The sequence below is a fragment of the Mastacembelus armatus genome, chromosome 4, assembly GCF_900324485.2.
Source record: "Mastacembelus armatus chromosome 4, fMasArm1.2, whole genome shotgun sequence".
Classification (NCBI taxonomy): Eukaryota; Metazoa; Chordata; class Actinopteri; order Synbranchiformes; family Mastacembelidae; genus Mastacembelus; species Mastacembelus armatus.
In genome coordinates this window covers 6,110,305-6,226,622 of record NC_046636.1, presented here as the reverse complement: position 1 = coordinate 6,226,622, position 116,318 = coordinate 6,110,305, and the positions used below count along the sequence as shown (strand labels likewise).

Genomic DNA, 116,318 nt, shown 5'->3' with positions numbered 1-116,318 from the left:
GTTAATTGCACAAATTCTTGGTGAATTCACTTTTGATCAAATTAAAAGGAGCTGCTTATTCCTTGTTATGTGGTTATGTTGCTATGCAAGTTTTCCAATCAAGCAATGGTTTTATTTGATCTAAGACACTAAGCGCTTTTTTGATTCACACCAATGACTGCTGCCATTTACATTTTGGTTTGAATTATTGTCATTGTTGTAGGTAGGTAATTTTTAAGATATAACATCAATATTTGGTAGTCATGTACTGTGAACTGTGATGAAATGAATCATATTTTTAGAGCAGTAATTTGAATAATACATGCACTGTCTGAGTCATGTCTGATAAACCACAGGTCACTCTGCACCTGTCCTTAGTATGTTTCCTTCAAAGGGTATGTACTGTACCTACTGTGGAAATCCCCAAAGAGTCATGTTACATATTTTGTTCTTGTCTCACTCTAAACTCACATGTTTTTCTGACCTTATATATGGTATGTAGATACTTTATGGTAAAACTCATTTCTAGACAATGTGAGAAGTCAAATGGGTTTGCACAATTTGAAAGAGCAATTTTTTCAAATGGCAAAAGCCATTCAAACCCATGCAATTTTATGATGGTACTTTTAACACCTGTTTTTTGCAAACAACCACTTGCCACTGAGACCTGTGACCATGAGGAATTTCTGTGACACGTCCTTTAATGTAAAACAATACAGGCCTTTTGGGATGTGGTCTGGGAAGTCCCGCCATTAAAATATACCAGATGTTTTTTTTTTTTTTTGTACCACAAAACTTCACATCCTTGTTCTTTAGTTGCAGGAAGAATGTTGTTTTCTCTCTTAGCTGTGAGGTTCCCTGTCTGTTCCCTGCTCTGATAACTTCTGCAAATCCTTGGGAACTCTTTAAGCCCTCCCTATTTAGCATTTAAAAGCAGCATAGAAAAACTTTAATATTCAGTTTTTAACACACATTAATGCACTTGTAAGCAACTATATATTTAATATTTTGTAATTAATTACGGTAATTACTATAACTCCTGCTGTGGACACATTTTACTGGAGGGTGGGATATGATCAGATAACCAATGATATAGAAATAGTAAGAGCAGTTGTAATAATATAAAACATCTCTTGATGGTGGAAGTCAAAACTGCATGCATACACTTCACATGTCCTTGCTGCTATATACAAATAATTATAGTTAATTATAATCCATTTTTAATGTTTGTATACTATTTGCTAATTTAAAGGACTTTAAAGTGTTTCCCTAAACAAAAATTATAGGACTGTTATACCGGAATGTACCTGATCATTATACAACCATCTGTCAGAAGTGAAGTAACAAAAAAAATATTTTAAGGTTACTAGTACGGCTTGCCCACTGGAAGGCACTCACACCGTTTCCAGTCAACAGTTCACATTCAGCAGGACACATCCAACAGGAATAGTTATGTAAATTTATAAGAGGTGGAGCAAATGTTGCGATAATTATGAACAACAGTTATGTCACCAGGGTTTGTAAATACAATTTAAGACCTGGTGCATCTACCCATGTGCTGTGTCACAACTAGCCTGGAAGTCAATCCTTGTCCAAGTGTGATGAGGACATTTTAAACCCTTGGTGCACATACTGTACACAGGGAACAGACTTTACACAAGAGAGTAAACATTTAATATGAGAATATTTACATTGTTCAGATTCTGGATTTTGCAATAACTGAGAAAGAAAAGTAGATTTAAGAGTTTTTAACAATTTTATTGAAGTTATAAAGCTCATATCAAACACAATATTATTCAAAGCACAGTAGGTCCTATTTTGTTTTGTCTTAAAATGTTACAGTACCACATGCTTTGCACCAACCCAAGACCCTAAATGTAACCATGAAATCCAAATATTAACCTTAATATTTATTGCAATTAAAATGTTATTTTTGACTTGAAAGCAGCAGCTAAAAAAATCTGCCTCAGTACAATTCAGTAGTTGCTCTTAAACTTTTACTTAGAAGATGGTGTTGTTTATTTGTCATGGAAATGTAGATGTTCAAATTTTTGATTTTTGTGTACTTCAAGGACTTAAAAAATATATAAATAAATAGTTGAATAAATATTTTATGTGCTATATATTGATGGCCTTTTGTCCAAAGAAAGGCAAATTTCCAATGTATAAATAGATATCCGTCATCCGATTGTTATTATTTATTTGAATTACACAAGTAAAACACACACAGACATACCAGCACTCACAATATCATTTTCATTATACAACTTAATTTGCAAAGAGGCATATAACAATAACCATAGACAGCATACATATTGAGAAAAAGAATTTAAATTGTTGTCCATCATACAGTACCATTAGAGAAACAAGTAATACACAAAATACTTTAAAAAAGATAAAAGTTATAATAAAATAAAAATAAATGAAATTACATGAAATTACATGAAATAATTGTTAAGGAATAAATATAACCTAGGAAATGTTCATAGTTGCTATGATACCCATATTTTGTGTTACCTGTTTTTGTTTAAAAAGTTTTTAAGTTGCAGTTGCAAGAATTGCAATGCAGGTACTTGTTGCTCCCCTTTTAAATAACAAACATAAATAAGTCCCACACTATCATATAATGGATATGATCTGCAAAGTGTATTAGAACACAGAGACATTAAGCTGGACCAGTGTTTGGGTTTGGGTTATTTCTGGCTTTATTTGATAGTGGTCTTACTTACTATGACAGCAGCTTACTGTCAAGAATTTTTTTCTGAAAAACTTGAGGTTCATATTTTTGCATTTTATGTAAAGCATTAACCTTTCACCCAAAGAGAGCTGGGAGAAGTTCCAGCAGATCCCTGCAACCCTAAATAGGAATAAGATAAGGTAAGGTATATATAATGGATGGATGGATGGATGTGAATTATTATTGAAATAAATGGAAAAAAGAATTGAGATATGAAATCCATTATGATTTGATCAGATAGAACCAGTTCAATGTGGGTTTAATCTATTTTGGACTATTTATTTCCTTATTTGCAACAAATAGGTACAACAGAAATCATAGAACTGAAGGATACACATTGTCTGGAGCCAGACAATGCAGATTTACGAAGAACTTACCAAGAATGATCAGCAATTAGATTACACACGAATTCCCATTTTGCTACTGCTTGATAGTTAAACTGTGAATATCTATACAATAAATAACTAAATACATAAACAGAGTGGCTCCAGCAGATCCCCGTGACCCTGGCTTTCAGGAAAAAAGCGGGTATAGAAGATGGATGGATGGATAAACAGAGTGAAAATACAAAGAAAAACAATTAATTCAAACCTCAACAATACTCTATGTTTAGCTGTTAGCTTACATTTTTGTAACACTTCTATTGTAGGGTAACTTTGATGTAAAACGTTGATGGGTACCTCTTTAGCTTTATTAGTTTGGTAGTAAATGGATACAGCTATTTTTTTTCCTATGGTATTGTAGCTATGTCAGTCAGAACAGACACCAAATTAATGTAACTGAAGTCTAATATTCAAAGAATTTGGGATGTCTGTTACTACACAGCTCTTTCTAAATAAGGATGAATGTAGAGATAACAGTGTTCATTTACATGAGTTTAAAGTTCCTTAAAATGTAATCAATAAAGTATCAGTATATTGTTTTTGTGCGACTAGTCACGCATACCACCTGTGACGTCATCTTGAGTGACGAGTTAAGCAGCCAATCAGCAGTCTTATTCTACTGAAGGCTACTTACGTTATTTTCGGGAAAGGGGCTGGCTTGTCAGGAAGGGTTAGCAAGAACAGAAGAAGACGTCGTGTGCGTTCAAAATCTCAAACATCAAGAAATTCAGTGGATTTAACAGCAGATTTCTTTATTTCTGGACACTGTACATTTTTCTTGGGAGGTTTTACAATCAAACAGTCGAGAAGCGATATATAAAATCCTCGTCGAGAGAAGCTCCAACTTGGTCGAAACGTCTAATGTACTAAACGAAACGGAAGTAACTTGCCAGCTGTCTGGCTAAGCTTGCTAGGTGAGTAAATAACCGTTTATTATTTCAGCGTTGTCGTCGGTAAAAAATGTCCTTTTCCTGGTCCACTGAGCCCACCCACATGTTTGACATCTTCCTCTGTTGGTGCCAAGTGTGGAAATGGCCCTGCTGCTGTTGACTTTGACCGAAATTAACTAAATGGCTAAAAGCTAGCTAATATCAGCCAAAGCCGGCCAGCCGTCTTGGCGTGATAGCTTTGGGACTCATACATGTTCAGTACAGGCAGATAGATGCTGGGCTGATGCTTAGCGCGTTTAAAATAAAATAAATAAAACTGCGTTGAGAGCTATTAAAATCTACAGTGAACAGAGCAGGGACACATTATTAGTAATGTCTTTCAATATGATGTAGCTACGTCAACACAATAACGCCTTCACAAGCTAGGACCTAAAAACACAAATATTGGATTATTAAATTCATAAAATATTTCAAAGCTGTTTTGTTGTATTGCATGATGTTGTAATTTCCCTCATCACAGGCTGGTCTGTCTCTACTGTCCGGGAAGTCAGTTCACTTGTTTTGCTGTACCTAAAGTGAAAGTGTTGAAAGCTAAAGCTCTTTATAAAATGTAGAAAGCAATTTACAGTCTTCCACTGTGTTCTTTAGGTGTGAAAGAAAACTGAAATGTGTTTTTAGTTTTGGCTTTCTGGGAAATGCTGAGATGGATTTAATTGCAATGGTTTGGATTTAGGGATTTTACTAGCAATTCTTTTTATGCAGAGGCTTTCTTAAAAAAAGCTAAAAACTATTGATCCATTATTAAAATAGAACAGAAAAATAAAACAAAAATATAAATAAATAAACTAAATTGTTAGTTTTGCCTCTGCTGGACCAGGATGATTACAGGGGCCACATGGTCCCTGCTCCAATACATTAAGTCTGGATTTAAGTGAAATGATTAGATATATTCTTGTTGTTTTGGAACAGATCATGCAGTGAATGGCTCTGCAGTCAATTAATCAGTGACTGAAAGTTGGTTGGCAATAATCAGTTGATACACTGTTTTTTGTCATTTATGGTAATTAAAATATGCTACTACTTGTGTTTTTGATTATCTGACTAAAAAAGACATTTAAGGATGGGACCTTGGATTTTGATATTTCCCACAATTTGGTGACATGTTATAGCTTATTGGTGAGATAATACTGATTGGATAATTTTAGATTAATCAACACTGAAAATAGCCATCTGCTTCAGCCCTACTTGTAATGCAAATATTGTGGTAAATCTTGAAAACCCTACCACAGCAAATAATAAGGGACTTCACACATTTGAGACTGAGAAAAGGAGGTGCTTCCTCCTGGGCCCAGCACACTCAGAAATGAACACAGACACACATGCTTATACACACACATATATATACACACACACACACACACACACACACACACACACACACACAGTACCAAGTTTCTGGCTTCACCACGATTTACTAAGATATAGTTCAGACAAAAGAAAATGGTTTCGAGGATCTCTCCTTGATAGAAACTTGAACTGTCACACTTTGAACTTTTACATTTTACAGTTAGATTAAATCTGTGTTTTGTTGATATCACCATTAATAAGTAACAAATAGTGGTAAGTTTACAAAGCCCTACTTGTTTGTACATTAACTGAAGGAGGGTCATTTTTCACAGAAACAGGCTGTGGCACATGTAAAAATGGTCAAAGGAATTGACATTTAAAATACTATAAGAATATAAGAAAAAGTAAACATGGCTCACAAAATAGCAGAAAACTGCAAGATCAAACAGAAATTTGAAGCCTGAAGATACTGAATATCAAATGAAACTCAGATGAGTTTGACTGAATCAGATGGAGGCCATCATTTTTGTGTCCTGTCCAGGACTACCACATTGTGCCAACTATGAAAAATGGAGGACATGGGGGCATGACATTTATTGGCTAGTTGTAACTATGATTGCAAATTCATATATTCAAATCTTAAATGAAAAGATGACCCACAGTCTCCAATAGTTTGGCAGCGAAGGGTTTTTCCAACATGACACTGATCCTAAACATGCTTAAAAAAATCACACATGAACTTTTAATGGAGAACAAAAACATGAGCTGAACGTCCTTGAGTCCACTTTGAAGTATTTTAAAGGTAGAGCATCCAGCAAGGAGCAGCTGAAAATAATCATCAGAGGTTTGGCAGAACAATTCTCCATAGATTTCAATTAAATTTGAATAATCTAAAATTAAATCTAAAAATCAAAATAAAAAATGCAGTGACACTAGTATTTGTAGTAGGGCTGGGCGATATGGCCTAAAAAAAAAAAAAAATCTGATTTCCGATTTAAATCGATTTTTTCTTTTTTTTTTTTTTTTTTTTTTTTTTTTTTTGGGTGTACTTGTGCTACCACGGTTTTATTAATTTCATAGGGTGCAACATCTCACCCACACGGCAGCATGGCTCTGTTTGAGATGCTGCAGTAAATTGGTCATACTGTTAACTTTGCTAGCAGCAGAACACACTTTGCAGCAGGGTCTTGTTTGTTCTGTGTCTGACACTGCAAAATTTCAAATTACGGATGACACTAGGCCTTTCTTGGGAACGAGTTCGGATGTTAAAGAGAAAACCAGTTTTCCTGCAAACAAGTCGATGTAAACTACACATTCGAGTTAATCGATAAAATCAGTGTATTTAATTTTTGCTTATAAATGGAATCCTGACCATTAAAGAACGTATTCATCCAAGTTTTATTTTTTGCAGGAAATGGTACAAAATAGCTCATTTAATAAACATTCTATAAAAACAGTTTGAGAAGGCAGGTACTCATGAACTGTTACTGGCTTGCTGGTGACCTCCCTATTGAAATGAGTATTTGTTATGGTCAGACTAAACATTCAATTGAAAAATTATTGTTGCTTTTTGATGTCATTGATTTTGGTTAATTGTGGTTGTTGCTCTGGTATTCCACTGTTTGCTATCTAAGCACCTTTGTGATGGCCTAGACCCATCCTCCTCCTCTGATCCTGATTTTCTGTTAGGGAGTTTTTATGCATAACCAAATAGCAGCTACCTTTAGCCTCTCATCTGTTAAGTTATGATAAAATCAACTGAACAGGAACATTTTATATATATATATATATATATATATATATATATATGTTTATCTTTATAAGGGCACTAACATCAGATTATGCATTTAATAGTGGTCCAGTCCACCTAAGCTAATAACAGTTAGTTTAGATTTTACTTTAGTTTTAAGGATGTGACAACATACATGTTATGAAAGATGAAAAGATTAGATGAATAATCAGTCTGTTAACTGGTATAACGTTACCAGCAATTCTCAAAGTTGCTTAATCACCAACTAGAAAAATATCAATAATTTCTGGGTTGAGTCTTATGATCTCGATACATACTAAACTAGTAGCTGATTAATCAATTCAATTTTGTACACTATTTTTGTGGAAAGCACAAGGTAGGACAGTATTTGTTATATCTTCTCGGAAAAAGCTAGCTTCTCGGATTTAATTTAACCCTCATCTGAATTACCCAAACAACTGTTGGCTTCATATCACTAGTCATGTTTTAAGCTGCTCCAGGGTTTATTTTCTTTGGCATTTAAAAAAAAAAAGAGTTTTTTCAGAAGTGTCATTTTACCTTCTTTAAAACAAAAGCATGCAGCAGAGAACTTATTTAGTTGAATAAGCCTTGTGCAAAACATGGTCTAATGATTGTAAAATTGCAGTAGAAATGTCAGATCAGTGCTGCCAGTCTTGATAGCTAGCTCTAAAAATAGCTTTAATAATTTAGAAAAGATATTTTGTAGTTTTAAATGCAGTAGAAATTACTATATAATACCCAGACGACACTTTCAGATGTGTTCATTAGAAATTAGTTAGAACAGGAACAGTGATTCACCTGCTCGCTAAAAGGCAGACAGGATGACTCACTGAAAATCTCTTCTTAAGAAATTCAGCTGTGATAAATGAAGATGATCAGAAAGGGTGACTGTTGGAAGATAACACACACAAGTTGACTGCTTTGCTTACCCATGGTCAAATCTAAGAATTGGCATGTACCAGATCATATCAGAAAAATAAAATAAAAAATCAGTTGATTTAAATAAAATTGTTTTTCTCATGGTTCAGTGATCAATGGAATATGTCAGCTTAATTGGAAGTTAACAGGAGTTGCGACAAGCAAGAAAGGGCAGTGGTTTAGCAAATGTACTCACTGTACTGTCATTATTCAAGTCACAGGATGGCCCTCTGTCATTGTATCTTTTTTTTCTTTTTACTATTTTTCTCCAGTTTTTTATTTGTATATATGTACTTAATGTGAAGGAAGACACCAGTGCAATGGTTATCAGTATTTGTGTGCTATCTTTGCTAAAATATGCTGGCAGTGAAGTTATCAAGACATTGCTTTGTAAAAAGAGTAATGCAATGTAATGATTTTTCTCAGTAAGTTAGTGGTGTGCATTAAACGCTTCTTACTATACAGAGGTAACCTGATTAATGACTGCATGTGGCTGTCTGTATTCTTGCACTGTTTAACCCTAAATCTTGAATCTTGAATACTATGGTGATTTGTTGAAGCATTTAGTCTCTAATGGAAGGTATTCACATTGTGTCTCAGCTAGCTTTTGAATATTGTGGCAAAGGAGCTTAGCAAAATCAGCTGAATAACAAGTAACAGATATGACTGTAATTCACAGCTGCAAAGCTGACTTGTTATTAGGGGCAGCATTTGCAATGTCCTCACACCTTGTTTTTACTTCTCACACACTGTATTAGAAATCTAGTGTTTACTAAATAGTGGAGGAGTAGTAGTTTGTAGTTGTCCACTGAGCAGAACATTAATTCAATATTTTATATAATATTTTGCCAAATATCTTCTTGGTTAATCATTTGTATGTGTAATGTTTGTTATAAGGCAGTGAAAATGTAATTGTGAATTTCCAAAGTCCAGGATTTTCAATTAAATTTTTAAGGAGCCAATAAATGTTGTTGCTTGAAAAAAGACTGAAACAATAGTAAGTTATTAAATAGTTAATAGGTTTAATCTGACAATCAACTAATTGATTAATCCACTTATGCTATTTCAAGCTAATGCAGCTGTCTACACTATTAGCATAGTGGTTTTGCAGTGACTAAACACAGTAACAAAACAAAAGCTGAACACCAATGTATATGGTTATTTAGTAGGTTAGATGATTGAGTCAGGTCCAAAACTTGACATTTCAGTGAAAGTATTTTAATTCCATATATTATGTATATAGCAACTGCCCTGTACTGGTTTAAAGCTGGCTACTGCAATTGAATTTTACTATGGCTGAGCTGGTGGCAGGTGATATGTGAGGTTGAGGGTTTCATCATGAAACGCTGAGATAAAGCAGTTTGTTTGTTAGTATAAATTATTTTAGTGCAAGTTTATTTTGTCCAGCTTCATTAGTTGTAGGTTTAGCTCTAGCTGTTAGTTCAACTTTGTATGTGTTTGATATTAGCTTAGCTTTAGTGAGTGTGGCCTCAGCTTTGAGAGCTGGGGATGGAGCCAGAAGCTTGACACAGCTGGAGACTGTCATCCTCCACTACAGTCTGCTCCCAAGGATTCTGAAGCAGAAAAGTATTCCACCTCCAAAGATCTCTCTGTAACATATGTGCTCCTGTGACTCAATATAACTGTCCAGTTTGCTCTGAACAGGAGCTGTTACGCTGTCAAATTCCTTCAAACATCCACAATCTGGCCCCCACTGAACCTCTCCCTTTCCCCCTTCTCAACCCCATGCCCACTTTGTTGGCATTTTTCAAAATGATGTAGTGGGTGGAGTGACGCTCAGATAGGTGTTTAGTTGTTCTTTAAGTCCGGTCAGTGCACCATTGAGTGTAAAGCTGGACTTTGGGTGATCATATCTTGTGTAGTCATTGAAAGACTTATGGCTGTTGCTGTTCACATGCTGCTTTTGCTGTGCAGCCTAAGTGAACTGGGTATTGGACTCATCCAGCAGTGTAGCTCAAACTCTGTGCAGTGAAAGTCTGTCTTCTGTGTGCTTGTTATCAGGTCACTTGAGTGGTTCTGTGGGCATACGTGTGTTAAGGCTCTGCACAGTATCAGTGACTCATCAGATTAGTGAACATTCACTGTCAGTGTTGCTGTTCACCACACAGTTAGTACTACTTACTGAAATGTACACATACACACCACACTTGACTATCTATGTTAGCTTGATGGGGGTCAGAAAGTGTCATGTATAACCCAACTATAGGATAGGCTAACATGTATATGTCATTCTGGTAAACTTGGTAGCGACACCTCTTGTGATTTTTAAAAAATGGTCTTACCTTTATGGGAAATGTAAGCCAAATAATTCATTTACATTCTTCATGCTATTTTAATAAGTACTTGGCAAGTACTTTAAACCACATTTAACTTCATTTTAATGACCATCAAATGCAGTACGTTCTGGGCAAGATAAGTCAATTTTATGTTCTGATTTAAAACTTCTGTTTTTTATATATGTATTTGCTTATATCTTAGATGGTTACTGACATAAACTACAATTTAAAAAGGATAAATTATTTCATAATGCAGTTAGGTACTGTAGTATGCAAAGTTGGTTCTCCAGTGGGTATTTATGCAGCACAGATTCAAAATAAAGACTGTAGCCATGTTCTTCATTATCAACGAAAATGTCTAGTGCAATGGTGTTGCTCAATGATATGTTTTCAGCAGTTTTTGAACAGCTCTAAGGAGGAATATCAGACTTTGTTTACACAGACATTGCTTGTTGGGTTAATTGTTGTATTTGGTCTTTGGTGTGTTGTGGCAAAAACCCTGAGGTAAGCAATAAAGAGAATGACACACCAAGTTGTCTTTTGAGATGTATTTTCTTGCAAGAAAAAGAGCAGTACAAAGTATACAGGCACTTTGTTGTATCCCCAGCTACTCAGCTTCTACTGGACTGAGACTTTTTTTTTACACATGCAAATAATCTTCCCTTACCTCCTTATTCTAATGCAAAGATTATTCCCTAATATGGTTATATTTATATTATATATATATATATTATATTATATTATAAAAATCTACAATCTTATTTGATAGTTCTTAGTCACATAATGGAGAGTCATTTCTCATAAATACTCCTTCACACATTGGTATCTAGTCACAGCAATGCAACCTTGAGAACACAATGCCCCCCCCCCCCCCGAGTACACAGTGTTCTGTCATGTAGGCACTTTGTAACACAGAAACATGAAAAACATACAACATAGAACTGCACCTGCAGTGTCTTCATGAAATCAGTCAAACCCTTTGAAGAAAGAACTGTAGTAAAAATAATTTTTCCAATACATGTGTTGCTCAATGAGGTGTTTTCAGTAGTTTTTGAATAAGACCTCTAAAGAGGAATATCAGACTTTGTTTACACACACTTATTGGGTCAGTTTACTGTTGTATTTGGTCGTTTAATAAAAGCTGATTGACAGACAACTATGTTAAGGGCCATATCCTTTAAATGAGTGTATAGGATATGAAAGGTGGTTGCATAAAGAAACCATGACCTTTTTAAAAATAAAAAAAAAAGTTCAGCATAACATTCCTGATTCAGCGTTTTTTTTGCTTTTCCTTCATTTCCCATATCCAGCGTCTGAATGTCATCTCTGTGGGTGATGGAGCTGAGCAGGCTACTCTGTGGGAAGATGAGGAGGTCCAGCAAGAGAGCCCAACTGTCCTCCTCTCCTACTTCGAACTGGGGCCTGGAGATCCACTTTTACATACCAGGTGTACACCAGCTAGAATACTTCAAAGGATGCTACACTGCAGAGGAGCTCTGTGTGGATGCTGCCAAGAAATGCTGTAAGTGACTGATGTGTTGGTATACTGCAAAACTGATGTCCAGTTTGTTTGACTAGTGTGAGTGGTTCACCATGGACGGTGTCTGCAGGGACCTGTTTTAGTTAAGTTGTGATGGTTACAGGAATATTTTGCAGCATTAATAAATTAAAAAGCAAATGAGCAAAAAAAAAAGAAAAACAGCAGGCCCACAGAGAGAGGGATGAGCACAAGGAGAAAGGTGGCTAGGAACGGAGACAGTAAAAGGCAGGTACTACGGCTGGGTGATATGGCCTTAAAAAAATCCCAGATTTTTTTCGCAAAAAATCCGATTCATGATTTAAATCATTTTTATTTCCCCCCCCCCGGCAGGCGTGCTTGTGCTGCCACGGTCTTATTCATTTTGTAGCGTCCAACATCTCTCCCACTTGGGGTGGGGGTTTGAGGTGCTGCAGTAAATTGGTCGTACTGCTACCTTTGCTAGTAACAGACTTCAAACACACTTTGCAGAGGGTTGTTGTTTGTTCTGCGTCTGATGCCACATAACCAAACCATTTCCAAATTACGGATGACACTGCCTTTCTTGGAAACGAGTTCTTCCCTGCTCGCTGCCATGTGGTTTGTGTATCGCTAATATGGCAAACGCATGGGGGGAGTGGCTGAGCCCAGTGGGGTGAATGTTAAAGATGTTAAAGAGAAAACCGATCTTCATTCAGACAAGTCGATGTAAACTACACATTCAAGTTAATCGATAAAATTGGTTTATCGCCCAGCCCTAGCAGGAACTAATGGTAAAATACAACTTAAACTATAGCACAACACCTGCAACACTGGTGATAAGGTATACATTACAGTAAAGATTTTATCAATGTCTACATTTAAAAACATTGTTTTCTTACTATATCTAGTTGAGTTGTTTAGATTAGATGACACTTTATGGATCTCCTGGCAGGGGAATTCAGGTGTCACAGCAGGAATCAAAAAAATTACAATAAATATATGAAAAAAGAGCTTGGAACGCTAAAAGGAGCATGGAAAAATACTCCTAATAATAGCAATAATAATAATATTAACATTATATATATATTTATATATGTGTGTGTGTGTGTTAGAGAGAGATGTGTTTCTTTTTAGTTTTGTTTCCCTTTTGTCTCCTCTACCACCCACTCTGAGAGGTGATAATCTTTAAAGAGTCCTACTTGCAGCCCTTGTGACCATAAAGTTAATTGGCTGTGCTCTTACTTTTTTCTCTCTATACTTTTTATCCAGAATAAGATGGAAATCATATTTGAAAGCGTGTTTGTCATATAATCAATGACTCACCTTAATAATATCATCATAGTACATGCTACTACTGTAAATCAATTGTGCCATAAATCAAAAGCTATGCACTTACTGTAAAACTAGACTAAGTGCCACTCCAGGGGCTGTTACAAGAACTGTCTGCCTACCAGGCATTAGTAATTTTAAGTGATTGGTTAGCTCTTTTGCTGGGCTAAGACAGAAATTGTTTCACTTCCTTTCTTGTTTTAGGCATTTGAAGCCTTATATTAAAGCCTACAAGCTTTCTTTAAAAACCAAATGTTGTACTAAACTTAATTTGTGTTTTTTAAGGTAAAAACAGAGTAAACAAGTGACCGATATGGTGAAGTATTTACAGGAGCTCCGAGTGTGTATGTTGTTTTATTAGCAGATTGCTGTTGCTTTTAAATCTTCTCTTTTGGATGGGGGTTGCAAATCAGCCTCTATTCTAATCTAATGATTGGTCTGAATATTGATCCCCCCCTTTCTTTTTCCTTTCTTTTCTCAGCAATCTCTCCCTTGTGCCATAATCTGTTCGCCCTGTACAATGAGACAAGTGAAACATGGTACCCCCCCAACTATGAGTTCAAGATCACAGATGAAACCAGTATGAAGTTGCACTATCGGATGAGGTAAGAATGACAGCAGGCCCTAACAATATTGAATTTGAATGTTACAAATAAACAAACACAAATTTATATCTATCTTATTTCTATCTGTTTTTATCCTGACTGAATCACTTTAAATCTGAGGTGTAAATGTAAGAGTAATTTTAAAATCCCTATTGAATATGAACTTCAGAAAAGAGCAACCTTGTCTGGTGGAATGATAGTAGGACCCCTCTCAGAGCCATGCTCTCCTAGTCTTGCAACATAGACCAGCATGCCTCATCTTTGCTGGGTTTGTCCTTTACTCAGATGGCCCCTAGAAGTCCTTACACCCAACCTAAAAGACTGTGTGTTGAAATGTATGATTTTAGAGGGCACTGGACTTTTGATTTACCAGCTGGTCTTTTCACATCTTTGGTTCATTAGCTCTGGGAAGTGACCAGGTAATGAGATCTGGGAGCTCAAATGGTTGAAAGGTGCTGAAATGCTGTTCCTTGTAAAGAATGATGAAAGGATTTACATCTGAGACCTTCCTTTAGGCCTCACTATGGTTATTTTAAGGGATGTGTCCAAATTGCAGATGCTAACTTTAATATATTGAACATCTTCAGCTTTGTGCAGCTGATAACTTTGTCAGTATATTTAATCCACGTATACATACACAGTTTTCTAGCCAACAATAAACCAATGAAATGCAAGATAATATAGATTATTTATAAAAGTTGTAAGATTTCAGTTATGAACTGTGCTCCCAGGGTCAGTGAGTTCCTTTCTTTTGGAGTTCAAACATCACTACGTCCATCATCCATCCACAAGCCCTTTGTGTTATTGTTTTTTTCACATAGAGCAAAACACACTGAAGTGGTGGCAGGCATCAAAAATAAAACTGGTCAACAAGGACCAGGATGCTCAGAGATATGAAATGAGGCATAGATTTTACTACACCTTATATACTTGTTAGGAAAGATACTATATATTTAATTATTATTATTATTGTGACTGTCAGTTCTAAAGGTTGTAAATATTACATAAGAGTGAGACAGATGCAGTACGCTTGTCAGGCTCAGGTATATAAAATCCTGCTGGCAGAGGAAGCCTAAGGGCATATCACTTAATTGGATACAATTTCATGACACCCTTAGCTGAAAACTAACATGCTCAATATTATTAATCTGTATTGTGGATCAGCAGTATCTCTGGTTGTGTAGTAGAAGTTTATAAGAGCAATTTGCAATGGGTACCTTGGCAGGCTGAGACACAATCACAAGTTCCTACATGCTTCTAGATCTTGTTTCTCATGTTATCTTAGTGAGACAAAGGAAAGGAAAAACAGTCAAAGATATTTTAAACCTTTAGACATAAATTATCAGTTAAAATATGAGTTTTGAAAAGGCAGATAAGTAATGGCATATTTTGTACCTGACTGGATTTTAGGGGGGTTCAACCCTCCTGAATCCATTTTACAAGTGAAGTAGCATTTCAAACAACGAGGAAAAAACATTACTGTGGTGTCAATTGCACTTCCTCTTTCTCCGTGCCCTGCTTTGACAATAGCTAGTAGCGATTAAAGTGAGTGTTCATAGAGCCTAAATGTGGCATATGTGCTTGTGTATGTTTTTCTTTCTTTTTTTTCTTTTTTGCTGCAGCCTGCTTGGCGTATTGTAGTGCAGACTTACAAACAAGCAGGGTGTTGTGGTCAGGTCTCGATATACCCACAGTCTGCAGCATCCACAGATTTAACACAAAGACACAAACACACAGGAATTAAAGTGCTACCATGATGGATTTTCTTCAGATTAAGAAAAAACATATTTGACTAAAAGTTTGCATTCATGTTAATGGCTCTGTGAGGCTGTGCATTAGACAGGTAGGACTTGGGCGTGCTTACATACTTACAGAGACAGTGCAATGTGCTGATGTTTATCTGGCCTTGTTTACCATGTTTTATATCTTAATTTAATAGCTAACCTTTGCTAATTTGTATTAAAAACTAAACAGCTTGTTAAGAATGTCATTAACAAAATAATACATCATCTGGAAGCCATGAATGCCTTGTGGGTGGACTGACTGAGTCATATTACTATCCCACTGTGCTACTGTGGCTTAAAATAAGAAGAAATCAAGGTTACATTGCTGCTCCAAAAAGCTTCTGGCTGGCTGGTTACTTCTAGTGTAGCATGAGCAGTTTTTTTTTCTGCAAATGCTGAAGACAAGACGTAATCTTTATGACAGGCTCCCCATTTAAAGATGAGTCTGACTGAAGACATATTTCTGATGTACATCACCTTCAAATTTGAAAATTGAAAATTGCCTATCATTTTATTTTTGATGTTTTTCCTCTATTTGCAAGTTGTTTTTTTTTTTTGCATGTTTTTCAATTGAACTTGTAATCTGTTGGTCTGAAATGGGTATAGACAAATGTCTGTGGTGCCATACAGACAGACAAAGATCACGTTTCCTCTGTAAGGCGCAGGCTAGCTGAAAAATTGCTTCATTTCATAGAAAACAGGAAAAAGGTCAAAACCTAAAAGACCAAAAGCCTTGATGTTGCCCAGCACTGACATTCTAACTAGTTGGGCTGACATTGTATTCACAGTCACAATGGAGATGACCAATTGAGGATTAATAAGAGTAACCTTACTTCATCTTTAATCACTACATACAATACAGAAAGAAACAGAGCAACCAAAGGCTGAAAGTGTATCAATGCAGACCTGAGGTTTACCTTGTTTCTCACAGAACTGACATCCTCCTTCCTTTCAGGCAGTAATTGCAAAACTTAGTAGTGAGTTCTTGGACATGTCAGATTTAAATCAGTGAAATTAAGACTAAAACAATTCCTGGAATTTATTTGTCATAAAGGCTGTTTATGTTAACTTTTAATGCCCTATACATTTTGAGTGCTGTTTGAAAGCCTTGCATACACAGCCCATATTAATTAATTTTATGTGTCTCTCCTGCCAGGTTTTATTTCAAAAATTGGCATGGCACCACTGAAGGAGAGTCTCCAGTTTGGAGACACTGTATCAGTAAACTCAAAGGAGGACTTAGCCCACAGAAAACCCCAGAGGGAACACCCCTGCTAGATGCTGCCTCTCTCGACTATCTGTTTGCCCAGGTATGTGCTTGCAACAGATTTGAATTATTTACTGAAAGTCCTCAATTTTATGCAGTTACTAATAATTGTCTCTATAATGTCATGAAAGTTGATTATATGTTCCTTTTGAAGTACCTGTTTAAAATGCATTTTGTTTGAAAGCTAAAACATTAACTCAGTTTACAGTTGAGTTTCCAGAGCAAATGTAACTATATAAGGAAGTGTAACTTCAAGGTCAGCGATAGACAAGACATCCTTTCTGTGTACTTTTGAGCCACTGTCAGTGAAATTCTTTGTCTTCTTTTTTATAGACTGAAAGAATTGTTACATGTCCAGGGTTGCACCATTTGTAGTTAACAAAAACAGCGAGACCACCTCCTCTTTTCTTGCTGCTCTGTTTCCCTCTGTCCACTAGGCACTAGTGAGAACCCGGGCAGTTCAAGTGAGCTGTCCGGTATGTTTTCATTCAGCCAGGTCTCGGTGAAGAAAAGCAAGCTACACTCTCTGTACTCTCACTGGCTGCTAGCTAAAGCAGAAAGTTCATCCACTTTGTTGCAGAGTGACCTCACATTCCCCATAATAATTGTTGGGAGAAATGGTTTAAATCTCCTACGTTTTTCTCGATGCTTCACTCCTACTCTGTAGCCCCTTCTACGCCTCCTCAGGTCTTGGGAGATTTCAGGTTTTATATCAAGAAGCAGACTAGTTCCCTTGAGAGCTAACAGTTCCCTGGTATAGATGCCGTTGCCACAGAAATGTATATTTTCTGATGCAGTTTCCATAATCTCCATATGTCTCTCCACAGGAATTAGAAGATCAGAGCGAAAAGCATTGATTTTGACTTGACATTCAGTAAAAAATCATCAAAACTTGCAAAAACAAACAGAGGAGCTGCTGTAACTGGCTGCCACTTAACAGGCGCCATTCTAGAACATAGAAAAAAAAGTGTTTAGGTGTTTATGCTAATAAGAATTGGTTGTCTCTCTGTTTGCTTTTCTTCTGAATAAATAAATAAATATATGTTTGTGTTTTCTGCACAGGGCCAGCATGACTTTCAGACAGGCATGGTTCCACTGAGGATGTGCCAGTCAGAGGCAGAGCAACACGAGATAGAAAACGAGTGTCTGGGGATGGCTGTGCTTGCGATCACTCATTATGACTTGAACAAGGATAAACCCCTGCCCACTACTTCCCACGAAAACAGGTGACACATACATACATGCACAATATGATGTGCTTGCTCTTGATTCTCTGAAGGTGTGGCGTTTTAAAGCACTGATGCAGAACCAGATTTAGTAACTTGCTTAAAACCTGAAGCCAGTAAAACACTTCACTGGCTTCATTCCTCTCTTTATAACCACAGCACTATGATGTGTATGAGCTCTCCATTTCCTAATAAAATCTGAATGTTCCAGCTTAAACAACTAAATTAATATCTTAACAGTACACTGACATTCAAAATCTACTAGGGATGGGCGATAAACCAATTTTATTGGTTAACTCGAATGTATAGTTTACATCGACTTGTTTGAATGAAAATCGGTTTTCTCTTTAACATCCGCCAACGTTCCCCTTTGGGCTCAGCCCCTCCCTCCGCACGTTTGCCATATTACAGATACACAAACAACATGGCAGCGAGCAGGGAAGAACTCATTTCCAAGAAAGGCACAGTGTCATCCATAATTTGGAATTGGTTTGGTGTGTGTTTTAAGTCTGTGGCTAGCAAAGGTAGCAGTACCACCAATTTACTGCAGCACCTCCAACACAGGCATGCTGCTGAGTGGGAGAGATGCTGCACACTATGAAATGAATAAGAGAGCTGCAGCACAAGCATGCCTGCTGGAGGAAAAAAATGTATTTAAATCGTAAATCGGATTTTTTTTAGGGCATATCGCCCAGATCTAGAATCTACTGTATTTTTGATACCCCTGTGCCCCTGTGGCCATGCACTTGAGAGTTATCTGGAAGACAACATTGCATTCAGAAGTTTTTGGGAAGTACAGTGTATTGTACTTGGAAGGATTCATTATTGTACATTGTGGAAGACTTTTCAAACTGTTTAAACTTCAAACTGTATTTCCACATAACATTTTTCATGAAATAATAATGAAAGTATCAATGTATATATGGCTCTGAATGTGGGCAGTTTTGTTTTGGATCACTTTATGGGGAACTTTCTACATGTAAGACATCAATACTACGCATCTGTATGGTCCACCATACATTTTCTTCCCATTTTCCAGGTACAGCTACCACCCTCTTGGTCATGTTCTTTATTTCATGATCCTCCCCATGTTCAAGGTTTAAAGGGCCTGCAGAAGAAAATGTACTTACAGCAAGAAATAACAAAAGAATGATTACTGCTAATTGATAACTCCTCGTTAATCCTGGTTTCTGCTAAATCATTGGACGCATTATTTTTCTTTAGTTGCAAAACAGATGCACAAACCATACAAGGTAAGCCCTGAACAAAATCAGTCATAAATTTCTTTTTCTTTTAATCCCTTCAGCTACAAACGTTTCATCCCAGAGTCACTGAACCGCAACATTAAGCAGCGCAACATTCTGACACGTACCCGCATCAACAACGTCTTCAAGAAATTCCTTAGTGAATTCAACCGTCGCACAGTCAGGGACAGCAACATCACGCCATATGACTTGAAGATCAAGTATCTGGCCACACTGGAGGGCCTGACCAGTGGCCTTGGCAGTGAGCTGATTGAGCCAATCTCGCTCAGTGTATTGCAGGAAGGAGACCTTTGCAATGGAGGTTTCCATGGTAAGATTTCATGAAGATGATGAAACAAATGCCAATCATTTAAAAGTTCTCTGCAACCATGCCATATTTGTGGCATACATCATCTTACTGTGAGCTTTTGTTTAAGATGCCATTTTATTACAATTACAGGAGATTATAGATGACTACAAGAGAGAGCTATTTGTTGACCAACATAATCCCTGTGTATGTACATTGATATAGAAAATAAATACTATTATATTAATACTATTAAAATTATTAGGAGTGATGAGACAAAAGGTAGTTAATACTGTACCACCAAACTGAGATAATCATCTTTTTTTTTTTTTTTTTTTATAGCCCTACTGCAATATATTTTATTCAGCCTTATTGGATTATAGTGGTTATGTGGCAGTGGTTAGTTTGGTATGTTTATATACAGAGTATATGTGGTATCCTGCTCAGGGCTCTAAAAAAAAAAAAGTTTGAACTTTGTAGATGCACTAAATATACCTAAAACATTGTGTACGTTTGTGCAGATGGTGAAAACCAAAAGTGAAAGAAACAAATTGTTTACATGTCACATTAACCCACTTATTACAGGCTAAACCAAACCTGAATGATTCTAACCAGAGTGTGAGGATTTAATGCACTGATGCAGAACCAGGTTATTTAAATAAATTGCTTAAGATCTAAATTTTATTTTACTGTAATTATACAGTAGCCAGTATTGAGTAAGATACTTCCCTTGCTTCAAGTCTCCACGTTTTAATTACTGCAAAAATTTTCTTGAGAGCCAAACAATTGTATAATTATTTTTCCAATGACTTGGCTGTTCTGTAATTATAGCATTAAACTATTTTGGCTTCGTGAGTAACGGTTACGATATAATCTTGCTGCTTCCAGGTTACTTCAACCAGAGCCAGGAGCAGAGCCAGAGCATGGAGACAAGCCATGGCATGCAGGTTCTGGTTACTGGTATCAATGGTATTTCCTGGAGAAACAAGCCTACTTCTGTAAGTAAAACTGTGTGTTATTACTACCTGTAGTAATAAAGGCCTAAGAGGCTCTGGTTTCATGATGGTAAACAAACAGTGACGCACAACTAACAGACAAATTTGTTTTAAGGGTTATCTGGTGAATTATCTTTGTTATTTATAATATAATAGTAAATTGGATATCATTGACTTTTTACAGAAAAAAATCTCACTTTTAGGGCTAGGTTTAGGGTTAGGTTTTTAGGCATAATCAATTTATCAAAGAAACAGTCAACAGATTAAACAATAATGAAAAAATCCCTAGTTATATCCTAATTGGCACATGAGGTGACTAATCTAAAAGTGGTAGCGCAGCAGCTGATTTTGGGCAAAGCTTGAAAAGGTCATCGCAGTGTTTTCTGATGACAAAAGTTGACAGACAGTGGATGTACTTATGGTTTTTTCATACAGTGTGCGTGTGTGTGCTTTGTTTATCTTCAAAACAGACATTTCTGAACTCCAAAGAAAAGAGCAAGTTAAAGAAAAAAAAGAACGATGGGAAACAGAAAAATGACCGAAAGAAGGAGGTGGACGATGGTTGGATGGTGTTCTGTGACTTCCATGAAATCACACACACTGTCGTCAAAGAGGCAACAGTCACCATCTATAAACAGGATAATAAGAGGATGGTGAGACAAACACACAAACAAATGAGAGTGCAGTTTTTCATGTACAATCAATATATTTAAATATCAATCAGACTGTTGAGTATAATGATTTTATAATACCTGATCCCCTCTTTCCTCTTATGTTTATTTCTGTTTTCAGGAGTTGCAAATGACTTCTCGGGCTGAGGCTCTTTCCTTTGCAGCCCTTGTGGATGGATATTTCAGGCTGACAGTGGATGCCCACCACTACCTGTGCAAGGAGGTGGCCCCTGCTTCTGTGGTGCATAATATCAACAATGGTTGCCATGGACCCATTTGGTTTGTATTGACACTTGTATTCACATGTTCATCATTAACTATTGAAGCTTATATTTAAGTCTCTCTTACAACCTTTAATCTATCATTGACCCCCACTAATGCTCACATGTGTTATGTTTTTCCTTTTCTAGTACGGAGTATGCCACCCACAAGCTGCGCCAGGAGGGCAACGAGGAGGGCACCTATATCTTGCGGTGGAGCTGCACTGACTACCAGTACATTATCATCACTGTGGTCTGCACTGAGGTAGTGAAAAACCTATTCATTAGGTATTAGGAAGCTGTATTTCATGTGTCCCTGACATATATCTACTATGAATTGTTGAACTAAGTGTTGATAAGTGTTTTCATGGTAAGAGCAAATGGAAATATTTCCAATGGTTACTGGCCAGAAGCAAAAGTGTAAATAAAACCTTCATTTGAAGAATCTGAAAAACAATATTGGGGAGAGATCCTGCCTCAAGTGGAGGAGTTTAAGTATCTCGGGGTCTTGTTCACGAGTGAGGGAAGGACGGAACGTGAGATTGACAGACGGATCGGGGCATCGGCAGCAGTAATGCGGTCGGTGTACCGGTCTGTTGTGGTGAAGAAGGAGCTGAGCCAGAAGGCGAAGCTCTCGATTTACCGGTCAATCTACGTCCCCACTCTCACCTATGGTCATGAGCTTTGGGTCATGACCGAAAGAACGAGATCGCGGATACAAGCGGCTGAAATGAGCTTCCTCCGCAGGGTGGCCGGGCGCTCCCTTAGAGATAGGGTGAGGAGCTCGGTCACCCGGGAGGAGCTCGGAGTAGAGCCGCTGCTCCTCCACATCGAGAGGAGTCAGTTGAGGTGGCTCGGGCATCTGTTTCGGATGCCTCCTGGGCGCCTTCCTGGGGAGGTGTTCCGGGCATGTCCCACCGGGAGGAGGCCCCGGGGAAGACCCAGGACACGCTGGAGGGACTATGTCTCCCGGCTGGCCTGGGAACGCCTCGGTGTCCCCCCGGAAGAGCTGGAGGAAGTGTCCAGGGAGAAGGAAGTCTGGGTATCCCTGATTCGGCTACTGCCCCCGCGACCCGGCCCCGGATAAGCGGTAGAAAATGGATGGATGGATGGATGGATGAAAAACAATATAATTATGCAGCCATACCCAAAATTTAAATGGCAATGTGGCTGTTGACAGACTACAAGAAAAACAAATTGAGAAAAGACTTCGTGAAGCTGGTTTACACTTACACAAGATAAGATTAAGACACTAAGTCACTAAAGTCTACTGGAGCTTTAGGACTTAACATGAGAGCTGATACTTACAAAGCTGACCCACTGAATCTTAAATAGCCACATTTTTTGAAGTAAATATTTAGTCACAAATGAAGCAGACATGTTTCACTATTATAACTCATTAACATTTATTCAAATTCTGTATAAACAGCTAAAGAGTGACTGTTTAGTGTCTCTGGTGCTTTAGAAGAAGAAACACAAACATTTGCTCTTTCCTGTCATGTTCCCACTCCCTATTTTTGCCAAGTTTCTCATGTCATGTAATTCTTGTGATTTTTCTTCGTTTGCTAAAAACACTTTAGCAATTTATTTAAAACTTTAGAGTTTTATCTTTAATTCCCCCTTCTGAATATCAGTTTTTAATCTTTAATCATTTTAAACTCTACTCTTAGCCTCTCTCCCACTTTTTCTTTTTTTCAGAACGACCTGAGAGAGTCTCGCCCTGTACGTCAGTATAAGAACTTCCAGATTGAGGTGGCCAGTGATGGATACCGCCTCTATGGCACAGAGACATTGCGACCCTCCCTCAGAGAGCTGCTGGAGCACCTGGAGGGTCAGAGTCTTCGCACCGACAACCTCCAGTTCCAGCTACGCCGCTGTTGCCCCCCACAGCCTAGAGGTAACACTAATGCAGCCACTGATGTAGAAAAGCAATCAAAAGGCAAAAGGACTGACTAACAGCACAACTGTTTTGTGTCCATAACTGTTGTTTTTATTCATCTGTAGAACTTACATTAAACACTACACTAACCACATAAAAATAACATTTAAGAAAACTCAGCTGCTCACATGAATATTCATTATTGCATGAATAACAGGATATTGTAGAGCACAGTCAATAATGCAGCTTTTTGAAGATAAGATTAATAGAAGTCAGTGTCCAGGGCTCAGATGGAAAGTGAAAGTCTATTTTGAATCCTGGGGTAAAAGCAGATCATATGACTCCATTTTATCAGTGTTCATCCATGTTGAAATAACATTTAATGTGGGTAGATAATAGTGTGGTAGATGTGATTAAACATGGGTTTCTGAGGAGCATTGTAAGATGTGTACACATGTGGAAAATAGAAAGCAAACCAAAATAATTTCAAAAAACAGGAATTTTACAGTTACTTGAGTAAAGGGAGTTTTTGTGCTGTGTCATGTTTGCTTGCCAGAGGTGATAGATGGCATCAAAGCCAGGTATGTAGTGGAGGAGGAAGTCATTATACCTTTGTACGATGAGGTGCTTCAATATAAAAAAGCCCATGTAAAAGCTACCATGACGGTGTTAAATGTTACAGCAGGCTGAAAATTTTGCCTGCTCTAGGATCCAGCCGACTGTATCCTCTGCAGTAAAACGCTTTACTATGTACTCTTTTATGTACCCTTGGGTCTGGTAACAAGTACTGCACACCTGACTGATACTGGCTGGAGTTAAGAAAATGAAGCAAATCAATCTATAGAGGTCAACACAGAAAAGCTTCCTCTATGCAAGGTTTCATGTAGAGTTGTATGTGTGTGTGTCACTAGCTCATGGTAAGTGAAATTTACTGCTGGCAGGAACAACGCTTGTGTCAGGGAGGAAGAGAGTTGTAAATGTGGGTTTCCGGTGCACCAATGTGTTTACTTCACTCAGGTAAAGGTGGAGCCATGTGTGGATGTGTACATGGATATGTTGAGCTGTTTATGTTTGTTTGGGGTTAGGTGATGTTAATTTATTGTCACTATGCGAGCCTATTTTAGATTAGGTTTGGGTCATATCTGCTTTAGGAAGATAAATGAGTGGAGGTCTGTGTTGTCTATAAATTATTAATGATACTATACAACATCCTTATGACAACAGTGCCACACTAGTATTCCTGCAGCTCAAGAATATGACAGAAACCGTTAACTTTGTGTTGTTTTGTGCCTGTACTGGCAGATGTATGAAAGAAGGACTCTGTGGTTTTAGAGTAAGCAGGTCTGTGTCTCTAGAATTTATGTGGATGCATGCTGGATGGCATGTCATGAGTGCTCTCAGCACTGTCTGACAGTGGATGCAGGGTGAAGCTGACTTAGTGCAGATATTTTTTTTCTCCTCTTAAACCACAGGGTGTGCTGGTTTTGTCACTACATTAGACACCCACAGAAACACACACAGACCCACATACACACATAGTATGGTAACAGACACAACAACACTCATTTGCACTTTATCCTCCCACACTTTGCTCTGTATATACAAAAAATAAACAAATTCAGTATGGTAACCTGACCTGAATAGCTGTTCACATCATTGCCACATTGACGTAATTGAGTGCTGTACCACATGTAAACAGACTGTTGCTTTCATTCTGAGTACCTGTACATATACAGTGGGTACGGAAAGTATTCAGACCCCTTTAAATTTTTCACTCTTTGTGTCATTGCAGCCATTTACCAAAATCAAAAAAGTTCATTTTATTTCTCATTAATGTACACTCAGCACCCCATCTTGACAGAAAAAAAAAGAAATGTAGAAATTTTTGCAAATTTATTAAAAAAGAAAAACTGAAATATCACATGGTCAAAAGTATTCAGACCCTTTGCAGTGACACTCATATTTAACTCACATGCTGTCCATTTCTTCTGATCCTCCTTGAGATGGTTCTGCTCCTTCATTGGAGTCCAGCTGTGTTTAATTAAACTGATTGGACTTGATTAGGAAAGGCACACACCTGTCTATATAAGACCCACACCTGTCTATATAAGACCTTACAGCTCACAGTGCATGTCAGAGCAAATGAGAATCATGAGGTCGAAGGAACTGCCCAAGGAGCTCAGAGACAGAATTGTGGCAAGGCACAGATCTGGCCAAGGTTACAAAAGAATTTCTGCAGCACTCAAGGTTCCTAAGAGCACAGTGGCCTCCATAATCCTCAAATGGAAAAAGTTTGGGACGACCAGAACTCTTCCTAGACCTGGCCGTCCAGCCAAACTGAGCAATCATGGGAGAAGAGCCTTGGTGAGAGAGGTAAAGAAGAACCCAAAGATCACTGTGGCTGAGCTCCAGAGATGCTGTAGGGAGATGGGAGAAAGTTCCACAAAGTCAACTATCACTGCAGCTCTCCACCTGTCGGGGCTTTATGGCAGAGTGGCCCGACGGAAGCCTCTCCTCAGTGCAAGACACATGAAAGCCCGCATAGAGTTTGCCAAAAAACACATGAAGGACTCCCAGACTATGAGAAATAAGATTCTCTGGTCTGATGAGACCAAGATTGAACTTTTTGGCGTTAATTCTAAGCGGTATGTGTGGAGAAAACCAGGCACTGCTCATCACCTGCCCAATACAATCCCTACAGTGAAACATGGTGGTGGGAGCATCATGTTGTCGGGGTGTTTTTCAGCTGCAGTGACAGGACGACTGGTTGCAATTGAAGGAAAGATGAATCCGGCCAAGTACAGAGATATCCTGGAAGAAAACCTCTTCCAGAGTGCTCAGGACCTCAGACTGGGCCGAAGGTTCACCTTTCAACAGGACAATGACCCTAAGCACACAGCTAAAATAACAAAGGAGTGGCTTCGGAACAACTCTGTGACCGTTCTTGACTGGCCCCGCCAGAGCCCTGACCTAAACCCAATTGAGCATCTCTGGAGAGACCTGAAAATGACTGTCCACCAACGTTCACCATCCAACCTGACAGAACTGGAGAGGATCTGCAAGGAAGAATGGCAGAGGATCCCCAAATCCTGGTGTGAAAAATTGTTGCATCATTCCCAAGAAGACTCATGGCTGTACTAGCTCAAAAGGGTGCTTCTACTCAATACTGAGCACAGGGTCTGAATATTTATGACCATGTGATATTTCAGTTTTTCTTTTTTAATAAATTAGCAAAAATTTCTACATTTCTGTTTTTTTCTGTCAAGATGGGGTGCTGAGTGTACATTAATGAGAAATAAAATGAACTTTTTTGATTTTGGCAAATGGCTGCAATGACACAAAGAGTGAAAAATTTAAAGGGGTCTGAATACTTTCCGTACCCACTGTAATGAGCGCCTATAAATTTGTAGTATATTATATAATGCTGACACATCACCTAAAGTTTACATCACTGTGAACATTATTTTATTTGCCTGCTTTTAGTGTTGCCAGAGTTCTTTGTTGTTTCAGTGCAGTTCAGACTAGTCTGAAGAGTGTCTCAACACATGCATGACTGCATATAAAAGGCCTGGTTTGGCTCTTTTTGAAAGTGTCTGTATTTTTTCTTGCAGAGATCTCTAACCTGCTGGTTGTCACTAAAGATAGAGCACCAGCCCCTCAGACACCCATGCAGGAGAGTCAGCTTAGTTTCCACCGCATTCTCAAAGAAGAGATTGAACAGGTATACTCTCTTATCTTCATGTATTTCTGTGGTGTCACAGCAGTAATGTAGTTCTTCTTACATTGCTGCAGATGTAAAGGTTTAAGATGTAAAACTGTTTTTTGTGATCCCTGCTGTGTTAATCAGGAGGAGCACCTTGGCCTGGGCACAAGAACCAACATCTACTCGGGCACACTGAGGGTGAAGAGTGAGGAGGACGAGGATGTAGGTTATTCATCCTTCCAGGAAGTCAAAGTGGTCTTGAAGGTGCTGGGTTCTGGACATAGGGATATTTCCTTGGTGAGACACAGTAACACTGTTCTTATGAGCACTTTGTCTACATCAGTTCTATAACATTTAACTATGCTGAAACCTGATACTCATTGGCAGTAAACTGTTTCAAAATCAGAGCTTAAGGGTTTCAGTAATGTGCTATGGAGTCATCTTTGTCTTTCTGTTGATAGGCATTCTTCGAAACAGCCAGCATGATGCGACAAGTGTCCCATAAACACATTGTACTGCTGTATGGAGTGTGTGTCCGCCATTTGGAGAGTAAGTGCATATGAAGTGTGTGGGCACAGGAGTGTATGAGGATGTGGTGCTCAACATTTTTACATTTTTATTTCATTTTTCAATTTGTGTCACAAGATATCATGGTGGAGGAGTTTGTCCAACTTGGACCACTGGACCTGTTTATGAGGAGACAGCAGAGTCCACTTAGTACACCATGGAAGTTCCAGGTGGCCAAGCAGCTGGCCTCAGCACTTAGCTACTTGGTAAAACAGGAAGAAACACACACATATAAACAAATTATAGGACTGGTGTTACATTGGATGATTATAGACTAATACATTTTCTTTATTGTTTGTGTGTGTGTGTGTGTGTGTGTGTGTGTGTGTAGGAGGACAAAAAGCTGGTCCATGGCTTTGTGTGTGCTAAGAACATCCTGCTGGCCAGAGATGGACTGGGCACTGATGAAGGAGGACCCTTCATCAAGCTCAGTGACCCAGGAATACCAATCACAGTACTCACCAGAGAGGGTGAGCACACAGAACATAGTCACATACTCCTGTTTACTAAAAGTGAAACACAAACGGTTACAAAATAGCTACCATGGAAAATTTCTCAATAGCTTCTGCTTTCTTTCCCACTCAGCTTGCAGCTAACTGAAAGTAAAACCAAAATGACACATACAATATACTGAATTTATTCAAAACTAATGGAAAACACACTGGTTGTAATTTCTTTTGTGTGCTAGACCCTCTAGACCCTATCTGCTTTATGTGAAATGCAAAAGAAAAAAAGAAAAACCCAATTTAAAAAAAACAAAAGATTTCCAATCAAATAGATTGGCAGTAATAGGAGATTGGCAGTAATAGGAGTAATATTTGTCACATAATACACATTGCACTAGGCACATTTCCCTTTCAGACAGTAATTTGGTTTATAAACGCTGGATCTGAGTTCAGGGAAGACATCTCTGCAAGGACATTTCTCAGATTGCCCAGTTCCCCTCAGATGACTGCCTCATGTTTCTGTAGGTCTATTAGAGATAGAAGTTGGGAGATGTAAGAGAGTGTGGCTGTGCAGATGGATTGCCAACGCACCAGACAGACTGGAAATGTTTCTGTGGAAATGTCCATTGCTCTGCACCCTTAGGAGTACTCCTCCCTCACTATTTGTTCCCAGAACTCTTAACATTTCTTCTTCTGTCTCCATCAGTTTGCTGATCAGTCAGTCTTCCAGTTACACATCAATGTCCTCCTATATAGATTTGTTTGAACACATAGTGGATAAAGTGCTTTGAAACCCAGTGGGAGTGCTTTTCCTTACTTCCCAGCAATCTCTGATCATTGCTCTCAAACCCTCAAATCCATCCTGTGCTTCCTCTCTTTCGTTTTGCTGTTTTTATTTTTCCCCGTTACACTCCTCCTCCTTTTTCCCCGAGCATCACTCATGTTCTGACACACACCCTTTATCTGATATTAAAGAATATGTTGTTGAGTAAGCTCATGCCAAGATTTTTTTAGATGCATTATGTCAACATTTTAAGCCAACTACTTGTCTAGTCATTCTGCCAGACCTGCTCTGCATTTTACTGAGATAAATGTGGTCACACCTGAATTGTGACTTACAAATAGTATTTTAACACATGGGACATCTATGTGGACAAAGTGATCATGCTGACCATCTGTTGACCAGTAACAGATTTTATTTGGACACAGTGGAAAAAACATGATGTGCAAATAATACATGACCTTTTAAGTTGGCATGGTGAACTTGGCAAACAATAACTTCAGCAGCTACTGAGCAACATTTCATAACAGTTTCCAATATTCCCGTATTCACTCTTGTGTTGGCTTGTCTCTACCAACTCAAATTTCTGCTACTTTAGCTACTAAATGCTTTTTTATATTCACCAGCTTCTTGCCTGCTGTTTGGTGCTGAACAGGTTGTGTTTTTTTTTTTGGCATTTAAGAGCATTTTTCCACTGTTTGAGTGAAACCCGCACTATAGGAGTGGTGATAGTGAATCAGAACAGTGGATGCGTGGGTAAGACAGCTAAACACTGAGCTGAAACTGATTATAAAACTATGTGACAAGTTGATTCTCTGAAGGTTCACCATTAAGAGCTATCCCTTTCACTTTTTTCCATGTTGTCATTTGATATGTTATCATATTGTTAGTTATAGCCTCTTTGAAGAGCACAACTTTTGTAACAATGTACCTTGTTGCATGTTGAATGTGTGTGTTTATTGTTCTACAATATCTTAAGTGAACTAACTACAAGTTCTGCTGTTTTGCGATCTCTGCAAAACAGCAGGGATCTGTCTTCCAGGACAGAAGGAAATGCAATAGATATGGCATATGGAGAGAAGTAAAAAGTGTAGGAACATTGCAGTATGATGAAACAGAATGACATCGTTGGGTAAATAAATGTAGGTGTAGAATATGTAAATGTGGAATATGATTCAGATGAGATGAGTCACTTCCAAAGTGTTGGCAAGCACTGTTAGGATCAGTAGGACAATGTAATATAGATGGTTTTATATATGGTTCCTTACTTATTATGGTGTTTTGTGTAAGACAGTAAATGAAGGGATGTTTTCTTTACGTGTCATAGGTAATATTCCTTAAAAGTCAATTTGCCTTTGAGAGTATACTTTCTCAAGGCATAGAAAATTAGCTCAAGCGTATCTATGTTCTACAGTTCACGCATTAATCATGTTATTTTTATTTACACACCATGTGACTGTAGCAATGCTTAATACATTTACTGTTGCTAAAAACAACATTTGCCTCTGCAGAGTGTGTGCATCGTATCCCATGGATTGCTCCAGAGTGTGTGAAGAACTTGTCTGCCCTAAGTGTCGCAGCTGACAAGTGGGGTTTTGGTACCACTCTGTGGGAGATCTGCTATGATGGAGAAGTCCCACTCAAAGAGAAGAAACTCACAGAGGTATGGGGCCCACACAAGCACTTCCCATGAATCTGTGTAATTATCTATACATCAAAACTAAACCTGTCTGTGGTTTCTCACTTTCTTTCTCTCCATTCCCTTTTCTTTCTTTTTTTTTTTTTTTTTAACATCTGTCCACTACCACACATCAAAAATCACATGAATGCTGTTTGCATGCACCTCCTCATTCATGTGTATGTCACTGTGCTGAGCAGAAGGAGAGGTTTTATGAAACAGAGTGTCAACTGGCCACCCCAGACTGCAGAGAACTGGCTGAACTGATGACCCACTGCATGAACTACGACCCCAAGAAGAGACTTTTCTTCAGGGCTATCGTCAGAGACATAGACATGCTTGAAGAAAAAAGTATGTGTGAGGGGAATGTGTGTATTTACATAAAATACACACATTGGCAGTGGGTACAAATATGAAGTAAAACCTAAGGCAACATCTTGTTTTTGTAGTTTCAGCTACACTGTTGTCATTTTGTGAAGCTCTTCTGCAACAAAAATATACAAAAATTTAAACCACAATCATACAGTTGAACAACATTGAAAACTGTCTGTGTGCACACTACAGTAGAGGTTTAAGCCAGTTACAGGTTAAAAAATGTAAGGCAGTTGTCAGTTACAGAATGAGCTGAATGTTTTGCATGTTTGATGTCTCACCTAGTAGCAGCCTGCTAAGCAGTGCGAAGAGAGTTGTTTACTCAAGTCCAATGCTTATGAGGAAGTTCACTGAGTGCATCATGGCTGATCTGCCCCCAAGCCGGGCCCCATGGCAGCATACACTGTTCTTCCACCTGCTGGCCAGAATGGCATACTGCAGTTAGCCCTACTAAAGCTGAAGTTTTATACCACACACACCACAATGTTAAAGTCCAATATAGCAAAATAACAAAATCTACTGAAATAAAATATCAACTGTGACTTGGGCTAAAAAATATGGATTAAAATTTTTAATCCATAATGATACAGAATATATTTAGCATTAAAAAAAATGGCCAACTTCAAGTAGCCCTTTGTGTGGAAACTATAGCAAGAGAACAGTTACATAACCACAGAAAATTCTGGTGAAAACTTTGACACTGTCAACCACAGTAGACTTCCTATGATGCAAGCGTGCTTATGTTGAAGAAAAGACTTAATGTATTTTTTTATTTTTCCATTTGTCAGACCCGTCTATCAAGCCCCAGCCTACTCCAGAGGTGGACCCAACTGTGTTTGAAAAGAGATTCCTGAAGAAGATCAGAGACCTGGGAGAGGTAAACTGTCCCTGCTGTTTTTTTCTGTTTCTGTGTAGCAGGTCTTACTATTTCTAAGATAGTTTTAAATGCACAAAACAACTTGTCCACTTGTTCTGCATGCTCCACATTAAATCTGAGCTTTAATGCATTTAGTACCGAATGTACTGTGTGCGCTTTGGTAATTATGTGTACTTACTCTGTCAGGTTACTAGTATTAAAATGAGTGTAGTGAGATTTAACTACTACAGTAGTTAAAGAAACTACAGTAGACAGTATTAAGCAAAAGCAGATGCAGAACTGACTCTGGAATTCAGGTGGTGGATAAGAAACAACTTATGCCACATAGGAGGGTTACAAGGAGACTAGAACTGTGAAGGTAAAATTCTGCTCATCACACAGGGCCACTTTGGTAAGGTGGAGCTGTGTCGCTATGATCCTCGAGGAGATAAAACAGGCGAGATGGTGGCAGTGAAGTCACTGAAGCCTGAGAACAGAGAGGAGCAGAGCAACAACCTGTCGAGTGAGATTAACATCTTGAAGGCACTCTACCATGAAAACATTGTCAAGTATAAGGGCATTTGCCAGGAGGAAGGTAAGACGGAGAACGTGTATACACAGAATTTCACACAAACACTAATCAGTGGAATCAGATGAAGACACAAAGTCTGAAATGTATTGTTGGAGCACTGCAGTCACTTAGAGGCACAAGCTGGGGCCAGCATGTATATTTAGCCCCACACGCAATTGTTCTCTACAGCACATTATTAGCATCAATATCTGACTGTATTTGTGTATGAATCTGTTTGTAGGTGGTCAGGCCATTAAGCTGATCATGGAGTATCTTCCACTGGGCAGTTTGAAGGAATACCTGCCCAGAAACAAAAGCAAGACCAACCTCAGCACCCTGCTGAGCTACTCTATGCAGATATGCCAGGTAACACAGTTTTAGACATTCAGACCTATTTCTTCAGAACTTAATACTTCATTTAATGATGAACAGTAAAACACCAGCCACCAGTACTTAGCCTTTAACCCCTGACCACTTTGTGTACTTTGTGTTTTGAAATGTCTTAACACTTCCCCTGCAAACACTGGTGGATTCCAAAACATTAGTCAAGTGTTTGTCACATTATTTGATAATGATATGAATAAACACTGTTTATTCATTTATTGTGTTGTTGTTAGCTGTCAAAGGCATAATTCTTATAGGCCAAAAAGATCCCAGAAAAATACCCAAGTACTGTTCTGGTAAACTTAAAACTTAAAATAAAACTTAATGAGGAGGTACCATTGACAGTTAAATAGTGGAAGATTGATGCAACATAGCTGACAGAGATATCAGCAAAATTGTGACAAACAACAAGCCAACATGACTGGCAGTGCTTCAGGTTTTTCACTTATTATACGATGCATCAGGTATTCTAAACTATAGTCTGCTCTTCTCCTGTCAGATATAGCTTTGTTTCCAGCCACTGAGTCAGAATCACATCAAGGGTGCATTCCAGTCACCCTGAACTAGTTACAGTTATCCTAATTTTTTTTTTTCTTTCTTTTTCAGGGAATGGACTATTTGGGATCCCGAAATTACATCCACCGGGACCTGGCTGCCCGAAATGTGCTGGTGGAGAATGAGAGGACGGTGAAGATCGGAGACTTTGGTCTCACCAAGAGCATCAAGGACAACGAGGGATATTACACCGTCAAGGATGACCATGACAGCCCTGTTTTCTGGTGAGTCAGGAGGAAGGAAAGGAGATAGTCAGAACACTGTCTGTTTTTACTCTCTGACTCAACTGTGATAGCTGAAATGTCATTGCTAAGAAACTTGGCAATAGGAAGGAGATAATAAGGAGGTTAGAGGAGACTTGATGAAACAGGAAAGATACAGAAAGAACTGATTTCAGACAAACAGTATATGACTGAGGAGAGAAATACTATGTAGAAATAGTACAAATAGTGAGCCATTCAAGCAAATGGTGAAGGGATTTCATTTACAAATCCTTTTCATCCATCAAGTATTGAATTAAAATTCATTGTTCATTGAATTAAATTGAATCTGCTGTCACCTGACATTTAACAGTGAGGTGTAGTATTTTTTCAAGCAGGCTGGATTTATGTAAGTTATTTCAGAAAGTTGTCAGCCCTGTTTTTAAATGCTTTGGGTAGCAGATTTTATTGATAATGGTTAAGTAAAAATCCAAGACTAAAATAACAAAGTATTCAGACTTTTTAATTCAGGACTTTGTAAAAGCCCATTCATAGGTTGTTGTGATATTATAGTTGAAAACTGAGGAAAAGGTTACATTAACACAGAAAGTGGACGTGAATTCATGCTCTCACCTTTCTTGTATTTCAGGTATGCTCCAGAGTGTCTGACGCTCTGTAAGTTTTACCTCGCTTCAGATGTTTGGTCCTTTGGGGTGACGATGTACGAGCTCATCACCTACTGTGACTCCACCAAGAGCCCAATGACGGTCAGTATGCAGTACTTTCCTTAATTTCTTCACTACTTCTAATCCGTGTTGTATATTTTTAAAAGGCTGGCTGATAACACAGTAAATACACTTAGTACATACTGTACTAGTCTCACAGAAGTAAATGTAATACTTAGACACATACAGTCATTTGTATGTGGCAGATGGTGTTGGTCTTTGGCCAGACGGGCAGATGACAGCAGGAGCTGTGTCCAGTCTGTGCCAAGGCTGACAGTTTATCAAGAAGCTCTTTCATTTACATGAGGCTTTAACTGCCACTGTTATTCTGATTGACCTGTAACTTTTATTGGAAGGCAATTAGCAAAGATTTGCACAGGTCAGGCTAAAAAGGGGAAAAAAATGCTTTAGTAATGTATATTTTTATATATCCCATCTAAATCAAAATGGAGCCACTGTTAAATGAATAGTGTTGCATGTTTTTGTAACCCGTTCCTGTCTGCTCCCACACAGCTCTTCCTTGGTATGATTGGTAAAACACAGGGCCAGATGACTATCATCCGACTGGTGAAGGTGTTGCAAGATGGGAAGAGGCTGCCACGTCCTGAGAACTGTCCTGAGCCCGTAAGTGTCATTTTCATAACCAACATTAAAAACAGGACAAGACATTAATGACAGGGACACAGTTTAGATGTGGTTTGAAGAATTAGCTTTATTCCCAAAAGGAAAGCAAACAAAATGACTTTCAAAGCAGCAGATTGTACAAAGAGTAGTAGATTTCAGTGGAGTGGCTATAGCTCAGGTAGTAGAGCAGGTTGTCCACTAACCAGAGAGTCAGGGGTTTGATCCCCAGCTTCTCTAATCCACCTGCTGAATTGCCCTTGGATGTTGCACTGAACCCTCAGCTCCTAGTGGCTGTCTCGTCAGTGATATTGGTGTGACTGTGGCTAGATGGGAAATAGTCTGAACCTCATCCTCATTTGGATTTTCTTGCTGCGTTTGTGTGAAAACCCAGCAAGTGTTAAACTCAACATCCTGTCAGGAAGGAAACAGAGCAGGTTCCACCCTAATTCTGGCTCCATGCAGGGCATTTGACAGAAGGCTGGAACATGAATAAGAAGTCACCATCTTAAACAGTAGCAGCAGCAGCTCATATTCAGTGGCAGGAGAGGTTAACAAGGTGGAAACAGAATTCTTACAGGCCATGTTGGGTTAGTTTCAGTTTCACTTCACTTTGTTCAGTTATTCATGTGTTCTGATGATTTGTTTTTTGTTAACTTTACATTTGATAACTATGGTGAGTGATCAATGGGTCTATGAAGTGAAATCAATGACAGTAACATTGAAACATTGAAGCTGAAAAGTTGGAAATATGAGTGTGTAAAATATGGTTTTAAAACTCAGACATTCAAATATTTGTTTGAACCCTACTAACACTTACTTCAGTCTTTTCAGTGTTACAAATTATCTTTTAACTTTGCTTCTCAGACACCAGGGTGTTAAATCCCTGCTTTTAGAGATGTACTTTTTAAAATCAGTTTCAATTCTGCTTATTCTAGCTGTTTTAGCAGGGGAAAATGACACCGACACTGGCAGTACTGAAAATATGATTTTAAAACTTAAATATGACTCAAACATTTGAAAGTTTAAATGTCTGGAAAAAATAGCACCATTTCTAATCTTACAACTTGGTGTCTTTAGTGTTCATACTTGGATTGCAGACATTCAGCACCTGACGCTTCTCAGTTTAAGTTCGTCTCTGAAGCTGCACTGACAGACCATGGGGTAGCTCGCAGATACTCAGCCAATCATCTGGCTTCTACAGAAATGTCTAAAGCCAATGAGCTAAGAGGGATCCATCTAAACACTGAATAAAGTGTGCCCGTTGACTCAGCTGGAAATGAGGGGCCTGTAGTATAATTTGTAGTTTTGTACATTTCAGCTATAGCACAAAGTAACTGAGGAGATGTCTTTGTTTTTTCATTTAACCAACAGTTGTTAGTCGACTAAGAATAATGCTAACAGCTAGCTAGCACTTGCTAGCAATAACTCTAGGTTCTCATAACACTCAGATGCCTGCTGTTAAACAGCTCAAGTGTTTAAATCAACAAATTGGAATACATGTGCCTAAGTTTCCAGCTACAACAGGAACGCCTTCCATGCATTGTGTTTACGGTATCCAACTGTATTTATTCAAGTCCATTGTGACCAATGAAAATAGATGTATCCTGTTAGCTGATTGGCTTAAGAGTTTTTTTTTTTTTTAGGAGCCACATAACTGGCTGAGGATCTGTGAGTTCCTGCCCACATCTTTAAGGGCAGCTCTCTTTCCCACATCTTTCCTGGTTTAAAACACAAAGAGCTGGCAAATCTGAGCTGAATCTCTTAAAGCAGGGAGCTGAATGTCTGCAAAGCAAGTTTCAAAACTTTGAACATACACATTTTCATTTTATTTTAGTACTATTTTTCAGTTCAAGAAACATTTTCAGAGCTTCATTTTTTCTTGAAACGGATTGTGCTGTTAAAACTAAGTCAGCAATAACAGATTTAAAAAAATCTTTAAAATGAAATAATTTAAGCATTTTTTCAGACATTTAAATATGAACTTACTCACCCTATTCACCACCTGTCTGTCCTCTGCAGCTCAGGGGAGCACCTTCAAATCTCTGGCCCTCTGCAGCCCTGCTACCAAACAACTAATAGATGTGGGATTCAAAACAGTTTTACTTAGAGATGCAGCCAATCAGAATCAGTCTATGTAACTACAAAGTTTACTAATGCAAACGCATCTTTAACAGCAGAAGAAAGGTTGTCTATGTGCTCCAGAATCAAACTGTGTAACCTCTTTTACCCATCACTCAGTTGTTACTGTCGGTCTGAGCACTAATGTGGAAAGAGAAGTCCCTGCAGCCGCAGTTTGAATGTTACTGATGAACTACTCACGTCTCTCACTCTAGGCAGCCTGTGTTAACAGCTGTAATCTGATCTATTTGTGTTTGGCAGGTGTACGACCTGATGCGTAGCTGCTGGGAGCAATCACCCGACAGGAGAATCACCTTTAAGCGACTGATCGAAAAGTTGACCACAATGCAGCAGCTCCAGCCACAAAACGAATTCTAACCCTCCAACAGTTCAAGGCTCTGAGAGCGAAGTGGATTTGCAGGGGAACTGATGCAAACTGCTGGACTGACTCCAGAGCAGCATCCAGTTTACTCAGACACAGTTGGGACTTCTACATCCATGACTGTTAGTTAAAAGGACTATCATTTACTGTTTTTATTTGATGCTCTTCTTTGTTATGTCGCCGATAATTACTCTTTTCAATTACTGTGGATGAAACAAGCCAAATCTCGTAGCCCTAGCCGATGCTAAACATGACTTACAGCTTCCAAATGACTTCAGTGTATCTAAGCCATTTATCTGCCTGCATTGTGAGTTAAACTCAATTTAAACTCATGGACTCACCGCTCATATATAACATGCTCCAAAGGCCTTATAATTTTGGGTGGACCTGAGGCTGATATCGCCGTCATGGATGAAAGCTGGAAAAATGGAAACTAAGCAGTGAAAGAAGCTGTTAAATGCTCACTTTCACACATTTAAACTGTTTGTATAACAGTTTTCTCATGTTAAATCCTGGAGAAGTGCATGGATGGATGGAAGAAAGGGATGCAAATTAAGATAGTGAAGAAGTGGCTTTGAACTTTACAGAGGTGTAGTGATCTTTGACAAATGTTTCGATTTTCTGTTCATGATGTGCAAATGCAGTCAGTGAGATCTGGCATTAATCTCAAACCAGTAATTAGTCAGCAGTACCTTTTCCACTGTATTGTTTTAAAGTCAAAACTTTTAGTTATTCAACTAAAAAATAATTTATTGGAAACTGTTTTGTAGCTGTCAAACATTCATTGGCTCTAGTTTGTTTCTTTATAACAGGAGCATCATTTTGTTTGGTTTGACCATATTTGCAGATTACTGACTTTTAGGAGACATTTTAAAGATGACAAACTAATCCACAGATGATTCTTCATGCATCCTAAATTGGTTACGTGTGTAATAATAATGGCTGCCTAACATGACCACAAAAAGGATTTTTTTTTTTTTTTTGGAGAAGCAGTCTGAGCTGCATTTGCACAGGAACAGAAAAGCTGCCATATATATTTTGTTCATGTACATGTTATGACTGTCTAATGATGTTTTAAATGGTTTCTTCCTCTTGCAGATTCCATTTTGAAGAAAGATTGAAAAATTTTGCACTGTTAATTCCACCCACCTCAGATTTACAAGGTCTAGTATTCGAGGCAGTTCAGTTCATATTGTAATTCTAAAATAAAGGGCCGCCATGCATGTGGTTAATTATGCCTAAGTCCCTAAATATACTGTAGCACTTGTGTTAAACATGTTAGGTGAGGAGTGAGTTTAGTACCTGTGAGAGACACTTGAGGGCAGCATCACGTCACGTTCCCTCTACTGTTTTGTAGCGTTACACTCCTCAAATCTGTAAGAGCCACAAATATCCAATGAAATGGGTGTATACGCTAAACAATACACAGTAATGCAAGAAAGAGCCAGTTGACAGTGGTGCAGGACTGAATGTGGAAGATGATGGTGCAAGGTTTGAAGAGAGTTTAATTAGTGATTTCACTGATTATTCAATGCTGTTCGGTATTTCCAGTTAAGATCTCAAAAATAAGTTATTTCTTTCAGTGATGTTTGTGCATTTTATTTGTAAGATTTTCTTTTCAATTTATGAAAACATTTTTAGCCAAAAGCCTACTCATATGAATTTGAGTGTATTTTACAGTGTCTGTGTATATGTAAGGTTTATTGTTTAAGTGGAGTTTTTTTTTCTTTTTGTGTAGCTGTAAAATCTGTGACCTACATCACAACTTGAAAAATGGTCAGTCCAGCGTATTAGTAACTGGCTGTTGCTATAAATGTCAACAGGAAGTAATTAGGGAAAAAAAAAAAAGTAGCTGTAAGGACAAAGTTGCGCTTCAGTCCACATTTTATTTAGGAATGTAAAAGACAATTCCTTCTGCTCAAAATAAGAGAAAAGAAATATATATATATATATTTTTCAAAATATAAGACAAAAGTATGATTATGGAAGGTAAAAGTATCCATAAGTACACAATGAAAAAATAAATAAAATCACTGTTTATCAGGTTGTGTCTGTGTCAGCCCAAATGCAGTATTATTAACTACTGAAAACACTTTGTTCTATATATTACAATTGTAAGTAGGCATGCTAAAATTGCTCTAGAAATACCGTATTCACAGTAAAACAATATCAATGTCAGTGTGATATAAAATTTTGCAAAATCTACAGTATATTTCAGGTCAAAAAAATCCACATAATATTTCTATTCTTCAAAAGCATAAACTGTTTACAAAAATCAAGAAGCACAGCAAAACCTAGATTTATCTACAGCCATTAAAATGTATTGCAAAGCTTTGTGATCAACACACACACACGCACACACATTCACTACTGCAAATCCAGCCTCACCACTGACCTTGTATAATAATTATACATCCTGGTACAATGGCAACACACTGAAGCTTAGATGAGTCTGTTTATACAAGAACAGAGAAATCCATGTTTGCACCTCAAACAATTCGTCTGTATTCATCCTACAAACAACGAAACTCTAAAAATAAAACCATATTAACAGCTGAAGACCAAAAAAAAAAAATCTGCTGCATTTACACAGCAACAGAATTTATCCTGAAATCTCCGAGGTGCAAGCTGCGGCTGGTTCACTGACGGGAAGATCACCAGCGATATACGAGATTCGAGAACATCTTTCAGCTTGTGTTCATGTGTAGGCTTCGTTTGTGCTATGTTATGTTCAGGGAACCAGGCCCCTGTTTGAGTACAATCATCAGGGGCACATCACGTTTAATTGGTGGCACAGAGAGGCACAGAAAAGAAGACACAGCCCATTTTCCATCAGTCTGACCGATCAACAAGCATTCCCAAACAAAATAAAAGGGCCTGACATTCTACATTAAATAATCACAAAAATATTTTCACCTTCCTCTTATGCAGAACTATTTCTATTTTATACTATTTGTACTATGCAGGAGGATAATATTGCAAACTCAAAAATGATGAAAAAAGTGAACTTATGGCTTTCAAAATGAGTATGAATAATTCTTTCACGATCCATGTCTTAGGATTTTAGGATGCTGTGGAATTCTAGCAGTCCATAATTGAAAAACAATGGAGTGGAACCAGACAGAAATATGCATTAAGAAAATGCAGAGGTGCACTAAGAAAAACTGATCACATGCACTTACACAGGTTCAACACAGAACAACCTGAAAAACCAAGTTGGCCAAGAGGAAAGGAAAGAACTGCCAGTGTCACATATGAAGCTGTGTCCAAACTCTGGCTGCCTCCCTTAAATGGTGCAGACCAGGTATTTCAGCCTTCATAAGGTATTTTCTTGTGAACACCACAGTCCAACTTCACTTTGAGGCAACAATCATGAAAAACATCTCTAGGTTAAGCGCTTAGATTTCTAAAGCACTGGGTGAAAGTTTAAGGGACTTCAGATGATCATGTTTTTAACAGTAACACAATATGGCTCAGATGAGCCCAAACATACAGCCATGGTCACAAACAGGCATCTGCAGAGACGAGGAGAACAGAGAGTCCAGAGAGTAGATAGAACTGCCCCCACAGAGCCCAGGTCAACGAGTCAGTCTGGGATTATATGAAAAGACAGAGACAATCTAAATCCACAAAGCTATGGCAACTTCTTTGGAGCAACCTATGGAAAACCTGCACCGGTGTACCCAGGAGAACTGCATCACACCAAATACAGCACTGTATGAAATTAACTCTCATGACATTATTCTTGAAGCACACACACACACACACACACACACACACACACACACACACACACACACACACACACACACACACACAAAATGGCACTTGAACATCTCTGCTGGTTCACTATGAAAACAAAAATATGTGAGGCCACATACAACAGCCATCAGCCAAAATCCAGCAAACAAGCAACAAAGGGTGAAAGGGCAGTGGGGCAGGAGTGAGTGGGCGTCCACCGAAAGATTAAATAGAGAAATTCAAAACAGACAACAGACCATCATTAAACAGACACAGGGGGTTACAACCTCATCGCAGGATGAGGCCACCTATCAAGATCAGTATTTCTACCTCGTTACCATCTCGCCATGACACCAGGCAAACATCATCCACTGAGGAAGACAACGAAATGTAGCTGACTCCTTTAGAAAAACCAAGAGTTCTTTCTTATTACCAAGGTCAAAAATGACTATTCAAGTTCAACTATATCCATTAGTGCTCGTATAAAGAACACAGCCAGGCTGCTGACCAGGACAAACAGAGGAGTTGAGTTCTGATTTTATTATTTATGTCAGTGGATTTTACACTGCTTTACGTCAGCTCCACTACACTGCAGAGGGAAATGTACTTTGTTAATCCACATTTATTTCACAGCTATAATTACCAATTACTTTTCTGATTCAATTTTTACATATAAAATATAAAGATTTGCTTATAAAATATAATTCTTTGTTATAAACCAAAGCGTAAACAGTCTACCTAAAGTCTGTTAGTGCATCACTAATTATATTTCCATAATATATGAAGGGCAAATACAGCATAAGACTGAAAAGGGCCATTTTTCATGACAACATGTATATTTGATGCTTTAAGTACATGTGTACCGTAAAACTGAAATACAGAAACTTTACTTATAATGAAGCATTTTTATACTGTGGTATTATTACTGTTACCGTCTGAATGCTCCACTAACAACCCTGCTCAGTGGTTTCTGGCCCACTGAAGACACACATGTTAGTTCTTCCAAATTTAAATAAAAGGAGATTAGATTTTTCTGAGCCCTTAGGGGTAAGAGATCATTCCTCATGTCAGTACAGACTTCATAAGAACAAGGGCACATTTAATGGTCACTCACAGAAGCTAAAGGATAGAGTTAATAACGATACACTACATTTCTAGTGCTTTTCCTTGTAACCGAAGGACACTTAACTTTTATAGGTAATAAGCAAAACACTTATGAAAAACTGGCGATGCTCTATATTTTTCTGGGGGTCAACAAAAATGCTGTAAAAGATCAAAACCAACAACAAATTGATTCCACTAACAAGACTCATCTGTGCACTGGCTGACCTCCATGAATGCAGACAGTCATTTATTTAGGGACAAGCCCACATACACTATTCTGATACAGGAAATATTAACTACATGTGGATTAATCCACAGCTGGAAATAGTCCAATAAATACTTCATTTACTCCTGTTTGATTGAAGTAAGAAAACTACAGTTCCCAGCTGTTTTAGTAAATTATGAAGCACACACGCGTTTCATAATTTCCTGTGGTAAAAATACAAACTGACTGACGTCTCTGTTGAGGCTGTGGGATTAATTCTACAGGAGAGAGACAATGGAAAGAACAAAAACATGGCCTTAATAATGTATTCGTGGATTTGGATCACACCAGAAGAGCCGACAGAGTGGAAGGCAGAAATGGACTATGAGAGTCGGTCTAAAACAAATTCCAGAGCAGACATTTTCCAGTGTGTGCGCATGTGTGTGTGTGTTTGTGTGTGTGTGTGTGTGTGTGTGACACAGCTCTACAGGTATGTGCAACACGCAGGAGTCTGGCAGACACAGCTAACACTCCTCACTGCATGAGCAGGCAGATGAGGAGAAATCCTTGCAAGCTGAGTGGCTGAAGGCAGCTGGAGTTGTTTTTCCACTCCTCTCTTTTTCTTTCAGTCTGTCTCCCGTACCCCTGGCAGAAGCACATTTTTAGAGTGCTATGCCCACAGAAAGAAACACACACACACACAGCTACAGTCAGCAGTGACAGCTCTCTCTCTCACTCACACACACACACACACACACACACACACACACACACACACACACACACACACACACACACACACACACACACACACACACACACACACACACACACACACACACACACACACACACACACACGAAACAACAAAACTGGAGGGACAACAGAAGATCTAATCAATCTGCAAGTCAAGACATAAGAGCAAACGGGGACAAGGACAAATCATGTTTGTTAGTTTTAGGCTGGACACTTACAGCACAAATGTTAAAATGTGCTCACCAAAGATTTGTGGCTTCAACAGGAAATTCTTTTCAATTTTCTCAAAGTATAAGGGTACAGTACAGGAAACTGGGATTTAGAAATACAAATCTACAAATCTATAGGTAAATATAAGGCAATAAATCAAACAAACATTAAATAACAGTTAAAAAAAAAAAAACAAACCCATATTCACTTTTCTCAGGAAAGTGGTTCTAAACATGTAAACAACTTCCAGGCCCTGGACAAGAGAAACCTGTGGCTGTCCCTGCTATGGCAATACACAAACATCACTTACACTAGAGTGTAAAGGTAATCCCCTGGCTATAAAGTGTTAGAGTGGTATGAGCTGTTAATAACCTGAACCATAAACACAACAGAGAAAAATCATCCTGGTCCAACCAGACACAAAACCAGGGCTGCAACTACTATAATGATTATTTTCCTGATCGATTAGTCTGATCATCATTTCCCCGATTGACTGATTATTTGTTTGGCTGATAAAACGTCAGTAAACGGTGGAAAATGTCCTTTATGAAACATTTGCCTGGGTGTAGTATATTACAGCTACCCATCATAAATATACAGACAATTCTCACAAGACACTTTTTGTTGTTTTAGCTCAGTTTAAATGACTTAAATGATGAATCAACTATCAAAGCTGCTGATGAATTTGCTGTCAGTCTGTTTTCATCTCAGAAAGCACTTCAGGCTTCAATACACTAAATCAATTCAACAAGTCTGGTGTCCACATCAGGCTTTTCTTCTTCCTTTGGAATGACGGCTTTAAGACAGGGAAGATCCAGGCAAATGTTAAAGCTGATGTCAGTCATATATCAGTGTTACACACAGGCAGAGCAGCGTTCCTACTGGGACATTCTTCTATTTATTTTAAAAATATCTGTGGGAGTAATTTACAGCTAATTAGTGCTGCTGCCACGGCCACAATTATTAACTATAGTACAGATCAACACCTTCTTCCAAAAGAACAAGAATAAGCCTGATCTCATTCACCTTTACTGAATGAGCCAAATGAGAAACCTGATGAAGCACAATGAAAAATAAATGTACCACTTAGAAAACAGGCTCTGGCAAACTGGACACGTCACTTCTTGGTCAAATCCAAGTTGGTTCTGCTCATTTTTTCACATGAACTGCCAAAATTGAGCATGAAACAAACTATGAGCAAAGAAAGCCCAGCTGCTCCGTCACGACTAGAGAAACAATTCGATCTGAGGTTTGAAAATACAGACATTGATCGTTCGGTCCTCACTCGCACTCAAAACATGTTCAGTGTTAAGGAATCTGTCCCGTTGTGCTCTTGAATCTAGACTTCCATGATTACATTAAATGTTTTTTACCCTCACCAGTTTTGACATTCACACACAGCTCTGCAATAAACACAGTAACACAGGAGAGAAAATGCTGACAAGTGATGGAATACCTCTAAAATAATTCAGGCTTGACTGACTTTAGTACCTGAATCCATAGCGGCAGAGAGTCAGACAGGAGAACAGACAGGCACGACTGTGCTTTCTAAACTCTGCTGCCTCAGCTCTTCACATCCATAAACACTGAGCTCCTATCTCTGGCCTGAACACACACATGCACAGTCATTTCTAGCTGGCTTTTTAGAAACGTGGAGGTGAAAGCAATCACCTGACAGAAAGCGAACTGGATCCCAGGTGGCTACTTTTCATCCACTCTCACCAGGAAGCAAATCAACCTGTGGCTCCGAGTCCGGACAGAGAGCCAAGTAGACCAGAGGCGCATGTCGCCATAAAATGTGTCTAAGTGGTTACAGTTGATTTAGTGGCTATCAGACAGATGGAAGCACAGTAAGGGAAAAAGCAATCCATAAATAAGAACCACTTCAAAAGGGGAAAATGGAAAAAAAAAAGGCGCTGACAAACAGCCATAGATGGATAGACAGATGTCTTGGCTAAACTGATTTGACTACATACACTGACTTCATGGGGCAAACGGAGCTTTTTCTCCTCAGTTCTTAACAAAAGAGCTGCCTAACTAAGAAGCAGGTAGATTTACTGGATCCCCAAAATGAGTTTGAGATGCATTTTTTGGAGAAACCAGCAAATGACTAAGGAAACAGCGCAGGTACTACACTAGCACTGTAGAAAGGGTATGCATTTACTTACATACCTACTGTGCAACTTTGTATTGATGTGCAATATGCAATACCATAAATAAGGCTAAGTTACTTAAAAACTGAAGATAAATTCCCTTAAGTGAAAAACAATGACAGGTCCCAGACTAACTGAAGATTATAGAGTTTTTGTTCCGTGCTGTATTTTCATTAATGTGATGGCAGCTTGTTATTTCATCTGATATGCTGAGCTTACAATTGAGTCTGACAGGGTCAGCATTTTGAATCCATTAATAAGGGAAATCAGCTGCATCAGAGGCAGATTTACAACTAATTTAGCAGATAAAACGTGGAAGGTGTTGGAAACTGGAATCAAGTGAAAGTCAAAGTGACTTTGTGGCCAAGTGTGGTGACCCATACTCGGAATTTGTGCTCTGCATTTAACCCAGCACACACAGCAGTGATCACACACACCGTGAACACACACTCGGAGCAGTGGGCAGCCATTGCTGCGGCACAACGATTGGGGGTTTGGTGCCTTGCTCAAGGGTCTCACCTCAGTCGTGCATTAGGCCACGACTGCCCATCAGAGAGATGCCATGAAACAAATCACTAAAATTATGCCTGCACACCAGCACTGACCCACAATTCTCCTACGGTCTGTTCGCATCGAGCAGTTAGCCCAAGGATGCGACACACACAATATACCTGGACAGAACTCATGTAAACGCTTTATCTGATCTCACCCGCTATTGGTTTTCACAGTGTCCGAGCATGGTTGCCATGGTGATACAAGTAATATTATGATAATATATAATCAAATACTTATGAGTAGATCACAAAGACACATACAAAAAAAAAAAAAAAAGCTTTTACCAAACATGTCTAAACCATTACTGTTGCGTAGGAGTAAATACAGCAATGCTGTGAATGGCAAAACAGTTTACATTTCACTTTCTACAGCATAGCAAGAGCCATAGTTATTGCCGATTTGTTAGATAAGACGCAGGTGAAGATTACAGCCTTGTGTAATGTCCAACTGTAACGTTAAAATGCAGAGCCCTCTCAATAGTACTGAACATGCAACCAGCTCTCTAGACACGAAGAATAATTTCACAGCCTGTGCACTACTACTGATAATGTCTACTAAAATAGTTCTGAAAAATAAACAAAGCATACAGTGGCTTTTCACGTTCAACAGCCTCTGTTCTCAATAAGAGCCAAAGAAAATAACTTGGCAAAAACTCAACATTATGATTCTGCCAGTGCACAAGAAACACATGATGAGCCAAAAAAAAAACAAAACAAAACAAAAAAAAAAATGCTGAAAGTTCTGATTCTAAAAACCATATAGTCCCTCCAATGACAAAACCCTTTCCCTCTCATACTATGTATATTTATTCATTATATATGACCCTAGTTGTAACACAGTTTTTAACTGTTTGTAGACAAGAAATTACCGTAGCATCCTTTATTATTTGATCCTAACTAGAACTGATGCAATAAATGCATCATCCTCCATCTTTGCTGTCCAGGAGAACAGCAAACACACTACATCCTCACCACCTGCTTAAAACTAGGATTGAATATGGACCTGGGACAGACTTACGGTCAGACACGCTTACATTCTAATGACAGCTGGAAATGGATGCAAAGCTCCTGTTACAGTCCACACAGCCAATCCTGAAAACCAGCCTCACTACTGGGAGAGAAGATTAGATTGTTCCCTAGCATTTGGCTTGAACATCAAAAATCTAATCACTTAGCCACCTTTAAATCAACACAATTTGATTCAATCTCAAAAACATAACTTCAAGAGCCTTTGAATACTACTATATTATATTACAAATATATAACAGGATAGACTGAAAAAAATCACATACATAGTAAATGTTTTCCTTTCATGTAGTACAATACGCTCAGAAAAGAGCTGACAGAAGTCCTTTATATATGATATTGTCTTGTTACGCATGGCTTTATATATTCTGTTTTACACATCGTATATACACAAGCCTTTTTTTTTTTTTCCTGTTCAGTGTTTACAAGAAAGGTCCATTCACTGACAGAAGCTATTTTAAGTCACCACAATCACTTTAATTCATTCAGGCCCTTTTTTTTCCTGATGTGTTCCCAACATTGGGATTGAAATGGCTGACACTTCCTACAGATACAGCATGTCAACATACGCACGCACGCAAGCGCGCACACACACACACACACACACACACACACACACACACACACACACACACACACACTATCATTCTTCACTGGGATATATAAAAGAAGAACCTGGGCAATACAAGGAAAAGAGAAAAGACACTGATGCAGGAACAAACAGATGTCACCTCCACTGACAAATCGATGCGGGAGTGTGCGACACTATTTTACCTTTTGAAAAACAAAACACAGGCAGACACCTGACACTAAGACCAGTCCTAAGACAGTTTCAGCAGGTAGACAGCTTACCTGGCTGGAAATACAAAAGCAGCTTATACGTAGAGATGCAATATAGTTTACATTACATTAGAAAAATGTACAAGATAATATTAGTTAAATATAGTTGACACACTGACTGAGAAACAACTGTGTAAGGTAAAGAGTTAAGGCTTGAACAGGACGAAAACAACACTGTGTGTGTGTGTGTGTGTGTGTGTGTGTGCGTGTGTGTGTGTGTCTTTTTATGCTGTGTGGACAAATTTTGGTTTTAAACTATTACTGTGAGGACATTTCTACGTTGTGTAGACAGTCGGGGCTGTTAAAAGCTGAGGGGTAAGACTGGGGGTTTGAGGGTGGGGTAGGGTAGGGTAAGGGGCTAGGGAATGCATTATATAATAAGTGTCCTCACAACTATAAAAAGACAAATGTGTGTGCGTGTGTGTGTGTGTACATAAGTGCCAGGATCAAAACGCACTATGGCTTTGCTTTTACTTGAGCCATTTGCAGCCCTAATTCTATTACTCTAAAATTAGTACCTACAGTAGGGATGCAAAATGGCAGCCGCAGAAAGGCCACTAGAGGGAGCTGTGACATCCAGCAGATGCTGCATGTGTCTCCCTCTATAAGCTTTAGGCTTTAAGGTGGTTTGGTTAATACTAGAGCCTCTTCCTCTTAAAGTAATCAGCATACTGCCCCCCCAGACCCTGGGAGTGCTGCCCAATGTAGGCACCATCTGATGACGTCACTTCCTGCACCGCCAACTGAGGATACTCCCTCTTATGGCCCCTTGTCTGGTTCTGCAGACACAAAAATGAGAAGAAAGAGAAGAGCTAGAGGTACAGAAAGAGAAGGCCTTAGCATTTAAAGGAAAAGTTCAACATTTGGGAAATACAGTACATCCTTACTTTCACTTTCTTGCAGAGAGTTGGGGATGAAGATCTGGCTGCAGGCTCCAGCTGTGTATTTACTTTACGAAAAGGTGAATACATGTACCTCCCAAAATGTCAAACTCTTCCTTTAAATGTTAAATGTCTTGCATATCAAAGGCACAACAGCTCTGCTGCTTGCTGGAAGTTAGAAAGGCACTTGTCAGGATGTTGCCGAAAACAGGCCTTTTCATTTTGCAACAATTAGGGCTAACATTTGGACCATTTATTCTGCCCAGTTACAGATATACATCTCTACTTATTCTCCATTGTTTTCTCTACATTAAAGAATATAATTTAAGAAATAATTTTAATACCAGGAACGTTTTAGGATATGAGTCCATGCATTCTAGGACACTTCCACATTCGAGAAAAATTAGCTCTAAACCCACGGGTCGGCTGACGTTCTTGGAACAGCATCCAAAACATCCATAATTATGGACAATTATTTTTGATCACTTTTTTGTTCTGTTAATGTTGTGATTTTTGTTCAATAAAGAGAATAAAAAAAGATGCTTCAATTTATTCCAGAAGAAATTTTTTATTTTTTTTTTTTACTGTAACTGGGATTTTTGATGGATTTTTTAAGATATTCTCTCATTATTAATTCTCTTTCATGGGAATTATATTTGGGCCTATACTTCATTACTTTTGCTCACTGGGTTTTCTTTTGCTTCAAGTCAGGTTACTTTACCCTAAAGTCAACAGCATCACCACTTATGTTGGGATTAATTTAACACAGTTTTTTTTTTTTTTGTCTTGCACTTAATGTGCAATAGATGCCGGCTGAACTGTCTGTATTAGATAATGTACAAGAGAGAAGTGAGAAACTGAAAAAGAAAACCCATAAAATAAAAAAGTGACTGGAAAAAGAAAGGAAAAACTGAATAGTTGTGGAATTTGTCACCAGTACCAACATCTTGTGTTTGTGTGTTTAGGCTAAAAGTCTAAAGGTCTTAACTCCAATTGGACAGGGGCACACAGACTGACTGTACAAACAAACGTAAATCTTTCTAGAGACGAGGCTTAGCTCAGACGTCTGCTCATGTCATCATTCCTGTCTCTGTATCTCATCCACTTCTCTTTCTCTTTATAGTTTTTACAGCCTTGAACAGCAAGGACGAACTTGAAAGCTGTGCTCTAGCTGTTAAGGCAAACAATTAGAATTTCTGAAATAAATGATAGTGTTTTTAATGGGAAACCTCTGTGCAGGGAATATTGAGTCTTGATGATTTCTGTTAAAACATTAGGCTGAATTTATCACTAAGTGAATTACAAACAGCAACAACAAATGAAACCTACAATAACCTCTCAGCAGTTGAGGCTAATAACCCTCACCACTCTACTTATACCACTTCCCAGTGGTTTGTTTGCTTTAAAAAATGAGTTACTGAAACTCGATCAGGGTATTTTATTTTGCTGTAAGTGTTTTAGAAAAAGATGCAAACAACTGCCTTACAACTCCTGATTCTCTCTGCAGAACAACGGCTTGTAGCGGTATTTATTATCTTCTGTTAATAAAATGTTCCTTTGTGTAACGATTACTATGATATACATGCAGTAAATTCATCCAGTTTTCATTTTCATTAAAACACTGCTTTATATTCAGTGAGCCCTTACCCCTGCTGTCAAACAGTACTGCCGGGGGGAATGCCGAAGTACTTAAGTGCAACATGAAATGTTTGGGTTTAACACTCACTCTAGACTGTCATTCCGAATAAGGGAAACACAAAGGATCAGCCACAAAGGACATTCTCTCAGCTGAACTGAAAGTATCACATCCTGAATAAGAGTGTGAATTTTCTTTACTCACATAGTAATAGGTGTTCCAGTCAGTGGTGGCAGTGTGTGTGTGTGTAACAGGGCTTGGTGTGGCTGCTGCTGGATGTGGTGCCCCAAGGAAGCCAGGCATTAATGGTAGGGTGCTGTAGGCTGGGAGCACGGCAGCGGCTGGGAGGACAGCCGGTGGAGGGGCTGCACCATTACTGACTGTGTGCAGAGAGACTCCTAGAGGCTTACACACATCTACCTCCTGTAAGAAACAGAAGCACACTGTAAAACTTTACATTCTCTTCCTAGAGACTTACCCTGACCTTAACCATAACTACTTCTTGCCTAACTATACCTTAAGAGTTGTACTTATATATTTGCGAGGACAGTTATTGATAATTCCCTAGCACCTTTAACCATCACATCTAAATGCATGACCCTACATGTTACCATAACCTAAACCTAATTCTAATCTTATCCCTTAATCAGGAGTCTGGCAAACTGAAGACTGACCAAAATGTCCTCACGCCCACAGTATTATGCTCAACCTTGTCCTCACAAAGAGAGAAATACAAGTACACACACATACATACACCTAAATCTGGCCAGTTGCTGTGTGTATAGATGTCTGACATCAGCTGCTGGGTGCAGAGTGATGTGCTCCCTATGACGGGGTATAAGTGTCTGAGAGAGAAGTCACCTTCTCCAAATAAACATGTAGATACCAGCACACTTCTCAGAGGGCAGCAGCTAACTTTACTGCAAAATAAGTTTTAAAATCCACTGGAGAAAACATTTCCTTCTTGCTTAACTCACTACCTCTCTCCCTTTCAAATATCATGTGAGCTCCAGCTCTTTCTATAAATGTCCTGTCATAACAAAAGTAACATGGAACACTGACATAAAATTCACCACAGTCTGAATGGCAAAAAGGCATCATTTTAACAGACAGATGAAGCCATGTTGCATACTCCATGTCTGAAAAGAGTCGTAATGTTCTTTGGTGCATGGTGTCAGGTTGTGTCCCATTTGTTGCGTATAGGATGATGTATTGGATGCTCTCAGTTTTGGGTGTTAAACACAGCGTTATCTTTTACCTTATCAATTTGAACTTTGTACCCTCAGATTAATCATTTGGATTCACTATTTAAAAAACAACAACAAAAACAAAAAAAAAAAACATTTGTATCAGCCTTGTACAAGCTGGGCTCCATAGTTTTACTGCTACATGCTGACAATTATTTAAAAAAAAAAAAAAAGAAAAGACAAGTACAGGTCTTTAAAAGGCTATTTGAGTGCGAGTGTGTTTGTGTGTGTGAGTGTTTACACACCTTGCTGCTGCCATAGGCCTGGTTAGCTGTTGCAGGTTGGGAGTAATACTGAGTGACTGCCTGCATGTAGGAACTGTAATCCCCATATGAAGACACTGGTGGAGCCTGGAACACAAGAATATCCGTTTGTACACTCTGTACTTGAACTTTAAAGTTGTATGAAAAACTTTGTCCAAATTTTGTTGACAGTTGAAGTTGAAGTGAAGCAAATGGACATGAAAGAGGCAGTGTTTCCTATCCCACACAATGCCTTGTTCTTTTCTCTCCATTTTTGTTTTTTGATTTTCTAATAGCATTTTCTGAGCTAAATATTTATTTAAATCATTCGGAACTTTTAAACAGGTTAATGAAGCAAAACTAAACGAGCTAAACTAAAAACTGGCAACGATTTAAATACACAATTGCATAGACAAAACCCACACTGTTACAAATGAGTATACATGTTACCTGTGTGTGTGCCTTGCTGTAGTCGGTGGCTGTGTTTTCCTGTGGAGCAGCAGTGCTGTAGCTGTGAGCTTGTGCTGCTTGGTAGTGCTGGTACCACTGCTGCATGGCTTCCTACAGGGCACACACACACACAAGCACATGCACCAGCAAACATCAGATGATGAGCAACTGAAGCAGGCTAATGAAAGTTTGCTCAGTGATTTTCTTGTCTTTGCTGATATGTTGCCTCCTTCACTTCTGTCTCTGTCATTCCTTAACTGTTGTACCTGCTGATGGCTCTTCTCTGTTCTTCTTCTTTGTCTTGTCTTTCCTTTTCAGGCAAATTAAGCCAACTATTTTATTGGTTATCTAATCATGACTCATTTGTTTGGATGAGAAGATTGTAATTAACATTTAAAATTGGGTGGCATCACGCTGCAAATATCAGATCAGATGTTCAGATGTCACTTGCTGCTGAAGGAGGCATAACAACAACTAGAGCAGAGAAAGAAAGACAGAAAAGAAGAATGACAGCCATCCAGCCGGTAGGGAGGCTGTATGACTTTTTCTGAGTGGAGTGTTAGAGAGAGAAAGGGAGCAGGGACAGATGGAGACACACAACACTCTCTGCCAAATCCCCTCTCATTCTGTCTGCCCAAATATCCATACCCATTCTCATCACTTCCACCTCCCTGCCTCCCCCAGTTACAGCTCACTGTCAATGCTGTACTCATCCATCTACTCATTATGCATCTATCCATCACTTTTATTCAATCCCCATCCCTCATTCTCACATTTTTGGCCATTAACACAATTGGGAACAGGCAGACCCACATCCATCTATCTATCATCATATTTCTGAACTTGTATCTCTACATAGTTTGTCTGTGTTGTGTTTCAGTACCTGTGTGTAGGCCTGGTTATATTGGGTATAGTCAGTGGAGGTGTCGGTGCTATATGGAGCAGTTGTTGTAGCTGCAGCACTGTGGGAGAAGGAGCTGGAGCCCTGGGAGACGACTGGAGCTACTGAGCCTCCATACACTCCGGAGGCAGGCTGCCCTCCCTGAGCTTTACTTCCCATGGAACCTGAAGAACCGTGAAGGGGACACCGTGAGTTAGATAACGTTGCGGATAATCAGACGAATACAGGAAGTAAAACTGCATAATATCACAAAAGAACATTCCAACATAAACCTCTCTTTTGAATATCACATACACAAAACTTGTACCATGTTCATTTGGCTCTGAAGTTTCTAGCTCGCTCTTTCATGAAGGAAAGCAGCTGTACTCATCTTTAATTAACAACAGTTAACCACGCCTGCAGTATAATCCCCTTCTCAGAGGTTTATCTCTGTGTACAGCATGTACCAAACAATCCTTGCACAGCCAAGCTCTGGAGTTGTGGTGTTAAACACACTAAAACAAAAAACACTCTTATTTGCTTTTGATTGATACTGCTCTAGTGTATCCAGTGCCAATTATAAAGCTACATCGGTTGGTTAGCTTAATTTGGCACAAGGACATGAAATGGCAGTTGGGGGGAGTGGGGGGACAGCTAGCCTGACTTTATTCAAATTAAAAAAAAAAAAAAAAAAAGATTGAACAGCTCCTCTAAAGCTCACTAACTGACATGTCAACTCCTGTGTGTGATCCATTCAAAATAAAAATGGTTCCATGGGGGTTTTGAGCAGGGTAAGCACAGTAACTTCAAGGAGTCTGGTTGTTAGCATAAGGCTGAATTTGAGTATTATTCAAAATGTCAGAGGTTCCTGCAGATATTTGATGCAATGCAAATAATGTGATCTCTTTGTCTACATGTCTTAACATACTACACTATGGAAATTATATAGCATTATTCTGCTAATTGGACAAAAGTGCTAGAAGAGCAATCTTCACATAGCTGATTTACAGAAAGTGAATCTCTACTGTTACACTGTGTGAGTGTGTATGTTTACCTTGCAGGACCACCCCTGGCATTACACTGGCCAGATTTAAATAAGGATTAGAGGGGAGTCTGACTTCTTTAGGAGGATCACCCAACAGTGAACTCTGACCACTGCTAACCTGAAGACAGAGAGGATTAAAATGTATTATTCACAGAAACACTAAGAAATCGGCCAAAGAAAACTAACATTTGGTAAATTGTGAGGGTTTTTAACTGATGACTTTATCACAACTCTAATCACTGGTCTGATGGTCCTACAACCTCAGATCCACCTTCTTAGCTTTGATTTGGATTGTACCTGTCAGCTGCACTGCTGCGAAAGCAAATTTCACTTCAGCGTACCAACTTCAGCATAAGGTTTCAAAGTTGTAAAGATTTTGATGTACTGCTGAAAAGCTGACAAGGCTGTGGAAACCTGGGAGAATTGTTCTCTCTGTTAATTACACTTTCCGCTCCATTAGAGAAACTTTGGAGAACACAGCACTGGGACTGGAATCAGTTCCCTGAAGAACTTTAGCGCTGTGATTATCTCAGTACACTGACTTTTTATGGATGATGATGTTAGCTTTAGTGCTTTATTTAAACCAGGCCTAGTCAAGGAGATGTAGGCAGGCACAAATGCAGTCAGGTATTCAAACTAAGCAGAACGACACAGGTAAACAGACAGGGGCTGAAAGAGGTAGTTGGGCAGGCAGGTAGGCAGACAGTAGGTCTCACTCTGTATCTGTAAATAGAGAGGCAGAAGTGCCTTATGGAAATGTCCTAAAGGAAAATGTCCTGAGGGACTAAGACTTTTAATTCATACACACATTCAATGTGTTTCTTTGTGTGTTTTGAAAGAGTAAGGAAAGTAGATAGTGTAGGACTACAACTCACAATTACATATATAAATGACTCCATTAATGAATTGATGGTGTTGACAGTTTAAATAACATTTACATAACAAAAAGCACCTCAGCTAATGTATAATGTAGGAATCAAACAATGTCTTTATCTGCTCCCATTCAAACTGTAATTCAGCTCAAGCTAACTAGCTTGCTACACTATAGACATTAGCAACCAAGTGTTGGTTTCAACAGGAAGAAACATTAAGTACACTTGTTTGTGCAGTACAGATGAAATACAAATAATAAACATTCATGAGTAGTACATCTACTGGGTAGAATTTCCACACTGCATAGAAGCCTTTCAGTAAACAAACACATCATTAGCTGGTGAAGTCTAACTTTTGACATGGCACATGTGGCCCTGGTCTTTTAGTGAAATAACCAGGGGCATATTTAATGATAATTCATAATAATGAAGAGATTGTCAAAGTAATTGTCAATTAATTTTTGCCAAACAGAGAAATCCAGAGAGAGATAAAGGCACATAGAAAGATCCAGAGGTGACAAAGAAAAATGCAGCTGTGGAAGTGAGGTGAGATTGGGGTTAAATTGCCCGGTGTTGGGATGTATGGGATGTAATGCTGTGCTCACCATGCTGGTCAGTGGGCAGCCATCTGAGCTGTTGTGCTGGCCTGCTGTATAAACTCCTCCAGGAGGTTTAGGGGGAGGTGGGCCAAGGCCTGAGTTACTTATACCCAAGGAATAGCTCTGTCCATGCAGTTGGGAGCTCACCATCGTCCCTGGAGGAGCAGGCTGCCTGTCGCAGGAGGTGGAGGAAGATGTAGTCAAGGAAGAAGAGGAAGAAGCAGAAGGGGTTGTGGAGATAGAGTGGGTGCTGTTTTGTTCTCCTGCTCCAGCTCGACCCTGGAGGTACGGCATCACACCTGCTGCTGACACCACTACTGTGGCATTGTGTGTCGATGCGGGCACCGACTCCTGGCCCAACTCTGCAAAAGAAAAGAGGGTGAGAGGGACCAGTGAAGAGAGGAGAGGACAAGAAAGTAGGAAAAGAAAATGACTGAGGAGAGCAAAGAAAAAAGAAAAACTAAGAAAAGGAAATTAAAGAATATGGAAGGAATTACAAAAATGGATGGAGAGGCAAGGTGAAAGTAAAGAAAAGATAGAAGTAAGCAAAGATAAGGAAAGGATGTAGAGGAAAAAGAAAGCAAAGGAAAAAAGAATGAAAACATAGGAAAGACAAAATGCAGCAAAGGAAAACAACATAAAGGAAATGAAATGTAAGGAAATGAAAGTAAGGTGAGGAGCGATGCCAGATAAACACATGAAATGGCTTTTACAGATGACCATCAGTGTGTCTGTCTCCTCTGGACAGAGACAAATCACTCAGACGGCTGGAAACTAAGAGCCCGGCCAACCGCCTCTGTAGAGCCAGTTGTACTATTTGAGAATGGGTTTCCTGCCCATACATCATCACTTGGCGTGTTTATTTACAGCCCAGCACTTTGCTCCACACTCCCAATATTTCTCTCACTCCAAAGTCTAATCAACACAAATAGGTACAAAACAGGCATATACACAAGCACAAAAACATACAGACATAAAAGCTGAAATACACAATTTAAAAGAAGCGCATATGCATTAACAGTGAGCTCTCACACACACACACACACACACACACACACACACACACACACACACACACACACACACACACACAATCACACTTACTATAAATCCAATATTGCAGTGACAAATGGCCTCTACAGCACAATAAAAGAATCAGCTCTAACAAGCCTTAAGCTAACAATTGCAGAAGACACATGCACTGATAAAAGCCTCACATTACAGACACACAAAATTGCAAACTCGTACACAAAATCAATGAGGAACAAACACACAAATGTTTGTGCACACACAGTGTGATATATAATTTCCATTTAAAACAACAGCTTTTCTCAGCTGGAGATTTGAATTGTAAATGCACTGCAGTTTCCTGGGAACATGTAGAGTAAAGCATGACAGGCACATTCAGGAATCTACACAGACAACCCTGACACCTGACATTAACATTATGATTGAAGGTTATTTACATATCACACGTCACCCTTTTCTTCTGGGTTTACATCCTGTTCCCAGTTGTTCCACATCAAACAGAAGGAGCATGTCCTTTTTATGACTGACAAATACCTGAGAAAATACAAATTCCCTTTGGCATTTTAAGGGATGTGCACTCCACTGTTTAAAACAGGTTGCCTTATTTTGGGTTTAGGCACACTTTTTATAGCAAAATGTTCTGTGATGGGATTGAAATGATATGCCTGTATAGCTTGTTTATGTTAACTAACATGATATTGGCTCTGAGTTTAAGAACATTCAACAAAAAGGAAGCTAAGATTTAGCAATGAGGGTAAATCTGAAAAGGTCTATTTTTGGTGCATCCCTCAGCTTTACTCTAACAACAAAAATATTTTCATTTGTGTGGTCAAAACAGTGTATGCTCTGCTCTCATACCTAGAGTCAACCTAAGTGTGCTTCTATTATAAAATGTTTTCAACGATTTTACTTGAAAAGCAATATTTTTAGTTAACCTAAACCTAATCCATTTTAACATACACTCATTTTAAACTATTAACACACTACAAGATGAGACACAGTAGCAGTCAAAATTTTGGACATATCATTGGGCCAAATCATTTGACACTGGCATGGTATGGAAACGACCCTGCTCACCTGTAGGGGAGTCTCCCAGGAGGCCTTTCCCTAGTGGCATGAGGCCTGGGGGCCGCAGAGACAAAGCTTTCTGCATCAGCAGTCTGGACGGGTCACCAAGCAAACTGGAGACCTGAGGAGGCAAAAGAAGAACAGAACAGAAGGAAGTAAAAAGACAGACGTCATTAATGCAACTCATGAAATGTGTAGCTCTGTCTGTGGAAATGAGAATTCATACAACATACTACATTACAGATGTGAAAAACAACATGTACTACAGAGGAAAAGAACTGCACTAAAGTTCTAGGCCTTCCAAAGATCAGGGTGGTGGGGGGGGGGGTCTCTGGATTCTGAATTGTTCATATCCAGTTTCTAAGACAACATCAAAAATTCAAAACAGCAGCTACTGTGACTTTTACTTTCACTTCAGCAATTAAAGAAAAACACTGCAGACATTTTAAAAGAAAATATGCAAATGAAAATATGGTAGTAAATGTTAATACACTCTTAAACCAGATAAAAAAACAATTAGGTTGCATGATTTTGAGGTTGTTTAGTTTCATTATCCATTAAGTGCTGAAGCTGAAAATGTAAGAGCACATGGCCACAACTATGTTTCACCCTCACCACTAGCCTATGTAAATTATCACACACACACACACACACACACACACACAGGTGGCTTACACTGCTGATACGTTTGTCTTTGATGTGAAGAAGCTGTTGCTGTGCCAGCTGCATATGCAAGAGGTTCTGGAGGACTAGTCCATTACCAAGCATAGCATTCTGCAAGGTAAAGTGAAATAGGCATAACTATTACACACTAAACACACCAACTCACTCACACACACACACCCCAACTCACTCACACACACGCTTATGTTTTTGTCACCTGGTGTGCTTTTCCCAGTGTGAGTAGAGCTGTGGTGAGAGGAGGTCTGAGGAACGGCAGACTGGTGTGACGCCCATACTTCCCTAAAAACAGAGAAAACAAAAACATCAATCACTGCCTCTATTTGTGATTTTCCCTTTTAAATCTTGCTAACACAATCCATCATTATCTCAACAGGCACATGAAGGCAGAATTATTAGTTGGACGATCCATTAGTCATCTGCAGCACATTTCAAGCAATCATGCAGCCTTCTGTTTTACAACAAGCTAAAATAAAGCAACATCGAATTATCATGGTGGCACAGAGTAAAAACTGCCTCCCTCAACTTTTTCAAAGTTTACATTTAAATTTTATCTTGAAGACGTCATTGAAAAAAAAGCTCCATCAAACAAACCAAAACCAATACAGAAAAGAAAAGCAAGAATTTCTAAATTTAAAGTCTGTCTTTATCTTGTGTCAATGCTAGTTTTCTCAAAACTATATAAAAGCAGCCTCTAGCTTCTGCATGTCACTGGCTGTTTTTCAGACACTAATTGTGTCTCTAAGATGCAAAACTTCAGATATTGTACAGTGCACCGATGAGGCTGTAATAAACAGGAATTCAAGGTAATATATAAAAAAACTTATATAGGTTTCTTGCTTACTATATTAATTACTGCTACTGTATTTACTTAGACATGGGTTTAATTTTACAGTTAGTCTATACTTTTGTGAATGCATTTTATGTTATTTTGTTAGTAATGAAACTTTAAAATACCTTTGTTCCACCTGTGTTTATATTTCAGTGTGTTCTGATTTGTAATCATAATTATGAATTTGTTTTCCAATACTTTTTCAGTTTAACAACTGCTTTGAGTAAAAACCTCAAAGGCCAACTCCTGTTTGTAAGCTTTAATTGGTAGTGTGTTTAGCTCACTGCATAGCTGTGATAAAGGCAAACTGGTTTGTGAGAAATTAATAAAATGGTTACAGTTGTGTGTGCCAGTAATGTAAAATCTTTTCTTTCAGAACAATAAAAAACAGCACCCTTTTTTTCCCCACAGGTGGACATAGAATCATTTTCTTGCCGACAGTCACTGATTAATAGCGTGAACTATTGTTTTAAAGCTAAAGTGTGAAAACCATCAAACAGATAATATTTAATCAAACATTTGTGTATAGCTTTGCCCACATTCACAAACATTTTCTCTGTTCAAGACTGGGGCTGGGGGGGAAAAAAAAAAAAAAAAAAAAAGTCAAGGTGCGTCTCACCTTCAGGCAAGAGCCACCCTACATCTACACACAGTGCACACATCCTTTCTCTGGGTTTTGTGTGTCTGTGTGCTACTTCTCTAAGTCACAAGGCCTCCTCATAATAAATGTAAGCGTCAATGCTAATGGTAGCTTCCTCCAGAATAGGTCCAGAAAGTTTAACATTTAATCAAGGTTCTAATTTTAAACTTTAATTGTGCATGCTCTTCTTTAAAAGAACTCTGCCAACTTCTCTTCTTCCTGTTCTCATTTGTTCTTATGTCACACGATTTCATTTTAATACCTGATTAGCCATTCATCACATAACGAAGCCGTCGCCAAGGTGATTACAGTATATAGGAGGGCCTAACAGGGACAGACTTGGGCAGTGGGTCTCTGATTATCATCTAAGCCCCCCAGGAGTGAAAAGACTACTCAGATTCAGGGCACTAATAAGCCTGAAAATTTTAAGGACTATTTCAAATGTGTGACATACAAAATTTTGATTTCAAATGGACAGAGTATTATTGATTTTACTTTGGCTTTAGCTTGATGTTACCAAGAACATTAAAATCTAAAATGTATGGAGCGCTGTCTTAGATGATTTGACAACATTTAGAGAAAACTTATTTCTATTTTATACACACGTGTTGACTCGACATGTCTCAGTGAAACTTGTTTATTTGGGTGCAGAGTAAGTCTTGTGCTAGATAACATGACAATGAGGCCTATAAAAAGCTTTATTTATTCTAAGTCCAAATATCCACTGTTTCATAATCCGTCCATAACTGGAACCAGAAAATCAGATAAAGGTGAGGGATGAGTTGAATAAAATAAATAATGGGTTTTTGCTAAGATTAACACCTGTCCATTATGAGTCATTCATATTCACTTTTGTTAATTACATTCTGTGGATTTTAGGACTGTGAGACATGAACATACTCCTAATTGCAGGGTGTATTAATTGATGTCTGTATATCATAAAACCTCTGGGGTTTTAGGATTTTAAATTTGGTAAATGACCTGTTCTAGAGTCATACCTCCTCTTTTTCCAGTGTGGTATGGTCTCATGAGGATCTGCAGGGCAGCAGGGTTGGTCATACTGGTTAACAGCTGGGCCAGGTTTGGTTCTGGTAGCAGACCTTTCCTATTACTCAGAATCTGAAGAGAAAAGAAATACACAAGTTTGAGGAAGAAAAGTGGGACTATGTGTATGAGTGCCTTAAGTGTCTAATGTACAGTATGTGTTTTGATCTTGTCATTAGGATCCCCTGATGGCTGCAGTAATCATTACACTAGGTTACATCATCAGATTATGTCTGCAATGTCAGCAGAAGGTAGCGAACCTACGAGACAAAAGAAAAGAAAAAAGCAAGTAAGAAGGAAAGGGACAGAGCAGAAAATGAGCAGCAGGGGGAAAGGGACAGGGAAAGACATGTAAAACAAGGCAGAAGCAGAAAACCGGAGAAACAGTAGGGCCCATGTTTTATACACTTTAATCAACATCAGCATGTCTGTTTGATGCCGAATATGTCAGCTTGGAAAAAAAACCTCAGCTATTTATCTATATCGTGTTGTAGTCTTGTGGGTGCTATAGACTGTTAAATTAATACTGTTGTCACATAAGTAGGAAGAGGAAAATGTGTCTGCACCAGTGGCACTTCTGTTATGAAACTACTATATACTTTCTAAAGTCTACAGTTTGTTCAGCACTACTGTTTGATTCAGTTAGTGTTTCTGTTCTATTGTATTCTATTGCACCTTAGTTATGTCTGTTATTGTGCTCTTAGTACACATACCTTTAGAAGCATACCCTGTGTGCTTCCCCCGTCACAAGTAAACCTTTTATTTCATTGACATAAGCTGAATTTCCTGGAACTAAACAGATTTTTGCTGACTTGTTCTTAAGTGAAAGCCATACTGCAAGCATATTGGCAAATCAGAATTCAATCACTCATTACATTGTGGAAATTTAATGCAACAGACTCAAATGAAAACCTATTAAATTAGACTGCATCAAATCAAATGGAGCAGCCTTTGCTATGGTAGATTCTCCTCAGCACAGACAGTGTGGCAGCAGTATTCACTGGATAGCCCAAAGACATGGCTATTTAAAACAACATTAGCAAGACGGTGATATTTCCTCCTCGCTTGCCCCTGAAATACAGCATGACTTTATTTCAAGTCAACCTAGTTTCCTCCCAGTCACAACTTGACAAGAGAGCAATACTGACAGGGATGGAGTGGGTTTGACTCCAGCCTGTCAGCAATAAAGGAACAGAAGAGTTTGGTGCATATATACAGTATGTGCGTCTGCACGTTACAGCAATAAGAAGTGCCGTTTTTGTGTGTGCATATGTGTCCTGGTGTTAACCAAGGCCAGTTGTAGCTGACAGCATCTTTCAATGGAAGAGAAAGAGGAGGAGGACAGGAGGAGGAGGAGAGCTCTCTCATTTCTCTTCTTAAGGCTGGAGAAAATGTCAGCATGTATCAGTGCGTTTTGCTACTGGCACAAATTACACACACACACACACACACACACACACACACACACACACACACCAGGGATGTAAGGAAGCTGCGAAGACGGGAAGGCGAGAAGTATCGCGTAAGGAGAAAGATGGAGGGAGAAGGAGGGAGGAGGAGGCCATCTGGTCTGGCGTTCACACTCACATTCACTAACTGGAGAAACGAGAGAACTGCCTCAGAGGAGAAGTGTAGCCAGGAGTAGGTCTTGATGTCTTTCTGAAGATTTGATGTTTCTTTTACCAGATGCTCACATTCACTGCAATAATCTTAACTGAGCCCCAGGGTGCTAATGTAACCTCAGAGTCCTCTCAGCTTAGATGCTGTCTGTCACACCACCTCTCCCTTCTCTAATGTCTTTCTTAATCAATCCCCTTTTCTTTCGGAGTTTATGCCTGTATACTTCCTCGTCTCCTTTTTCTTCCTCTGCTAATTTATTCAGAAATACGTTTCTCAATGTCTTTTCATATGACTTGTTGCAGTTCAGACTGGTGACCATTACTGCAGTCATTTTTAACCGATGCATCTCATAGCTACAACCTACAAAAATGGTAATAGCACTTTTAAATTCAAGAATAAGGAAATTACCAGCAAGTTTTACATTTAAAGTTATGTAAAGTAATGGATTTGGTTGGAGTACTTTTAATTTCAACACTCCATAAGCTCAGCTAGTGTAACTTAAAATATTTATCATCATATGTGAATTAAACAGCACAGTGGTAATAGTTTTCTACCACCTGAGTAACAAACCATAAACCTCCAATTCATGTGAAACTATAACTGAAAACTTCCTTCTGACAGATGAAACTGTGAGACTTTAGGCTGTTCAAGGAAAAACTGTGCAACACGTTTCGCAGAAACTTACTGACACTGAAGGTAATATGAAAAGGTCATATTAAAAAAGAAAATTTACGAAATACATATATTGCATGGTATGTACTGTACTGGCTTGTATGCAATAGCCACTAGATAAAGCAGCATCTGAAGAGAGAGCGAGTGTAAATAGGTATACTAGCTACAGTATACTCGACGTGTACTGCTGATGGCATTTTAACTTTCTGAAACGCAAGCAGACAAAGTACTACTATTGAACCAGTGTTTGCTGCTCTTCTGAACAGAAACATGCACAAACCAAAAGTTACAGACAGAAGAAAATTTGAAGAGTAAGGAATGCAACAGCCAAACAATATATACACACTTACAGTGCATATATTTAGACTATATAATCACAATATTTGAGCCAATAAAGCAGTATTAGAAAATCTGAAGTCACCAGCTACCTTTTCTCTCTCACTCCCTGAAATTAACAAGAAAACAAGGCAGTGCATATTTGATTTTGACTGCAAAAACATTAAGACTGGAGCTACAATGTTTCTTTCACTCTTATGTATAAATTCTATAATTCTGTGTACACTGTTGTATCCATGTACCTATGAAAGGTACTAGTATAGTACTGTTCTTTTGCTGACTGATTGGAACTCAGTCTATACAGCTTGTGTGTGGAAGTTGGCTGGTGTGTATCTATTTCAATATTAGTATGTGTGTTTGTATGAGTGTCCCACTGTGTTGCAGGCTGTGAGTTTGGTTTATTTCAGGCAGCAGGAGACAGTGGAGGAGCCCAATCAGTCTATAGAACTATAATTATCATGTCAGTGCCTCTCTGCTACCACAGCACAGTGTAGGAGGGATACCAGAGCTACAAAGACTATTTCAGCCTGAGGGTGCTCATGCGTGTGCACCATGTCAAACATCAGTATATATGAACACTGGATATGCAATAACCAGTGCTGCCTGGTAGTGCTGGCTTCACAATTACATGTATCTGTGAGCATGTCTGCTTGTACCTGTGATTACACACAGCATATACCTGATAAGTGCACTGATGTCTGAGATAAGAGGAAATGTACAGGGTTTAAATTACCTTTCTATTACATTTCTCTCTGAAGTGAGTGGGGTATTAAAGTCATGTTGCGCTGCTCTTCTGTCACTTGGTTGTCATGCCAGATGCCATGTTTCTCAGCTCTACTATAATTGCAGCAATCACTTCCAGTTTCTATTGTCACTGCAGTGTCATTGTTCATACAGCATCCACCTGTAGGCTCTAAAGGCTGGTTTACCCTAGAAAATAGCTATTTTATTGTCTAATCACAGAAACTATATTCTACATTTACATAATCCATTCTTTGAGAGTTGGCTAACTACAATTTATAAAAGTGTTTTAGCAAGTTATAACAAAGGGCAAAGAAGTTTACTTCAGACAGATTCTGTAACATAAGCAGGTGGATGGGTAATGATTCCATCTGTCTTATAATCCTGAATATTCATTATGATATAACCTGATATCCTCAGCTGAGAGTACATTCTTGACATGCTAACAGAGGATTTGCATGAATGTCAGAATGTCATGTACCATTATACCCTAATGTGTTGGTGGGTATGTGTAGTATACCTGCCTGTAATGTGGTGGACTGTCCCACTCTTGCTCGCGTCATACTCACCATACCCTGGGCGGCGATGAGTGCAGCCAGAGTGCTTCTCCCTGAGGTGCCGGGGGTACAGAGTGACAGACGGACCTCCTGTCCACCCACCAATGTTCGGTCCATTTCTATCAGCACAGCTTCTGCCTGTTCTGCGCTCTCATACTCAACCACACCAAAGCCCCGGACCGGGCTGCCCTCATCCTGAGCAAGCTGGAAGACAGAAAGAAATGATTAATGATTAATAATGTATGAGAACAAACTTTTTATTAAGAGGTAGAGTGTTTTATAAAGAGTGTAGATAGTTTTTAATAGCATGGAATGGCATTTTAAATCTGAAACTCTAAACAGCACAAATCATGTGACAAGTCACCAGTAAACATTATGCTAAAATACATATCAATTAGTGAACAAAGAGCAGAGATCCAAAACTTAAATCTCACAAAAAAGAAAAAAGTTACTACACCATATTTGTTGACAAGACAGTGTTATTGTAAGCAAAATCTTTGGCATGGAAGTAAAAGCTGGAAAGTGAGTTTTCAAAGTCACAATATCAGCACCCATAGGAATAACTGGTACTGCTCATCTATACTCAACGCCTCAGATATACACACACAATGTATTTTCTTCTCCAGGGTAGGTAACACATTTATTGGCTATTTTGTTTAACCAATAACATTATTTATGGTTGTACAGCAGCTCTACCTAGGAGAAAAAAAATAATAATTGAACCTCTACTGTTTCATACAGTAACTTCATTGTTTGATCCATAGCTTGCTGTGTGTCACTGGTGGACAGAATAATCACTTCTTGTGCTTTCAGTTAATCTTTTTATTACTAGGGTTACATTCATGTAATTATTACTGTTATTCACAGTTTCTCACCTTTTTAAATGTCTAATTAGAATAAAAAAATAATTGTGCTTGATGTGTGTGTATGATGATATATTATTTTTCCAAGGATGCTTTTGTCTTTCACAGAAAAAAAAAAAGACCAAATCTGTGACACCGTACATTTTTCTGTGTAGAATCTTTGTGTGTCAGAAATTTCAAATGCAACACGAACACACTACTGGCACTGCCTTATATTGGAAGGTCTATGATGGGTTTTCTTGAACAAGTGTTGAATCTTAGCAAAAATCAGATAAATCTTTACAAGAGCCCTTAGGACTGATTAAATGACAATAAAACCTGTCTACTCCCCGTTTTCTCCATTCAGACCTCACCAGTTATTTGCAGGAATAAATAGTATATAAACCAGCAGAGGTTTTACTGCCAGCAGCTGTTTTAATGAATTGAATGAGTCGTAGAGTGCATTTTTTCTTCATTATACAAGATGAAAGGTACTCACTGATAATGCTAATTATCTAATATAAGCTGACTGCTGCTCAGTAGAAGGTGCCTTTTTATACTAAAGAGGATAAAATGCCTGAAAATATAACTTTCATTTATTCTGTTTATTAATAAATCATCGGGGGAAGCAAAGGAAGGCTCTATAAACATCCTCCTTTCTATTTCAGCACCATGTTCCATCTTGGAGCAGTAATAACCATTTATCCTGAAAGTTGACTAGTAGGGCATTTTATATGTTTGGATTGAAATGGATGTACAATTGCATCCAGACCAAGCTATCCACACAGTCGAGGTTACCATGGTGATGCACTTTGAAGCTCCAGGGCCAGCACCAAGTCCAAACCTGCTAAACCAGCTGCTGATGACCCAATTTACTTTTATACTATCAAATATATTTATCAAAAGTTCATTCACACAAACAAACAAACCACAAAGAGCTTAAAGTATTAATGTGTATGTATGTGACGAACACTGTGGGACACATCACTGTGTGCTGTTTTGGAAGTAAAAGAGTTTGTCTCAGCTCCTTCTGACAATAAGGATAGATAAAAGATGACATGATGTAAGAACTACATGCTCTTACTCTTTCTGTAATGTTGCAGGTAATAACCATCCACTTCCAAACACGTACGCACACACAAACTTGCATGCATTCATGCGTGCAGAGACGACCACAAACTTCCCTATAAGAGTACTGCTGACCAGTAACATTTTCTCAGAAGATTCCAGACTTCTGTGTCAAGAAGGTTCAGTCATTTCCAGTGTGAGAGGAGAAGCTAAATAATGCAGGCAGTGTAATAGCTTAAAGCTAATGGATGATATTGCATAAAGGCAATGACTAAGAGCTAATGGCTAAAACACACTACTTAACCCACTTTTAGTACTGGATATCAGTAGTGCTCGATTTATTGGCCTTTTCCAAGGATGGGGCAACTGTTTAACCCTAATGATCATTTGTGTTGATAAGTCCTCCTCACATGAAACCTGTGTTTGTTCTAAACTGTGCAGAGTGATGTGTGCAATTTACAGTGTTTTCACATTCACCTGTGAAGGGCCAAGGTTTCTCTGCGATCAGAGTATGTCCAAGTTAAAGACGTATTACTTAAAGCACAACTTTATGTCATCACGACTGATGTCCAAAATGTCCAACTACTGTATTGTTCAAAATGAAAACTTACATAACATAAAGAAACTGAATATGAACTTTACATTTAAGTAGGAGACATCTTACAGTTGAACCGACATATATGGACAGTTCATAAGTACACTAGGGTCAGAGCTACAGAACCATTTAAAGTAGCAGTTATTTTTTGGTTCATAAAATACCACAAAAAATACCTACCAATAATCCTAAAGGGATTCAGTTTATTATTATAGAAGACAAAGAAAATAAATATTTGATTTTATCTGAGAAGCAAGCATCCCTTGATTTTTGGACTGGTCTTTAAAAAGATTCAATGAGTTATGAAGGTTTGCTGATAAATTTTCAGATTTTTCCCGTTGCAGTTTTCAGCTCAAGTATACTGTGTGGACCAAGCAAGTAAATAAATAGATTTGTTATAAGAGGATCTGTGATTGCATTAAAATGTAACAGTTACCATACAATCACATGTATATACAACACAATCATATCAAATACTTTTACTGAAAAAATGGACAGATTTACAAGAAAAAAAAAAACGTGGGAGACAAATGTATTTGTACTTTCTCAGCCTGAGCACTGACGCCTATTACCACCATCGCTCAATCAAGTGGCTTTCCACTTCCTCCACCTCTCCTCTCAGTCGTCTGCTGTTCCCTCCAGTCTGAAAGGAGGATGGATGGATAGATGGAAGAAACAAGGGAGGAAAATGGCTGTATGTGTGGAGGAGTAGGTCGATAGGCTATTATCATCAGCATACATTAAGCAAACTGTATGGAAATGACCTGAACCACTTTACCACTTGAGAAATGGATAGATAAATGAATGGATAGATGGAAGAGGGGGAGAGAGTGAGGAGGGGATAGAGATGAAGAGAGGAGGAGGAAAGAGGAATGAAGCAGAATAGTCAGTGATTGATTAAGTGAATGAGGAGTGGAAGAGTGAGAGGGAGGCTATGAGCCAGAAAAGATAGGAGAGGAAACAAAAAACTTGCCGGTCGTTATTTTTGCATGCACACAACAAATTAAACTGGAGTGAAAAAACTGTGAAACATATATACGAATTGGCATTTAAGCCATCCTCAACTTGTGTCTGTGTGTTTGTGTGTGTAGGCCAGACAATGATGCAAAGAATAAGTGAGCCTCTGTATTCGCATTTTAACTCCAACTGCACAAACAACTGAGCTAATTTAAAGTGGGCATGTGTTCACTGTATGTGTGTCTTGTATGAAAACCAGGTGTTGTTTGGTCCCCTCACTAAAAGTACAAAAAATGCATTTCCAAATTGTGCTCCTAAATTGTGTAATGCCCCCAAATTAAATCAAACGAATGAATGAATTTTTTTCAGCTATGATGGGTGGATGGATTTAAAACATCTAATGAAGGTCATAATCACAACTCAATTTCAATTGATTTGGACTGGACCAATTACAGTTCTTTAAACTTCATCCTCTTGTTGTTATGTTTGAAAACATGCCAACAATGTAGTTATACACCATACTGGCCCTAATTTAGCTACTTTCTTCAGTGGTGCAATAAGACTATCATGGGGCTTCTTTGATGATATATGTGCAGTACATGAAATATCATGTAATAGCAAATTAATTAATGCAATATTCTCACATATTGCAGCATTAGTTGAACTAGGTGTAGCATTTAGTATACTAGATTCTAAGATCCAAATATCAGTTGTTACATCATAGTCACTTGACTTGTACTGAAAAACTGCTTGACAAAACATTTCTGCCAAATGGATCTAGTCAAAGTGCAATAGCACTAAAAAGGTAATTTGAGTTTTAGCATAAATAACAATAATAATTTTTTTCTGATGGTCCAAATTGAATACTGAGCAGTGAAAAAAAAAAACGATGAAAATGAAGAGATATTCAGTAAGGTTTGCATGTCTTAAATTTAATTAGGTCAGAGGGCATACTATACCAACCAGTTGTATCTGACAGTTCTTGACCTTAAGTCATGGTCTCCAGTCAAAAGATGCTGACTGAGTAACCGCAGGGCTATCACCCGGAGGAACACACTTGTCAGTTTGCGTATGAACGAGTGTGTGTGTGTGTGTGTGTGTGTGTGTGTGTGTGTGTGTGTGTGTGTGTGTGTGTGTGTGTGTGTGTGTGTGTGAGAGAGAGTTTAAATGGCCATATCAGTTGTCTGAACAAAGTGACGAGGTCAAAAATGTGCTGTCGCTGTGAAGAAAGGTACATGACCTATCACAGTGACAACAGTAAAAATCTTTATGAAGAGAACTGGATAGGTCTGAGGATCTATCACACTGTGCTGGTTTGGGGGCTGACTGTCTGCCAACACCTCTCCCAGCATTACAGTATTCACCATCCCCTATTCCACTGTTGTGTGTCAACAAGCCCCTACTCTTCACGCGCCTTTTGGCAACTTCTGTCAATCCTAAAAAAATGCAATCAATGAAAAATCTGTTTTCTTTCTTAGTTCACATTGGTGCATCTTTCCTAAGTCAAACTCTCAAAGAACTACCTAGTTGTATATTTGCCTGTAAATATTCACCTGTATCATTAGGCCATATACTTCAATTTCGGGACACTTTGGTTACTCCATCTTTAGCGTTTTATAAAATGTTATAAAGAAACCAGCTCAGCCAAGCTCTTTTATGTCCAACTGGCAGGCAATTCTTCTACAAAGCCAAACTGAACGGACAAAAGTGTGATTATTTAGAAGCAAAATAATCTTGTCAAAATAAGATATTATTAGTCCTAATACTGGTTGATCCCAAATGAAATAACTTAAAGTTGAAATTTACCAAACAAATATTCATTGGGGATGCAAGTGAACGATGCCATTAAACTAACCTAATCTTCTTTCTTCGAATAAAACTTTGAAGTTTCACTAAAGGGACATAAATATGTCAAACATCTCAAGAATGTACTTGGAAAGGCTTTAATTAGCTGTGCAACAATGAATGCAGATGATTGTTTTTCAGTTACACACATTACATATTTAAAATTAGCTTTTTTCTGTAGATTCTGAATGGACAAATTCCACTGCCTACACTTTCTGAATAATATAAAACTCATTTGTGTTTGCCTCTCACAGCTTCATTGGTTCATTTTCAAAAATTGTGTTTTACCCATCAATCTGTTCCTATTTCATGAACTGCTTTACAATCCATCCCAGCATCCTTAGTCTTTCTGTTTGTACATAAATTCAGAATGATTTCTCATATATATGTATATAGGTTCATCCCAACTGGTAATTCACCACTCACCTGGCTGGTGTACTGATCAAATGCATTTTTTTGTGCATCCTAATTTTAATGTAAATGTGAGTTCTCAGCCATCATTGTTGGGATTCTATTGCAAATATGTCAGTAATGTTCTTACTATGAGGGACACTCTAGACTATTCCACTCCAGCTCTCCATCTCTCCTCATCTCCCTCCATTCTAGTATTAGGCCTGACGTTGTCAGCCCTCTCCTCAGTCACTCCATCTTCTCTCTAATAGGTCTGGCATTCTCATCTTGTTCCTCCCTCCTCCCTATCCCTTCTTACTGTCTCCATCCTGCTGTCCTTCCCTCTAATGTGGTTGACATTCTTTACTCTCTGCTCCCTCCATCTCCCCTGGCTAACTCAAGCTAAAGTGGTGCCTGAAGGGCCCTTTTGTGGGTAGCAGAATTATAGTGCTCTGGGCCAGTGTCACAGGTTAAGTGCAATCTGAAATGAGAAAAGTGACAGCACTGAGTTCTACATGTGTACACGAAGGATGAAGAAACCTCATGTATGACAGACTGTAAAAAGTCATAATCTAGGATGAGTTATTTAACTAAAAAAAAAAGAAAAAGAAAAGAACAACTTTATCATTATTTTAACAACTAGAAGCAATACATCTCTAAGAATGATGTTCATACAGTAGCTGAGACTGACCGTGAATCTGCGTGGAATTTGACAAGCAGAAATACCAGCAAAAATAAAGCAGGTGCTTTTTAGAGCAGAGTGACAATAGAAAGGGTAAAAGAAAGGAGTTGGGCGGTGATGAATTTGCACATCATTGAACTGGGGAGACTGTAATTATCGGGTCAACGCTGTAAAAACCTAGGCCTCCAGCAGCCACAAAAGTATCTTTTTAATGGTGAAAAACACTAAACCACGGAAATACCATATATAGATGTGTTTAGTACTTAAAGCAGGGCTGTTGCAAAGGGACTAATGTTTCCACACCACGTTATCATTTTAGAGCAGTGGAATCAAGAATACCCCCGTAGACTCTCACAGACACAAATTCACAAACTGGCCAGTGGCTGGAAGCTAAACAGCATCAGCCCCAGCACCACAAATGAAATAACTTCAATACAATCATCCACAGCTGTGCTAGGTTTGCTAGCACCTCTTGCCACTGCAAAGAGCAACATCCTCTAAATAAAAAAAAAAAAAAAAAAAAAAATGTATATGTTATGTATAGTACAATTATATATTTTTGAGCTTAGTTTGTTATTAGCAATTCAATTATGAAAAATTCATACATAAAAAGACAATGCTTTCCATAGACTGACCATAAATGCCACCCCTACACTGTTTGGGAATTTTATCCTAAGAGTCCAACTGTTCTCTCATTTTAGACTTTCATTTTGGAATCATTTACATATTATGTTATGTTATGATAGCAGCTCATATTAAATGTACCAACGTCACAGGACATAAAGTTATGTAATATGTAGATATTCAAATTGTAATACAATATTAGATTGTCTAGATTATGGCTATGACAATAGTGTGATAGTGGCTAATGTTTGTCTTCCTGCTGTTACAGGGAAATATTTTTTCTGAAGATCTCATGTCAGAATTAACTGTATCACCATGTTTTCATTGTATTTGTAAGCCTATTAACAACATTAACACCAAACTAAACTTCAATGGCTTTTCAGTGCGACCCCACACACACAGGAAAATAATACTGTGATCACATGACTAGTCTTTTGAGTGCTACCTTTGCATTGCACCTTGACTATTTCAATGCAAACATGTTGAAGTGCAGTAATACACCATAGGTCAAAGCCTGCTGGCTCTGCAACAGTGAAGCACCATGAGCTCAACACCCACAAAGCTTCATGGGACCACAGTGATGTGGGTGTATTGATTTATATGTGGGAGTGGGGCAGAAGGGTGGAGCTAAAACTGGAAATTCAGATGATGACAAAAACCCATTGTGTGATGTCTAAATGGGCATGTGTGGGTGGAGTGGTTAAAGAGCACGGTGGTAAATAACCCAGGTGAACTGAACATGTAAAAAAGAGAGTAAAGTGGGAGGGTGGGAGATGAAGGGTGTGCAACCTCACCATGGAAACAGTTGCTTAGTGATACTATGAAGTTGGCCAATAGGGACTGCTGACCTCTGAATTTATGTCAGCACTTCTCACCTGGCGTGTTTGATTGATAAAGGTGTGTGTGTGTGTGTGCGTGCGTGCGTGCGTGCGTGCGTGCGTGCGTGCGTGTGTGCGTGCGTGTGTGCGAGAGAGAGGAGGGAATAAGTTCAAAGTGACACCGTTACACTATATACATTATGAAGCACAGATCCTTCACAGGAGTTACACTGGACATCATGAATTTCCGTTCGGGGATTAATAAAGTTTATATCATCTTATCGTCTCATCTCCTTATCAATGAAAGCCATTTTCTCTACAACCCCTGCACTATGAGGCTCTGAGAAAATGTGAAACGTAAACATTGGGTTCACAGCAGAGACATGTTCAATGAGTCGTGGCACCTTAAATACATAATTTTGCTTGTGCAATGTATGAAATGAAAAGCTTCGTCACATTGGTTGTTAGGTTGTTATTAAACTTGCTGAATCGCCTGTCACATCATATGGAGTCTGCCCACTTTCAACACACCATGAAACTTAAAATGAAGGACTTTCTGTACTCTCTCACACACTTGTTTTCATTACTTGAAGGGACCTCACACTGGAAATTAACCCTAGCTGTAACCATACCTACTACATGACAAACCCCAATTTACCTTTACCCTAACCTTAAACTTGATTAGGGTAAAGGGTAAAGCTCTGGACAAAATTCAGTGATTTACATATCCAGCATGACCAGCATTTGGTCCCCACAACGTAACACTAGGCTCATGCATGCATAGAGCAATAGAAACTCACCTGGCAGAAGACAGGTTTGTAGGTTTCAGAGAAGAGCTGGGTCAGTTCTTCGGAGTCACAGAGATCAAGTGGCAGTCGGTCCACACAGAGACACTTGGAGTGCAGGTTTTCCTCCTGACTCAGCTGGTTGACGTCCATCCATTGCACCATCAGTGTACGATCGCCCTGCACAGATTTCTAAGATTAACTTCACACTCCTAATCTTAGATCTTAAACAACCTCTCCATTCTGCATTTATTATAAAGGCAAGATACAATATTGGCAAATGTGGCTTCACCTGCATCTTACATTTTTTCATTCATTGCTTGAGCACATCAACTCTGAGGTCAAATTTAAAGTACTTGTAACCTATTTCAGTGAGATAACATAACAGGGAGACTTTTTTTTCTCCTCCTTTTCATTTTCTTCTCTCCATTTTACAAAATGCATACTAAAGTCAACTGGTAGATCCTGTGTTTGGATTGATTATAAGTCCCACCCTTTATTGCCTCTTTCGGTTAACCACAACTGATGTGAAGCTTCAGCTGAGTATACAACTCAATGTGAGGATGTGACTGAAAACTAAGATGAATCATTTGAGACAGGATAGTCTCCAGTTTTACTCATGATGACGACTAACATTGTCAATATGTAATATGTGTGCTTTGTTATTGGCTGGCAGTCAAAGACATTTAGACCAAGTTGTTTAAGCGGGTACTGCAGCAGAAAATGAATAAAACAAAAATCTTATCTAATCAAGCAAAATCGACAACTTTTCAAGGTATGCAGTATATAGCAAATACAATTTGTAACAGTAACAATACTTTTTATAGGTACTCTGCATACTATATATAAATGGATTCCTGGAGACCATAAATAACAAAATGCATCTTTTGTACTTTCATTAAGATCATTTTGCTTAGATTTATTTTCTGGGTCACTAAACAGCTACTGTAACGTACCAGTGGTCGGCCCAGCAGCTCAGAGCGGGCCCGTGAAGCCGAGTCCTTCTTCATGTATTCAACAAACCCATATCCTTTGGAGTGGCCTGTAAGCTCACTGTAGACCAGGAAAGAACGCTCGATGTTTCCATAAGAGCGCACCAGCTCCTCAAACTGCTGGGCAGTGAAGGTGTGGGGCAGGTTGGTGAGGCAGAGCAGGGAGTCGGTGGGCTGCAAGGTGACGTTGATCAAGCGTCCCCGGACAGTGCTGTGATGGAGGGAGCGGATGGCATCCTGAGCCTGGTCCCCGTTCAGCAAAGTCACAAAGGCTGGAGGAGGGGACATTATGGGGACAGAGACAAGGGGAAAAGACAAGGACAAGAACAGACAAAGAAAGAGATGCACAGACATAAATGGACGGGGATGTGTGAAAGACACAAACATACATTTAAAGCAGACATTCAAAAACAGGCAGAAAGCAGCTCATGGAAAACACAGAGTCAAAGAGAGAGACACACAGTCAAAGAACATGCACACAACAACTCACAGGAAAAGAAAAGAGAGCAAATGACAGGCCAAATGTGGAAAAGCGACAAAAAGCATTAAGGAATAAAAGAGAAAATTTGAGCATGGCCAACCAAAAGACAGACGGACAGACAGTCATAAAAACAGACCCACAGATACACAGAGAGAAAGACAACACATTAGCTAGAAAGCCAATAGGGAGCCACTGTGTAGGGGGAATCCACTGTGACACACATACATACATACCTTATCTCATTTAAACACAGCAACATGACATATGTCAGAAGCCAATAATGTTGATTAATGTTATAGCACAATGGCATTTATAAATGATTAAACATAACTGGTTTCTTTTTTAAGCCTGTGATATTAATTAATGTCCTCTTTGGGCAAACTCTGCTCCTTATTATCATAACACATCGCTACTAACAAAAAAACCCGTTAAAAGCCTGGATATGTGTGTTCACAAGTGGAGTGTTTTAAAAAGTTTACACTTGTATGGTAAAATTTAAAAACTAGAGGTAAAAGTGGACAGCCAAAATGAAACCATTGCAAAACTGGACAGAGAAAACTGGAATGGAGGATGTAGGTACACTGAGGATGGTTATCCATTGAGTCCTTTGTAACATCACGAGAATGGCCCATGTGGCACCTCTCCAAACTTATGTTAGTTCTGAGTAAAGCCCAGTGTTTTAGCTGCCACAGCAGACCTGCTCAGAGTCCACAGTATGAAGGTGAAACAGCATTGTGCAGATCTCACTTCTGACTATTGTCAACACTGGTAACAAATTAAAATATCCACAGTGACTTCTGGCACCCTAAGTTTCCAAAGAATTTAGTTGAATTGTTAACATGAAACCATGCCCCACATGTGAAATCACAGAAGGGCTGTCGCTAAGTGCAGGGAAAACAAATATAAATAATGATATTTGATAGAGAAACAACTTCTGCACTGTAACCATGGTGATACATTTTCTCTTAAAACACCTTTGTTCACTGTTTCACTGATTTGCATCACATAGTACACACAGGAAATAAGTAAGTGAAGTTACTGATTAATAATACAATACAATAGCACAAGATTCACCAGTCACTAACAACTTTCCATGCTGAAAACACTGACGTAACGCAGTACAATTCAAGCTGGTCAAAACAAATAAATATGTTGTGTGTGATTGTCCAGATTCCAGTAAAGACGGACGCAATTTACCCTATAAACATTTGACCCATAGGGATTAATGACTGTGGCCCAGTACATGTCTTGTCAATATAGGGACACACCTTATGTCAGCCAGCTCCATCAGAATATAACCCACTGTAATTTATAAGAGCTCCACCCTCACCCACTCCTATCCTGACCAAAAAGAAGCACAGACATTCTGTTCAAATTACAGTCCAGCCAATACGTTAGACAGGAATCCAAAGCATATAAAGCTATCTAAAAAATTCTTACCATAATGACGACAAGCTGCTGATATTTGTTTTGTTTTTTTTAATATCAGTGAGGATAGACTAAATAATAGAAATAGCTGTATTTATAATGCAACACAGTTCAAAAAAAGCACAAACTACAACCTCCAAGATGATCATACAGATTAATCTCTAACATTGACCGAACATTATCACATCATATGGCAGGACTGTTGTATTATAGTGCATTAGCTTGAGCTGTTTCTAAATACTGTACTGATATGACATTCCAATATGACTGTTTTCAAGAACTATGTACAGATATCAGATAAAAGGCAGAGGCAGGCAGGAATTTTGTAGCATCCTTTTAAAGAATCCTATTAAATGTTCCCATAATGGTGTTCCATGATGAGCTGAAAGTGAAAACCAGTACCGTACATGATAAGCAGAGTATCACTTATAACTCTTCTCTTCCATTATCAATGACAAGAGACAAATCCAGCAGACATGTTAAAATTCAGCACTGTGCAGAAATAAAACCAAACAGATTTCAGGCTCAAATACAGAGAGTAGCAGTCTGTATTTAAATGGCCTTACTCAAGCAGATATCAAAGAGTCAATGGACTAATTGGAAACCTGGATAATATCTAAAACAAGGAGATACAGGTTATTGAACAATTTACAATATTAATAGTGAATACACAACTAGCATAGGGCTATATGCCAAAAACTGCCATTGCTGGTATGTGTTAAGGACACTACAGACCCCCTGTGTAGCTGGCACCATTTGATGCCTTCATCAGTGTAAAACACAAAACAGTTATGCATATTTATTTGCTTCTATACTCAAAGTGGGAACATTTGAGCACTTTGAGCTATTCCAGAATAAGCTCTAAACAACAGGTCATTTACAGCCTACACTCCATAATCTGCATTAATGTGTTTGTGTTGAAGCCTGCTGTGTGTCCGAGTGCCCATGCTCTGTTGTCACAACGACCCTCAGGAACAGCAGAGAGAGAGAAAAAGCTAAAATAAAAATAAGTGCTGATTCATACAATCTACCTAATGTTCTGGGCTTTAAATCATCACACACACACACCTTGACTACAATGTAGCGCCAATAAAAGAACCTCACACAATGTCAAATGTAATTCCAAACAAACAACAAATGTCAGCTCCCACAGGGAATGGAAAGTTTAACACTAAAGTTGGACCAGGCTCACACAGTACTGAGTGATTGTTTGTTAAATTACTCAAATTAAACCACTGGCAGCTGGTGTCTCTGCCACTCATCAGATGGAGACCCGCAGCCAAAAACAGCCAAATCGAGGACTAAGTTTTAATCCAAAAAATGGTGCTTTAATCAAACCAAACTATAATTACTCAAAACTGATTACATCCCTGTGGCTGACATTTTAAGACAGCAAGTTCAGCTCTCCATTTAAAGGAGTAATTTGATACCTTTTGAGCATCATTAAACATGAAACTTACAAAAAAATCATACATTCTCTTCCTCCATTTACCCTAGCCTAGGCAAAAATGTACCATTTTACCAAATATCAGAAACTTTTCTAACCACTCAATCTGAGTAACTACTATTACTGCATGTGTACAGTATATTCCAAACAATCCTCCTTTCTCCTGTTGAAATCAGCAATAACTGGGACATCTACTCCATAGGCCTTTCTGAATTTCCACAAAGAACATCAAGTTTTAATGCAAGGTCAGATCAGGCTCCATTCCTAGAAAATCCATCTCTACCTCCCTATGTCATCATCTATCAGCTGCCCTGTATTTGTGTCTCCAGTGCTTCTATATTTCTATTGATCTCCATGGGTTGTCTTTTTGTGCCTTTTACTCCCACCTTATTCCACACTGAGTGCTGGATTTCTATTGGTTGCATGCCTGTCTCATTTCCTCTATCCCCATTTCTGTGTGCCTCTGTCTGTCTTCAGATACTGCATCAACCCAAATCAATTACCTCAAACACATACACACAGACTCTGTAATGGATCTCTTACACTAAGCTGAGAGCCTAATCTAGTTTTAACCCACTAAGTATGCTACATAACATTAGGCATTACGAGGAGATGGAGAGAATATGGTTTGGGTTTTATATTAAAGCGCTCTCGCTCTTTCTATTGCCTCTAATGACACAGTGCAGCCCGACAAGCGGGGGCTGACGTCAAATTCTGTTCAATACTTTCTCTAGCAGTGAAAGGGAGAACTCCAGGACTTTTAAATAGCTTACAAAATAATGTTATAATTCACAGCCTGGCAAGCATTGAATGGGCTACCAAGTGAACTTTGTCACAAAAAAAAAAAAAAGAACGACAAAACACTAAAAAAAAAAAAAAAAAAAAAAAAAAAAATCCACAAAAGGACCAACGTCTTAATTATGGGTCTCTGCTTCTGAACATGTCAATTATTCCCCATCTTCCTATGAAAAGTGTGTAGGGGAACAGGAAAAGAAAAGAAATCTTCCGTTGAGATCACCTCGAAGGCTGCAATTCCACTGCCACATTCCCTGTTGAAGGAGCTAATTAAAAACTGGGGAGTTACAAACAACGCAGCGAACCACTGAAACTCAAGGGTCTGGTCCTCGTGCTGTGTGCAAGGTGGCCCTGCTGCTTCATCTCAGCCCTAAAGGCAAGATGAAAGTCTCAGGTTGAGAAGGGGGACTCACGGAAATAAACAGCTTACTGGGCCCTGAGAGAAAAAATGCTCTGGTTCATTTCATGTTTGTCGTCTTAAGATGGCTTTCATGAAGACTTTAAAAGTGCCTAGTAACCCTCTGAAGTACAGACTGGTGAATGGAAAAAGTATATGTAATTTTTATTGTAGGCATGGAGGGATGGCTCTAGGGAGGGCAAAATTTGGTACAAACTGAAAACTCTCAAACTGACTGACATAAAACTTTGTATGGACATTTATTGTTTCCATACAATTAATTCTACTCTATTTATTGATCCCTTACTTTTCCTCTTGTACTACCATGAACCTTTGTTAATTTTGAGTTAACTCGATTGGCTTTAAAGTTTGTACACATGGTTCTGTAAAATATCCACAGTACTGTAATCTTTCACGTAGTGCAAACATCCAATCAAAACATTGATTACATTGTTTTATGCAAAAATGAATAACATTACCATTAATATTAGCCATTTGAAAATGGCAGCACATCAAATATCCATGTGATTTTGGAATTATGGTGATCACTAGTTTCCAACATCTAAATAGTGTTAACATCAACATACAGTGGGTACGGAAAGTATTCAGACCCCTTTAAATTTTTCACTCTTTGTGTCATTGCAGCCATTTGCCAAAATCCAAAAAGTTCATTTTATTTCTCATTGAACTACTGAAATATCACATGGTCATAAGTATTCAGACCCTGTGCTCAGTATTGAGTAGAAGCACCCTTTGGAGCTAGTACAGCCATGAGTCTTCTTGGGAATGATGCAATACGTTTTTCACACCTGGATTTGGGGATCCTCTGCCATTCTTCCTTGCAGATCTTCTCCAGTTCTGTCAGGTTGGATGGTGAACGTTGGTGGACAGCCATTTTCAGGTCTCTCCAGAGATGCTCAACTGGGTTTAGGTCAGGGCTCTGGCTGGGCCAGTCAAGAACGGTCACAGAGTTGTTCCGAAGCCACTCCTTTGTTATTTTAGCTGTGTGCTTAGGGTCATTGTCCTGTTGAAAGGTGAACCTTCGGCCCAGTCTGAGGTCCTGAGCACTCTGGAAGAGGTTTTCTTCCAGGATATCTCTGTACTTGGCCGGATTCATCTTTCCTTCAGTTGCAACCAGTTGTCCTGTCCCTGCAGCTGAAAAACACCCCCACAACATGATGCTCCCACCACCATGTTTCACTGTAGGGATTGTATTGGGCAGGTGATGAGCAGTGCCTGGTTTTCTCCACACATACCTCTTAGAATTAACGCCAAAAAGTTCAATCTTGGTCTCATCAGACCAAAGAATCTTATTTCTCATGGTCTGGGAGTCCTTCATGTGTTTTTTGGCAAACTCTATGCAGGCTTTCATGTGTCTTGCACTGAGGAGAGGCTTCCGTCGGGCCACTCTGCCATAAAGCCCCGACAGGTGGAGGGCTGCAGTGATAGTTGACTTTGTGGAACTTTCTCCCATCTCCCTACTGCATCTCTGGAGCTCAGCCACAGTGATCTTTGGGTCCTTCTTTACCTCTCTCACCAAGGCTCTTCTCCCACGATTGTTCAGTTTGGCTGGACGGCCAGGTCTAGGAAGAGTTCTGGTCGTCCCAAACTTTTTCCATTTGAGGATTATGGAGGCCACTGTGCTCTTAGGAACCTTGAGTGCTGCAGAAATTCTTTTGTAACCTTGGCCAGATCTGTGCCTTGCCACAATTCTGTCTCTGAGCTCCTTGGGCAGTTCCTTCGACCTCATGATTCTCATTTGCTCTGACATGCACTGTGAGCTGTAAGGTCTTACATAGACAGGTGTGTGCCTTTCCTAATCAAGTCCAATCAGTTTAATTAAACACAGCTGGACTCCAATGAAGGAGCAGAACCATCTCAAGGAGGATCAGAAGAAATGGACAGCATGTGAGTTAAATATGAGTGTCACTGCAAAGGGTGTGAATACTTATGACCATGTGATATTTCAGTTTTTCTTTTTTAATAAATTTGCAAAAATTTCTACATTTCTGTTTTTTTCTGGCAAGATGGGGTGCTGAGTGTACATTAATGAGAAATAAAATGAACTTTTTGGATTTTGGCAAATGGCTGCAATGACACAAAGAGTGAAAAATTTAAAGGGGTCTGAATACTTTCCGTACCCACTGTATAAGTGATGAGAGTTTACATTTACAATATTAAGGAGGTTGCTGAAAATCCAGCAGATATGGACGCCTTGCATCTGCACAAAAAAGATCAATTTATATATATGTACAGTACCGTGCAAAAGGTTTTAGGCTGTTTGGATGTTTTAGATTCTTATCATACAACACCATCAGGTGTCTGATTGATCCTAGATTCATAGTGCATCCTACTGTGCAGGACAACAAGCCCATAAAGTGCCCATTACAGTTCATAAACTATTTTCCGGGGCAAGAAAAACCAGGAGTCCTACAACAGAAGGTCTGACCCCCACAGAGCCCTGATCTGAGCAGTGTGGAGTCAGTCTGGGATGCAATAAAGAGAGAGAAACACTGTGACAGCCAAAATCTACAGAAGCAGCAACTGCAGCAGCTTATCCAAGGTGCTGCAGAGTACCAGGAAAAACTGTGTGCAGGTCAAACCGAAGGTTTGATCTAGGTTTGGTTCCCTTTACTGCTCTTTGTATGGAGTTAACTGATAAATGAAAAACTGTCATTTATGTTAAGCATTACCTGTGTGTTTTTAGTGCCTGAAATATTTGCAACACACACAGTACATGTAAAAAACATACAACATATATATTACAGCTGCTTTAGAGATACACGGTGGATAAGAGAAACCAGGGAGCTGAGGATGGTGTTTAGAAATTACATCATTATTGCAATTTAAACCCAAACTAACAGGCCAGGAAGGATGAGCTCTCTCTGGATCTATTGCTCTGTCTATTCATCAATATCTCCATCTCTCTCACATGCACACAGGGAGAGAGCAGAGAGAGAGCATGGAGAGCACTAAGTCTCCACTGAATCATCCTCACAATGAAGCCGCCAAAGGACCTTCTTGCCTCCGAAGTGCAAAGTGTATAAATCCTCACATCACAGCACACTATCTTTGAGATGATCAGTTTTGATCTGAAAGGCCATCCAAACATTTGCATTCTCTGAAACACAAACAATGCAAGATAAAAAATAGGATAAGAATGGAAAAATTGTATCAAAAACACCATTGAGTATTCCTACAAATGTAACACACAAACACCTTCTGAAACAGCTGTAACAGAGCCTTTAATGTGCCTGTTTGTTCTGTAGAACCAATAAAACCTGATCATCCATTGCACCTCTATGACCTTACTCGTTTCTGCTACAGTATCTACATGCATAAACACTTCAGATGTATCCTCTTCTCCACCCTCTCTCTAGTGCTCCTCTCATCCTCTGAGCCCCTTGTTTTCTACACATCAGTCCGCCCACACACTCTACTCCATCACCACCATCTTCTCTTGATTTCTTTCCTTGTCTCTCTCAGTTTCCATCCATCAATCCCCCAAAAGTCCTCCAGCCAGCAGTTATTTCCATGACCGTCCCCAAGGGGACATCAGGACTTCAATACTTACAGGTTCAATAGATTTGATTTGTAATAAAACTATTATTTTTTCAACTACTATTTTAAAACAAAGTGTTCTTCAACAGTGAAGGTTCCTACGTATTTGACAATGGACCATTTATTCACTTATAAAAATCTGAATCGTTTCCAAATCAGATAATGTGTGACATGTTGACTTGTTGCCACAACTTGTAACTTTAGTTTTGTGGCTCTATCTGTCCTCACAGTCACTCATTTTTTTCCACTATCAATTTCCAGCTTGTATTTGTTTTCAGACACACTTACTGAAAATTACTCATCCTCTTATCATACTGCATATTGATCATTTTTATTTTTCACTGCCCAGCACTTAAAAATAACGTTAGAAAGTATTCTAGCTGCCAAAAACAAGCTCACTTTCAAATAACGCTTTCAATATTTAGGGGCAGTAAGGAACACTTGGATATCAAGCATAATAGTGTTTTTTGGTTATTATCAATTGTAGTAGTACAGTAGTATTCAATATTGATAGTAAAGTATAATGAGGTTGTTGGGTGCATAGATGGACAGAGAGATGGAGAAATGGAGATATGGATGGGTGAGATACATGAGAGGCACCGCTGAGTATTTCTAACATTCGGCATCTCTTCAACAAGGCGCCCACTCAACCCACCCACAGCTACATTGTTCACTCAGCTACTCTGTCCCTCTTTGAAACATTTCACTCTAAAAATGGATGCATCACTAAACGTATCCACAACATTAGGTTTTGTGTGCTTAAATGGAATTTTATAGTTTGCAAATTTGCATTCCTACTGAAAACATAGCTATAAAGAAAGTAAACAGTAGTGTCTACTTATCTTACTGATTCAAATCTGAATCAAATTAAACAGTAATGAAAAGCAAGTACAACTAAGTAGAAAAAGTTTGTCAGCAACTGGAAATATTTTAGTACAAGAAACAACACGGGTAGTGCATTTAAATTATGCATATAATCCCTCTCCTGCCGGCAACTGAAACATCAATTCTTCATCTATTGATCCATTCAGCAGATTACTCCATCTCTCTCATTTTTATTTTTAGCATATCCTCCCACTGTTTCCATTTTTAGTAGTTAGATAATAACAGATTGTAAGTCTGTCCTAAACTTCATCTTCTATCCATCAATTTGTTTCCTCCACACTCTACCACCTCCTACTCCCTCAGCGTTTCTCCCATCACCCTCATTCTTCTCTTCTTCCTTCTTTCTTGCTGTACTTATTCAGCTCTGCCTTCTCCCTCTTCCCTCTCAGTCTTGAATGAAACCAAATACCACACATGAACTGATAATACCAAATACCTTATTTCATAAAACTGGCAACCAGAGAATTACAAATGTGTTACTGCACAAGGAACCAAAACACCACCACCTGACAGAATTAGGTGATTGTTCAATTAGCAGAACTAAAAAACAAACGTTCTGTAGTTTAAGAAACATGAATGAGAGAATAAGCCAAGTATTGTCTTTTTTTTGTAATTGATTATTTAAAAATGTAATAAGAATAATTAGTTGCAGCACTTATTGATTCAACATAATCAACAAATAAATAGTGAAAGCCTCCTTGTGCACCATTGAAAATCTCTCAAACATGAATAATCTTTGCTAATGATAAAATGATAGTATATTCATCCTCATTCAAATAAAACACATTTTAAAAAGTATGTAATCAAAAGCAACAGGTAGAATGCGCACGCACGCACGCACGCACGCACGCACGCACACACCAAAATGTTTAAAACCATATGCTGTCAATACTTCAGGGACACATATCACGTATGCTTCCTCTTTCGATGCACTCTGAAGACTCAAGACCAGCTGTGCTTGTGTGTATTTCTGTAGTCAGCTGGTGATCATAAGCTCTTATCTGCTGTGTGCATTTGTGTGACCCTTAAACACAGAAAGGAAGGTCAGGGCCTGATAACACTGACTTTACATATCAGGACTGAGAGGATGTGTTATGTGTGTGAGATTTCACGTGCACATGTGTATTTGCATGTACACTCTTCACTCATACACAGCCTTCAACCAAAAGAGTGAAACCATACACTGACTGTATGTGATCGGCACTGCAGTTTCACAAAGATAAAAAGATTCCACAATTATTTTTTATCAATTCATCCATCCATCCATCATCTATCCCCACTTATTTCTATTTACAGGGACCTGCTGGAGCCTATCCCTACTCTCTTCTGATGTATATGTCTGTATCTCTCCATCTAGAATGACTGAATGAAAAACAATTTGATATAAAACATGAATGAAAGTTATATATATGCCCTTATAGATACACAATAAAGGAACCTTGATGCAGCGATTTGTGTATGTATGGTTTCACATTTGAAATTACAAAATTGGGTCCATTACTGACAACTGGTTTAGAATAAGCAAAGGCATTCAACAATAATTTTAGTGTGAACCAGTAAAGAAAAGAACAATAAATTGTCATCTTCTCTCTCGGCATCAAACAGCCGTTGTTGACTTTTTTTTTTTTTTATGAATCTAGTTAATTTTTAAAGCTGAGGTGTGGGCATGCAGGTTCTTATCACTTCATTACCCAAAATGCACTTGTTCTAATGAAAGTCTGAGAAATGGTAGAGCCCTGGTGATACACACTAAATGAAAGCACACACCCATATGACATATTCACATGTTCAGTCAGCCTGAGAGCAAGAGGTCCGGCAATGGGGTCTGTGTTGTATTAACAACGGTAACAGCAGCATCACAATTGTGTGGCCTATGCTGATTTACATTTAGTGATTCACAAGAAGACAGATGGATAGATGATGACAAGGGGGAGAAAGAAATGGGAAGGAACAGCACAAGGGAGGGAAGGGAAGCAGTGCAGAGATGGAGAAAGGCTCAGAGAGAAAGAGAAGAAGGAAGAGGAGTGACAAGCTGCTGCCCAGGGAAGCAATTAGATGGACTTTGCTTCTGTCACTTAAGACAGGAAGATGGAGAACATAATGTGAAAAACGAAAAAGAGAAGTATTGAGACTTATAATGGCTCTGTGAGCTAGTGCTGTGCAGTCTTGTGAGAACAACACCAAACACACACACAGAGACACAGGCTTTGCTCTACTAAAGAGCCAAATCCTCAACTCCAATTACCAACATGCTAATCTGAATAATTGCTCTTAATGTGCACTAAAGCTCAAGTCATTGTACAAATGCTCAGAACTCTTTAGCATACTGGTCACATAAAATCGTTTTGTTCTGTGAAGTGAGAATATAGTTTTTAGAACTTAAAATTTCAATGCCTGAAATTCAGGCATCTGTTAAAAAAAAAAAAAAAAGGAAAAAAAAAGAACGAAGTCTATGAATAGAGGCACTTAGGTTGAATTTTATTCCAGGATAACAGGAAAATACTTTTCATATCCTTTCTGCAGCTCCAAATATTAAGAGAAACATTGCTTGTTATGATTTTGAGAGTATTGGTTAGATTTCACTGATTCACATACTTCCTAAAGTCTAATTCCTCTCATAGTACAGCAAGAAGAAACCTGTTTAGGCCCTGGAGACAAATGGCACACACTTATTTCTTCAGCAAACCCTTCAACATATTTAGACACAATTACAAATCATTTTTGCGGATCACATTTTGTTGTTCCACTAATGTCCTTTTAGCCACAAACTGTTGACAGTATTAATGTACATGTGTTATAAGACATGTATAACCACCAATGTTAAAGTGCACTGAGCCTAAAATTTCCACAATGAAGTCATTCCAAAGAATTCAGCAGGAAATCAGCAGACACTGGCACCACAATTAATAACCTGATGAATCACATATATTTGGAACTGGCTCCAATACATTACCATTGTGCTGCATATAATGAGTTTGTTTCTCAGCAGAAACCCCAGGCAGTGAACCAAAGCCATTATTTTGACCGTCAACTTCCATGTTTTACTTGTAAAGTAAATGAACCCTTCCAGACATCACAAACAACTAACAGCACAACTAATGAACTTTCTATGCAGCAGCATCGTTAGCAAAACAGAACAGAAAAACACAATAAACCACAAAAACAAAAACACAAGAAGGCAGAAAAAAAAAAAGGACAACGATTTTAATGGCTGTTTTCAATGTGCCATTTAAATAATTTATATGACGGATGGTGTTACTTTCTGAGAGTGTAGGACATGTCACTGAGTTCACATTTGTCCCTTGGCTTGTGTGTTTTTGTAGTTTATCCACACTGTCACACACACAAAGGGACGGGGCGACAGGCCAATAAGCGTTTTGCCAACCTGTGTTGTCTTCATTACTGGACAGTGAATCGACGAACACAAAGGCCTCTGTTGAAAAGTAGGGATTCCCAGGATAACCCTGAGTATTGTATTCCTGGATCCCTCATTCCGCTGCCAAGTTAGTGCACATAACTCTGAACTGGTGGTGACGCGCTGTAGCGCCTGGCTCACTGTGGCTGGTTGGTGGGCTGATTGTTTTGATAAATGTTCTGATGGCTGCAGATTCCTAACAGGATGGCAGGCAGATTCTTATGCCTGTCTGTGTGTACATATGTAAACGTGTTAGTCTGTGTGCCTGTCGAGCTGCTGGCCTGCCACTGTGACTACCTGATTGTGGTTTCAGGTCAGAAATGGATTGAGGCCACCATCCAAAACAAACCTCAAATATCTTCTATATCAAATATTTCTTTTTAAGAAGTAAAATTCCTGCTCAGCATTTTAAAGGGTTTTGAGATCAACATTTTAGTGAGGCCACTAAAATGATTGGCAGTAGATATGGATCACATAAGATAGAAGCTCAAAATGAGAATTAAATAATTAAACTCATTAGGCTCCGTATTTACATATGAATTTCATTTGGCTTGATGATAAAGACCAAGGGAGAAATGCATTAAGATTAAATATGCACATTGTCAGGCAAATTTAATAAACACACACAGCACCATTTATCAGAGCCCTCTGGCAACAGGTGAATTGAAACATTTTGGACATGAAACCTAAAATTTAAATTAAACATCATCAGAGCTGGAATCTGAATAAGCCACATTTGTAGCCAAATCGTAATCTGCTCCAATAATGAGATTTTATCCAGTGCTGGTAATGCCACAAGGTAGCAATGTGATCATGGACACTGACATTGATGGATGCTTAAGTTTGTGAAAATGGGCCGTGTGCAGGGTAACAAGCTGCTGCTCAAGTGCCTGTAATTTGCCAATGGTAAGAGAAGACCACATGGAAAGAAAAAAGTATGGAAAGGAGAAAATGAGAGGCTGGAGGTAGTAAAGCACAGTGAGAGGATTACATATTTTTAGGAGTCTGTCTTGGCAAAGATGTGTTCAGTTTATATAAAAAAAAAAAAAAAAAAAAAAAAAGGAGGAGGAAGGACAAAGAAGGAAGCAACAGAGGCAGCAGATAGTCTGCTTATATGTTTTATATGTGAGTGTTGGGAGGGTGGGCATTCAAGGGAAAAACCATCATTAACCAAAGAGCTGAGGTAACAGCCCGAAGCAAAGCCACAGATGGAGACACTGAGATACATGCACATAGTGGGACGCGCTTAAACACAATGGTTAACACAGATATATGCACTGGAAGACATACTACAGACACATGAATGTAAACACTACCATCAGTATGACCTAATAAGTCCAACAGTGGAGGCTGGCTCAGTGAACTCATACTGTCATGAGGTGCAGACGCATGCCAAAACTGAGCAGTACATTTCAATTAGAGCAGAGGATGAGAATGGGCCAAAGGAGGTTCCACTGACTACTTACAGTACCATGCTAACAATGTCAAAAACACCTCAGAGGATTATAAGACAGAAGACAAAAAAAGATCATGATAATATCTGTTATTACAGACCAAAAAAAAAAAAAAAAAAGCAGTTGCATTCAGTGTAATTAACATTTAAGAGGCTTCACAAACCTTTCAGAAAACTTCAATCTTCTGACACTTTACTGTGTTTACATCTAACTTTAAATGGATATGACTGCCAAACAGTCTACACCCATAATGATACTTGATTTTTAGTAACCATTTCACAGCCTAAGTACAAAAAAAAAAAAAAACCCATGGGCTTCAAAGTACAACATCACTGCAACAATAGTGAACATACTGTACTGTAACAAAATTGATTCCATACTGGCTTTTTCAGTTCTGGCCTGTGTTGTGTCTAATGTAACACAGCTCCATATGGTAAAGAATTACCTGAACAAATAACTAACAAAAGCTACTAAACATAAGCTGAAACGCAGCTGTAGTAATGGTGAAGAAGTACAGAAAGAGCCATACTATCAATAACAGAAGGCACAGCTGCCATGCTTGAAAAATGACGCCATGTACAATTAGCCATTACACAAGTATGCACTGAAAAACAGAGGGGTGGTACTGGAACAAGGATCATCTGTGAAAACTGGTGTTTCAGTTACTGGTTAGACAATGAAAAGGATATAGCACAAAACCACAAGACTGGACTTTGACAAAAGAGCATGAACACTGGGCCATGATGCCACTTGTACCAATAAGAAGAGGTGTAACAATAAAAAGAGGCGTAACAATAGGAGCCCCAAGCCTCTCAGCTGTATAATGGAGTTCCAAAACTCAAATTAGGCAAAGACAAAGATTTTCACCCTCCCAAGTGACGATGCAATCAAACTAAATTGTGCATGGTTGACTGTGTTTCTGTCTGCATATGTCAAACACTCAGCTTAGGGAATATGGCTGCATTTCACACCAATTATAAAAATGTCCACACACAAAGTACATAGCTGTCCTCTGTTCCCCAGAGGAGTGATGCCATTTTTGATCTCTACCTCAGCAGCGGAGCCTGACCCATGCAGTTTTCTTAAATACCAGAATTGATGTGTGGAGATAATGAAAAATGACTGGACTATGGACAACCTGGTGAACAAATGTCCATGTTGCAGTGTCTGTCTTTTAAATGTGGCTTTTAACCTGTGTGTGGAGGCACATCTACTCTACTTCAAGTTTCTTTGACAGAGCTATTTTATTTTAGCTCATTGTGTAGCACTGATGCTTTGATGAAAGTATGGTTTTGTTTAGAAATAACTGAGTATTTTTGAAAAATCTATACTGCCACTACAAAACATTTTTTCTTTGTTGACAATAGCTTTCTGTGAAAATGCAAAATAAATAAATAAATAAATAATTTACAAAGGAAGCTCTAGCATGATTAATATTTCATTGTGTGTTCATTACAGAGCTCTGGGGCTGAAAATGAAAACTGAAAGATGTATAATAGCAATATAAAACCAATTTCATGTTTTAGGTTATTTGACTGATAACAGCTGTGTTCTGCATCAAAATGACAAAAAAAAAAAACAACCAATTTTGTCTCTGAAAATTGTGATCTGAATGTGTAACAGGGCTCAATACTTTCTGTATTAAAAATCACATTTTATGAGAGGTGTGAATTCTAAGAAGTGTTCAGTTCAGTTCAAATATGATGAAAGATCATCAACCAGCAGGCAGCATGATTAGTAGGCAAGTAATTATATTTCATAAAAAATGAAACATTTTTTCAGGGAGATGTGAGTGAACCCATGAACTGGTTGATAACCTCCATTGTTAGAGCTGAACCCATTACATCAAAGCTAGCTACTTTCCCTAAAAGACAGATGAACAGATTACATGGCTGGGCTAAAGCTGCTTCATGAATAAGTCTCTGCTGAGAGTTCAGAAAACAAAATGAGCTGGGATTTATTACAGTGGGTACGGAAAGTATTCAGACCCCTTTAAATTTTTCACTCTTTGTGTCATTGCAGCCATTTGCCAAAATCCAAAAAGTTCATTTTATTTCTCATTAATGTACACTCAGCACCCCATCTTGACAGAAAAAAAACAGAAATGTAGAAATTTTTGCAAATTTATTAAAAAAGAAAAACTGAAATATCACATGGTCATAAGTATTCACACCCTTTGCAGTGACACTCATATTTAACTCACATGCTGTCCATTTCTTCTGATCCTCCTTGAGATGGTTCTGCTCCTTCATTGGAGTCCAGCTGTGTTTAATTAAACTGATTGGACTTGATTAGGAAAGGCACACACCTGTCTATATAAGACCTTACAGCTCACAGTGCATGTCAGAGCAAATGAGAATCATGAGGTCGAAGGAACTGCCCAAGGAGCTTAGAGACAGAATTGTGGCAAGGCACAGATCTGTCCAAGGTTACAAAAGAATTTCTGCAGCACTCAAGGTTCCTAAGAGCACAGTGGCCTCCATAATCCTCAAATGGAAAACGTTTGGGACGGCCAGAACTCTTCCTAGACCTGGCCGTCCAGCCAAACTGAGCAATCGTGGGAGAAGAGCCTTGGTGAGAGAGGTAAAGAAGAACCCAAAGATCACTGTGGCTGAGCTCCAGAGATGCAGTAGGGAGATGGGAGAAAGTTCCACAAAGTCAACTATCACTGCAGCCCTCCACCAGTCGGGGCTTTATGGCAGAGTGTGCCGACGGAAGCCTCTCCTCAGTGCAAGATACATGAAAGCCTGCATAGAGTTTGCCAAAAAAACACATGAAGGACTCCCAGACTATGAGAAATAAGATTCTCTGGTCTGATGAGACCAAGATTGAACTTTTTGGTGTTAATTCTAAGGGGTATGTGTGGAGAAAACCAGGCACTGCTCATCACCTGCCCAATACAATCCCTACAGTGAAACATGGTGGTGGGAGCATCATGTTGTGGGGGTGTTTTTCAGCTGCAGGGACAGGACGACTGGTTGCAATTGAAGGAAAGATGAATGTAGCCAAGTACAGAGATATCCTGGAAGAAAACCTCTTCCAGAGTGCTCAGGACCTCAGACTGGGCCGAAGGTTCACCTTTCAACAGGACAATGACCCTAAGCACACAGCTAAAATAACAAAGGAGTGGCTTCGGAACAACTCTGTGACCGTTCTTGACTGGCCCAGCCAGAGCCCTGACCTAAACCCAATTGAGCATCTCTGGAGAGACCTGAAAATGGCTGTCCACCAACGTTCACCATCCAACCTGACAGAACTGGAGAAGATCTGCAAGGAAGAATGGCAGAGGATCCCCAAATCCAGGTGTGAAAAACGTATTGCATCATTCCCAAGAAGACTCATGGCTGTACTAGCTCCAAAGGGTGCTTCTACTCAATACTGAGCACAGGGTCTGAATACTTATGACCATGTGATATTTCAGTTTTTCTTTTTTAATAAATTTGCAAAAATTTCTACATTTCTGTTTTTTTCTGTCAAGATGGGGTGCTGAGTGTACATTAATGAGAAATAAAATGAACTTTTTGGATTTTGGCAAATGGCTGCAATGACACAAAGAGTGAAAAATTTAAAGGGGTCTGAATACTTTCCGTACCCACTGTATGTCCTCTCTGTCCATCCTTGTCTCACTTTCACCACCTATTGATACAGTAAGCCAAAGTCTCACCTGCATGGGCCTGAAACTGAAAATTTGACTTGGCCCAGTTCATTTACAACTGAGTTTGCCCCAGGAATACTGCTAAACAAGACCTTTTGACTCCAACTTGCACCAGAATGATTTCTATAATGTTAAAAACACTCAAACCACCTACTGATGTAAACAGCTTTAGTCCCACCACAGTTCCTGCTGCATTAGTTTCTGTTTTACCTGCGTTCAATGTAATAATAGTTTCCTGTAAAAGACTTATTTGATCATTCTTTTTGAAAAGTTGAAACATGACAAGCTTTTTGATCATATTCCCAGGTACATGGGTGTCTACAAAATAGAGAAGCATGCTCCACAAAGTTAAACGTGAGACTTTTCATGACATTTATAATCCCATATGAAATGGAATTTAATATATGTAACAATCATGCTGCCCATAATTTATAGCATATGAAGAGAAAACCCTACATATTAAAACACATGCTTTGGCCAATGACTTTGAGGAAGACTTTATCAAGTGCTACTGAACAAAAGAAACCCAGACTATGGTCTGCTCAACAAAGCCCACATTTCCAACTCTCCAGTGTCATCTCACTAACAAAAAAGAAAAGGGTGTCTAGTTAGTGCACACACTGCGATTCATAAATGATCTTGTTCAGTGCAGCTCAGAAGCACCTTAACAGTGAGCACATGGAAAAATGTTTTGCTAAAAAAAAAACAAAAAACTAGCAAAACAAACAAAAAAAAAAACAAAAACACATTCCCTTCCACTTTCAAGGAGCAGAAAAGAAGAGGTCTAGTAAGGCCTTAGACATGAAAGTAACAAATCAACAATGTAGCATAGTTATGCTCTCACATTCACACTTAACAGGACATTTCTGTTTCACAAGATTAAACCTCACTAATGAAAATCACCTCACTCGAATGGAAACTGTCAAGACTAATACAGTGAATCTCCACAGTGAAATACAAACAGAAGCTCTGCATGTACTGCTGGCACCTTTCCCTTTGGGTAAAAAAAAAAAAAAAAAAAAATGTCAATTGTGTTATGAACACTGCTGAGGGTCTGAGCTTTAAGAGGCTTAAATTATCTAAACTTATTAATTTAAAGTAGTTTCAGAGTGCTATATGTTTTCTAGCTGCTGCATGGTGGCTAAGACAGAAAGAGGAAAATCTTAAGCTTTGAGACTGGAGAGACTGTAAAGGTGGAGACAGAGACACGTGGAGAAGAAGGAAAGGTTGAGTCAGACTGTAAACACTTGGGGTGAAGATACCCAGCTGCCATGAAAACTGATCCAATAGCTGGCAAGTTTAAGCCGACTGTCGTGTCTCTCTCACACAATCACTCACACATACACACACCACGATCAACACTTATCTCCCCATGAAACACACAAAAACAAAGCTGTACATTAGTTATAATATGCATTTAACACAGGCAGGTGTGCATCAGCACAAACTTACATCAATTATAAGACTACAGGAGCAGAGGCTGGATGGAGTGTGTATTTAGGGAAACTGAAAAGGCGACAAGCCAGGGGGTTACCAGACCAATCCAAAATATGCACCCTTTAAGCATGCGCACATGCACACACAAAGCGAAAAGCTGCAAATGTTTTAGGTCAGTGCAGACTAGGATCTTCCTGAACACATACACACGTACACACTTACACCAGCTCAGAGAACAGTGTCCACCCTGCTTACTCAGGCTGTATTCTACTTAAATCACATTACTACTCACTTTAACAGGGTGAAAGAGTTAATGAGCGGTTTGTTGACATCAGGAGCATGGCTACACAGAAAGTCACGCATTTTCCATATGCAGGAATAAATCAAGAACTAAAACAGCTACATCCGTCTGTGTTACTGTCCCCCTCTATAGAAGTGAAGAGAACCTATGTATAATATATGTAAAGACTGCTCAAAGCATTGTTCTACTTAATTCAACAGCCAGTACTGACACTCCCTGATGTTACCACATTATGTTGTCAAACTGCTGAAAAAAAGTCCTTGAAATGAACCAAGTGCTACTTCACCAAAGAAGGAAGAGAGAAGAAACAAAAGCAGTGTTGGCGCCAGTGTCAGAGGAAATGAGTGAGGCACAGATAACGATTAACTGACACAGAGAAAATAAGAAACAAAAAGATAAGACAGTGGTGCATCACCAGCGTCACCTATGTTTCTTATGGAAAAAAAAAATATATATATATATATTTCGTCTTAAACAGACCCTGATGTTCATGATGCCGTATTTCTCATCCCACTCCACCCACCTTAGTACATCAGAGCCCAATATCCAACACCACTGCAACAGCCTAATTAGTAGAGTACTGTGGCTGCTGGTCCGATGAGGGCCCATGTTTCATGTTGGCTCTCATTTGGTCTGACACACCATTAACCTTTTGGACAGGCTGGCGCTTTGATATCTCAGCTGTTTACAGCTCTCCTCTACTTTCTAAAAGCATTATGTTTCAGGTGCTTGGCTGAGTGCATGGTCTAAATATAGGCACTATATAAGACTTCCCTGGAAAGGGACACATTCAAGGGGTAGGGGGTCTGCTCTGTGTGTGTGTTCCTTTATTTCCAGACTTATGAGGACCAAATGTACTCAAGGGAAAACCCACTATCACCTAAACTAAACTCAGTTTAATCACTCATATAAAGGGCCTAATTTACAGAGAATTTAGTTTAGGGTTAAAACTACAATCAGAAATGTGTCGGAAACATGGTTAAGAGTTAATTTAGGTACACAGCTGAGTTTAAAATTACTGTGTGGAAATGAATATCTGCATAAATGTATTTGATTTGTGCAGACTGTAACCATATTTTGCTGTGTAAATTCAATCAATTTTAACTCAAGCACAAAGGTGCCACTGAAGTGCCTTAAAAACCTCTTATTTTATAAACACATGAATTCAACCAATCATTGAGACGTCTTGCTGGTCTCCTACTACTCAAATCACCCGTCAGTGATTCTGCCAGCCAGCTAGCCTGTTTAAGTACATGTCACTGCAAAAGCCATCCATTCTGACAAGGAGATTATTTTGCAAACTTCAACTCTAAGAGATGTGGTTAAAGACATTTTGATGCCCCTTAGCAAAGATTATGGCTCAAAATCCATAAATGAAAAACCCCAAGGTCAATGTGGAAGCCAAGTCTAGCCAATATTACAAATTTCCCTCAAAGGGCTTTACTAAAAGTACAGCATGAGAAACTCTCTTATGAAACAGTCATTAAAAGATGGAACACTATACTTTGCAATACTCATTTTCTGTGCCAGTATTATACTCTGCCAAGAGACTTTTTTATACTGTAGGTAACTGTCTACAAAATCCCTGTGTGGTCCTAAGCCTACTGTGCTGAAAAGAAGCCACAGTATTTTAAAAATAAATATTTTTGCAGAAATCTATAAAATTTTGACACTGAATAAGCTGGGATGCAGTTACTAGTGTCAAAGACAAAATTATCCAACTATCCATCATCCTGACCCTGATGTCATCTCTGCACTATACTAAATAATCCACACTGTAAAATATCACTACTTTCAATATAACTATAAATACAAGATTGGGATAACTGGTCTGTATGTTTAGGTATTTGCAATGGAGTGCTGTTGAAGTTCTCACTTCCTCAAAGACCTGTTTTACATTTAGCTATAATTATTAGATTTACGTCATGGTCAAAGGTAAAATTGCAATCAGGCATTTTGTTATGATGGTAAAGGTTAAGGGCATTGGGACAGTGAGGGTTTACACAGGAATAGCAATACAACTATGTGAGAGTATTGTCTCTCCTTAAGTGTGAATTTTACCTGTGCCTTTATTGCGGTCCACAAAGCAGTACTTCAGTTCATATTCTTTCAGAATTTCATGGACTTCCTAAAAAAGACAGAAAGAGAAGGTTTTAATCAGAAGACCACAATTATGTCAGAATAACTATTAAATTAATCACAAAGAATAATGACAAATGGGTCTCAGAAATAACCCAAGTAATGTCTTAAAATTACTTATTTCATGCAACCATTATTCAAAATTTCAAGGGATTAAAAAAAAAACAACATAATTTGGCCCCCAGCTGTCTAAATAATCATCAAAGTTAGTTAATGTGCAGTGAATTAAGGAATCCATCAATCAGACAAAACATATCACTTTTAACAAAAACACATATGCAATATGTGATCAGCGATTATAACTAATTAAGAATAGTCTGACTTGGGCAGAGCAACTTCTCACAACAGTGCTATTTTAATAGCAAGACAGTTACAGACCAGACAACTGGTTTTAATAAAAATGAGCACCCTATTGTAGCACAACGGTGACAGGCTGAATAGGAACAGTGTAGGTAGAGGGGCTGAACACTGAGGAACACAATCAACAACCACATCACCAAACCTGTAACCCATGATCTAAACTCTGGAGATGAAAAGAGCATCTGAGCATAAAGCAACTATTAAGTGTCACCAGAGAGACTATAAAGCCCAGTCTACAGTATGACGACACTTATTAGACAAGACTTTCAACAACACATTTATTGCAAAATTAATATACTGTTAACCACAACACTGCCATAATGGCCTGCCAATTTACTGAGAGGTTACCTTAGCTTTTATTGGCATAATTCAGTACAACAACTTATAAGAAAATGTTCTCAGTGTAACAGCTGCCTGAGGGTCTATACAGAGGTCTCTAGGTATCGTCATCTCTTGCACTTAGTGTGACATCACTTACTGCAGGCTATAATATCATCACTGTTTCCTGACCACCTCTCATATTAGTCACAGGCCACTGCTTTAGACACACATTACACACACGTCTAACCTCACCTTAAATCATCAACTCTATTTCTGTGACAGTATAGGGCTATTATAAAGATATATTGTTGACAGCTGTACTCTTATGAGTTTAATCATTTCAGATCCTCTGATAATCTCTTCAGACTTTGCTAAACATGTTATCTATTCAACGGCTGACTTCCAAGAAAAGAACCTCCTTATAACTTGGTGCCAATCATTAGGTTGAAATAAGTGATTTACAAGTTTGTGTAGTTTGAGAATTTAATGAACGTGACTTGGAACACTCATTCGAACAAGCATCACAGAAAACAGTAAGAAGTTTTGGATAACGATATCAAAAAGTTCTTGGATTAGGTCTGTAGTGTCTTCCACTTAATCCAACCCTATTTTATTATGTTGATATGCAGTTTTAAAACACAATAAAAATGCTAAGCTAAAGCAAATAGCTGAAAAGTAGTATTTGGAAGAATACATCTGTTCTCTATTGTCAGTAATTTTGCTAAAATCCCGCACTTTAATTCATGGTTAAGCTAATGCCAGCTTCTACTTCCATTAAAGACGAAAAAAAAACTAAATGAACTTTGCACTATTATAAGGCATGAACTCATACAATGGTCACCTTTACGTGATTAAAAGCAGGTTTTACTTGTCTGGAAGCTTGTGGACAAATACTTCACAAGAACATAACAAAGCTCTACCTCAACATCTTAGGTGTTCCAATACATACCACCAATTTTTACCACTATCTAGCCCACTCATGTACACTGAGCAGGCATGTGCCCTGGCACTGAAGGCCACACAAGGCAGCCCACACTGGAGGTCAGCTCACTCTTAAAATCACAGCAGTGAGCTTTAATCTAGGAAAACATGAAGAAAGAGAAAGATTGAACAAAAATACAAAACAAAATGAAGGTTTTATCTGTCTTTCTACAGACAGAAGAAGATTCAAATAGCTAAATTAATCCCATTTAAAATTTGTCAGAAAATAGTGATATAATGTCCATTATAAAATCCTAATTATAATATGTAATAATGATCCAATAAAATGTGGCAGGTCATTATAGACTTTATATATTCACATGACAGTTTATGGGACTATCATGACTCTAGGAAGCTCATAAAGCCAGCATCACCTACTTTGCTGTGTAACCTGGAAAAAACCTTTTGTGCATATCATACCACCTAACGCACAACACACCTAACTCAAAGCAGACATGCAGCCTGAACTGAACCACTTGCAACAAGTAACAACTGTCGATATTTTATACAGATTTACTGAGAAAAACATGCACATTCACAGATCGTTTAAGAATAATGGGTTATTCAAACAAATGTGTTTTATCAAGCTTGATTTGCTTTGTAAAGCAGTTGAAGTATTCTTATAATGGCAGATTTAGTTTGAAAGATACAAGACTTAAAACAGGATTACACAATTTAGATCAAAGCATGCCTATATAAATGTGAGGACTTAAGCAAAGTGATTTAAGCTGCCAACCAAAACCTGCTTGTCATCATATGTGCTTAACCTTCTGTTTTAGTGCTTACATTTCCATTCTCTCATGTTTCTATTGGAACACATTTCTTTTTCTTGTGCTCAGTCTGTCTACAATGCATGTTTCTGGGTAAAATAACAGCAACAAAACATTTGGTGGAAAATCAAGAGGTGTAGTGTGCAAAGAAAGATAAAAAACATAAACACAGTCTCTACTAAAGTCTTTTTATTCTCAATAATGCTGTACTGACATTAAGGAGGACCTGGTAAGGTTGAATCATGCCACTCTGCCATTTTCTCTTGTGCTGCTTTATTGTGTGCCCCCCTCTGTACCTAAATTGCACTGAAAGTTTATTTCTTATAGCACTTCCACATTACAAGACATTTAAGAGCTATTTTTAGGAGTCCAAACAGTCCTGACTCTCACTCATTCCATGTTTTAATGATCTTTTACTTTCACTACACCCCTTCAAACTGTTCTGCGATGTTCCACTTTGTTGAAATAGTGTAGTGGGAATCGCAATGAAACCGTTTTCTAATTAACACTGCTGTAATAGCTAAGCGAGGCTCACAAGTGTTTGATAACAGCCACTGGGCTCTGTAAAGAGACAGTCAGGCAAATCTGCCTACAGCCCTCATTTCGAAGACAGTGCTGAAACCACCTCCAAACACTTTGCTGAATCAATACCCACAAACTGCAAATTACAAAACCTTCATTTTATATTTTTAATTAAAATAAAACAAGATTTAGTTGCTTCTGCAGGTTTGTCAAACCGGCAAGAGATCACCAGTATCACCCAGCTGCAACTATCAAGACCAACAGTAATCAGAGAAAGAACCTGGACTGTGGACAAGATTCTTATTTGTTCTACTATGCGAAGTTTTTTTTTCTATAGTGTAACTCTGCTGTTCCATGCTGTGCGATAATATTCCTGTCCGCATGTTTGAACACTGATATTTCCAGCAAGTACAGTCAGTACCCCAGCACCATCCTTGTGCCCAAGGCCAATTTCTCTGCACGGATGTGTGAATGCATGCATACTGTACACATGCACACTTTGTTGGGGCATCAAAGCAAACTGCCCTGAGAGGACAGGCTCGAAAAGGAATGTGATAGGAGCCAGCTCTGACACTTGGTAAAACTACACAGAACTCATAGCCATAGTGGAGGTTTATAATGGTATATAAGCTAGCAACACCCAAATCAAATGAGCATCACCTTCATAGCTGTCCACCTATCCATGTAATGAAGCAGAGGAGCGCCAGCTTCTGAGTTCAACAGACAAAGATGAAAAAACAGGTTTACCCCGACATCTGTTCATTCAACACACACACACACACACACACACACACACACACACACACACACACACACACACACACACACACACACACACACACACACACACACACACACACACACACACACACACACACACACACACACGAACTAAAAACACAAACGGAGCCACTGGGGGAAAAACAAAACAGTAGGTTATGATTTCAACTCTGTGTGAGTGTGTGTGATTCTGTGTGAGAGAGAGATGGAGAGACAGGGGGAGGGGGATTAGAGGACAAGCACACTTTGCTTGGTCTTCATACTGGCAATAACTGTGTCCTTGACCTACTGATAGTGATATATGTTGCAGAGAGAGAACAGCACATGAAGGTCTATCAGCAAGTAGAAAGACACTCCTACACTCAACATTATATTGTAATGTTAAAATTTTGGCATCACAATGCACCATTTTCCACTGTAGCACTGCAGTTATACAAGTGACTTCAGCTCACCTGTGCTTTTATGAGCAGTGCAGTCTTCTGTAGTCAATCAGCAAAGTGCTTTTATATCTATATAGTACACAGCACAAAGCCTGGGTTTTAATGGATGATTTATAAATACAAAAAATTCCACTTCTTAAGTGTAAAGAAAAGTGAGAAATGTGTGGAGACTGTCATTTTCCACTGATTTCATTTCTAAGCTTGTGTTCGGGATGCTTTATTAAATGCATGTATGGCACTGATTAAAGCAGGGTAAAAATGTAAACTTGCATTCAGATAAATATGAAAGAGGTATACTATGACAGCCATGTTCAGATATAACATCATTGAAGAATTTATACATATTCATTGGAAATGACAATGCGTCTCTAATAGATCAGAAAAACACCATCTATGTGGTCCGAGCCAAGCTGTGTGTGTGTGAGAGAGAGACAGGTGGCTCAAACCATGCACAGCACGAATCACTGGCCCATCAAATGCCTGCCAGGAGAGCTTCGTAGAAAATGTGCACACACACATTGCAAACAGACAGGCACAAATACACGAGCACAGACACCTTCTTTTCTGTTGTCCCTGCTTTTGAAAAATCTCAAACACATTCACAGTTTTCACACCTTATATGCAAGTTTAACACCCTCACTCTGCACTGACAATCAGTTTAACAGGTTTGTTTATATTCCTCTCTTTTTCTCACCATCCAGGCTCTCCTCACTTTTCTCCTTACCTCCCATCCTTCCACATTTAAAAACTCCTTTCTCATCTGTATTTCCTCTTCTTTTTCATTGCTAGACTTAACACTAACTGTCTGGTTACGTTTTCATGCTAAAGTTAATGTCACCATGCAGGAATGAACAAAGAATGCCCACAGAAGACAACATGAGATCCATGACACTCTTTCTCTGACCTTTCCCTCTTTTGTAAATTTTTGATGCAAGGTTCTCCATCACTGATTTGTCTGCTTCTGACATTTGTTTTGCTTACATTTTTACATGTTTTGCTAATTTCCAGTTGAGCAAAGATACATGATTTAGTAAAGCAACACTGTAGAGCAGGGATTCAAACCCATAAATCAACCTGAGTGGTTACAAGCATGGGGTCTAAGAGGTGCACTATGCAATGACTGACAAACACTTAATATACCAATACACACTGGTTGATTTGATCTCTGCAACAGCAGAATCAGTGGGCTGAGGAAAGCAGGTGGCTTGCCCTGAGACAGGACAGATTCCGCGGTCAGCCAATGTGACCCCACTTCCCTCCCCTATCCACATCCACCCGTCTCTGCTTGGTACTGGCCCTGAAGCGACAGGGCTCAGATTGGAGGTTATTTTACCCACTGAGCCAACAGTCACTCCTCCTCACATATCAGAGTCCTACAGACATCAGGTCAATACGCCCTTTGTTATTTTTGTATGAGCTGTTTGGCAATAACCAATGTGTGGGGCTTGTCATATAAGATAATGTAAATATGTGCAAGTGTTTACACCATAAAAGGGTCAAGTATTTCAGCTTCATTTATCAGCAGTCGTGCAACAAGTATTATGATTTGGTCAATACTCCAGGAAGAATAATACATGATAAGCATAAATCTTTTTTTCTTTTTTTTGTCTGGGTGCTAAACTCTGATCTAATTTCAGCATTAAAGAACTCTGTCCACCTTTGCATTAATGTCAGAAAAATACACAACAGAGGTACAGGCTGAAGAACCATTATGGTAGCTGAAAAAGCTCAGCAACTGCAGAGATATGTTTGTACAGAGAGAGAAGCTCTTTGAAATACAAGCTAAATGGCCTCTTGTAGTCATTTGTACACCAGGGCACCATGCTCAACAGGCCGGATTTGAAAAATGTGCTTCAATTATACACATTTTTCTTAAAGAATCAAAAGCAGCTTGACATTACTGGGCTCATAAAGTAAGTAAAAATGGTACTGTATAAACATATATTTAAAACACATTGCTTTGTAAATACTTTGTATTGAAAATCTGTAAGGGGACAGGAAATAATGTTTTGGAAATCATATGCAGTGTATCTGAACTAACAACTGGCATATATACTGAAATGTATACATCTAGAGTTCACAGTAAATGAAAATTGTATAATATTACATATGGCTGCATCATTTAGAAAGTGAATGTATCAGATACTCTTGCAAGTAAAGAATCGCTTGTTGTAAATTAGAAAAGATCAGCAGGTTCTTTGTTCCATTGCTCTTTTGGTAGAGAGAAGGGCTGGTTGCAGATGAGATAACGCATTAACATTTCAGCCTCACATAATCTGTGACAGGCTCGTCATATACCAACCTGATTAATAAATGACAAAATAATTGTCATTGCATAAATTATGACACCCCTAAAGTACAATAAGTAGTTTCACAGAAGGCAATTCGGGCAAAAAGTTTATGTATTACATAAAGCCATGTAATGGTGGTATTTCCATCTCTTTTTATTTTTCACCTGACAGAATGACAGTTGCTATTGTCCCCTGTAGGTAGAATAAAACTCCTGAAACTGATTTATGAAAATAAACCACTGACACAAAGGAGGGTGGATAGGTTTGTGCGGTTAATTCCACCCCTGCCATAAGCAGCATCTAAGAGAAAATTAAATCAGCCAGACAGAGCACTGTAGAGTTGTTTTTTAAGCATCACTTGCTGTATTTATTGTAGCTTGTTATTCTTGGGTAACAAAAGTAAAACTCATCTTGTCAATCTCGTCTGACCTCTCTAATGATTGCCCACACAGAGCTGCCACTGACTCCATTTTATGTTGTCGACTGAGTGTGATTATGGGGTTTTATCTGTATGGAAAATTGTGTCCATCTCCTCCAAAACATGGGAAAATGAAGATGCATGTCAGACCCATATGAAAATGATCTAACCCCAGTTCACTGCACTGTCCCTTCTTCCAAAACTGCAATTCAATTTTAATTAAAAGCAATCTAACAAAATTTAAGTCTGATCGTCTGCAGTACGAACATCAAGGATGCAGAACTCTAGTAAACAAAGAAGATCCTGATCTACTAAAAGTGTCAACTGCCTCTCCACCTGCTCAATCCCAGAGCATCCCATACACACAAAACTATGGCAGCAGTTGTGAACAGCAGGTGCATATAGCTTGTAAAGTCCAAACAGAATTTAAACATCACACTGTAGGACAAAAGACAAAATCAAACAGAAGAGGGATGATAGGACAGACAGACTAACATTTGTGTAAAGATTTGTTGATTATGAGAAGTTAAAATGCTTCCTTTGAATGCAGCTGTGCCTAGTAGTCCTCTCACTCAAGCACACCCATTATTTCTCCATAGCCTTTTATCCAATAAGTCTGCATCACTTTTTCCTGTACTTTTCCTGTGAAAGCATTTTTGTACTTTCTAGGAGTGTCCTGAACCTTTTATCCAGTCAGCATGAGTCCCATCTTAACCAATCCACTGGTTTGTTTTCTTTTGCACAGCAACTCCAAGCCAATCAGAAACCTGTCAGAAACATACAGCTGTTCAGTAGCTTGTATCCTATGGTCAAAATGATCTTGTATCAACTTTCTGTGGAAACATATCAAGATGGTGAAATATAATGATTGAAGTATCTGGCCCTAACATACATAAGGATACTTTTCCTCTCCATCATCATCATCATCAACTGGCTCAGCTTTGGAGGTTACCGCATCTCCAGCCAAGTTCATCATTTCACCTAAACAGAGTCACCTTCATGATTGAGCCTTTGCCAAATCATGTTATATAATAGATAAATCAACAGCAATAAGTTGTGAATTTAACCTGGTTGTACCAAAAGCAGTCAGTCAAACAGGTGCATCTTTAAAGCCTGCTGGATAACTGCAACAGAAACATCTGCAAAACTTTTGAGTTGAGTAATGCTACGGCAAACAGCTAAATCACAATGTGTGTGTATGCAGACTCGTAACTGTTGGAGGTGATGAAGGATGCCTGCTGTCAGGAGGGGCAGATTCCATGAACATCTGCTACTGACACACACACACACACACATCACAGCATGCAAAGCAAGATGAGGAAGTGGGTGGAAAGAGTACGGCTCGGGCGCATGCTGCTTTGTCACATTTACATATATTTGTGTTTACCTATGCAAACACCCCACACATGCTCATACATAGCTTGCTGTTCAAAAAAATAAAATAATACACGTTTTGTGTAAACATACTAGCAGAACCTAACATCCATCCCATGTTCACACTCTCATGCACAAATTACCCACATCTGTTGAAAAATTGTTTTTTTTTTTTTGTCTTCTTGTGTCTTTGTAATCCCAAATGAAGTCTGGGGTGCACCGCACATGACCTCAAGTTCTAGTAGAAGTGCTCAGTCATTCCTGTGTGCAGATCTAGATCTGATACCTTGAGTCAGTATGCTGTGATACTATCAAATATCTTTTCCCCCAGCAAGCAGCAATGTACAAAACATCAAGGCAGAAGTTCTGGTTTTCAGTCAGCACAAGATGTCAAAATGCTAAACATCAAGATTATATCAGCTGTAACTAATTCATGTTCATTCATAGTCATGAATGTTAAACTTGGCTGTAGTTTGGTTAATGTCATATCTTCAGTGTCTGTACTGAACCAAAGATCATTTGTAAAAAACCATATCCCTGTAACCACACTGTATTACTGCAGTGCATTTGCAGTTTGCCAGGAACAACAGCCTGACAGCTCTTCTCTAGACAAATTAACTAGCTGATCATGTTGTGTCATTTCAGTCAATCCCCCAGCTACAAAATAAAGTCAATATTTCAAGCTCATCAACTTAATAGTTCTGAATCTGCAGCCCTAGTATTTGGAGCAAGTGACTCATGGACAGTAAAGTGTAAAAAAAAGTATATGATGCCTGTTATTCTACTGTGTGAAATACAGATTTTTGGATAATCTGATGTTCATCGCTTTTCCCCCCCAAACACAAACATTCAGTTGTGATCAGCGTAATCTTGGGGTTTTGGGTATTTATGTTTGGTAGTCAATTTAAATATACTCAATAACCAATCCAAAAAGCATATGGACTGACCAGTAGGATTCAAAGTGTACTGCAAAACAGTAAAACGCTATCAATGCCACGGGATATGCGTCGCTAATGACTTCCATATGTCGCATCCCTATGATTCTTTCAGACAAATAATCAACCATCCCTACTACCCTATGTATTTATTATTCTTTTTATCCCTGCTTACATTATTCTCCTCTGACCCATCTTTTTCTTATTGCATTGTTCCGCTCCTATTGCCCAACCCCACATTTCTCTGAGAGATGCAGACCATCAGCCCGGGCATATATCTGACAGTGCAGCACAGCCTCTGCAAGCTCACATATATCCAATCTGAGATATATTGCTCACTAATGGGGCAGCGGGTATAAGGGGAATAGGAGACTGAGTGGGCTGGGCATTGCTTAGCCTATCAGGGAATGGGTGTGGACTTTCCTTCACCAAAAATCTAATTTTATGGAAGGTACTGTTTTATCAACACCTGCGCTATGAAAATAACTAGATTCCAAATCATAACCAAGCAAACATAGCTATAAAGTTTAAGCTACATGCACTACAAAGACATTAAATCACAGTACCTATACTAATCATATTAGCAACTAATGGTTATTTTTGTTATTGATCAAACTTTTTCATTTATCAAATAATCATTTAATTTGTAAAAAATGACCAGACCAGAGGTGACACAAAAATCTTTTTGTAGAAAGCCAAAAATATCAAATTTCCAACAACATAAAAGCAAAAAGCTGCAAATGCCTACATTTGACAAGTTTTAACAAGAAAATATTTTGGCATTTTTCTGTAACAAAAGACAAAAGCTGGTTTTACTTTTTTGTGTATCTTTGTCAATCAATTATGTACCTTAGCTAAACTTAAGGGAACCTGAAGTCTTTCAGGGAGAAATTAAGAGCAGCAAATTGAGCATGTATGTTTTCACCAGTCATTTCTCTCAGATAAGCTGCTGGCTCAACAAACTCAACTGTGCCTCGATCGAGTCAGTTCAACATCGTTGCTGTCTCCTTTAAAGAATAGCTTTATGAGGCAAATACAGCAGGGAAAGCTTTATACAGCTCTGCTCTTTGAACACTCTTTCAACATTATCACACTCCATCTGACACATGAATAATGTGGAAAATACACAGAGAGAAATTCCACTTCTGCTTCACTCGATCCAAGCGACTTTTCCTCCCTCTGCCCTCTGTTTCTCATTTCTCACACACACCATGAAGTCACACTCTTTCACTCCCCTCTCTCTCTCTCGCTCTCTCTCTACCTCCTTACACAAACACTAGGCTCTCCTTGGCAGTGTGCCTCTTTCGGAGTATGTGTGGTGCTTCAGCCCTGAAGGAACACACCATCAACACCTTATGAAGCCTTACATGCTGGTACAAGTGATGAATGACATTTGGTAATCAAAATCATTAAGTAAAAATCTGAAGTCAGTGTGTGGTCTCTGACAAAAAATACATATGAAGTATTTGCATGTACAATAAACAAAATATAAACAATAAGCAGACTGTTCTGTTTTGTCTCCAGTAAAGGAATCTAACTGTAGTAAACAACCATGGATTTCACCTGTCATTTCTTAAAAACATAATCTGATTTAGCCAAAGTAGTCCTTGCTGTTCTTACATTGTTAGAAAAAATATTTCTGTAACAGTGACAGGTGTGTGAAGGGTGAGCTGCACTAATTTAGTGGCAGAAGATGGACCAATAGTAACAGTAATCTGATATATGGAATCACCCACATCAACAAAAAGTAATCCAGCTTTCTGACTTGTATGACTTGCATGTGTTTTTGATCCAAGTACAGGTGCATGAGCACATGTTCTAAGAAAAAGGGAGATTTGAAAGCACCAGACGCTTTTGGAGATACTCACTTTGCAAGATTTCAGTAACCAGGGAATCAGTTCAAATAAAACAGAAATGTCTTCTAGGTTTTTATATCAAGCACAAATGCTTGTGAAGTGTGTTTTATTTACTGTTTTACTTTAGTTAAGTTACTTTATATCAATGAGTGTTTTGTATATTGTTTAAAGAAAATGCATCATAGGCTACTGCCTGCCACAGATTTAAGATCGAGGTTTGATTTGCAGACATGAAAATGTTAGTCGAAGGAAAATTAAGATCACTGCAGCATCAGATAAGGTCTCGACCATCAGGAAGCGACTCAAAGTAAACGTACTGGAAAGTCTTGACAGTCAGTGAAAACTAAACTGCTGGAAACTACCAGACGTCGCCATACGCGTAAAGGCGAAAACTAACCAAACACTTTTCCCCAGCTCTTCTAGTGTAAACTACCTGGTTAGTGGTGTCAGGCGGCAGGTTCTTAATGAGGATTTTTCTCCTGTTGCTCAGCTCTTGACGAGTCTTGGCCAGCCTCCTCTCGATCTCCTCCGGCTCCAGGTCCGGCAGGTCGCGGAGGCTAATCCCCGGCTCGGAGGGTTGCGCTGCCGCCGCCTCCTCATCCTCCGGCTGCCGGCTCTCGGGGCTGGCCATCTCCGGGGAAAGTGCGCTCTCCCGGGCTACAGAAGAGTGAATGCTGGGCGGCTGAATGGATGAGGCTGCCGCCATCTTGGGTAGCCGAGGGAAAAGTGTGTGTCTGACAGTGAGAGAGAGAGAGAGAGAGAGAGAGAGAGAGAAAGAGAGAGAGAGAGCAGGTGGGAGGTGTGTATTAGTGGAAAAAGAAAGAGCGACAACATCCCGAATAAAATACAAAAAGACTAATTAATATTGTCCAAGAAAGCTTTGTTTCCTGTTGCCTATTTTGTTTTATTTACTACCTAATTTTAAAATTCTGTATTAAAATGATCCGTTCCCATCTTGATTTTATTGTTATAAGATATGCAGCCAGACTGAAGAAAACTACAACAGGCAGGTTTTTGATTTAGATGTTTAAAAAAAGTGTTTTCGGTTCAGGAGCCAACAGTAAAAATACTGGACACGTGTCCGAAGTGAGGGCTGCACCTCGGGCTCCTGGCGACCCCAACTGTTTGCTGAATGAACAGGAGCCAATTAAGATCCGTCAACGCTGCTGTCAGACCATCAAACTATCGTTTGGTGCGTGTAGGTTTCTAAAGTATTGGCCTGTCATCACAGCACCGGGAGTTGCTTGGCTGTTCGTAAGGGTTTTAATCTACTTCCCATTTCAGGCACACACACACACACACACACACACACACACACACACACACACACACACACACACACAAGTTCATGATCATCCACATGTTGAGCCTCACTAGTGATCTATAAATGTTTACATTGCATTTTAGAGCGCACATCCTTGAAGTATAGAAAGAACCTCAGTTCTTGTTTCTGTTCTGTAGCCTGATAACTCATTTCTTCTGATTTCTTTTTTTGGTCATAGAAAGAAAGAGACAGAGAGGGAGAGGCATTCATTGGAGTGTATCTCTACACCAGAGCTTTCCTGTTCCCCCTGTGCATAATGTGACCATGAATGGCTCTGTGCCTTCCCTCCTTTCTACCCAAGTCATCCAGTGAATGCCAACCTAGCAGCCAACCAAGTCTGCCTGCCTGCCTGCCTGCCTGCCTGCCCACTGTGGGTGGAAAGCTGCTCCTGGCAAACACAAGGCGAACAGAGCTCCCTGCCGTGTCCTCACAATGCCTATGTAGCTTCTGCAGGCTGACAGACACACACTTCCTATACTCACACTCATGATACATTCACACTCAAGTAGGCATACAAACATGTCATCAAGCACACATCAACCCACTTAGGAAATATTTAGAGCGCGATTATGCGAGGTCTGTAAGAGACGGTGAAATCAACCTCCACCATCCAGCCTCCATGTTCTCTCTCTCTCGCCATCTGTGAGAAGCGTTTCTTGGCAGATTGGAGTCCAGACAATCACAGTTGTCAGTGGGTGAAAATGATCTCACATTGCCAAGTGGCTGAACCAGTGTTCAACTCAAACACACAGACTGTATGTGGACCGTTTGTGTCAGTGCTTCAGTCAAGCTTACCCTGTGTCCACTCCAGAGCAAAGGTTAAAGAAAAAGGCAATTTGTCATTTCAATCTGAGGCAATTGAGGACAGGCAGACATATTACATTTCCAAGCCATAACCTCATGTCCTCCTTTAAGTCAGAAGTGACAAATGCTTCTCCACCAGCATGAAACCTAAAGAGGTTTTTCTGTTGATCTTTTAAGTGACCAAAAGATAATCAACTGATAATTTGTCTTTTTTTTTTTTTTTGTTAAAAATGTTAAAAATGTTAAAAATGCAAAAACACTGGTTCCAGCTTCTCCCAGTGTCAGACAGTAAACTGAATACTGTCTCTTGTGGCTTTGTACTGTTGACACATTTCAGGATGTCCTCTTAGGCACTGGACAAATTTCATTCCACAAAATGAAAGCTCACTATTTTTTAACCTTAATAAAAAGAAAACTATTACTTAGACTAGTAAAAAAAAAAAAAAAAAAAGTTAGCTGCTACCTTAAGAAAAAAAACATCTACTCATTTATTCAATTTATCTCATCCTAATGGATGGTTTGTGGCTAAACAGTTCAGGTTGCATTCTCTGTATTTCACTTGATACAAATCCAAATGACAAATTTATGTTTTCCAGAGAACCAAAGGTGAGAAATCCACAAACATCCCAATCAACTGAAACAAAACATTTATTTAGACTAGAAAAACATTGAGGACATGTCAGGTTTTGATCTAACTGCAGCTCTTACAATAGTCTGTGCCTGCTGACAGATTGTGGGACATGAATCATTGAGCAGTGGATCGCTGAAAAGACAGTAAGGACTGACTTGTCACTTGCACAGGCTGATTTTGGAGATGCATGAATCACTCCACTAAATGCTAAACAACGTTTCCATGAGAGAACAATTAATTTGTTCTCAGTCTCTCTGGCACACACACATGCCAGCACTTTCTTACACTCAGACACACTCCAACATTCACATAAACACAAGGACTAACTTAGGTCTGCTTATAACCATCCTACACGGTTACACAAACCCTGTGCCTTTCAGAGGGTTTTACCTACTGTATGTACATGTCAGACCCCATAATAACGTGCTATCCTTCACAAACCAAGGGAAAAAGAGATGTTAGTCCCTCATCTAAAACACAAGAGCCCTGCTGGTGCTTCAGCGTGACAGCCAGTGATTCACAGCCTTTTGGAGTGGGTGGGAGTGCAGAGGAGATGAAGAAAGCAGGAAAATGTTCACCAGTGCTTGCTGGGACTAAGAGTGTGAGGGTGTGGGTGGGTAGAGTGGCTAAACAGGAGAAGCGGGCACCTGGGACGAGCTCAGTAGGCGTGAGGATGGAGGGGAGGCTGGGGGGGGGAGTGAACCCTAAATGGCAAAGCGGTTGTGTGTGTGGGAGTTGTAGTGAGCACTTACACGTGTATATCCAGTATAATTGTGCAGTGTGATTGTGGCTATGTCACCCCTAATCCTGTTAGAAATGCAGGTGAAGATGTAAAAATGGACTGGAGGCCCTCCCCACCTCTATCAGCTGGTGTTTTGATCTCATACAGGCTCAGCAAGGTGGTGTGGCTGTCTTTCTCTTATGCAAGAGATTAAGGGACATGTGACCTACTAAAAACAGCTGACCTGAACACACAGGGACAACATGTACAAGAATTCCCTGCCCAAATCATGTCCTAATTACAGTGGTTATAAGCACACTACCTCACCAGTGTGTAAAAGAAGCTACTTTTAAATGGCCAGCTAGTGAGTCAGTCATAAGAAAGATGCATTTATTTTAACACAAGTACTCCCCGTTTTCAACCCAGCTCACGTGTGTACTACTTTTTAATGTTGTGATCCCTCTAAAAGCTCCAACTAGTGTTTGGTGTTGGTTGATGCTGTCAGGGTTGTAATATTGGTGCAAAGTTCAAGTTATGCTATATGTTCTTGCACATTTTTCCACATGATAGCATAGAAAGTGTTGCTTGCCAAAGAGATCTCAGAGAGCTCAAAACTGCTTGCATGCAAGACTTAAAATGATCACACTGCTAAGATGCATCAGGGAAACAGGGATTCTGGACTGCACACAAAATATGCTGCCAGTGCAGGTCTGCTGTACTAGTTGGCAGAGCAGACTGACTGAAATGACCTGAGGGTGCTTGGACACCGAGCTCAGTGCTCTAATTCACAGAGTTTCTCTGGCAGGGAGCAGCAGACAACTCGAGAGAAAGAGGGAGAGTAGATGAGATAGTGACAGTGGAAAAGAGATTAAGACAGGCCCATGTAGGGAAGGTATGAATGAATGTCGACAATCACATAAGGTTTGTGGGACAAGGGAACAGGCAGACAGAGACAACTGTCCAGACATCCTTCACTTTTCAGCCATGCTGAACTACTACCCTTGCAGACGTTCAGTAAACAAGGGCCCAGCATGCACCTCTATTTTGACTATCCACTTCAAGGAGAAATAATTCACTTTTAGCTGTATGCTGATCTTCTTTTAAAACAGACGTTACCTTGATTACCTATTCACTGCACTATGATTTGTAGCATTAGATACCTATTTCTGTTCCTCATACAAAAATGTAAAGCTATATATATATATATATATATATATATGATGGGTAAACATGTAAACTCATTGATGCTCTGTTTTAAATTCTGCTGCAGATAATTCCAATCCATATACAGCTAGCATGTCTATGTACTTCACTCAATAATAATGAACTCATTGCAAAGATGATTATGTATTGTAGCAGAGAGACTGGGAGCTGCAGACTCCTCTTATATCAGTGGTGTGGGGAAGCTGGACTAAAAACAAATATATTTTTACATACTTGTCTCACTTGTGAGTATTATAAATCCAGAGTCATACAATTTATTCCACAATCAGTAATTTCCTTGCACTTCATCTCAAATGTCAGTGCACAAACATGCTGCAAAATTATTACTGTTTTCCAATGATGCACCGGGCTACCAATTTATGCACAAGCCTGTTACTCTTACCAGATTGTGACAATGTGACAATGCTGACATTATTCTGTTTCTTCCCTTGCCAGAAAATTCTGTGAAAAGTCAAAAAACAATGCATTATTAATGCTCAGAGTTTTCTGACATCTGGTGAATGTTTGTGGCTGTCAAACCCAAGCCCATTTGTATCTACAAATATATACACTATACTTTTATGGTGTGTGTGTATATATTTATTTATTTATATTTCAGTGATTACAATCAGAAGACGATACTGTAGTTCGTCATCTGTGTTGCTTTGTAATTGTATCAACATAATCACTGGTACTCCTAGTTTCCACATTATTTGTATCAGTGAGGTCTGTATAAATAACAAAAACACTCCTCTGTATAATGCAGTACAGTTCAACAGCAGCACATTAGAACCTCCTAAATGATCACACAGTTCAATCAGCACCTCTATAAAACTGTTTCAACAATAACTGAACACCATCAGTTTCACACAGGGAGGATTTATTGCAGGACTATTGTATTAGACTGTTTGCTTCAGCTAGATGCAGTTAAACTACCAACAGAGTACTGCACAGTGTCATCAGTTTAGGGACCAGCTTCAACTTATGGGTGCTTACAGGCAAAGTTATGACCATTGACACAGCCATTATTAAGCACAAGTAATGTATTAAAGTGTCACTGTTACTTTTTAGGGGCAGAAGTGACAGCATATGGAGGAGAGAGAAACAGAATAATGTGGTACAAAGATCAGACATGGGTTACAAGGAGAACCACTGCTCTCTTTTTTTTCTAAAATGAAATAAACCACACTGCACTTTCACTCCCAAACTAATGCAGCCTCTTACCATTTTTGTTATTTTGTGTCAGATCCATGTTGTCACTCCATCTGTGGTTGTTTGCCAGATCCCCTGACGGAAAACACCGTATGTACAGAAAAGCCTCATAAATAACTGATAGGTCTTTCATGCAATATGTACCACTATTCTTCCTTCACATACAAATGGCATGACCTACAACCAACAGCTTGAGGCACATTAAAAAGCACTCTCTGGAGCAAAGTGCAGATTGTGCCTGAAACAGCACTGTACTCTGAAATGGCCCCCTTCCTGAAGTAGGGGTCAAGATCTAAAACAGACTCAGTTGGAGATCTTCAATTATAACAAAGGAACCTTTGAGCATAAAACCAGATAAACTGATTTTATATTTTGTTACTGTAATCTTAGCAGAAAAAAAAAGCAGAGAATATTTGCTAATCTAATGATAAAAACTTTCATCATTGGGTAATAAATTATTCTACGATGACACATTGAACTGAAGAATAATTTAAAAACATGATGTATATTGTAGCGGCATTCATTTTTATGAGAAACGTACCATCTTCACTGCCAACAGGGTGGCCACTGACATACATTAATCTCCATGTTACAGGATTTTCTGTACAGTTACTGGGTCAGAATGATCCCCAAATATTCAACATAGTCACAGACATCTCTATGTGTCATTAAAAACCAGGGCAAAAAGCCCCTGAAGAGCAGCTTTTTTGAGTGTAGGTGTCCCGAATGCAGAGGTGGGAAGTTATCCCTGTTTCCCTGATGCAACCTGGTGTATTAAGAAACATTTTACAAAATATTTGATTGTATTACTCTAGTTTTTAATAACCTCAATAGAAATATGTTTAATGTAGGAAACTCTTTGGTTTTATATTCCATAGGCCTTGACTACATCTAAAGCCATTTGAAAGAGAAATCTAGGTGGATCCAGGTGACACCTCCCATTCCTCAGAGGAGGATGACTTCTTTTCCTCCATCAAACAGTGTAATGCCAAAGAAAACACTAAGCAGCTAGAATCCTGTCTGGCCTGCCCAGCTCATACCATGGAGATCCTGTCTTTCTCAGCAGTATGTAAGTTGTCTCTGAAGCTCAAACCTCCATTACCTGCCTCAGCTGCCTGTAGAGGCTTTTGAGCACTACAGGACTGATCTTTAGGCCCACAATGGAAAACCTTGAGTCAAAGAACTTTGAGAAGCAGCTTCTGGGGAAACTGAATAAAAGACTTTGGTAGTTCTGTGGAAATAAGTACATTTCTGACCAAACTGACATGCTGACATTGAAAAGTGAGCACTGGGACAATGCTAATGTTAATTTTTAGTTACAATGGTTTGGAATTATTCAAGCTGGATTCATTTGATGGGAGTTTTCAGTCAGCATTGCACAGAAACCTCTGGTACAGCTGTTACTGAAGAAGCTACTTTTTACTTGAGTAAAGAACCTGTGTACTTTTTCCAGCTCTGGCTAAACGTCCCAATGTGAACCACAGAGACAGACGTCCACAAAGCTAGCTAGGCAGCCACTTCAGAAACATCTAGTTACGCTATAAACAAAGGAGAGAGACGTAAAAACAGAAGGTTTCTGGTGAGTGTGGAGACCAAAACAGAGCTAAAAGCAGGTACTAGACTTACATTCACCAGGCGTCCAAAAACACGACTCCAGTGCAAACCGACGGTTGTTTGCTGACATGTTAACTCCGTAAATATTGTGACATAATTGTTTTTTTTTTGTTTCTCACGTCTGAAAATAATAAATAAACACAAATGAATGGCTGTATTTGTATGACTTAGTGTGAAGACATGTTACTGCTCCTTCCGGCCCACCGTCCCGCTTGTTCTCCCGCATAGCATTACCGTTCATCTGGATCAGGTGTGTTCAGTCAGTCTGAAGCTGGACGATACCACCTCAGATGTGGATGCAGTGGGGACAGACAAAGTGAATTGGTATCTTCCAACTTCTGATTGGCTGGACACACCTGATCCAGGTAACCAACAGTGATTATGGGATAGTTAGAAAACAAGCAGGACACTGGGCCTTGAGGAACATACAAGACCTGAGCCATCGCATGACAAAAAAAAAGTTAGGCACAGATTCATTATGGCTCAGCTCCATTTAAAAGACAGGTACACAGGTTTCAGGTATGAAGTCAGGTAGCCATGTATGACCGTACCGCTGTTCAAACTTTAAGAGCTTCCCTCTGAATTCATTTCAAACATGAGGGCACGGAATCCACAGTCCTTGTCCAAATAACTGTACTTCTGTTTGAGCTATAACACAAACACCACATTTCATACCAAAAGCACTTGCATAACTTTGGAAGATAGCCTGTTAATGCCTCATATTATCTTTACAGAAGCTTTGAAATGTCTTACATATTATAAACAACTTTGTCCCCCCAGCACTTACATCTGCAGTGCATTAAGATCCCCTTTTAGGAGGCATAATAAATAATGGTATGAGCACACCTCTAGTTTTATTGCCAGGACATCAAAACTTCTGCTACGGAAAAGGGTTTAAATGCAGGAAAAATATGTACTGGGATTCAAAATTCAAATCTTGCTGGCAGTTCATGTCAGATCCTAATCAGTGATGCCACAGTGGGTGTTCAGCTGTGAATGACTAATGGAAAACCCCTGTTGTGACATCAATGATTGGGGTGTGACTTGGAGTGTAACGTACATTTTTAAGAGGACCGTCACCGATTTTAGAAATCTGTTTGCAGGTATTGAGGCACACGAAGAACATTTGTACAAATAAACACCAGTTCTTCTGAGTTGTTCATGTAGCATTTCAAGGTGCTAACTTGTAGTAGATCAACAGCTTAAATTGGCTTATTTTGTTCTCAGTATTTGTCCCAGGTCTTCACCCAGATAAACCAGACACTAACAACTCCTATAAAATAAACTGATTTTATTTTGAGGCAACTGCCGGTGGTGGTGTGTCAGAAATTCTCAATATACTAAGAATTACAAAAGTAGAAGCTATTTGGCTGCTAGATAATACCATTTAAATGTTCAACACAGCACCAAGTGTCTGAGGTTGCAATTGGGGTAACACAGGCGTCAGAGTTGACATGGGAGGAGAACACAATTTTGATCCTTTTTTTCAAACCAATTATCCACTGTAAGGCCAACAATGGTATAAGAAAACAAATCAGTGGACTAGTCTTACGTTTCAGTCTCTGTGAACTGCACAGCAGCTGTTTTAGCTCTATGCTTCAGTGTAGATTATCCTGTAAAAACAGAGCAGAAATAACAAGAGACAGTGCACGTAAAAGTAAAATGGACTTTTATCACATTCACATTGAAATAAATCTCAATTTTATAACTTTATATGATACATCGGGTCGGGGGTGTGACGTACACATTCCTTCAGTA

General features: G+C 38.9%; 2 protein-coding genes across 3 annotated transcripts; one reads left to right on the top strand and one right to left on the bottom strand.

Annotated features, from left to right (window-relative positions):
* Positions 1–3,741: 3,741 nt before the first annotated feature.
* Positions 3,742–39,396, top strand: jak1 (Janus kinase 1). Its single transcript, XM_026323810.1, has 25 exons — positions 3,742–4,013; positions 11,633–11,844; positions 13,631–13,754; positions 16,695–16,848; positions 17,868–18,031; positions 19,338–19,606; positions 20,471–20,580; positions 21,048–21,230; positions 21,370–21,527; positions 21,659–21,773; positions 23,207–23,405; positions 26,999–27,108; positions 27,235–27,387; positions 27,552–27,639; positions 27,736–27,863; positions 27,989–28,127; positions 30,396–30,547; positions 30,763–30,913; positions 31,723–31,811; positions 32,193–32,385; positions 32,603–32,727; positions 33,352–33,524; positions 34,150–34,267; positions 34,739–34,849; positions 37,229–39,396. The coding sequence occupies exons 2-25, from the start codon at positions 11,640–11,642 to the stop codon at positions 37,343–37,345; spliced, it is 3,528 nt and encodes a 1,175-aa protein (XP_026179595.1). The 5' UTR covers positions 3,742–4,013; positions 11,633–11,639; the 3' UTR covers positions 37,346–39,396.
* Positions 39,397–46,826: 7,430 nt separating this feature from the next.
* raver2 (ribonucleoprotein, PTB-binding 2) lies at positions 46,827–107,757 on the bottom strand. Of its 2 annotated transcripts, XM_026323464.1 has the most exons (16): positions 107,485–107,757; positions 95,926–95,992; positions 74,573–74,880; positions 73,632–73,796; positions 65,023–65,214; positions 61,039–61,159; positions 58,768–58,850; positions 58,563–58,661; positions 57,897–58,008; positions 55,797–56,152; positions 54,329–54,437; positions 53,278–53,459; positions 52,395–52,505; positions 51,948–52,052; positions 50,660–50,878; positions 46,827–48,717 (listed from the first exon to the last, which is right to left on the bottom strand). In XM_026323464.1, the coding sequence occupies exons 1-16, from the start codon at positions 107,755–107,757 to the stop codon at positions 48,577–48,579; spliced, it is 2,643 nt and encodes an 880-aa protein (XP_026179249.1). In that variant the 3' UTR covers positions 46,827–48,576. The 2 variants fall into 2 exon arrangements, with proteins under 2 accessions (XP_026179249.1, XP_026179250.1); XM_026323465.1 differs by lacking the exon at positions 58,563–58,661.
* Positions 107,758–116,318: the final 8,561 nt, after the last annotated feature.

Bases quoted from the DNA above. Each gene is read 5' to 3' on its own strand.
- jak1 (XM_026323810.1), top strand. From the start codon at position 11,640: ATGTCATCTCTGTGGGTGATGGAGCTGAGCAGGCTACTCTGTGGGAAG. The intron at 27,864-27,988 runs GTAAAACAGGAA...GTGTGTGTGTAG, and splicing joins CCTCAGCACTTAGCTACTTG to GAGGACAAAAAGCTGGTCCA. The intron at 28,128-30,395 runs GTGAGCACACAG...TTGCCTCTGCAG, and splicing joins CACAGTACTCACCAGAGAGG to AGTGTGTGCATCGTATCCCA.
- raver2 (XM_026323464.1), bottom strand. From the start codon at position 107,757: ATGGCGGCAGCCTCATCCATTCAGCCGCCCAGCATTCACTCTTCTGTA. The intron at 58,009-58,562 runs GTAAGCCACCTG...TTGCCTCCTCAG, and splicing joins AAGACAAACGTATCAGCAGT to GTCTCCAGTTTGCTTGGTGA. The intron at 53,460-54,328 runs GTAAACATACAC...ACGGTTCTTCAG, and splicing joins GCCAGGGGTGGTCCTGCAAG to GTTCCATGGGAAGTAAAGCT.